Source organism: Cervus elaphus, chromosome 18 (assembly GCF_910594005.1).
Source record: "Cervus elaphus chromosome 18, mCerEla1.1, whole genome shotgun sequence".
In the NCBI taxonomy this organism is placed as follows: Eukaryota; Metazoa; Chordata; class Mammalia; order Artiodactyla; family Cervidae; genus Cervus; species Cervus elaphus.
In genome coordinates, this window is record NC_057832.1 from 69,846,684 (window position 1) to 69,968,579 (window position 121,896).

The 121,896-nt window shown below is 38.7% G+C and overlaps 1 protein-coding gene across 1 annotated transcript; it reads left to right on the forward strand.

Moving 5' to 3' along the window:
* The first annotated feature begins 20,416 nt into the window (after window positions 1-20,416).
* On the forward strand, window positions 20,417-121,298 carry DPY19L1 (dpy-19 like C-mannosyltransferase 1). The gene is made up of 23 exons (XM_043872079.1): window positions 20,417-20,954; window positions 37,877-37,901; window positions 38,529-38,616; window positions 41,099-41,236; window positions 43,967-44,087; window positions 44,784-44,877; window positions 58,918-58,975; window positions 69,560-69,651; window positions 71,861-71,960; window positions 74,212-74,289; window positions 79,448-79,534; window positions 81,661-81,720; window positions 82,262-82,342; window positions 88,333-88,434; window positions 92,530-92,601; window positions 93,950-93,999; window positions 98,260-98,284; window positions 99,654-99,773; window positions 100,457-100,631; window positions 101,376-101,475; window positions 102,852-102,977; window positions 118,500-118,681; window positions 120,026-121,298. Exons 1-22 carry the CDS (start codon window positions 20,657-20,659, stop codon window positions 118,654-118,656), a joined length of 2,247 nt encoding a protein of 748 aa, XP_043728014.1. The 5' UTR covers window positions 20,417-20,656; the 3' UTR covers window positions 118,657-118,681; window positions 120,026-121,298.
* Window positions 121,299-121,896: the final 598 nt, after the last annotated feature.

The window sequence follows — 121,896 nt, forward strand, 5'->3', positions numbered from 1 at the left end:
CCTTTGCCATGTTATTTGACCATTTAAGTTGTCTGATTATCCTTGGGAATCTCTCATGGAGCTGTGAGCTACTAAAATACAAGATTCATATCTTATTTATTTCTGTTTTCCACCCACTACAGTACCTGGCATTGTACTGGGCACACTAGTACACTAGGTAGGTACACTGTACTAGGTACACTAGATACTCCCTAGTAAAATTTCAGTAAATACTGTATGAAGGAATAATGTGGAGAATAACTAGAAGATTGAGTAGTGAGTGATCCCATTAGGTCTCTTCTCCTGTTTGCTGTCCCTCTTTTATAGTTATTAGTTTGCTTGTGTGCCAGTCATTTCCAACTCTTTGCAACCCCATGGACTGTAGCCCACCAGACTCCTCTGTCCATGGGATTCTCCAGGCAAGAATACTGGAATGGGTTGCCATTTCCTTCTCCAGGGGATCTCCCCAACATGGGGATCGAACCTGCATCTCCTGTGTCTCCTGCATTGCAGGCAGATTCTTCACCTGCTGAGCCAATTATCCCTCAGATGGATCAACATAGTCTTAATTATTTTCAAGTATCCAACACTGTATTAGGTGCTCTGAGGATGAAGTTCAAAATATCAATATCTAAATTAAGACTGAGTTTGGATCCCTGCTCTGTCACTCACTAGCTGGGCATTTTATTTAACATTTTTAAATTTTATCATCTACAAAATGGAGGTAATAAAGGTATATCCCTCAAAATGGCCTTTTGAAGAAAAAGAGGTAACACATGTAAAAAGTATAAAACAGAGTTAAGTGTCCAGTTAAGCTGCTTGTTGTTCTTTTCGTTGTTGTTCTTATGAAAGTCCAGGAACCGACTGAACATGAGCACAGAGGACTGCTGCCTAGGTGGGGGTTCTTTATTCCTTAGGGACTCTGCCCCCTCTAGAGTCTATGTCAGCATTTCTCTATGTCAATTTGCAGAAGCTTTACTACTGTGTTGTTTCTCTGATCAGGGCTAATTCCATATCTTTAATTTTAAAAAGCCATTCTGCTAAAAACAGTCGGACACGACTGAGCGACTCTCACTTACGGCTTATTCTACAAAAGGTGGTAACTATAGTGTAACGGATCACGTTGCCTTTAAAATAACTTAGAATTTACTCAGTTGGCTTTCCCTTTAGGTATAAAATAAGAAACCCAACCATCTCAGGTCTCCAAAGTTTAGCTTCTGATTAGCTTCTTGCCAGTAAAGGCAAGGCAAATTGAAACAGAAAAATAACTGCTTTTAGAGAGGACACGAATACCATCAAGGGAGTTGATGTCCTGTGTACGAATTTTACCTGATGTCACAGGCTCGTTGGGTAGAGGTGGGTGAAAGTGGCTGTTTCACTTTACTTCTAGATGGAGTTTGCAAATATTTTTCTAAATTCCTGTTCTTACAGATGAGTTAACCTTAAGAGAGTCAAATACAAAAAAGGGTAAACAGAGGCAAGGGTTTGTGGCTTGGTTCTTTAACAAGTGGTTCTCTCTCTTTTCACTACCTCTCACTCCTGCTACTGGAAACAAGGTTTGGGGAAGGGAAGGGATGGTGGAAGAGGGGAAGATGTGGAGGGAAAGGAAGGAGGTGGCTGGTGGTTGAGGTAGATGATAGTGGCTATCTGGTTTGTCTGGAGCAGCTTCTCAGAAGCTCTTTTTCACATAATTGGATAAAGCCATGATGGTGGACAGTCATAGTATAAAACTTGCCTTGTCAGACCAATCTCTCAGATTGTCTACTTAGACTGGGGACTCAATCTCAACCCAGCCGACTTTTCCACACTCCGCTCCCCTCCACAGGTGATTTATTTTTTTTCCCCTAGGCACTATTTTCCTACTATTACTAGCACTGAAGAGAAAATAAACTTTGATTTTACAGTGTTTTAGCTAATGCCACTTTCTCAGCTTAGGTGGTTTTTAATTATGGATTCTCACACACTTGTATGAACTGATAGTCTTTGTTAGATACTTTCATACTTACAAATCTTCTGACATGCACATAAACCATCCTCATATTGTGTGTATCCACAGAGCTCCTGAGTCAGAAGCAAGTTCATAGAAAAGTAGAAAGAGATCCTCGATGAAAAGACATTGCTTTCTCTAGAACCACCCCCTCCTGCAGGAAAATGTAGTCATTATTAAGGCAAGACATTTTTGGCAATTATAACAGTTTTCTTAACTGAGTCTATTTCAGAAGATAAATATGAGATAAATATAAAAGTATACAAAGACTTTTCACAAGGTCACCTATTCTGTTCTCCAGATCAGAAAAATAGGAATGAAATTTCTGCTTCCTCCTTTATGCCTCCACTGTAGGATAAAGACTTCCATTGCAGGATCAACATTTCAGTGGCTTTCACTCTATTAACCTTCATTTGGTTTCCAACCCTTTTGAGCTGGGGCCCAACAAGGATTCTCCTGCTCAGTGTTGCTTGCACAAATAGAATAAAACCAAGTCTGGTACAGAAGCAAAGGAAAGCTTCATCCTTTGATCAGAGAATGCAGAGGTACGAGCTTGTGTTCAAGACACACGCTCTCCCCAAAGGGCTGCTTTATAGACTTTGGAGGTGAAGGGTGAGGCGTTCTCTCGGGGCAGACACATGTTGCTCAGGGCTCCAGCTCGCAGTTTCAGGGGCAGTGTCTCTGCAGGCGGCCCGCCAAGTGGAGCTGTCAGCGCGGCGGCTCACACTGGGAACTCTAATCTGACGTGTTAGGTACAAGGCCTCTGCATACAGCCACCTATAGGTAAGTGGGAATGAGCACAAAAGAAGAGATTAGGCCTTATCACCTAGATTACATCTTACTAACATTTTTCCTGGGTATCCAGTGGGCTTTGCTGGTGACGATTTTCCCTAGGAGTACAAAACAGGCCTTCATAGAAGAGCCTTCCTTTGCATGCCCAAGACCTAACTCAATGCCTGATTTCATAAGTACTTGGTAAATGTTTTCAGGATGAATTTATATATACAAACAGATTCTGTGTGCATGGTTTCCATGGAGAAACAGACAGGGCAAATAAGGGAAATCAATGGGTCTTGAAATTTAAAAAAAATAACCAAGCATATTATAATATTGCTTAGCTGAAATCCACTCTTTTATGATGGATGTCTGTCTTTTCTGCTTGCAGCTACTCCTCGCTTACCTGACCAGCAGAAGTCTCTTTTGCATGCAATTCGCTCTAGTTTGGCTTCCCAAGTGGCACTAGTGGTTAAGAATCTGCCTGCCAATGCAGGAGATACAAGAGGCATGGGTTCAATCCCTATGTTGAGAAGGTCCCCTGGAGGAGGAAATGGCATCCCACTCCAGTATTCTTGCCTGGAGAATTCCGTGGGCCGAGAAGCCTGGCAGGTTACAGTCCATGGGGTTGCCAAGAGTCAGACACGACTGAACACGTGCTTCTTATCCCCGTTCCATCTAATTCAGATGCTCTGTGAGGCCTTTGGCTCTTAAAAGCCCACGATCTGAGAAGACTCATTGCCACTGACACCTTAATTTCAGGAGGAGGGGAAGAGCAAAGCAGTTTACACTAAAACGTGAAAATGGCAGAAACTTTTAGATTCAGGTGAGAGATATGTAAGCACTGGAGTTCTAGAGTTCTACCTTCATAAGAAATTTTAGAAGATAGATGAAATAATGTAAATATTTATTGTTGCAAAACAAAAGTGAAAATGGATAGCTAATAGACTGTCTCACAGCATATGCTATCAGTCATTTGAAAGGCAAGGAAGTTTCCATTCATATGTTTTCAAGAAAGAACTTCCAAAACTTTATGTTGATGGTTTTTTTAGTAACACACTTGGACCCTGAATTCAATCCAGTTTAATTCAGTTAAGTACTTTGTAAGCATTTTTTTCATGGCTGGTGACAGAAGAGGCAGTGGTAGTGTTGGTATAGCCTGGGGGTGCAGGGCAAGGCTGAACCTGGGGGTGGGGAGCCAGTCTTGGCTGGTGCAGCAGGGGGGAGGGAAAGGGAGGCAGGCACACAGGTCGTTCTGGAAACCCAGGAGCTCCAGCTCACAGCAGGGCTCCTGCTCTTTCTGTTCTCACAATAATAGGTCAGTTATATCTCAATAGAAAAGGAAGAAAATATTTTTACAAAGTGATTCCATGGGGAGCTGCAGAGACACTGAGCTGCACAGCTGACCCAGAGCCAGGCTCACTGGCAGACTTAGGACCCTGTTTGCTCTTCGGGAAGTTCAGGTCTCTGCTGCCCACACTACAGGCTTCTTTGCTGGGTCAAGCACAAGATTAGCCTTGAACAAAAGACAAGGGCACAGGCCTTCGCAGCATTTCCTGTTTGTTTTTGTTTTTGTTTTCAAATAGAGCCCATTTGCTGGAATTTAAAATGCTCTGGAGGAAATCAAATTCTCATCTGAGGCAACTTTGTGATGGTGTGAGGTGTGTGTGTGAAACCCCGAGTAGCTCCTGAGGGTGTGGAGCTATCCCCAGTGATATGAATGGCGCATTCAGCCAGACCGGGTGGGTGCTCAATTTAGAGCATGGAGGTGAATGGCTGATGTGACATCTTGCTGATCCCTCTCGAAGGCAAAGTTCCCCAAGTATGTAAAAGACTTGGAAAATAACACAAAATTGCCTTGCACTCAAACTAGCAGAATGTAAACTTAAAAAAAACCAAAAAACGAAGAAATGTTTTTAAGGCTTTTGCTCCACAAGAAGATGGAAATGATATGGCGGTGGGGGAGCACAACGATGTGGGTGAAGCATGGCATCTGCTGCATTTGGTTGTCCACGCAGCCAGAGATACAGAGGAAGTCAGAAAACCTATTAAGTGATGTCTTAATACAAGAGTAAAAATGAGCTTAAGTGTATATTGAGCTGTCAACTAGGCAGCTGAGGGCAATTGAGATCAGAACTACTACAATGAGTCTGGGTTGACGCAGATTCTCTATTTCAACTTCTTCATGGTGATCAGTAACTTTAGGGTGAGTCCAAAGACACTTGGCTTTGCCATGGTTTAGTTTACCTGTCCCTGAAGTAGAGAATATTCAGTGTGACCACGTCCGATAGCTGAAGAACACTGATGTTTGTGAAGTGTTGACCCACTCTCAGGGAGCAGAGCCTGTGATTACAGGATAGCTCTCAGAGATGTGTGACGGGTTATTATCCTCAGACATGGTTAACAGACAAGAAAAATGCTGGCACTCATGCCAAGAAAGTCACTTTCAAGGCAAAATCAGACAATTTTTAACAAAGATCACCGGCTTGCCATGCCTCTGAAAATGGAAGATGCTCAGAAGGCAGTGTTGAATTCTTTGCCCTCGAGGACCCTCAGGAGGAGACAGACTGTTATACCAAGCATTACAGGCCCCATATATTTCCAGAATGTGAAAATAAACACAGAAACACATATGAACACTGCATGGGACCCTGGATCATACTGACTCATGGGAGGTTGAAGTTATCAGTTTGCAAAAGAGCTGCATGTGGACTAACGGACAACCCCCCTCCCCCTACACACACCCATGAAGCGCTCAGCTCCTCTCAGTGAAAGCAGAAGTCAGATTCCCACAGCATCTCCAAAATCCCCACAAATTCAGCATTTTAAAAAGCCTTCCCAGAAAGGGAAGGACAGGGAGATGCAAATTGTATATAGAATTCAGTAATTGTTAGGTATTTAATATTACTCAACTACTGTTGTTGGCCAAGATGAAGTAAGCCCTTTGTACCCTCTTTCTCTAACTACGGCTAAAACCGACGCAATGAAACTCAGATACTTAAGGAATCTGAAAAGTAAGCAGAGGAAAGTAAAAAATTGAAAAACCAGTATTTGGGGTCATTTTTCTTCCTTTATTTCACCCTTCTCCCAGGAAAGTGGCCCCAGTTATGGAACTGGACAGCAGTCATAGACATCAGAACTCTGAACCTACCTTTGTCAACCAAAGCAAGAAAGGGGGCCCCCTGCAACCTGAGAAGTGTGGGGCATATCTCAATTTTTTCCTCATCTTTTTCTATTTGTAACACAAGAGCGGCCCCAGTCTGGAACTTCATGGCAGTGGTTGTGGTATGAACACCTAAAGCCCTGAGGAAAAAGAATTGAGTCTCTCTGGTCAGAGGATCAGGCAAAAAGGGTTCTCTGCATTCCAAAGATGATGTGGGAAGCTCCATTCTTGTTTCCTCTCCTTTATCTCACCACTCTGCCCTGAATGTAGTGCCAGTCACATAAAACTGCAGAACAGATCCAAATAAACTCTCTGAGGAGCCCATTTTTCTGGCCAGAGGAACCTGGTACCAGTGACCCTGGGAACTGGAGAGTGTGTGGGAAACCCTGGAGAGGCCAGAACTGGGGAAACAAATGATCTAAATTCTGTGTACAAACCAACATAGCTCTGGGCTTACCGCCCAGGCTGCACATGAATGAGTCAGACCTAAAACTATATCATAGCCACTTTGAGACCTGACCTGAGGTGAAACCAGTTCCACAGAATTTTTTATCTGTACCTAATCAGGTTAATCTAGTTGCTAAAGCAAACAAACAAAAATCAATATTATCCAGGAATTTCAGGGGAGAAAAACTCCAAAAATCTCCAGCAGATTTGAACAGATGCCAATCTACTCCAAAATAGCAAAAGTCACATTCTTTTAAAGTGCCTATATGGGCATGTTCTGGGTCATTAAATAAAATCTAAATTAAAAAAAATAATTGAAAGCACTCAGGTATGTAGATAGTAATAAATATGTATGACCATAAAAGAATTAAAGAAAAAAAATCAATAGCAGAAAGAGCTAGAAAACATCCAAACATTTGGAAACTAAACAATACTATACAAATAGTCCATTGGTCAAAGAAGTAAGGGAAGTTTGGAGGGAAATAAGAAAATATTTTAAAATGAATAACAATAAAAGTATAACAATTGGAAGTGCTTTCAGAAAACATTCATAACATTAAATGCTCATATTAAAAAAAGAAAGTCTCAAATCAATAGTCTAAGCTTCCACATTAAAAAATTGGAAAAGAGAAAACAAATTCAATCAAAAGTATCCAGAAGGAAAGAATACATAAAGAGCAAAAATCAATGAAAGTGAAATCAGAAAAACAATAAGCAAAGTCAATGGAAATATCAACAAAATGCATAAAGCTCCAGCTAAATTAACAGACAGGGGCGGTGGGGGAGCAAAAACTACCAGTATCAGTAAGGAAAGAGTAGACATCACTAGGAAGGCCAACCAGGGGCCCCATGTTCTCAGGGGACCCAGGTCCCTTGGAGACACTGGAGATTCACTGGAGGAAGATATCAATACCTCGGAGCTTAGGATGACTCTCAAGGAGGGGCTGTGGACAGTAACTGCAGACCCCAAAAAAGGTGCTAGTGTAACCAGTGATGGGGATTCGGTCCATGGATAGTTTAGGGGCCATGTGGGAGGGACATGGTGGTCAGAATTGTTACTCCGAGTCATATTCAGCCTAGCTCTTGAGGGGCTTTTAATAACTCTCAGGACACCATGAGGTGTGACCATTGACAGGCAAAGATTCCCTCAGGGGACACAGAGACAGCAAAGTTCTGGGAAGCATGAACTTTTGATTCAGCCAGAGTTGGTTTCGAAGTCAGGCTCCTGGCTATGGCAAAGTAAGCTCTTCTCACATGCTGCAAAAGGGGAATCCTAGACAGCCAGGAAAGATGTGGCCAGACACCCTCACATTTAGTGGGGTGCTCAATGCATACTGGTTTCTTTCCATCCACCTGGGAGGCCAGGCTTCTCACTTGCCAGAATTGTCACTTTGGGACAGGAATAGCCAAGTCCAATGGGAGCTGGGCAGAACCTGTGGCAGCCACAGTGGCCATTCCTTGAGGAGGATGAAGATGCAGGAGGCAGTGCTCCACAGAACAGGTGTGAAGCAGTGGTGGTGGGAGGCTAAGCGTGAATGACCAGCAGACGAGACGTGGACCTGCAGCAGCCTGTCTGCACAGGCAGAAGAGCATGCTGGAAGAGATGCCGGCTGGGCCCACCATGGGCAGATCCCGGGGCGGGGTGGGGGTAGATCGTCAAAGAGAAGAGGTCTGAGGGCAGTAAACCGGCCCTGTTAGCATAGCCTTCACTGCTGAAGACAGTGAAGAATCCAAGTCTAGTGTAAAGGTAGCTATTTGTCCCCACCCAGCCCAGCCCCTGAGATGCAGGTGCTTATCTGTTTCTTGGGGAGAGGAAAAAAAAATCAATGCCTATTTAAAAATGATCATTCTGTCTGTAAATTTCTAACATAGGAGGTCACAAGGAGCCCTGCTCAGCATCCCTCCCACAGCTGTTAACACAAAGATGTTTCTCTCCCCACACTTTGCTGTCAGCTTGGCTCAGGTCACCAGAGCAGGTGGGTGGCAGAGAAACCAGACCTCTCTTCTCCCAGCAGGGGAAGCTTCCAGGCTGTGGCAACTGAAAGCAGGGTGTGCTGGTGACAGGCAAGGCATAGGCAGATGTGCAGGGCAGTCAGCAGGCTAGTTCTTATACACCTGATAGACACGTCTGTAAAGTCCCAGAAATGCTGGTGTGAACCTTACAGTGCAGGATGCTCAAAGGTCCCGCCGATATGAGCCAGCCAAGCAGTAAAAGAAATTTAAATAGCCCTCTGAGTTTGACCTCATTTGTATCTTCCTGGTGAAGAGGCCTTGGAGAGACAAGGCAGAATAATAAAGATCTATAATTGCATTTATTGAGTATCTATCATAGGCCAGGCACTGTGCCTAATATTCTAAACATAATATTTACTCCTTATCACAATGTTGAATTCTCCCTCATTTTCTTCCCCTCCCCTTTCTTCTTCTTCTTTATGTTTAGGAATTCTTTGATTAAAGGAGACCTAGAAAGCAGCAGTATAAATTTGGCAAATACATTTTAATTGGACTTTGATTTTATGACAGGCAAAAATAAGCTAGTTCTCATTTTTTAAACAAAACTGATTTGGTGTTTAATCAAATCAATACTTGATCAATATTTGTTGATTTCATTCATGAATCGTGAAGATTAAATGAAAATACACTACATATACCTCAGAAATTAAAAGGAGTACTATTTTTGCCTAGCACAGAATACCATAGGACTGCTGTACCCTGGGGTTGGGGCACCATTCCCTTGGTTTTTGCTGTAAATGCCTCCCCCTTGACTTACAGGACAACCTCAGGAGGCTGAGTGAGTGCTGGCCACCCAAAAGCCCTGAGCGCATTACAAAGTAAAAATGATTGTTATGTATTTTATGCCTTTATACCAATCTATTTTGAAAAAGCAGTTGAAAGTTTACAATTTTAACAGAGAATGTTTATGTTAGAACAGAAGCTAGATTAAAAGATCAGCTGGGGCCCAGAACACACATATTTTTCCTGCAGATCCAGCCAAATGTGAGACCAGGGACTGGACATAATTCATCAGAGCCAAGCTACACTCCGCAGGCAGGCTGTGTGGTAACTTCCTACCTTTGCAACGCTGTCTGCTTTCAATTGTAAACACAGCCAACCAGCTCATCAGAGCAGGGCTGGAGGGAAAGCCAAGGCTGGTGGCAGGCTTGGCACCTCTTCATGCCAGAAGCCACCTGTACACAACATGCTGCAGAGAAATAGCCAGAATGCCCTGGAGCCAGTTCCTTCTAGAAACCAGCGACAGTGGGGCTCAGTTACCCCAGCCACCTCCAGCACGGAGGAGCTGCCTTCAGGAGGCCGCGGAAGGTGGAGGCCCTGATTGCAGAGGGTTTGGGCAGTATCTTCTTCTTGTCTGGTCCCCAGGGGCCACGCCTCTCTGGTTATTAAATACTGCATTGAATGGAATGAACTGATTCCAGCCCCAGCTCCACTGGGAAGTTCCTTAGTAATCTTGGAAAGCGACTTCTCTTAGAGCCTGTCGCACAGCTAAATCATTCCTAACTGGGCGGCATAAAACAAGTGAGCACGTATTATCTTTCACTGTGTGGGGGCTGATGGAGCCCAGTGAGGAACTTTTTGGTCCTACAAAGTTGCACAGTGGCTGGGCTCCAGTTTTCTTGAACTCTACTCCATTCATATGTCTGGTCGCTGGCCTGGGGAGTCCTAGACAGCTAGGGACTAGAAGATCTCATCTGGGGCTCCTCAGGATACTCTTCCCTAACAGTATGATCTCTCCACATGGACTCTTCAGCACGGTGGCTTCAGGGCAGCTAGACTTCTTATACCAAGGCCCAGGCTCCAAGTGGACTTGTCCCAGGAGAGTGGCAAGCAGAAGTCAAGGGCCTTTTGTGACCCAGGCTCACAGGTCACAGTTCATTGTTTTCAAGGAGGTGTGGAAAGTCATGCCTTTGTTCTAGGGGAGGGAATATAGATCTTTCGTCTTCATGGCAAGAACATCAAAGAATTTACAGTTTTGCATTGAAACCTCCACAGAGCTTTCATTTCTCCTCACACTGAATGGGAATAATAATACTTCCTGGCTAGATTCTTTTTGGGGGAATGGAGGTAGAATGGGGCTAATGCAGATGAACTCATGACCAAAGTCACCTAGCTGACCTGGTGTCAAGGGGCCAAAATGCCCAAATAGAAGCCTCCACATGCCTGGGAGAAGTGGTTATTCTTCCCCCAATGCATGTGTGCTCAGTCGTGTCTGACTCTTTGTGACCCTATGGACTATAAGCCCCCAGGCTCCTCTATTCAAGGGATTTTCCAGGCAAGAATACTGGGGTGGGTTGCCACTTCCTGCTCCAGGGGATCTTCCCGACCCAGGGATTGAACCCAGGTCTCCTGAATTGCAGGCAGATTCTTTACCAACTGAGTCACCAGGAAAGCCCCCCAGCGCCTATCATTTGTTGTGTCAAAGGGGAGAATTCTCAACCAGGAGTGATTTTATCTTAGATTATAAATACTGTGGCTTCTGGGGCTTCTGTCCTGTATTCTTGGCAGGTGGCAGGATGCCCCGAAGCCTATCTCTGCAGGCTCAGCTGCAACAATGTGATGTGCATGTTCCAAAGCCAGCTCCTTTTCTTGTCCACTTTTCCAGAAAGCACTGCGCTGGGAGGCCTGACACAAACTGCTGATGTCTAGTTTCACCCACCTTCCAGCTACCTTCTCCAACTCAGTCACATAAATATCTTCCTCTTTAGGCCTATTTTCCAGGCTGGCGGTTCCCACAGTGGTGGTGTCACAACCCGCTGGGGTGTTGCAGTGGGCTGTCAGCGATGGTGCAAGTCATCTGTTACTAACAATAGGGTTCCCAAGTCTGCCAATGACTTATATTGAAAACAATATACAAATTAAAGAGAACTCAAGTTAATCCCCGTGATCTGCCACACTCAGTTGCCCTGAACATCCTTTCTTGTGAAAGCCTGTAATTGTTGGATAGCCTTTATTTGGAAGGAAGCAATTTTTAGCTCTTAAAGGAAACCACAATTCATGGTGTCTGTCTTTTAAGAATGTTCCACAACACAAGATTGCATGGACTCAAGAGTGAGGCAGGGTGGCCCCATGGGGTTACTACCCCAGCTCCCTCTAACCAGCTCTGCCCCTGGGCAAGTTACTCAGCCTCTCCGTGATTGCTACCCTTCAAAATGAGGATAATAAAAGCATGCACCCTGTAGGTTGCTGAGGGGAGGATTAAATTATGTATATAAAAGACATAGAACAGTGTCTGAAATCTGGCCAAGGCTAGTTTTATAGCAGCTACTATTATTTGTTATTGTGAGCCTTTTCCTTTTTTGAGGGTTTTCCTCAATGTCTTGTAAGTCATGTTGTTTTGGGATGTAAAGAACAAATATATCATTACTGTGTTGCACTGTGCCTGAATATAAATACATTGGACATCTCAGCCTGGATTTCTTTTGTTTTCAAGATACTTAAAATTCCATGGGCCTCTTCTTTGGCTGGCTCCAGAAATACGTCTTGGGCTTGGGTAGCTCCAGGAAAAATGAGATTTGGCACAAGGAGCTTTTCTCCAAAATACTTCATGACTCTCTTCATTGGCTCTTCACACTTGTACCTTGATTCATTTCTCCTTCCCTACATCTATCATTTTCAGGCTCTTTTGTTTCTGCCCGGTCCGGGGATGGGGCAGGGAGAAGGGGAGATTCCTGCTCAAGGTTTCCAAGCTGAAGTAGAGCCAAGGCTGGGCTGAGCAGAGGAGCAGGAGTTTAGCAGATGAATCCCTGGCTTTCCAGGTTGAATTTCCGAAGAGTTTTCCAACTAGTGCTGTGTACTACTGTTCTCTGCAGATTAAACGAACGTTTGTGAGCTGATCTAAGTATTGAAGAGGGACTCACGTGGAGACCAGTGTCGTGGACAAGAGATGCCTCTGATGCGGGAAAGCCACTTTGTTTTGATCACAACAGCATCCTGCATTCTCTGAATGCCCGCATTTTCCCCTTTACTGCAGAGACCCTGCATAAAGATAAATTAATATATACTAAAAATCTGTCATGCAGCTAAGGAATAAAAACAGAGATCGGTTTCCTCTTTCCCTAAAGTTTTGGATCTCAGCCTCACTGTTTGGCAGAGTCATCAGGGAGCTGCTAAAAGATACAGATGCTCATCCTTTCTGATTTCAGTGATCTGAGTCAGGTCTGGGCTTTGGCATCGTTTTAAAGGCTCCCAGGTAACATTAATGTTGCCAGAGCTCCAGGGTGCGACCTGGCAGGCCTATGGGTCCACACCAAGTGCCTGTGGGTATTCCCGGTACCTCCTTCCTCCCATCTCATGTTCCAGAAAAGGGTCAGGTGACACCAAAGATGCTTCTGGCAGGACTCAGAATAATATATTGTGTAATCTTTCAGCAAAGTTTTATTAATAGTACATAGCCTATTGTTACCTACTCATTTTCTGGGCAGTATTTTCAAGACTTATTTCCAAGATCCATCTTAAACTACTAAAGAAGAATTATTATGGACATTAATAGCTATTCACCCAAAATATAACCCCAAAAAGAAGGATGAAGAAAAAACTTTATGAAGATGAATCTCTATGGCTGTGTCCATTTTTTTCTATAGGCACAATTTGTTTGCTTCTCCTTCTCAAATGTACAGATTATTAAATACTAATAGTAATACTATTAGATTAGTATTACTATTAATACTAAATACTAATACTAATAGATTCTTAAATACTAATAACATAAATATTAATAGAGGGATTTGAGAAAATCTTTGTCATCAAAAAATGCAAAGTAGAAGCAAAACAATCTTAATTTACTGGGAAGTGTGACCTCCAAACACTCAGAATGAACTCATATAAAGTAAATAAATCTTATACTATCACCTAGGCCAGGTTTTATAAGGTGTTGTCAGAAGCCTCCTGGCTAGACACACAGGCTACCCGTGGCTTCACTCCAACTTCTCACTTTCTAGGGGCATGAGCCAGTCATCTGCATTTTAAACAAACTTCCAGGTTTCCCTGGTGGCTCAGTGGTGAAGAATCTGCCTGCCAATGCATGAGTCCTGGGTTCGATCCCTGATCCGGGAGGATCCCACATGTCACAGAGCAGCTAAGCCTACGGGTCACAACTACTGAGCCTGTGCTCTGGAGCCCTGGAGCCACAACTACTGAGCCCATGGGCCTCAACTATTAAAGCCAGAGTCCTAGAGCCTGTGCTCTGCAACAAGAGAGGCCACCACAATGAGAAGCCCATGCATCACAACTAGAGTGTAACCCCCACTTGCTGCAACTGGAGAAAAGCCTGTGCAGCACTGAAGACCCATCATAGCCCCCCAAAAAACCAGAAAACAAATTTCCTAGGTATTTTGATTGACTATACTTTTTAAAGCAGCAATGCTATCTCTAAAACAAAATTGTGCACTTAATTCCAGTAAATAAATTGGTGAAGGTGAACTCCTCCAGTGAAAGTATTGATGAGGCAGGTTTGGAGTTCAACAGGTGGCCTGTCCTGGGGGTTCAGGGCAGCTGCCCAGAGTTGCTGCATCCAGCTGCTTGGAGGGCCCCTAACATCAGCGTCGTCTCTATCTCTGTGCTTCTACTGAGCTGTCTGTTCCCTGACTTGTCGCCTTCTGCCTCTGCCTCCTCTCCATTCCAAGGATCATACTCCTTGGAACAATTCTTGTCTCACCATACTCTTTCTTCCTCAACCAACTGATTCACTCAATGGCTTCTGAAATGCATACATTGGTCCAGATAGTCACAAAAGTAAAGAAATTTAGAACATGGTAAGCTATTAGTAAGATGAACTAATTTTTTTAAACATTTCGTTTAACTTGCTTAATTGTACAAGGTTTCTTTTTAATTGAAGTGTAGTTGATATACAATATTATATTAGTGACTCTCTGCTTGTAACTAATATATGAGATCAAGTATACCTAATACATGGGGAAACAATGGAAGCAGTGAGAGACTTTATTTTCTTGGGCTCCAAATTCACTGAAGATGGTGACTGCAGCCATGAAATTAAAAGATGCTTGCTTCTTGGAAGAAAAGCTATGACAAACCTAGACAGCATATTAAAAAGCAGAGACGTTACTTTACCGACAAAGGTCCGTATAGTCAAGCTATGGTTTTTCCGGTAGTCATGTATGGATGTGAGAACTGGATCATAAAGAAGGCTGAACACCGAAGAATTGATACTTTTGAACTGTGGTGTTGGAGAAGACTCTTGAGGGTCCCTTGGACCACAAAGAGATCAAACCAGTCAACCCTAAAGGAAATCAGTCCTGAATATTCTTTGGGAGGACTGATGCTGAAGCTGAAGCTCCAATATTTTGGTCACCTGATGCCAAGAGCCAACTCATCAGAAAAGACCCTGATGTTGGGAAAGATTGAAGGCAGGAGGAGAAGGGGACAACAGAGGACAAGATGGTTGGAATAACAAGGAGACTTAGAGGTGTTGGAGGTGGGTTGCTTGAATTTTAACAGTAAAGCAGTAAAGCTTTAACTGGCAGCAGTAAAGCCAGATTGGGGGATGACAAAGAGCAGGGTGCAGCCATAAGAGTGGGGGATCACATAGAGTAGGAACGCAGGTCACCAGAGATGAGGATGTCAAGGAGTCAGAGGTTCAGTTTTAGAAAGGTGCTCCAGTCAGTTGTAGCAATGGTAGGAATTAAGAGGACTGGGGACCAGGACTAGAATAAATGGTGCTGCCTGAAGAGAACAGCAATGATGAAAGGTAAAGATGACAAGGGCCCCAGAGGAGCTTTCCAGAGGCAGAAAGGAGATCCAAGGAAACAAGGGGGTGGAGCTAATGAGGGAATGAACCTGTTATGGGAGAAAGGGCCTTTAAAAGAGCCAAGATTTAGACACTACTGAGATGAGCTGAGTGTATGAGGGATGGATTGTTGGCCCCAGGGAGCACAAGATAAGGTTGGGTCAATGAAACAGTTTAGCAGGGAGCAGATAAGTTGTGTGATATATCCAGTTGCTTATCCTGGAGAATGGGCTCAAGCACTGACCATTCAGTAACCAGATGAATCCATCCCCCACCTTATCTGCGTCTGGAGGCAGGTGAGCATGAGGCTCAGGCTATGAGTCAGCAAAGTCCTGCTGGATACAAACAAGCCTCTGCCCAAATTAGAGGCTAATGGTGGAATTCATTGGCTTCCAGTGTTTCTAAGTTTATCTGGGTGTGTTTGTGGGGCACTGGGGCAGTGGAGGGGAGGGTAGACAAGGTCAGGTATGCTCAGCATCCTTTAGCAAGTAGTCTCCTCAGTTACAGAGAGATCTGGGGGCTCTGAGACCCAGGATCCATGTGTGAGCACTCTAAGCATTTCATGCTCCAGTCTTTTTCATCTATTTATTCCTCGAATTAGTTGTTTCTTCCCTTCCTCATACTGAAAAGGATTTAAGATGTTCCTATTAGCACTTACTATGGGCCAGGCACACAAGGGTTTCAGAAACATGCTGTTCCCTCTCTGTAATGTGTTTTCCAAGCTTCCTTCTGTTTAAACAAGATCTATTGTTCCCATAATGCCTAGACAAGTTTCATCTCCTCCCTGAAAACTCCTAAATCGTGTCAGATGTGGTCTCTCCTCTTTGGAACTCTTTCAGTACTTACGCTCTGAATCATACATTCTCCTGAACAATCAAATGTGCTCCTAGCTTACCCTGCCTCTCCGTCTAAACTGCAAGCCCTTTGGGGATAAAGACTTTACGTGAATTTTTACTGTCTCTAAAATCCACTAAAACACCAAGGACATAGTAAGCCCTCAGTAACAGGAACTGCATTTTAGAGAGACATGCCCCTCTGTAATGGAGTATCTCTTGAATGATGCACTAAAACTAGGACTAATAATGAACTTTTTGAGTTTCTCAGGAACACTCTTTGGAGCATGAACAGATTAAATTACAAGGTCAGCTACCAGAAAGACAGAAGTTAAAATCTGAAAAGCAATAAAGTAGCAATTTACATTTGTTCTCACCAGAGTCTAAAGGAGTACATTATAATACAGTGACAAGTTAATGTTGGAGCTTTGTAGAAAGTTGAATGTTATACAGATGTACTCTGTTTTCCCATTTTAGGTTTCTGTAAAGTGTGCTTTGGTTACACAGGTTCCTCTCCTTGATATGAGCAACCACGGAGGGACACAGCTGTCAGAATCTACAACTTGAGCCCCAGACATTTTTGCAATAAGGAGATCAAGTGACTTACTCTAAGGAAATGAGAAGTAGATACCACGTCAAGATTCCCCTTTTGCTGTCACTCTGCGGGTAGGAGAGGGAGTGAGAGGAAAAGGGGGAAATTTGGAAGTTTTAAATAGGGCTTTAAAAATGCCAATGGAAACAAATAAGAGAATTGGTTCCCAGCAGCCTTCCTCTGGCCAAATTTTAGGTTCTGTAGTTCATTTAACAGTATTTCCCTGGTCTCTATAATATTGCTAAACTTTATTTGGGGGCATTTACTTGTCTTTATTATTTTATGCTCATTTCCTTCTTTTAATCTCTTATTTCTCCATCCCCAACATTTTTTACAAAATAACTTTTTTGATTAAAAGTTTTATTTCAAATGTTCAAAATGTAGCTTTTAGTAAGGAAAGGACTGGGCTTGTACTTTGGTGACCAGATGAGGAATTCATGTGTGGTTGTTCTGTGGGGTTTCTTTTTCTTTAAAAAAAAAAAAAAAAACCAACAAAAACTTATTTATTTATTCATTTGGCTGCATCAGGTGTTAGTTGCAGACGTGGGATCTAGTTTCCTCACCAGGGATTGAACCCAGGCCCCTCTTGTCACTAGACCACCAGGAAGTCCTGCTGTGTGGGGTTTCTTTCCTCAGAATTTGTCTGCTTTGATCCAGTATTTCTATAATGTCACATAAGGAAGTACTTTCCTGGTATATCTGGAACTCCTTGGGAAAAAAGGCATTAAAGGTGGTCAGTAATTGTAATACTTAATCTATATTCATTATAATCTTGAATTAATTCATAGGATCATCTGCATGCAACACTTTTTTTTTTAAGTGCAGCTTTTAGTTCTCTGTCTCTCTCTAGCATTCACCACTATGTGGCAGTCCTTAGCCTAAAGATATGAATATGAATAAACTGCACTGCCTGCTCTTGTGCATCTCAACAAAATGAAATCTGGCACATAACCTTCATGACTATTCCATTTTCTGCTCTACCATCCTCCCTGTGTGAAGCATCCTTTTCTCTTGGGGGAGGGGAGAGAGAAGTAAGAGGAGTTGCTTACCATTTTATACAAGCTTAAGGATCCATCAGATGGTCCTTATTTGTAAAGCACGTGTGGGAAGCAGGGAACTTTAAGGGGAGGAGCAACTGCTCAGACAGCTGAGAAACTTGCAGCCCAGAGAGGGTGGAAGATCACACAGCTGTCCCTGTTCTACAGCACTCTACTCCCCTGCATCTTCACATCTATTCTGGACTGTCAGCCTCAGGCTTTGGAAGGACAGAGGACTTGCCATCCTCCATATACAGCATCCACCGCTTTGGACATTTACTGAGCAGTTACTCTGATGGAAGTAATTGTTAGATACCTTACATACACTGTCATATTTATTTCTTTTTTACAGATCTGTAAGGTAGACATATTTATTACTCTTATTTTAGGGATGAGATCGAGACTCTAAAATGTCTGGTAACTTGGCCAACGTCACAGGGCTGGTACATGTCAGAACAGAGACTGAAATACAGGCTTATCATCAGCATGTGTCTTGACTAATAGACTAGACTGCCCTTCTCTAGGATTCTCCACTTGGCAAAAGGACTCAGCACTGGTGGAACTGATCAAAACCCACTGGGTGTGTCTTAAACAACAGGTGTTCCTCTTTCAATTCAGTTTAACAAACTTTCACAGTCAGGCTCTGTGGGCCAAAGTGAAGCTGAGAAGAAAAGCTTCTTTGTCCTCTAGAAATTAAGAGACCAAGGGAGAGGAGGGCTAGAACTAAGTAACTGCCAGGTGCAGTGCAGAACACAGCATAATTAATCTTCATCTGGTTATGTTATCTCCTCATCCATTCCCTCACTCACTCATTTATTCATCCAAGAAGTGTTTTCTCTGGCAAAAACGGTACCAGTTGAATCCAGAGGGTAACACACTGGATCCACCTGACACATTATTTCAGAATCTAAGCATTCACTTCAAAAATTTTTAAAAACCAGTGTCTAAAAATAGTTGTTCCCTGCTTCGATGAAAGACAAGTGAAAATTTAAATTCACAAAATATAGAATATGAGGGATTACTAATTAGCATGGCAGTTTTTTTCCCTTTACAAAATAATTGCTTTTAAAAAGGAGTAACAGTGAATGAATGCTGATATTAACTTCCTTAAATAACGAAAAGATAGCGCTAAGTCGTGTCCGACTCTTGCAATCCCACGAACTGTAGCCCGCCAGGCTCCTCTGTCCGTGGGATTCTCCAGGCAAGAATACTGGGGTGGGTTGCCATTTCCTTCTCCAGGGGATCTTCCCGACCCAGGAATTGAACCCAGGTCTCCCGCATTGCAGGCAGATGCTTTACCGACTGAGCTAAATAGGACAATAAATAACAAAATCACTGGACAAAAAGAACTTAAGGGCAAGGATACATAGCCACGTGAAGCACCTGGAATTACAACGGAGATAACAATGTGGCTTGATTTACAAAATTGGGAATTAAGGATAACTTTTTGGAACAAGTCCACCGGACACTGCAAGGAAAGGAACTTATCCACACGGCTGTAGGGTTTTGTGCAAAGAATGCAAAGGCGGGGTGGCAGGAGAAGGATGACTGGGATCTGCTTAATTTTCCCAGTCTTCCTAGGCTCCCTTCCAGTCATGCCTGCCGCTTGCTAAGGGAAAGAAAAATGGGTTTTCAACTACAGTTTTGTGTTTTAACAGCAAGTAAACAGCAAGTAAAGTTTTGAACTGTGGTGTTGGAAAAGACTGTTGAGAGTCCCTTGGACTGCAAGGAGATCCAACCAGTCCATCCTAAAGGAGATCAGTCCTGGGTGTTCATTGGAAGGACTGATGCTGAAGCTGAAACTCCAGTACTTTGGCCACCTCATGTGAAGAGTTGACTCACTGGAAAAGACCCTGATGCTGGGAGGGATTGGGGGCAGGAGGAGAAGGGGATGACAGAGGATGAGATGGCTGGATGGCATCACCGACTGGATGGACATGTGTTTGAATAAACTCCGGGAGTTGGTGATGGACAGGGAGGCCTGGCGTGCTGCGATTCATGGGGTTGCAGAGTCGGACACGACTGAGCGACTGGACTGAACTGAACTGAAAGTTTTTCTGCTTTCTTTCAAGCCACAAGGTGACAGCATTTGAAACTAACAGAACACACTTGTTGATAATTTTTTCTTCTCCGTCCATTAAATTTTGTCACCTCCTACCTCGGTTCTTCAGTTTTAATGTCAGGCACACACTTGGGTCTCGATCCTTATCAGCTCCCCTGGAGATACTCTGATGCCATTTTAAATCAGGCTGCCCTGCTTCTCGCGTCAGTTAGCGCGGGAGCTGCTTTCGGTAGCATTTTAAACTGAGAGGCCATACGTCGTGGAGTAACGTGATCCAGCGGCTCTACTTTGTTCCGTTCTTCTTCCAGCGGCTGGGCCACCGAGGCGCCAGAGCGCTCGCACAGCGCCCCCGCGTGGTCATTCCCGAGCGCCTGCCCGCCCCCGTCTCCCCACTCCGGTCCAGCCGCTCCCGCTACGAGCTGCTAGTGCCACGCGGGCTTCCCCGGGCTCCACTTTCAGCCTTAATCGGGTCCGAAACTTCCACCAGCGGCCCCCTCCCCCAGAGGGCCCTTTCTTCTTCCCGACCGCTCCCAATGGGAGGGACAGCTGCTCCCTGAGGGCGGTTCGTGCCCTAGCCTGACCGAGCCCCACGCGGGTCCGAAGCAGGGCATGGGTCGCTGGGCGGCCTCTGGGCGGCCCCTGCCCCCGCCGGAAGTCCGCGCGTGCGCGTTGGCCGGCCGGGAACGCGCGTCCGGAGCGGAGGGGCGGCGGGAGCGGGGCCGCGGCCGCTCACAGTGTCCCCGCCCCCGCCCCCCGGCGTTCCGCGGTCGCCGTGACAACCGGAGCGGCGGCAACGGCGGCAGGCGCTCGAGTCCGGCGCCGCCTCCCGGCCGCACCGCCAGCAGGCAGCCGCCGCCCGGCCTTGCAGCTCTCCCCGCCTCCCCGCTCGCGGGGAGGGACCGGCCCGCCCTCCGCACGCCCGCCCGCCTGCCGGAGAGTGAGCGGCGCCGGGGCCGCCCCGCCAGCCCGGCGTTTCCCGGCCGCCGTCCGGGCGCGCGCAGCGAGCGGGCGCGACTATGCCAAGATGGTCTTGCAGGCGCGGAACAAGCACCGGGAGGCGGCCCCTAAGCCGCCCCAGCCGCCCCGCGCCTCGCAGTCACCGCTGAGGGGGTCGCCAGATGTCGGCGCCGGGGAGCCCGGGCCCGAGCGCGCGCCCCCGTCCCCTCGGCGCAAGGGCGCCGCGGGCAGGAAGGGGCCCAGAGCCGAGTCCGCCGCGCCACCCGCCGGGGGCGGCCTCGGGGGGCGCTTGGCGGCCGGGCTGCGCGGGGCGCTGGGCCTGCGGCGCTCGGGGCGCGGCCGAACCTGGACCACGCTCCTGCTAGGTGAGCAGCCCAGCGCGCGGGCGCCGCCGGGACGCGGAACTTTGAGGCGCGGGCCCCCTCTACCCTTTCTCTCCTCTCTCCTCCGGCTTCCGCGCCGCCGAGCTCCGCCGGTCGGTCTCCGCCAGTTTGCAACCCTCTTCGACTTTTCCTGGGACGTTCTTATCTCTTCTTTCACTCCCCCTCCCTCAGGCTCAGCCTTCCTCACTCCCTTCTTACTTGCTCTGCTTTAAAAAAAAAAATGGCCCCGAGATCAACAGCTGCCCGGCCTGGCTGCGAACTGGCAGGTCTGCGCTAACCAGACTCAGGCGCTGTTGATTGGCGCGGACCGGCCGCCTTCCCGTTATCTCGGCCCCTGTCCGGGAGGATGGTTTGCTTTGGGTTGGAAGCGATTCTGCTGAGCTCAAAGCAAAAGCTCGTCCGCTGTTCTATAAAGTTGCTAAACTTATCATTAAATTTTAGCGTGCCTTTTTCGTCTTGACTGCAAGCACAGCCGACGGCACTTTGTTTGTGATTCCCCTTCGCAAATACTTTTCAGGTCGCGTTGTGTTTGGGGCGCCCAAGCTGGGACCCTTCTGACCTAGCAATGATCGGTATGGAGGGCTCTCCTCCTCATCCACTACATTGACCGAACGGATAATGTGAAATGATGTGTTGAAAAAAATAAAGTTGAAACATTCGCGTGTTGTGGAACGACTTTAGGTTTCCTTTGTTTCCTGATTGACATTCTGATAAGGCAAGTTACAGCAGTTTGAATGATAGGCCTGATTTTTCTAAGTCAGCTAGTAAAAAGCTGTAACACTGCCTTTCTTATATAATGTCATTAATGGACTTTGGCTACTGAATTATTTAACTCTTTGTCCTTTCTAATTCCCTTAGTGACATCAAAGAATTTGGAGTTCAGTATAGATCAGGGAGTAAAATATAACATATCAGCCTCCCTTGAGATCAAAAGCATCACTAGAAGCTACTAAATTATAAAAAGCCTCAGACATCACACACACATATTTTAATGGGTGCAGATAGGTTGATATTACTATTGGGGTACTTTTTTTTCTATGATAGATTCAAGCTTAGAAAAATTCAGTATTTTCAGTATGTTTCTTTTTTCAGTAGTGAGCATGAAAAATCTTGTCAGCGTGCAGGTTAGATAAATTCACCTTGGGGAGGCAGCATGGTACAGTGGATGAGACAGAGGCTCCTGATCCAGCTCAAGGTGTTTAAGTTCGTTAAGTTTGAAGTTATTTCCTTTGTGAGTGTTGCCTTCTCTGTGACATGGGTTTATCACCTGCCCTCCTTACTCCAGGGCATGTCCTGAGGAGCAGAACTCAAAGGAGCTGGGGTACAGCATGTCTAGACACTTTGTATCAACGCATTTAACAAGTTTTAGTTGCTATTATAAAAGCGCTTGCATGATACTGATTTGATATCTGGTGACAGGATGAAGGGGGCTTCACTGGTAGCTCAGTGGTAAAGAATCTGCCTGCAATGCAGGAGCCACTGGAGACCTGGGATTCAATCTCTGGGTCTGGAAGATCTCCTGGAGGAGGAAATGGCAGCCCACTCCAGTATTCTTGCCTGAAGAATCCCATGGACAAAGAAGCCTGGTGGGCCACAGTCCATAGGGTCCCAAAGAGTTGGTCAGGACTGAAGCAACTTAGCACACATGCACAACAGGATGAAATTGCATCCCCTCCACTAGCTGCTGTAAACATTGACCACTTCGTAGCAAAATATGGAATGGTATCATTCCTTCAGGGAGGTTGTGGTAACAAACCATAGAAAATCTGTTGCCATTTTTGTGCATATTTTCTTTGCTCCTAATTGCATTTCCTTTGAATCTTATATTGGATGGCTTATATTTGGATCTAGTAATGCTCAGACCTAAGTACAGTTTTATATTACTATAGCAATGTGGCACTTCGGGTATTAGAAGGAGGTACAGTGAAGGTCCCATAGTTTTGGATGTACTTTGGGCACTGGCCATCAGATTGATGGAGGTTGGATGACCAGACCAAGGTCTAGAGACTTTCTGTCCTTGGTAGCTGTTTACGTGAGGCCATAGGGCAGCTTGAAAGATGGTTCTGGAGAATAGTCAGACCTGGGATGCTTAGTTCTTTCTCTGGATCTGTTCTTTCAGATCCTATAAAAAGGAGCAGGGTTTGGGCATTTTTGAAAGCTGTCTCATTTCACTCTTCTTTCCCCCCCACAAATCAGTGAGAGTTGAGCTGACATGATGTGGTTTTTTTAGTACAGTATTTTGCTATGACAAAAATTGCTTCATTTATGTTTTGAAAGAAATTTTAACCATTTGGGGCTCCCTGATAGAAGCACACCCTTTAAAGAGAGACTGACTTGGGGTTCCCAGAAGTGGGAAACTCACTTCTTGTCAAACTGGCCCTTTCCACTGTTCAGCAGTCTAAGCTCTGTTAAAATTCATTTTATTAAACATGTCTTTCTTTTAGGCACTGTTTACTATTTAATGTTACAGTCATAAAGAAGGTTTTTGAAGTGTTTATTTTTAGAAGTTTTAACCCAGTAGCTCCCTTTATCAGCCAGGGGAGGCAGTGGTGTAGTAGGAAAAACCATGACTGTCTCTCCAGCTTTTTTGACCACAACCTTCAGTAAGCAACACAATTTCCGCTAAACCTGCTCACACATGTGAAAATCCAACCCTGTACATTTATGCGTCTGCTGTCAAACTATTTGTGTATGTCAGTGTCCTGGCAGGAAGCAGATTTAATAAGTGGCCTGTTTTCAGAAGTATGAGCAGGTTTAAGGAACCCGCAAAGGACACTGAAGCATCCAGGGATTGTCACCAGTGGGAAGATGCCACCACTTCTGGACCTGAAGTGGAAAGGGAGCTCCCTCCGGAGCTGAACCCAGGGAAAGCTGTGCAGTGGGGGCAGGATCACCCACGAGGAGGGATCCTAGACACTCTGCCCACCCTCTGGTCTCCCACTGGTGCCTCTCACTGGCTGACCAACTTTGGCAAGGGGCCCAGCTGAATCATTGTATAGAGTCAGCCTCCTGGGGCTGGGAACAAGGCAGAGAAGGGAGGAGAATGAATTTGAAAAGGTAAGTGGAGACTAAGGATCAGTATGTACACAATATTTAAAGTTAAAAGGTCATGTACTCTACTCACCCTGTAATATACAGTACACCCTGATTTTCTGTTCTGTCCTTTTTCAAAAAATGCTGTTTGTAAACAGCCTTAGAAGAACTGTTTGCTGATTCTGTACCTGTTTCGAACTTGTTGGTGCCTGGGCTAAGCATGTAGCTTCTCTGAGTCTCAGTTTGTACAGATATTAAAATGGGAGGCCTGGACTGGACTAGACTAGTTCTCAATCTTGGCTGTATGCTGGTGTCACCTGGAAACTTAAAAAAAATCCTGATAGCTAAGCCACAGGTCAGACAAACCAGAATGGGGTGGGATGACATGGAAGGAAGCATCAGTAGCTTTAAAATCATGTTCTGCTTCCCTTTAGGAACAGTCTGTCCCTCATCACAGGCTTCCCTGGACCACAAGGAGTCGGGCATGACTGAGCATCTAAGTATCTATGTCCCTCATCACAGAGCTGACATTCCTACTTGGCAGCAGTCCCCTGGAACTAGTGTAACTGCCCTGCCCCTCTTTTAAATGTGGACACAGACAACAAAGTTTACTAAGGTTTCTTCTAATTTCTATTGTTTTCCCAACATGGACTGTGGGTTGCCATTTATCATCTGATATGTCTGTTGTATTAACTGGAGATTCATGGAGATGGTGAAGACTAGGGATGTGGTGAGAGGACAGATTTAAGGGAGAAGGTCAAGATTTCATTCTGTCTTGGGACATGTTACCTTTGAGACATTTGTGAGAAGTCCAAGTACAAATGTAAAGTAGATGAGGGACATAAAAGGGCTGAGTGGGAACCTAAATAGGGAGTCTTCAGCAAATGGGTGATACTAAAATTCTTGGGAATTCATGATAGCATTTCTGCATTTGTGAGGTTCACTGTGTACCAGGCATAGTTCCAGATACTTTAGATTAACTGACTTATCTCAAACTCATTTAACTAATAACTCAGTCTTTACTGTGACATTGATCGTCATACCCATTTTACCAAATGGGGGATGTGAGGCACACAGATGTTAAATAACTTGCCCAAGGTCACCCCTAGAATGTGGAAAGGTCAGAACTTGAACCCAAGCAATATGGCTCCGGAGTTCATGCTCTTAAACACTACTTATAAACATTATAGTTAATCCCATAAAAAGCAGTCCTGTTTCATAGGGAAGATCAGTTCTCCATGGATGATCTTTCATTATTCATAAATCATTGAGCAGGAACAAGTTTAAAAACTGGAAGAATTAATTTTTAGAGTACATAAATCTACAACTATTGTAACTTTTATTTTTGCTTTAATACTAATTTTCTTAGCATTATTACTATCTCCCGCCACACAGCCGCTGCGCCCCCCCCCCCCCCCCCCCCCCCCCCCCCGCCGCAAGTGCATTTAAGAGGTCATATATCTTCATGTTTGCCTGGCATATTTCATCATATTTGACTTCCTTTCCAAAGTAACAAATTATCAAGTGTGTTTTTCAGTACTTTCACTGCATGTAATTGATTCTTGGATGGCATTTTATAATTTTAATCATAGCAGCAAACGTTAACCTAGTAGCATAGTCACCAAAATCAGTCACAGAAATTCTGAGTGATTCATTGTAGTGACCAAGGATTTATCTTCTAGTTTACAGTTCAGTTCAGTTCAGTCGCTCAGTCGTGTCCGACTCTTTGCGACCCCATGAATTGCAGCACGCCAGGCCTCCCTGTCCGTCACCAACTCCCAGAGTTTACTTAAACTCATGTCCATATAGTTGGTAATGCCATCCAGCCATCTCATCCTCTGTCGTCCCCTTCTCCTCCTGCCCCCAACCCTTCCCAGCATCAGGACCTTTTCAAATGAGTCAACTCTTCTCATGAGGTGGCCAAAGTACTGGAGTTTCAGCTTCAGCATCAGTCCTTCCAATGAACAGTAGCACCAACTATATCTTAAAATGCAGTTTATAAATCACTTGGCCAATAACTTGAAAACTTGCCATCTTGACAGATTTTTAATTTGAGAATATTGTTTTAATTGAGAAGGATGAGGATTTATTCTTATTTTCACACCAGCTCAGATTTGCCTAAGAAGCCACTGCTCTGCGTCGCCGTCGTGTTTTCCTGTTACTTCCTAACAGTAACCACTGCTTTTTGCCCTGCAGGCTTTCAGTGCTGCAAATGTCACAGCTCAGACTCTTTTCCCCATGTTTTGATACTAATCATAAAGTACTTAACATAACTAGCAGAGTGCTACTGTTTTCTAGTATGTTTAAAAGTTTTTTTTTTAAATAAGACCGTTTTGCCAAAATTTTACTTTCATATTAGGTTCAAAGCTTTCGTTAACGAAAGAAACCACTTGTTACTCACAAACAGTTTCAATTTTTTTTTTCTAGATTATTTGACTTAATTTAAATGTATAATCATTAAAAGAAAAATAGAAACAATAGAAAGAAGTAACATCGTATACCTCACCAAATTTGGCCAACCTACACCCAGACTGGAACAGTGCTGGGCAGTCCCAAATGACAGCAATCTGGAGTCCCAATTGGGAAAAGGTCCCAGGCAGTGTCCTCTCCACAAGTGAGACTTCAGATTGCAGCTTTGGGAGCTCCTGCTTATAATCTCAGGCTGCAAACTGATTTCGTGCAAAATTGCAGCTCTGGTTTAACTTTTACTATGCTGTTTGTTTCACCTTGTGAGACATAGGATTTCATTAGACACTGAGGGGTTGGCCAGACCTCCAGGGGCTCAAGAGTTCCAAGACCTACTCCCTTTCTTATCTAAAGTGCTTCCTGACTCACTGTGCTTGCAGGCAGGCATGGAATCCGAGCAGTATCCAGGGAGCTCAGAAGCGGGTCAGAGGCCTGGCAAGGCCTGAGCAAGACTTCCTCCATTTTAATGTCCCTAACAAAAGACCTGATTTCTTATTTCTCTCATCTTTGATCTCCTTGGAAGTTTCATGAAAATCTAAAACTTAAAAGTTAACTCCTGGAATTTTATATGTGAGGAAACTAAAGTGAGACAGGTAAATGGCCTGACATCTCTTGTGAATTCACTGAGTGAAGCCTGAGATTAAAGTTAAGGTATCTTGGCTTCTTGGGGCTTCCCGGGTGTCTCAGTGGTAAAGAATCTGCCTGCCAGACAGGAGACTCAGGTTCCCTGGGTCAGGAAGATCTGAACATGGAAATGGCAATCCATACCTGTATTCTTGCCTGGGAAATCCCATGGACAGAGTCACCTTCTGGTGAGGTCGCAAAGAGTCAGACATGACTTAGCAACTAAACAACAATGATCTTGACTTGTTTGGTACATCTGTTGAATTGTAGGTTTCAGATCTACAATCTAAGGCGGCTGTCAAAGATACTGTAATGGGAAGATGATCTCATATATTCCAAGACCTAATAACTTTTTTAGCAAGAGTTCTACTTTGGTGGCTTATGTTCATTTAGGGAATTGCTCTGTTTGCTAAATCCTTATGGTCAACCTGTCAGCCTCCATTTTGTGTTTGCATAACTATTTTTTTTGGAAACTACTAAATTTTGAATTGTTTTTGATTGGTTGGTTGGGATTGTCATTAAAAAAAGCAGAGCAAAATATTAAAAATCAGTGTCATAGTTTTCTTAATCATTTAACAGATAAGCAAAATGTGCTACCCAAGGGCAGTTTGAAATTTGGAGAGAATACAAAGCGGTGAGAATCCATAGCTGTAACCTTAAAACTTAAATGGCTTATTGATTAATGAACTTGTTAAAATCTCTTGCTTCATATGATGGGCCTGGGGGTGTACTGTGTATATATGGATCTTTTTTTTTTTTTTTCTCTCTAGGGAAGAGATGCAGCTTCTACATTTTTTCCCGTTAGATTTACTAAAGCTTTACAGTTTCACTATGATTGCTCAGAAGCATTTAGTGAGCTTACCATATTATTTCAGGTGTATATTTTATCGCTACTTGTTCTTTAAAAACTGAAATGCATTTTTTTCAGTCAAGAGAAAGTTACTTTATTAAAATTGCTAATGTAAGTTACTGTTTGATTTTTAAAATATTTTTGTCCATGTTATGTGAGGATATGATTTTAAAAGGAAGTTAGAATTTATTGCTTTAAAAACACATGTATTGGGTAGTTGTTGTATTAAGTATTACCTACTTTAATATATGTATATACATAAATATTTTTAATATTTGGCATCTTCCCTGGTGGCTCAGACAGTAAAGATTCTGCCTGCAATGCAGGAGACCCAGGTTCAGTCACTGGGTTGGGAAGATCCCCCAGAGAAGGGAATGGTTATCCACTCCAGTATTCTTGCCTGGAGAATTCCATGGACAGAGGAGCCTGGTGGGCTATAGTCCATGGGGTCACAAAGAGTCAAACATGATCAAGCGACCAACACACTTTAATATATGTGTATACATAAATATTTTTAAAGTGTGAAAATTTACATTGTATAATTCTCTGTTTAGAAGTCTAATTTTTATACTGTTTGGGGGTGGTGGTATTTACTTTCCATGTTCTGTTTTCATTCACTTCTAAGTAAACCTTTGTCCTTGATTTTTAAATTATTCCTCAGGAGTTTTCTCCTTTATGCCAGTACATCCTTTTGGTTAAATGTGCTTATTAGCATTTTTTCTGTTTGAGCTTCCATGAAACCCAGGCTCTCCTGGAAGCCTTGATTTATCCCAGTCATGTGACCTTGGGCCTCATGGGAAAATAAGAGCCATTTTTTGCCTCAAAAGGAGTTCTGGATCTTTTTGCTTAATCTTTGAAAGTGCTCAGTGAACTACAACTGATAAATAGTTGTTAGGTTTATTTATGATAATTGAGATTTCTTAATTTTTCCCTGTTGTAAGATACTATTTTGCTCAGTGTCAAATATATGGAGCAGATTCAAGTTAACTATGGTCAACCTTACAAGTATAATTACATAGACCACTGTGAATTCTTGATCTTATCTAGGAGCTATATAGTTTTCTTGCAATCATGACTGAATTTTAAAATAATCCTGCCTCTCACTTTGAGAGGCAATGTCTTATTAATCAATTGAGTGCATTTTTTGCCTACTGAACCAAGAAAACAAATTAAAAGGGTCAGACCTGCCAAGGCTTTTAGTTTGGGGAGCAGAAAGATCCAAAAGAAAAACAAAATAATCATGGAGGTCCTTTGGAGAATATGAAGTCCTTATTAGTGCTAGTAGCTGTAGCTGTTTAGTCACTAAGTTGTGTCTGACTCTTCGCGACCCCATGGACTCTAGCCCATCAGGCTCCTCTGTCCATGGGACTTCCCAGGCAAGAATATTGGAGTGGGTTGGCATTTCCTTGTTCAGTGGATTTTCCCAACCTAGGATTGAACCTGTGTCTCCTGCATTGGAAGGCCGGCTCTTTACCATTGTGCCACCAGGGATGCCCCCAGTTGTAGCTATGCAGAGTTATTAAATGCTAGGAGTAGAGATAACCAAGTAAAAACCTCATTTCACATTTGATGAAAGTGAGACTGAGGCTAAATAAGTCATATGAAATCCAAGGAATATTTCTTCTTAAGAATGTAAAAAATAATTTGATTCTTAATTTTAATTCTTTCCCTTTCTTAATTATAATTCTCAGCTGTCAGGATTTTGACAATTTTTCCTTCAGAATACCTTTTGAATTCATGTTTCCCTTTTCATAATAAAAACTGTTAAAAATGTAGCTTTCCAAGCCCCAAGTGAGATCTATTGCATCAGGATCCCTGAGAGTGGGGGCTCAGGAATGCAGGCTTAACATGCCCCACCGCCACCAGTGTTTTCATCCGTGGTTGCATGTGAGAATCATCCCCAGTCCCGGACCTAGCAGTGTCCAGAGCTCCGAGATGATTCCAGCGTGCTGTGTGTTGAGGCATTGCCCTTAGAAGTGTTTATAAATCAGCTCAGGGGCCTGGGGATCTGGAATGGGACCTGAGAGTCTGAATTCCTGATAAGCTCCCAGGTGACCTAATTATTGCTAGAAAACATGTGGAGTACAAAGCAGCCAATTCTTACATTTTGTGAACAAGTATGAATATTTTGCTCCAGCCATTTCTGTACAAGTGATAATTAACCTTGATTGTATATTAGAATCATTCAAGTATTGAAATAAAAAATCTGGAGTTTCAGATTTAGGAGCCCTGGATTAATACCCAGACATCTCTAGTTTTATTTAGCAACACTGATGATTCCAATGCAATCCCAGGGTTTAGATCACTTTTGCTCTATGTTGCTGCTTTATGATGTTCTTTCTGAATCTTGCTCTGTTTCTTTACTGACTGAAAGTGCTTCTGAACCTTTTTTTGTATGTCGTGGTGCACATAAAAAATGATAATGTTTGTGTGGCGTGAGTGTGAGAGTAAATGACCTCTTAAAAATGTAGAGATTTCTGGCCCAGGGGGCACTCTGCTGGCTCCCGTTCTTGGTACCGTTGGTTGAGCAGCTATGACAATGCCTGCCCCCCACCCCCCTCACCCCGTCACCCCTGGTGTTCATAGAGCTCTGAGAGCCAGGCACCCTGTATATATAGCGAGTGAGCCTTCAGCTGATACCTCATTATTGTCAATATCATGAGTATTCTGTATCATCAATATTAGTGATGGGATTCTTCTGCTGTGTTGGATCAGAGTCCACATCCAGCTTTATTGTAGCGGTCTTTTGGCTACTCAACATAAATCCTCACCTCAGTTGTAATCATGTTCTGAAATCCAGCCTCTCCCCCCACTTCTGCCCACCCAATCCCACTTTAATAAACCTTGCCCTGAGTGGCCATTATTGATCTGCCTTCTCAGATTTCTTACAGTTCATAGACTTTGTGCTATTTGCTTGGGTGCGGGTGTTCGCTCATTATTTTATGTACCTAAATCTTATCTCTCGAAGATTTTATCTTTAAAGCCGCAGATGTTAGCTTATATTTCTTTAATGTTCTCAGTTTCTAGGAAAATGTGTTGTGCACCTAAGTGGTATTTAGATACTTGTTGACTTTAAAGCATTTTATGACATACAAAATAGGTGCTAGAAAGAAGGAAGGAGCTGAGCCTGAGGTATACATGACTGTTTTCTCTTTCCCAGACTGGGTTCTAAAGAATGTCTTTTTCACTTATTAGTTTACTACATGGAAACTGGGCTTTGATTTATTCTAGGTACTATAGATTAGAAGCATAATTTCTTTCAGTATATTAATTTTGTTATGTGTATTTTACCTTCACATAATGAGAACCCTTTGAGCAGTTAGGAATGCTTAGATTCTGTCCTTAGGTGTTTAGGTGTTTTACTTGAGTGTATTCTCTAATTTCTCTTATATGGTGGTAGTCTTTTAACAGCTCAAGCCATTGAGGTGCCAGGCGTGATGCTAGAAGATGTAGATATTAAGATGGATTAACCATTTTACCTTCACATAATGGGAAACTTTTGAGCAGTTAGGAATGCTTAGATATTATCCTTAGCTGTTCAGATTCTTTACTTGAGTACATTCTCTAATTTCTCTTGCCTGGTGATAGTCTTTTAACAGTTCAACCCATTGAGGTGCCAGGCATGATGCTAGAAGTTGTGGATATTAAGATGAATTAACCATAAGCTCAGTCTCAAGTACTCTAGCATACAGAACTGTGATAAAGTAACTTTGGAGGAAAGTTTTTACTTTCGCTTTAGGTTTGAAGGATTCATTAACAAAAGAAAGTGTGCCTTACAAACACATAAACAATTTCAACTTTTTATAGATTATTTGACTTAATTTAAACATACAGTCATTAAAAGAAAAAAAATAGAAACAATAGAAGTAACAGCATTGTTGTTCAGTCGCTGTTGTGCCTGACTCTTTGAGACCCCATGAAATGCAGCACACCGGACTTCCCTGTCCTTCACTATCATATATGTGAAACATACATGTGTAACAGCATATACATCACCAACATCCAGACTTGAACAGTGCTGGCGAGTCCTGAATGACAGCAATCTGGAGTCCCAATTGGGAAAAGGTCCCAGGCAGTGGCCAGACCATTGGTGAGACTTCAAATTGCAGCTTTGAGGGATCCCACTTATAATTCCAATACACAAACTGGTGCCATCATCAGTTAGCATGCAAAAACGCAGCTCTGGTTTTACCGTCTTTTACAGTGCTGCTTGTTTCATCTTGTGAGTCACAAGACATCTTAGACCCTGGAAGCAGGGAAGAGGGGGTTGGCCAGACCCTCAGGGGCTCAAGAAAATTCTAAGACCTACTCCCTTTCTTCCCTAAAGTGCTTCCAGACTTGCTGTGCTTGCAGGCAGGCATGGATTCTGGGCAGTGTCCAGGGAGGTCAGAAGCAGATCAGAGTCCTGCTCTCCTACTTCTGAAGCCTGAACAAGACTTCTCCATTTTAACTTCCCTAACAAGGTATAATGAACTTTCCTGGTGCCTCAGCGGTAAGGAATCTGCCTGCCAATGCAGGTGACACAGGTTCAATCCCTGAGTCGGGAAGATCCTCTGGAGGAGAAAATGGCAACCCACTCCAGTATTCTTGCCTGGGAAATCCCATGGACAGAGGAGCCTGGTGGGCAATCTGTGGGGTCGCAAAGAGTCAAACACAACTTAGCGACTAAACAACAACAGCAATACAACAAGCAAGGTTTAATAGGTATGTTGGCAGGACAGGCTTCTCAAAATACCACTTTTGAATTCCTTTAACTTTGAAGGAGGAATTAAGAGTTTTCAGGCATATAGCATAATTAAAGTGAAAGTCACTCAGTCATGTCTGACTCTTTGCGACCCCATGGACAGTAGTCCATAGAATTCTCCAGGCCAGAATACTGGAGTGGGTAGCCTTTCCCTTCTCCAGGGGATCTTACCAACCCAGGGATCGAACTGGGGTCTCTTGCATTGCAGGCGGATTCTTCACCAACTGATCTATCAGGGAAGCTATCAGGAAGCATCATTAAAATGCTAGGTATTTCGGAGGATCGTTGCCCTATGCAGCCTGTGTGAAGGGTGTGTGGTGGGATTAACCAGAAAAAGGCCAGAATGTGGGCTCCATGGTGTGAGCCATGGGAAAGTCAATGGGACTTCAGACATGGGGAGGAGATGCTTAAATCTGTACGTTTAGAAATTGACTTCTTTCTCCAGGAAAGTCTCGGTGTGAAACTGGTAGACTACTTCCTAGTGACTTCAGCTTCTGAAAAGAAACTTGTAAACTCTGATGGTCCCTTGAAAACAACTGTTAGTAATATTAGGAAGAGGTTGAATATGGAACTTGTCAAGATTGATTTGAAAATCTCATCCAGTGGATTTAAGAAGAGTCCTTAACTTCTTTTTATGTCATTTTGTCACTTGGGCATTAGGGAGGCCAAAACTGCAGAATGCTTTAAGTACAGATTAACCTCAATTTAGGAATAAGTTGTATTTTTAAATTTTGCAAGTCATTTTGGACTTAGAGTGTATTTCTCCGTATAAATATTGTTACAAGATGAAGTCATCAAATGCATGCAGATCGAAAGGGAGGCAGCTCTGTCACTGTGGAGAGAAACTGAGGCTTGAGAGGGAGGCTGGGTCCAAGTTCTTGCTTTGGGGGAAATACCCTCTCAGAGGCCCAGTTTTTCATCTGTAAAATGAGAATAAATACAAGATTGTTGTGAGACTCAAATTGAGAGAGCTTGTGAAGGAATTCTGAGAATTAAGGCAAGTCCTAGTTATGAGGTCCACGTGTGAGGGATTCGGTGCAGGGTAGGTGGGCATCCGTAGTCGTGGCTGGAGCTCTGTGGCTGGCAGGTTATCACAGAGGGGTGAAGGGGGCCACGGCACCTGGCTTCATGGCTTCACAGTTCCCGCTTTCTGCCTTAGAAGGAGGAAGAGAAAGGACGGTGGGTGTCCAACTTTAGTGTGCAGAAGACTTGGCTGAGGAACCTTAGGAAAGCAGGTCGCGGAGCTCCACTTCCCTGGAATCCTAACTGGGTGGGTGGGCGGGAGGGTCTGTGGAAGAGACCAGGACTTCTGAGTCACCTGCTAGGGCAAGGCGACCTGGAGGAAGGGAGAGACTGCGAGAGTTGGGGAGAGAGATCCGGGGGATCTGCTGGTTGGAGAGGGGATGGGATTTAGGAGCCCTTGAGGACTGAGCAGAACAGCGTGGAATAACCTCCTGTTCTGTTTCTTTCGCCGTTCCTTCTGCCCTCCTTAGGGCAGTGAAATGATGCAGGCTATGCATGCAGTGGGGAGCAACACGAGGCACCTCCTCTGCACTTTCCGAGCTGTGGCTGGACACAGGCGTGTCAGTGGGAGCAGAGCCGGGCGGGCCTCTGGAACTCTGCTGTGCTGGGGTTCAGAGCACCCCTAACCACCTGGAGGCTTAGGCAGCAGGCTGCACCTAGGCAAAGGGTCCGATTTACACTGATCACAAGGACTCTATTTTTGAAAACAAAGCAATTACATGCACACTGTGTGTGTGTGTGTCTGTGTGTGTAGCTAGCTATCAAGGTATATTCAACTTTGGTTTATTATGTGGACATGATTTAGGATTATTTAATTTCCCCCCTTATATGCATTAATTCAGCATTTGAGTCGGCCTTTGTTTTCAGCTTCTTGCTAAGTACTACTATGGTAGAATTCAGTAAAACATTGTTTCTCCCCTCAGGGAATTACATTCTATTTTGTTTAAACAGGATTCTAATAACTGAAGAAGAATAATTTTCAATGAAGAAGCAGCTCAAATCTTGTAAGGCTGAAAATTGATGTAACGTGACATATAATCTGGTACGAAATTTCTTTAATCAGAAAATGGAAGGAGTGGCCAGTTTAGTTTCAGAGTGTTGGTAATTTGTGTGCTTCCAGCAAAACTTAAGAGCCTTACAGAATTCTCAGCCAAAGGATTGCAGTCCTTTGAGTTAGATTACAAAGCAAACCTTCACTCTTTGAACACCATTTTTCTTATAGAATAGTTTTGGATTTTTGAAAATTTTTTTTTATGTTCTGATTTTTAGAATGACAAAAATAATATATGTGTTAAACTGGAAAAATTGGTTATCAATTTTGTGACACCGCCAAAAGACTATACACAGGATTAATAATCACCAGAATATATTTAGAGAAAATCATAATCTTTTCTGTAGGCAAGAAGGCATGAAAAGCTCTTTGGGGATGCTTTAAGAAGTTTTTGTCATTTTATGTCTTTATGCTTAAATTATGTGCTCACAAGGCAGTATCTGCTTTACTTACTGGGGTTTTCATTTTCAGATGACATATACATAGAAGTTATCTCAATTGAATAAATTAAAGCATAATTCTATACTTTTATATAAAAATAGCTTCTATAAAATACGCTGCGCTTATCAACAGATGAATTGTAGCTTTTTTTTTTCTTTTTTGAATAATAAAAGAATGATGAAAGGGGAATAAGATACTTTAGGGTAAGGAGGCCTTTGTTGCAGCCCCTCTTGTCCTCCACAAGAGGCCACACAGTACAGGGGTCTTAGGTCAGAATTCCTGCTTCCACCTTCCCTTTCTCTGTTTATCTGCTTTGTTTCTTGGGCTAGTTTCTAAAGTTCCCTGAGAATCAACTTATTATCTATATCTGTGCTGTATGCTGAGTCGCTCAGTCCTGCTGACTCTCTGCAACCCCTTGGACTGTGACCCCATGGACTGTAGCCCTCCTCTATCCGTGGGGTTTCCCAGCAAGCATACTGGAGTGGGTTGCCATTTCCTCCTCCAGGGGATCTTCCCCATCAAACCTGCACCTCATGAGTCTCCTGCATTGGCAGGTGGATTCTTTACCACTGAGTCACCTGAAGCCCTTATTATTTGTATACCCGGGAAGCATTGGTACTTAACACATAAGATGCTTGTGAGGACTTATGCTAGTTCAAGTAAAGCGCTTAAAAATGCCTGGCAGGTAATAAGAATTCAGATGTTAGCTGCTTTATTACTACTACTGCTACTAATTAGCTATTGTTATTGTTAAATTGAAATGAAAAGAGGAATTTAAAACATTGGGCAGATTATGAATCAACCTTGGAAACTGAAAGAGGGTCATTCAGATGCTGAGAAATCCACGAATTGCCTAGTGCTGCAAGGATTGAATTAAAGGAAGGCACCAAAAGGACTTTGTGTCTTCTTCCTTCTGAGGAATTATAGTATTCTGAGGGAGCTGAGAGCTGATGATCTTGAAAAATCATATGTATTACTGCAGAATTGTGAAGGTCAGAGGCTAATTTAAAGGCATAATGTAAAATGTGTTTCTGTTAAAGTCACCAGAATACTGTTTGCCCTCTTTTACCAGAATTACTTAGTATTATTCTAGAAGTTCATCATTATTGTCAGATGGGAAGAATAAACTAATAGTAAAATTATTAAACAGGAACAAAATTATCTCTTTAAAATATTACTTAAAATGGAGAATTAGAGATGATAAGCAAAAAAAAAAAAACACTAAAAGAATCAATTGTATAGCAAAGGAAATACATTACAAATAAATACACTTCAAAAATAAATACATTAACAATATCCAGTGAAGTATAATGAAAACAAAATTTCAGGTTTATTAGCAGGGGAAAAAGTGTTAAAACTCCCAGGAAAGACTTAATAAGAAATATGAGTTAAATTTATATTATTAGTTCTACTGATAGGAGTTTTGTCAGGGGCAATTGAAAAGAGAGTTGGAATAATTGAATCATATGTTTATGGATAATAACATATATGTGCTGTAAACATGTAGATTCTTCCCATATTTATTTATGAATGAAATAAAAGTTACAATCTCTAAGGGATTACCAAAGTGTAAGTGTAACAGTTCTTCAGTGTGATAAAGGTGGTATTTACATTCTATGACAGAAGAATAATCTATTCAGGACATAATAGTTAGGTCATTAGGAAAATAAAGCTCAAATTTTATTATGGTGGTATGACGTCTTTAAAGGAAGTGGATAGTAGATTGCTCAACAAGAAATCAAAGTTTCAAAAGATCAAAGAACGCTTGACAAACAAATGTCAAATGACAAACCTAGTTAAATATTTGTAGTTTCAATGATCTAGAAAGAGTAACTCTTTGTCTTTTGTAACCATTAGTATCTTCTAGGTAAAATGAACTTTAAAATTTTTAGATAGAAATACCTCTATAAAAGTAAGACAATAAGATCTGAGCTGCTTGTCTTTCATTTCTTTTTTTTTTTTTTTTTTCTTTCATTTCTAAGAGTATTTCATAGTTGGTTTCCTTGTAGTTACTTAATCAGAAACCTACAGTAAGATGAATCTTGTGATATAAGAATACTTCCGGATTCTTTTTAATGTGTTCTTTGTACTTGAACAGAAGGCAAACTATTGATTCTTGTATGAGACTGGTTTTATTACCAGTTTTTCTATTTTCCTATTTTCTTTCTTCACCTCTTTTTCTTCCTGTTTTATTTTAAATTTGTTTAAAAACATTAAAACTTATTATAAAAATTCAGATATTGCAGCATGTATCGAAGTGATAGTTGCTTTTTTCTATCCTTCTCCAGTCCTGTTCCCTGAAGTTGCTATATCTTTATTCTTTTGCCTCTCACCATTGGTTCTATTCTTCTCTTGCAGTTGAGTTTGTGGAACTTTCCATCTGAAGATTTCTTGTATGGTTGTTGGCAAATAATATTAATAGCTCCTCATTTATTTTGTTGAGTGAATGAAAATTATAGCTATATGCTTAATTCTTTTATAATTTACTCCATTGGTATTTTAAGCAGAGCTCTGGGACTTTTTTTGAAGAGTCCGTGTTCTTTATCCACTCCCTAAGAGTTCAGGGTTTACAGTTCCCAGACTTTATCATGTTTATCTTTGTAATGCTTTTCTGTAAGGTGAAAACACTTTTAATGCTAAAATAATGGTTTACGTTTCTTTTTTTTTTGCAGCTGCCTTTGCAGCAGTGTTGCACTGGTAAGAACGTTTTTCTCCTTGGTATATTTTAGGCAGATGTTTACAGCCTATTGTCCTATTTCTCAGATATATATATATGAATAATTCCAGTATAAGGATGAATATATATTATATGCAGCAAACTAGTATGAAAATGTAGTTTAATTGATAAATCAGAGTCAGAATAATGCAATTTCTAATAAAAAAGAGATCTATTATTAATGAGGTTATATTTGAAACTCTGCTTAACATTAATATAGTGTTCATATTGAGAAGATTAAGTTTTTTAATCTGGATAGAAAGAAATATGAATTTCATAAATCAGACATTTCTGAAATAGTAACCCAATGACATTTATAGTTTAATCTACAATTTTATTGTATTTGGCTTATAATATCATTATTCTGGTTCATTCTAATTTTAAAATCTAATTTGAATGTGTTTTCCTATAGAGAGAAATTTTAGTGGAAGTATAAGATATATTGAATGGAAGAGCAAATATGGATACTGTTGTGTTTGAGTTTTATCACAAAATTAAGTGCAAATATGTAGAGTATTAATATTTTATTTTTGCTTTTAGAGTTTCTTTTAAAATTATACTTAGTACCAGTTTCAACACTGTTGCTTTGTTACGGTTTTGTTTTACAGGAGTCATATAACACACCTCTTTGAAAATGATCGTCATTTTTCTCACCTCTCAACATTGGAAAGAGAGATGGCTTTTCGCACTGAAATGGTTAGTTTTCATGTAGTATTTTGTTGTAGTAGTTTAACAATCTAAATATTTTAAGCTTCTTATGGAAATTTTCAAAGATATTTTAAAGTAGAAAGAGTAGACCCAACTCCCCCTACCCATTCCTCTAGCTTCAACAACTGAGGACACACAGCCATTTTTCTGTCATCTACATTTTCATATACCCATCTCTTTTTAAAGGAAACCTCAGATACCATATCATTTCATCTGTAAATATTTTTCATGTATGTCTCAAAAGAAAGGACTTTTTTCTTAACTGCAGTATCATTGTCACACTTGAAAATACTGAAGAATAGTTACTTAATATCATCAAATATCAATCAGTGTTTAAATGACCTGGAGGAATGGGCATTTACTAACCATATAACTCCATAAAGAAGAACTTTTGGTGTTCTTTCTGAGCTACACTTTATACAGGAAAGACGGGAAAATGCTTGATGCTTTCCTTCTGTTACAACTTTTCAGAAAAGTAAGTTGCTTCTCTAGCATCTTTTAATGGTGAAAAGCAGAGTTCTGTCTTTGGGTGTACCTTTACTACCTGATAGATTTTAACAGATTTCTTAAACTTACCTGTCTTTCACTGGTGAGAGCCCTTACAGTTGGCTCTGTGATTCCTTGATATGGGTGGGATTCCCAGATGGCTCAGTGGTAAAGAATCTGCCTGCCAGTGCAGGAGATGTAAGAAACTTGGGTTTGATCCCTGTCCCTTTACTCTAGGGAAGATCCCCTAGAGTATGAAATGGCAACCTGCTCCAGTATTCTTGCCTGGAAAATTTGATGGACAGAGGCGCCTGGTGGGCTATATAGTCCACGGGGTTGCAAAGAGTTGGAAATGATTGCGCGTGTGTGCATACACACACACACACACACACACACACACATGTACACACATTCACTCTCCTTTATATGACCTCACTAGTATTCTGTAGCTTCCTTACTTTCTGGTACTGCAAGACATTTCCTTTCCAGACCTGTAATCATCCAGTATTCTAAGGAGCCCTAATTCCTTCCAGTAGCAAATGGTATTTAGAGGCCACAATTTTGGTGATAGAGGTGCTCATTGCTAGTATTTTATACTGGATTGGCCATTGTGTCTAGGCCTTTTTAGTAGATAGAATTAGGAAACAATTTTTTAAAAAGAAAAAATAAATAATTTATATTTCTAAATTCAAATTTAGGATTAATTACTTTTTTGATACTAAATTTGTATCTCTTCTGTCAGCCTGAGAATCTTGGTTTCATATTACCTATATTTGAGGAATAAAAGTATCAAGTATATTGTTAAAAATGATTACTAGAAATAATTTAAAACTTGTTTGTGGTTTTAGTTTTGACTTTAATGTATATTCAACTAGGAGTGTACAGTAAAATTACTGTATCTTAAATTTGTTTGAAGTCCTTTCCCAATTTAATAAATAATTCTTATATATATTTTTGGATATTTAGGAATATAAAATTTTTTGTTTTTAAATTTTAGTTATATAAGATATTTACATGCTTCCAAAATCAAACCTATAAACAAGGTAGGTTGTAGTTTCCTGGCGGGTTGTCATAATAAAGTACTTGTACCTTAAAGAAGCAAAGTTTATTTTCTCACAGTTCTGGAGGCCAGAAGTCTAAAACCTAGGTGATGGCAGGAACATGTTCTCTCTGAGACTTCATCCTGGTTCTCATGGTTCTGGCAATCCTTGACTTGCATTGTAGGTACCATGACTCCAATCTCTGCCTCTGTCTTCATGAAGCATTTTCCCCTATATCTCTGTTTAAATTTCCCTCTTATTATAAAGATACCAGTTATATTTCATTTGGAGTCAGCCCTTCACATCATGTGGCCAAAGTATTGGAGCTTCAGTTTCAGCATTAGTCTTTCCAATGAGTATTCAGGATTGATTTCCTTTAGGATTGACTGGTTTGATCTCCCTGCTGTCCAAGAGACTCTCAAGAGCACAATTCAGAAACATCAGTTCTTTGGTGCTCTGCCTTCTTTGTGGTCCAACTCTCACATCCATCTGTAACTACTGGTAAAACATTTTTTTCCTCAAAATGGGAGTACTACCACTGTCCCTCTCTCCTGTCTTCACAGCCCTGGTTCTGTAGGGCTGTTACCTTACGCTGAGCTGAGAAGAGCCCTTTCTAACACTGAAAGAAGCCTTTTCTAACTCCTCAATTAGTAAGGGTTATAGGGGTTTCCTAAATGAGCATGTGACTGTTATATGACTTTTTAAAGGTTAAAGCTATTTTTGAAGCTGTTTTAAGATCAGTTGTTCAATTAAGACAAGGTTATGCTAAAATATGTAAGTTTTTTGCAACCTGAGCATTTATTAGTGATCAGAAACCTGAGAAATTGTAGCTGTTATGTGTGTGATTGCTTTGTTTTGCAAAAACAGTACATTTAAGGTTTATTTTAAGCTAATTCGAGGCATAGTAATTATGTACTTTTTATTATAACATGTGCTTGTTTCAGGGACTGTATTATTCCTACTTTAAGACTATTGTGGAAGCACCCTCATTTTTGAATGGAGTATGGATGATTATGAATGATAAACTGACTGAATATCCCCTTGTTATTAATACATTAAAAAGGTTCAATCTTTACCCTGAGGTAAGATACTTTTTCAATTATAATTTTTTTACTTTATAAAGTATTACTTATATTAAATGGTGATTCTAAATCTAAGATCTAATTCAATATATTAAATTTTATCTTTTTTAAAAAAGTAAATGGGTATCTTTTCTTACAAAGGAATATGAAAAAAATCATTATTAATTTTTGGAGTCTTTAATGATTTTATGGAAATGAGTATTATGATTGCATGGTTTAGAAAATGTGAAAACTAGATTTGATATGTTTATAGGTATTACATTACCTTTACATGTCATTTGCCGAATACTGTTTCTTCCTTATCTGAGATTCTTCATTTAATTGGATGCGTTTTTCCCCTGGAGGGAGTGGAAGAAGGGAGCTGAGATAGGAAGGCAGTGCTATCAGTAACCATTTAATGCATCCCTAGGCATTCTCCAGGACCTACCTGGGATGTGACTTCCTCAGTGTCGTCCTTCTTGAGGTTCTGTTAAGCACGCTTCCCCTTGGCGCCCCCTTCATAGCATGCTGATGCTGCTATGTTGCCTGATGCAGCAGGGCCATGGCTGCCTTGGTGCTGTGAGATCTCAAGCTTGGGCTCAGTATCAGCACTAATCAGGGCTCTTGGTCATTTCCCATTGAGTAAAAGGAGTCTAATTTCCAGATGAACTGAGTTAGCTTGCTTAATTATGGAGGAGATAGAGACCAATAAATAGCCACCAAAGTGCTTCTTGAGTACTTTCTATGCATGTCTGCATTTACTTTTCCAGCAATGGGATCACACAACACTTTTTTTTTATAAGTGCTTTTTGTCTTTTAAGAATATTTAAAACCATCTTCCTAAATCATCTTTTTTCAACAGCATCATTTTTTATGGCTGTAATGCAATCTGCCATTGTTTATTTAGTTCATCCTTTATGAAAATTTTGGTTGTTTTCAACTTTTAAAATATCCTAAGCTGCAATAAACATTCTTGAAGCAAAATCTTTACACATATCCATATGTTTTTTTAAACTCTAAATTTGTGGATGGGGATACACATATATGTGTTTTTTTTAAACTATACATTTGTGGATGTGGAACTATTTAGTTCAACAGAATATAGGCTTTAATGATTTTGGTACATGTTGCCAAAATGCTTTCTAGATAGGATTTATTAATGAAAATTACCACGGGCAGTGTTTTTGAAAATGCTTGTTTCTCTGCATCCTTGCTAATTTAATGGCTAAAAAAATTAAGATCACATGATGTGTTTCGTTCATTGCTATATATTTGTGTATGTACATGTATATTTTCAGTGCTTTGTATTAAATGCATTTTCACTTTTGAAAATAATTGCTTATTCATGCCCTTTGTCTATATTTTTATTGACGTTTTTAAGAGCTCATTATATGTAGGAGGTTAATACTATACTACATGGATATGACATTTTCTCCAGCTTTTTGTGCTTTAGCTTGGTACAGTATGATGTGAATGTATTTTTTCTCTTCAGAGCTATCATGTCTATGAATCTTTTAGATTTATGTTTTTTATTCATTCATATATGTTAAAAAACTTCATTCTTAATTGTTATGTTTTTGAGATTTACATTTTTAATTTTTCTTGAATACTCAGTTTTGGGACAAGAATCTAACCTTTTATTTTTGCAAAATGATTTTCTGTGTAACCTAACACTTGAGTGAGTGGTCCATTTTCTGTCTGCTTCTTCTGTTATTTCCAAAATTATTGTACACATACGCTTTCAACTACTTTTGGACTTTCTGTTCAGTGTTACCTTAGGTTGAGGTCCTGGGAAATAGGCTTTAAGAAGGAGATCTGTACCTGAAGTATATAGGGGAACTCCCTTGGGGGCAATACCTGAAGGGGGATGAAGGAATTAGGAGGAGGCAGGCAGAGGACTTGAGCTGTGATACAGTCACAGCAGAGGCCTCAGCCAATCTCTGGGGAAGCTCTGGAACTGGGATGACCCTACAGAGTTGTCCTACCTGAAGCAAGGACCTCTGGCCTTTATATTCCCCCACTGTTGACTAGTTATGGCTGCAGTTACCCTTGGGGAGGGTGACCTTTAGTGAATTTACCCTCTACTGCAGAGGGTAGCTCCCAGAGAGAGACCAGCTGAGGGCTGTCAGCCACCAGCCCTCCCAGCTGCTCAGGGAATGAGTGCCTCAGCCCTGAAGAGAGACCTGTGGCACTCCACTGCCTCTGCCTTGGTTACTTTGATCTGTCTGACTATTCTTGTGCCAGCGTCACACTATTTTAATTATATAAGTAGCAATTTTATTATCTGTTAGGACGTTTTCTTCAGTTATCTCCGTGTTGTCATTTTTCCATATAGCACATCTCAGTAGACACTTGAGGTTTTGCTTAGCTTTGTTTTATGTTTATGAATTAATTTGAGGAAGAATTCACATCTTGAAAAATTAAATCTGTTCAGGAAGATAGAATATCTTTCTGTTTGTTCAACTCTTTTTTTATGTCCCTTAGTTGAATTTTATAGCTTTTGAAGATTACAGATTTGTATATCTTTTGTTATATTTTATTCTTAGCCATGGGTGAACAGGTGAAGACTGACCAGTGAAGAATCTACATAGGGGACTGTGAAGCTCCTTTTACTAGATTTAAAGAGACCCAGATGGGGATGGTACAGGAAGGGAAAATTTGTCAATTATCAAAATATCTCAAAAATATTCTAGTAAGGAAACTGTTGAGGATACTTTTTTCTTATAATGTCTCCTTCTCTTTTTCAATTAGGTAATCTTAGCCAGCTGGTACAGGATTTATACCAAAATAATGGATTTGATTGGTATTCAAACCAAGATATGTTGGACGGTTACCAGAGGAGAAGGACTCAGCTCGATTGAAAGCTGTGAAGGCGAGTTTCTGTGATACTGTCCTGTTGTCTGTTGCAGTATAATAAATTTACGGCAAACTTAGTGGTGTAAACAACGATTTTATGATGTTTATGGTTTCTGCTAGTAGGGAATTTGGGCAGGGTATAGCATGGTTGGTTTGTTTCTGCGATGTCAGAGAACTCTGCTAGACTCAAGTGGCTGGGAACACTGGAATTAACTTGGAGCTACTTCACTTACATTCTGGCTGCTTGACTGGGGTACCTGCAAGGCTGAGCCCAGCTGAGCCTCACTGGAACACCTACAAGTGCCCTTTTCATGCATCTTCTGCTTTTGTATAGCATAGTATCTCAGGGTAGTTAGGCTTCTCATGTGGTAGCTCAGGGCTCCAAGTTGGATACTGCATGTCCTTTTCCATATGGCTTCTGCCATGGTCTGCTGAAGCAGTCACAAGCCCAGCCAGACTTAAAAGCAGGGGCACAGACCCCAGACCTCTACAGGAGGAGTATCCATGCATTTGCAGCCCTGTTTTATAACCACTACAGCTATTTCTCTGGTCTTACCTATGTTCTACACTAGTGTCATGTGTTCATATGGGAACCAAGGCAACCATTTAATGTATCTGGCAACCATTTTCAAAATAGTCACATATTAATGTGAATTGTCAGACACATAAAGTAATCTATAGTTAAAGTTTTTTTTTTTTTAAATTTTTAAAGGATTGGGAGATCCTGCTTGCTTTTATGTTGCTGTAATTTTTATTTTAAATGGACTAATGATGGCATTGTTCTTCATATATGGCACATATTTAAGGTAAGACTATTCATTTTTACTATGTATGGTTTATACTGTATACTAGAATAGTAAGAACAGTGAGATAATGATTGACTTATAGTTCAGTTTTATGACAGTGTCATTTCTAATATATCTATTAGTAGATACAAAATTATTTCCCATTTGAATGATTTCACCATTGGCATAGCCAGCTACATTTAAAATAATTTTAAAGGCTTAAGTAGAGCAGGGTGGGGATATTTGATAAATATTAAATATTCGTGGGCTTTTGTACATAAGCAGTGTATATTGGTTACATAAAATATTGGGAACATAAGGGAAAGGACCATTTATTGTCAAATGGTGTTAGTGACTATTCTGCTAATGTTAAATAGAAATATAGTCTATACAGATATTTAATAACTGACTTTATTTACTTCATAGTTGAGCAACATTTCTAAAACTAAAAGATTAGCATATTTTCTGAGTTTTGTGTTTCTATTTCTCCTTTTTTTGACCATTCCTACTACTACTTGTTTGAATTATTTTAGCTTCAGAGTATCTTTAGAATTTCCTTTTTTCACTTCTTCCTGATTCTTTGAGGTCCAGGAGTATAGCGTATGTATGTAATTTTCAATTTGGGTTAACGCATGTGAATCTGCTATTATCCTGTTGTCTTCTTTGCTTTGGAAGTGTGGCATTTTCAGTTTAGTACCTCAAAGATCTCTTGCATCCTGCCTCAGTGTCTGAGTATATACCAGTTGCTTGATAAATATTTGTCAAATGAGGAAGCTATTAGATATATTTGCATAAAGATATAAGATACTTTGATGCTAATATTTCTGACTTTGCTCTAAGTAAGTTCTTTGAATTATGTAATTAGGGGAGACCAAAATGAAAATTCGTGATTAAAAGATGATGTGAAGAATTTTGTTTTTGAAACAAGATACACAGAACTAATTTAACAGAATTATCTGGTAAGCAGGAGAGGAAGCTGACGTTTGAAGGAAAGCAAAGCCAGGGTGCTTTGTCTCATGAGAAGCCAAAGTTAGATGAGTTTGGGGGGATCTATTCATTTTGCTGAGTAGTACCCAGCTGTCTTTATTGCATTTGGGAAATCAGAGTTTAAGAGAAGTTAATACATGGAACATGACATTCTTACAAAATTGCTAACCTATAGTTCTGCTGTTTTTTTAATTGAAAGAAGAATTTCTAAACATTAAAAGTAAGCATGCAGTATCATTTTCTTATAATGCTTACTATAACAATTATTTCAGAGGTTGAAGACACAATATCTGCTGCAGTGAATATGAGACTCTGGTTTTGGTTGAGGGATTTTTGGTGCTTTGGGCCCTGGCCAGAAATTTTTTAGTCTGCAGAGAGCAGTATTCTCCCTCCATGTTCATTTGTTCAGTCTGCACCTGAAGTGCATACTAAGTGGTCTCTTTCTGAGACTGCACGTTTGGGTTCTGAGAGCATGGTGGTGGGGTGAGGTTGGAGATGGCAGCAGGGTGGGCATGTGTCAGTCAGAGATAGACAACAAGGATAAAGTGCTTTCAGTTCTGGAGGCAGGAGAAATTTGTTCTGTGTGGAGCAGTCGATCTAGCTCTGTCTTGGAGGATCAGAGCATTTTGGATAGGTGGAGGAGAAAAGAACCCTGGGGAGAAGCAAAGGTGGACATTTTGGGATAGGGAGTGGGTAGAAAGCAGATCAGGTTTCGTGGGATACAAATGACTGAGGAGGCATTGTGGAAGATCAGATTGGAGCAAAGAGTTGGGCTGGTTGATGAATGACCTTAATGCCAGACTGGTTGGAAACCTCTTCCAAAGCAAGTGCAGGAAATCAGCAATGTGACCAATAGAGGGACAAGATTCAAAGCTGAGCTATGAACTCATGTGATCTTTGACACCCACCTCACCCCAAAGTCAACCAGTGACCAATTCAATAGTCTGTCAAACTGGAGGGCGTTACCTCGTAGGGGATTTTAAGATCAGTTTAGTGAGTTAGGACCAGCAATTCCTACTTGGGTCAAAAAAGAATACAAATATAAATAATAATGCATACCATACTTTATAAAATAAGTGTCATTTAGAGAAACTTCTGTTTGTTACTTATTGTATATATGTATATACATGTATGTGTGCTGAGTTGTGGTGTAAAGTCTTATTTCTTACTGTAGTTTTAGGCTAAAAAAAAAAAAAAAAAATCTGTAGACCACTCACGGCTTGGGGGGTAGCAGGAGGGAGTGACTTTACCTTAAGAGGATTTGGGTCTTTCCAAATAGCTGTCTCTGGTTCTTCTCCCAGCTCTGAGTTCTGGGTCCTGCTTCAGCCGCACCCATTTTACTGCTCTGAGCCCAGCTGGCCCGTTTGGTGTGGTCTGACTCTTGTACTTGGTGGCCTACCCTCTGGAGCTGTGCTTGGGTAGAGACCACACTAGTGTCACGTATTTTCATTTCCCTGCATAATCTCTTTAGTCCTGTCCAAACACATCCTAAAATCTAGAAGCCTCAGCCATCCCCAACTGAGCATTGTGGAGTCACTTTTATTCTCTTGACAGTTATACTGCACCCTGGGGGCCCAGGTGTGTAAATTATATTCTAGTAGGGAGCCTTGGTTTATATTATGGTGAATCAAGTCTCCTATCACTTTTTCTGTGATTGTTTTTTCATTGCATTTTTAAATGTTCTTGACATGAATATTTTTTAGAAGTCTCAAATTACTAGGTAGTTCTTAATGTTTCCTTCCTTGATTGTTAGGTTTGTCACCCTTCTAATTTTATAAAGTGGGATAAAGCTGCAGACTTGTTAACAAGTGGGTTAAGAATAAAGAGGAGGATATCTTCAATTGAATTTAGAATCTTTTTATAAAAACTATGTTTCTATTGAGAAATGAAAGTTGAAATTTCTTGAGCAGATTAGAAATTTATAGGCAAATTGAGTATGATGTTTTTAAATCCAGAAGTATATTTGTTTTAAAGTAATACATATATAAGTTTTCTGAAGTCAAGTAAGCCAGTTCATTTCACCAGAAATGGAAGTGGAAGGGGAAACAGAAAACATATACAAGCGGTGAAATGGGGCTGGGCTGCCAAGCTCTGACTTGAGATGAAGTAAGATGTTTTTGCAAACATGACCTATTCATAACATACCTTTTTGTCTGGAATTCTCAGTATTTTAGTATTTCTTCAAAATACCTATTGTTAATTATTTTCTACAAGCTGTGTTGTTAAGTCATAGTTACAGTTATGTATTTCATAAGATAATCTGATATTTCTCAGCTGCAGACTAACAGTTTCTGGGTGCCAGTTTCTCAAGATCCCACATGTCTCTGTTCCGCAGGGAGGTTGAAACATGTGAGAGTAGTTAGCAGGCAATTAGGAAAGTCCTCATTGCTTCTTGGGGAAGCTCATTCATTCCTGAGAGATGGAATTCTCTTATTGATAAATGCCAAAAGCTTTTCTTGTTGGACCTGAAGGGTGGATGTCATGCAAGTATATTATTATAATATTAATCCTTTTCTTCTTTGTTGTTTGATTTTAGTATTATTCTGGAAATTGAGATTGTTAAGTAAGAATAGTTTGGATGGTATATATAACTATTTATTCACCCTGAAGTTATGGTGTGCTGGTAAATGTTTAATAGGCAGCTCTCTGGAAAAAAATACATATTAAATAAAATTTATTATAAATTTTATTGATATAAAAGATGTATACAAATAATAGAGTTTCTAAACAGGATTTCTTTTTTCTTTTTTCTAAATAGCTCACCAGAGATACTCTCACTAGTTAAATGAAAGAGGGATGTGCTCCTGGGATACAGAGATCTTGTGGAATTAGGGAACAGGAAACCAACTATTTGGGCTTAATAAAAACTGAAGCTGGGAATTCGAAAGGCCTTTTACCCAAGGAGGCCTAGCCTGTCCATATCATCTCACTCTCCTTTTCACTCCTACTGGGTTGTCTTCTGTCTCTGTTACTTCTCTGATAGAGGTGTCTGTCTGGCTGTGTGTGTGTGCTCCAGAAGTACATCTATTTCACAAGCTTGTTGGCTTTAATCATTTTGCTTTCCTTTGAAGTTTAGAGGAATTCAAAACAAACCTTGAATTATTTCTATCAGTGGAAAACTAATATAGGACAGAATTAGCCCTGAAAGAGGGATGTCCCTTAGAAGATGTGTTTTTGTTTTAGGGCTCATCCCCCTATTGGTTTTATTGAGTTCATCCCTACTTGTATAAAGTAGTTATTCTTTATTTGTCACTATCCTTAGGTCTGTCTTTTTCTTGATTCCTTCCCTTCTGCCAAGGAATGTCTCTTCATTTTCCTCTCAGAGGACAAAATGGAAACAAGATTTTTTGATTGAACTACTGCTTGGGTGTCCTTGTCACCCCCAGTCTAATCTTTAAAGCTCCTATTCCTTCCTCTACTGCAATCTGGCCTCACCATGGTGAGAATGTGGTCCCATCCACCTGTATCACCAGCCCCTTCTATGGAGATTATCTGGCAGCCAGGCCAAGCTATTCTTTTGTCTGGTTTTAGTCTAAGGATGGTACAATAATGATATGAAGCCATTCAGGGTTTTCACAGAGAAGTGCTGTGCCCAGCACTTTTGTGCTTAATTTTTTCTTTACTCTCTACTGATTATGATTATGGCTGCCACCATCTTTAGAGTTTCTGTAGAGAGGTATAGAAACTGTAGCTGAAGGATGGATAAAAATCCTTTCCCCATAATTCATAAGACAAGAAATGGAATCATTACAGCACCTAATTTTGAGTATGATTTTTAGATCATGTTATAGAATCTTTGAGCCCTTTTCCATTCAGTGTTCTGCAGGGTGCCCAGAAAATACCTCTTTTTGGTTTTGAGGCTCTTTCAGCATTTGGCTTTCTATTCTAGATTAAGCATCATCTGAGCAGATCTGTAGAAAACAGTGCTGCTGCTGCTCCTAAGTCGCTTCAGTCGTGTCCGACTCTGTGCGACCCCATAGATAGCAGCACACAGGGCTCCCCCGTCCCTGGGATTCTCCAGGCAAGAACACTGGAGTGGGTTGCCATTTCCTTCTCCAATGCATGAAAGTGAAAAGTGAAAGTGAAGTCTTTAGTCGTGTCCGACTCTTTGCGACCCCATGGACTGCAACCCACCAGGCTCCTCCGTCCATGGGATTTTCCAGGCGAGAGTCCTGGAGTGGGGGGCCATTGCCTCCTCTGAGAAAACAGTGAGCAGTGAGTAAAGCTGATTCTGAGGCCACCTGTGCTGCCAGTTACCTCTCCAGACCCTGCTGTCTCCCTGGGCTTTTGTTTGTTGTTCTCCATGGAAAATACTTTTACTGAACTTTACTTTTAGGGCTTTATAAGAAACAGCTATATGAAACCCCTTATTTTATGTTTCATGCATCTCTGTGATTATCTACTATAGTACCCACTATCCTCTCTTAAAAAAGTAATAAGATGTAGTATTTTATTTCCTTTGGTGATGAGTAAGAATGTCTGTTTTCATGTTACCTGGGAAATTTTTATGATTGTTTTACTTTTAGTTCTTTGTCCAGTGAAAATCAGCAAGTTCCCAAATAAGTTTATTGAGCTATTTTTTTTATTCTATTCTATAGCTGGGTATGAGACTTATTAGTGTGATTTTTAAAGTTAATTGTCGTTATTTTCTGTGTTGGCTTTTGTGATGAAAGGAAGCACCAGTCCCTTGCCCTGTCTGTCCCCATCGCCCATCCATTTCTTTGTCCAGAGGAATCACTTTCAGGCAGTAGTCCATATTTATGTTGTTATGACCATATAAATATCGCACGCTGCTTAGTTACGTGCTCTGCTCTGTGCTTGGCCCACTGAGTGGTGTCTGACTCTCTGTGACCCTGTGGAGCGCAGCCCGCCAGGCTCTTCTGTCCATGGAATTTTCCAGGCAAGAATACTGGAGTGGGATGCCATTTCCTCCTCCAGGGGATCTTCCCAACCCAGGGATCAAACCTGCCTCTCTTATGTCTCTTACATTGGCAGGCAGATTCTTTACTGCTGTCCCTCCTGGGAAGCCCTGAGTCTGGTAGGTTAAATAATTGTTTACGTGGAAATATTTTTTTTCTTGTAATTAAGAGTCATCTGTTACTTTGTTTTCCTTCACTTTTTGTATACCGATTAATTATAAACCACAAGTAAACTGTAAAACAATTTATATGTTGCCAAATATATAAAATTTACCATTTCAGTTCTCCCACTCCTAAACCTTGGGGCCTCTCTCCTGGACCCCTGGGTCTTTTGGTTCCACACTATACTGGTCATTAGTTTCACTGGTTTTAGAAAAGTTCATTTGGGTTTTTCCTAAAAAACCCGAATAAACTTTTTGGCCAACTCAGTACTTTAGTTTTCTTCAGACTTTATTCCACCATCTTCTAAGATTCACTATGGCTTTTCAAAAGTTAGGTGCTGTTCTGACATCAGTTCCTTTTGTACCTGGTTCATTTTTTCTCTCTGGCAGCTTTTGGATTCTTTTTTCCATGTCTTAAATAAAGGTCATGATGTAGTAGATTTTGTTTCATTCTTTATATCAGATACTCTAAATTCTAAAGGCTTTTTTCCTCTGCACATGTGCATTCTTCTGGGGGAAACTTTCTATATTATTTCTTTGATGACTTTCTCTTCTCCATTGTCTCTTTTCCTCAAAATCCTATTGTTTGGATAGGGGACTCTTGGATTGAAATAAAATTTTCTGTTTTTTTCTCCCCTCCCTTATTTTACCTTTTATGTTTTACTGTACTTTCTATGAAATTTCCAGCTCTTCTAAAGAGTTCTGAGCTTGAAGTTTTATTTTGTTTTTTTTTCCATTGCCTCTCACCTGCAGATCCTCCTTCAATTTGTATTGTGAGAAAAGCCTGGCCATTCTTTTGTAGATCATAGCTAATCATCAGAAAATGCCTTTTCTTTCACATGAGGAACCAACCAGTCACAGAGTGCAAAGAAAATCCTCTTCTGGTTTTCTGTTCTTCTGTTATCTTCTTTGGCCATTGGAGATTCATAGTGGCTTCCTTGATACTAGAATTTTTTTTTGAACTACTTTATTTATTTCTAAATAGGTTCCAGACACCTTGAGGACCTGGAATATTAGTCTGTAGTCAGACCTCCCTTTTAATTTTGCTTAATGCCCTCCTTTCTTCCCTGGTAGCTTGACTGGTAAAGAATTCGCCTGCAATGTGGGAGACCTGGACTCAATCCCTGGGTTGGGAAGATCCCCCAGAGAAGGGAACGGCTACCCACTCCAGTATCCTGGCCTGGAGAATTACATGAACTGTATAGTCCATGGGATCACAAAGAGTTGGACACAACTGAGCGACTTTCACTTTTACTTTCTGTCCTGAAGTGAATAGTCATAGTTAATATAACCAATTTTCGTACATGTCCTTCTGATGACCCAACCCAAGTCACAGTAGTTTTTTTTCTTTTTAGGCTCTGTGGCAGAACTAAGTTTTTATATCAAGATTTTACTCCTCCCTAGCCCTTCACCTGTTTTAAGGAAAAGTTGAATTTCTTATCTTTTATGCCAATTTTGCTTTGTTTTACTTGACAGTTTTTGTTCTTCATTAATAAATCAGCATTTACTGTTTACACAGGCTGAATTTTTGGTTAAAAATGTGTCTTAAATAGACTGTGAATTGTATCAGCTCAAACTTTTCCAGTTCCATATTTTTTTGTGTTTGTTTTTTTGAATGTTCTGTTAGCTTGGTGGGCTAGCACATCTTTAATCATTTGGTATAACAGTTGTATATGAATATTTAAAAGATAAGTATTTCTCTTCAGCATGCATAAATTGATGAAAGTTATTAGTTGAAAATATTGGTGTCTTTTCTACAAAATCTGCCTCCTCTTGTGTCATTATCTCAGCAAATGACACTAACCACACTGTTTGTTGCCCAAGTCTGAGCCTGAGAAGATATCCATAACTATCCCCTTTTGTTACCTCTGACATCCAAGTAGTCACAAAATCCCATTGGTTTCTTTCCTCAGAATCTCTCTGGCATCCCTGTACTTCTTTCTTTTCCCCCCAGCATTCTGTCTCCCTGGGACAGTCTGACATTCTCTTTCTCTCTCTCTCTGGGATCCCCAGCATCACTCTTACTAGGATACCATGGTATTTTCTCTTAGGCATCTCGCTTCCTAGAATCTCTTCTTCTACCATCAGTCCTGTTCCCCACCAGGCTATTTTACTCACTGAGTCACTGTGATTTCATTTGAGGGACTATAACAAGTACAGTGCAACTGGAGCACAGGTTTTGGGGTAGAAGGAAGAATAGTGAAAGGGATCTGGAGGTATATGCACAACCAGATCCCACACAGCATCCTAGACATGTTTAGGTGTTTGAATTTCCTCCGGAGAATAATGGAATGCCAGTGAAGGATTGAGTGGATAGTTAGTGTCATTGTATTCATTTATTTGTAACGATGGCATAATGTGGAGAATGTACTGTAGGAGGAGTGAGCATGGATGCACAGCCTGATGAAGCTGTGCATGAAGGTGTTGCAGCTGCCCATGGGGAAGGGGGTGGTGGCCCGAGCTAGTTTAGTGGGGGTGGGATGGAGAGAAGCGGACGGTCTCCGAGATATTTGGGAGGCATAGTCCATGAGGATTTGTGATTGACAGGTTTTAAAAGTTTTGTTTTATAATTTTAGGACAGCACAGGTTTGCACATTGGTATAATATTCTCCAGTGGTGCTCGGCCGAGGGTTAAGAAACTCGGTGTGCCTTTGAGGTAGGAGAAAGCTGTGAATAACGGGAATGAGCTAGACTGTTGGGAGGTGACAGCTCTGAGGAGAGCATGTGAGAGAAATGAGCTCTGATGAGCAGCGTTTAATGAAGATAACAATAGAGGAGGCTGCTGGCCTCACCTCTGGGCCTGGAGCCATGTAGGAGCCTGACAGAGTGCCTTTCCCAGCAGAGTGAGGTTTCAAGGCAGGAGGGGAAGGAAGCCTCTGGGTAGAGGCTGAGCTGATGGGGAGGAAGTTGTGCATCATGGAGTGGAGGTCCCAGTACCAGTGACAGGAAATGTATGTTTAACCACAAGGTTCCCCAAAATGAATGCCAGCAGTGTTCTGATTGAAGACTTTTCATGTTTTCACTTACTCTAAAGATACCTTTTGAATCTCTGCTTAGGAGAGGCTCGGTATTTGGCACTGCAACAGTTGCAGTGATGTATCAAGAAGTTCACAATCTTGTAAATAAAACTCTTTTTCTTGGTCCTAGCAGACAAAGAGTTAAATTAAAGGCATTGATTATTTGTTTATAACAGACTGGCAGGACCAAGCTGAGAACTTTTCTCAGCCCTCCTGATTCTCATTCTTTTTCTCACCTTTTATTTTCTCTTTTCTTAATGTTCAAAATATCCCTGCCCCTGAGAGAGGGCTTCCCTGGTGGCTCAGTGGTAGAGAACCCGCCTGCCAAACAGTAGTCGCGGGTTCCATCCCTGGATCAGGAAGATCCCCTGGAGGAGGAAATGGCAACCCACTCCTGTATTCTTGCCTGGAGAATTCCATGGACAGAATTCCATGGCGGGCTACAGTCCGTGGGGCTGCAGAGAGGCATGCACGACTTAGTGACTAAACAATAAAAAAGTTCAAGGGAGGATGCTCAGCTCTCAGTCAGGTTGGCGGGTTAGCAGGTGCTGAGGCTTGCCTCTCAAACTCCAGACTTGAAATCCTCTTGATTGATTTGTTTCTAGATTACTCTTTCATATTCTCTTTCTTAAGCATTTATACAAGTGTAATTTAATATCAGGCTTCCCTGGTGGCGTAGCGGTAAAGAATATGCCTGCAATGCAAGAGATGGGGGTTTGATCTCTGGGTCGGGAAGATCCCCTGGAGAAGGAAATGGGAACCCACTCCAGTAGTCTGGCTTGGGAAGCCGCATGGACAGAGGAACCTGGCAGGCTGCAGTCTGTAGGGTCGGAAAAGAGTTAGACACCACTTAATGACTAAACAACAATGATTACTTTTGTTTCTTTATTTTGAACTTTGCATGTTTCATAATTCTTTGGTATATAGAGGTAAAAACCACAGTGATTAACTGAGCCTACCAAAATGTGATGACTGGTTTAAATCCACTTTACAGAAAGATTTGGGAAAGAAGAAAATTATAAGATTATTAAACATTAGAATTGATAAATATTTTTAAGATTTTTTATGTTCTTATCCTTTTATTTTATATCTAAGGAAATTAAGGTCCAGAGGATTAATTGGGATGTATGAATAACTGTGGTAAATGTTTACCAAGCTTAGAATGCTTTAAAATTTGCACAATAGGAGCTTTCATATTTTCTGACAGTTGGTGGTAATATTGTAGAAGAAACTTTTTTTTTCTTAACCACTAGGGAATGCTGAAATAGCAACTAATCAACTGTAATGGAAAAAAAAATTAATTTTAAATATAGTGATTGCTACATTTTTTCTGTTTAGCAAAATAAAAATGACCTATGTGATAGTCTTTAAGCATCAGAGGGTAGGAAGTTAAACACTGGGAACACTGTTTTGGATTTATTGCAAGTCATATCATTTCCTAATGATTGGAACTTAGAACATTCCTTGTAGATAAGCAAAGTTTATTCTCTGGTCTTGTCTATGCAGAGCCACAATATACCAGAAAATCTGCCTTTCTGCCTGGTTAAGCAAAGCTGTCTGTAATCATAAAAGATGCTGCACTATAATCTTATTATAGGAGAACGTTGTAAAATTTTGAGGTGGGGAAGACCTTCACAGACAAGCCAGGAAATGCAGAAGGAAAAAAGAAAAAAATATTGACCTTTTACTATAAAATTAGCTACATAAAGTTAAATTTTTTATTGTAGAGTAAACCATAAGTTATACCAGAAGGTTTTGTCACATATATGACAGTAAAAAATGTATATCCCTGTATTAAAAAGCAGAGACATTACTTTGCCAACAAAGGTCCGTCTAGTCAAGGCTATGGTTTTTCCAGTGGTCATGTATGGATGTGAGAGTTGGACTGTGAAGAAAGCTGAGTGCTGAAATTTTTTCAGAAAGCTGAAAAATTGATGCTTTTGAACTGTGGTGTTGGAGCTCTTGAGAGTCCCTTGGACTGCAAGGAGATCCAACCAGTCCATCCCAAAGGAGATCAGTCCTGGGTGTTCATTGGAAGGACTGATGCTGAAGCTGAAACTCCAATACTTTGGCCACCTCATGTGAAGGAAAAGTTGACTTGTTGGAAAAGACCCTGATGCTGGGAGGGATTGAGGGCAGGAGGAGAAGGAGACGACAGAGGATGAAATGGCTGGATGGCATCACCGACTCGATGGACATGGGTTTGAGTAAACTCCGGGAGTTTGTGATGGACAGGGAGGCCTGGCATGCTACGATTCACAGGGTCGCAAAGAGTCGGACACGAGCGACTGAACTGAACTGAACTGAATCTTTAAATAAATAATCTAAAACAGAAAATCCAATAGAAAAACAGATAAGAATGCGAACAGAACAATTCACAGAAGAGTAAATGAAAGCAAAATGAAACAACCCACTGACATAATGCTTTCTACAAATAGGCAGGAAGAACAAATCAAAATAACAGTGAGAAAAAATCTCCACCCTTCCTATGGGCAAAATGTAAAAGGGTCGGGGCACATTGGGTTCTGTGTTATATCGAAATCAACCCCTCATACACTGGTGAGGGTGTGGACTGGAGTGGCTTTTTTGGAACGTCTGCATTCTTTGACTTGACAGTCTCACAGGTCTATCTGATAGAAGTAAAAACACTATTTTTTACATGTGCAGAGATGTTATTTTATCATTTAAAAATTATAACAAGGAACTGAAAAACATCTGTATGACCAATAACAGGGAAAGGGTGGAACAAATTGCAAAGTGTTTGTACTGTGCAATATATGACATCTGTTGAAAAGAATGCTTTGGGTTAAATGTATGGATTAGGAATAACAGATGAGGAAAGGGACATTTTGGAGGGATGTTAATAGTATAATAACACTAAAACATGTTTTTGTATGGTTATAGAGAAGGATTTGGAAGGATGGACACAGAACAAATGTTGTTACTGATTGTCTTTGGTGAATAGGATTGGAGGAGGGTTGCTGGCAGGAAACCATTTTTTAAAAATATATAGATCTATGGCTTTTTGTCTTGTTAGAATATGTTCAAATTGTTCAAACATATTTGTTTCTTTAATACCCAGTATTTAAACATCTAATTATTTAAATCCACAACTCGTTCTTTTTCTTCAAAAGTTTATTTTCAGTGGTGCGTCATTGCCACACGCAGGCTTTCTCTAGTTGCAGTGAGCAGGGATCTAGGGTGGGCAGGCTTCAGTAGTTGCGGGGCGTGGGCTCAGTTGCCCTGTGGCATGTGGAATCTTCCTAGGTTAGGGATCAAACCCGTGTCCCCTGCATTGGCAGGCAGATTCTTAACCACTGGACCACCAGCGAAGTCCCCATAATGCATTCTTAAGCTTCCTAAAGTCTCATCACTTGCAGTGAGCCTGGAGTTTGCCTGTTTACTGGTCTTTTGAAGTAGCCATGTTATGCCTTTTGAGGAGAGAACCCAAACTTCCAACCCCTGTCCTGTACCTTTTCTAGCTCCTTTATCTGCCTTTCTTATTTCTTTAATCCATCACTCCACTACTGTCTGGCCAGCATGCTGTTTCTTTGCCCCTTTATATTTCATTTGTGCTGGTCCACGTTAATAACCAGTGGAGAAAGATCACATAGCATTACTGTTAGTGTCTCTGTGACAATTTGTGATCTTGAACTTCTATTGATCCCTTAAAGAGGGCTCTACAGCCCTTCTGTTTTCCCTCTTTACCTCTCTCCTGAGTGCAAGTGGTATTCAGACACCTCCTGCTCACGTTCCTCAGACCATTAGCACTGCTCCCTGTTCTCTTGAACAGCAAGTGGCTCTGTGCCCTAACTCTGGGGAAAATAGCAACTCTGTAAACTCCTTGCCACTAAACATGCAGACTCCACTTCCCTCTTGAGCCAAGGCTGACTGTCCCTATGTGCTGGGGATCCCAGCCCTACCTGTTTCCTTCTGGGGATGTTGGGGAGGGTATATGTTCTTGGTACATGAATTATCCTTGCCATCTCACACATCGCCTCTGTGTTTCCTCATTTGTACACCCTGAAGAATAAACATAATGGCCTAGAATACCTGTGTCTGATTCTTTGTTGCTTTTCTGTGATATACACGTATTTCTGGATGGATAGAAAGAAGGAAGGATATCTGGGTAAAATTACAAGAAAGCAACATGAGCTAAAGAGAACTCAAAGACCTCAAGAGTAGAGATGAAAGAAATGATGAAACAAAGTTGAAAACAGCCTTCCTTTCCCTTGCGCAGATGCTTTTGGTCAAGGTCAGAGGAGAATGGGGACGTATTTCATCTTTACCTGAGCAAATGAAGCTTTAACTGTTAGGACTGTCAAGCTATACCATTGTGGTTTCTTAGCTAGCGGTATAAGCCAGATTCTCATATTTTGATGTTTGTGTTATGTTTTCCAATTTTTTGAAAACGAATGATAAAACTTAATCTGTAAACTAGTGTTTCCTAAGCATGTATAAAGGTAGCTTGGAGATGGGGTTTGGGAAGTACTGAATTAGTTAAATCTTTAACATGCTAACACACTTTGTGAATTTCCAAGGATAGGAGGCAGTGTGGTGATTTCCAGCTTTCTGACCATAAAGCACTTTTCTGTACTAGCTTCCATCCTTTCTCCTGAATGTATATTATATGCAAAGAAAAATAGTTGGTACTAAAAAAGTTTAAAAAATGAAAAAAGATCAGGTTGCATGGTGCACAGTAACATGATGAATAAGAATTTTTTTATTCCTTGTCATTTTCTGTTTTTCTGTATATTTTGAGGATGGAAAATGATTTTTTAAAAAACAAAACTTTTTTTTTTAAACTAATGATACATTAGAGGAAATAAGCTGTTTTGTAAACAATAGAGTTCTAGTGTGGCTAAACTAAAACTTTCTATAGTACTAGCAGATTATCATGCTATGTTATTTCAGGGTTTTATTAGGATTGACCTGGTTTCTGTTACTGGAGTTACATTTTCTTATATTCTTTTCCAGCGGCAGCCGTTTAGGAGGCTTGGTTACAGTGTTGTGCTTCTTTTTCAATCATGGAGAGGTAGGTAGTAAACAAATATTTTCAAACTGTTTAGTGGTTTTTACTTCTAGAAATACGATTTTCATTTAAGTATTTTTTAAAATTTTGAGACATTTTGCTAATACAAAATTTTACCAATATATAATATAGAAACATATAGGCATTTAAGTTTCTTTAATTTCTTTAAATTTAATCTATAGTAGCAGTCTTTAAATGTTTAATCTTATTTTGATTCAAATTTTAAACACTAGCATTTATCTTAAATTTTATAACCATTGTATCTTTTGCTACATCTCTTAGTGGCTTAAAGAAATAGTGGGTCTGTGTTAATTCTGTATATAATTTAAAATTTTGAAAACTGTTGTTTTAACTGTAGTAAAAATAAGCTAGCCATGTATCCATTAACTTCTTGTGGGGGGTAGCTTTTTGATGTAGGAGCTATAGCATATGTTTCTGTTTGAATGCATTTATATTAAATCTTGATATACTTTTAAGTGTCCTTTGCAGAATGTTTTATTGTGTCTATAAACTTGTGCGTGTATCCAAGTTCTTTTCTAAAGAGAATAGCGTTGTAAAAAGAAGAGGCTCTGCATCCAGGCTGCCTGTGTTCGAAGCCTGACTCTGCCGTTGAGTGGCTGAGTGACCTGGGCAAGCCCTTTGATCTCACCCGCCCTCATTTTCTCTTTGTAAGGTCATAATGATGTGATCCGTCTCACTGGATTATTGGGAGATAAAATACGCTCATATTTCTAATGTGTCTTGAACAATGTTTGACACATAGTTGCTACTAAGTAATTATTAACTTGTGTAATTGTTTATATTATCATTGGTAACTTATTTTAGGTTAAATTTTAATATAAATTCAAGATGCCAATGAAATCCTTCCACTAACTTAATTATAATTATAAATGAATTTATAGTAATATATATATATGTGTGTGTGTCTAGTTTTCTTTCATGAAAGTTTTCTATGAGGGGAATTCTCATATAAAAAGGTCAGGTTGCTTTGTGTGAAGTAACTGAATCCTTTTAAGTGTTTCCACGCTGCCTACAATATTTGAATATATACATGTTACAAAGCTCTGAGGGTAGTCATACAAAAACTAAATTGTAGACTAAGGGTTGGACTTATTTTTCCTATTATTTAGTGCATTACTAATGAAACTTAAATTAGCACATGCGTAGTATTTAAAATCATAGAAATTTAAAGCTAGAGTGACTTTATAGATTAGAGTTATTTCACAATTGATTGCAATGTGACATCAATTAATTGATTTGCTCTGAAGTTTGAACAAAGAAAAAAAGAATTATTTGACTTTTTGACTGTCGATGCTGCTTAGTGACTTGGTGTGGACCATAAAACATTTGGAAGCACAAATCTGTGAGAATGCCCTAAGAAATAGGAAATAATTGTTTAACAGTGGAAGAAGGAGCATTGGGTGTTCACAGTGAGATGTTGAGAAGAAAGAGATTGTTGAAAATTTTGAACCCAAGGCACAGTTTTAAATATTACCATCTCTTAAGCAAAAAGGTCTACTGTGTTATTCTCAGTGTAAATTAGGGGTTATTAATTTTTGACTGTATGTTTTTCTAATAATTTTGATACTCATGTAGCATGACCATCTTTCTTAGCAAAGTCTTTTCAGTTTTTAACGATGAAATAGATAGCTCAGTTCCTTTTTCAGGTTGGTGGATTTTTTTTTTTTAACACTTTTTAGCTACTTGATATATTGAAACATACCTAGGGTTTACTTTCTACTTAGGAAAAGATTAACTAAATGAGATTAGAATTAAAACTGTAGTTTTCCTGAATTAGTTAAGTAAATAATTGTACTTATATCAATGACTATAGCTTTAAAGTGTGTAAGTGACCATTTTGAGTAATGATGTTAATTGAGAACATAAACTATAGTTTTGGGTAAAATAACTGTGAGATCACAAGTAACTGAAAACTATTTTATTATTATTTTTTGTTTGGTTTTCAGATTGTAAGATTTCCAGACCCTTGTTTTCTTCTGGTTTTTAAAAGTGTTGTTTAAAGTACACAGTTTTTGTGTTGTGGGGGGGGCCCAGCATCTACTCTGGTTGCAACTACTCGTGTATTTAGTGAACTTTTCCAGAGAATCACGGTGTGTGTCCCACTGGAACATCTGGCTGTTTTCTAAGTGGTACCCTTCTTTCTTAGAAGAGTTATTTAAATCATGTGAGTGAGTGGTTTATGAGTGAAAAAACAGTTGTGAATTGTTTTCCTGCTTTTAAGTTCTATTTCCATTATTTAATTTGCTCTGTAATTGAGTCTAAGGTAGTATTTTTGTTTTCATTGTTGCTGTTGTTTAGTTGCTAAGTCACGCCCAACTCTTTCCCAGCTCTGTGGACTGTCGCCCACGGGGCTCGTCTGTCCACAGCATTTCCCAGGCGAGAATGCTGGAGTGGGTTGCCATTTCTTTATATGATGTACTTTCTGAAGTATTCCTTTCTCAGATGGTTTTACAAGGGGAAATTTTTGCTTTAATAGAAGAACTATAAATTGTGTCACATAAATGATTAATCAAATTATTTAAAAGGAAAATTTAAAACCCTCAAATCTGAAAAAATGTGAAAACACAATAAAGAAGCTGTTAGTGGCTCATAGTAATGATCAGTAATATTGAGGCTATATACAAAATTTTTATTTTATAATAAAAATTATGCAGATGTTTTACTTATCCAACTTTTTAATTAAATGTTAATTTTGTTCCTATTGAGAATTTTTGCTAAGATGGAAACTAACAATTTTGCTTTGCTTTTTAAATGTTTTCTTATTATAAGATGTGTATAGCATTGGTTGATTTTTAGCATGTTAATTGAAAAGCACTTAGATGGGTACATTAAAAAACCTAAATGCAGTACTTTTCTCCAGTTTTTGACTGTTAAAAATTCATTTTATGTAAAATACGTTTGTTTAGCTTTTTATGATGAGATTTTTTTCTTGCCAATTTAAGGAACTTTTTCTTTCCTCTTTTCCTCTTCCTTCCTCCCTTTGATTTCTAATGATGGTAAGGACATTTGTTCTGGGTCTTCTGTTTATTCAACTGATTTAAAACAACATATATAGCCAAATCACTTTGCTGTATAATAGGAATTAACAACACTGTAAATCAACTATACTTCAAAAAAAATAAATAGGGAAAAATCAACAGCATATACTGAGGGCCTACCCTGTCAGGACCTGTAGAGGCTGCAAATGTTTCAGTTAGTAAAGCAAAGGTCCTTTGTGGATGTGAAGGTGGAACAGTCTTCTGCTAAAGGTGGGGAGGGTTGAGGGGGGGTCTTCTGATTTATTTGGGGAAAAGCAAGGAGGCCATTTTGGAGGAGCAGAGAGTGGAAGGTATAAGGCCAGACAGTGAAAGGTAGAAGGTGGGATGTGGAAAGAGCCGATTCTGTAGTCCTATCAGTCATTGTAAGGTTCATTTGGAGCAGATGGAAAGGCCGTGGAGGGTTACCTACAGATGAGTGACATGATTTAAATATTTTTTACGTTAGTTTGGTAGATAGTGTAAATGCAAGATGTATTATTTATTCAGGCTATTGAGTGCTGTGTGTATTTGTGAAACTTAACTCCAAAAATCCAAAAACAGAGTGTGTGCTAGTCTTAGTTGGAGATGAATCTGTTGATGTATTTTGAAGACTAGTAATAGCTTCTAATGTGGTAGAAAACTAGCCCACAACATCTTTCGTGACCTGGCCCCTTCTGGGTCTCTCCACTCTAGAGCATTTTCTTTTTGCCTCAGTCCTGCTGTCCTTCCTTCCTCTAGTTCCCAGAAAGGACTGCTCCTTTTCCTGTCTCAGGGCCTTTGCACATGCTCTTTCCTGTGTCCTGCATATTTCCCTCTCCCTGTGTCTCCTAATCTATGCCTGGTTAACTCCTAGTCATCTTTCATAGCTGGATGTTTCAATTTGGGTTTCGGTGGCGTTCTTCATTTCTTCCTGCAGATCTGGGTTTCCATCTGGTGTAATTTCTCTTCAGTGTTAAGAACTTTATTTAGCATTGTGGTGCAGATCTGCTGCCAATAAGTTCTCTTAGCTTTTGCCTTTCTAAAAACATCCTTATTTTCCTTCTTTTTTTTAAGTGCTTTTTTTTTTTTTTTTTTTGCTGGATAAGAATTCTGGGTTGAAAGCTTTATGTTTAAGCTCTTTAAATGTCATTCTTTGTCTTCTGGCTTACATTGTTTGAAAAGTCATCTATCACACTATTGTTTCCCTGAATGTAATATGTTTTCTATAGTGGTTTGAAGCTTTCTTTTTGTATTTGATTTCTCTTGGTTTGATGGTGATGAACTTAAATGTGGTCTTCTTTGTATGTATCCTGCTTAGGTTTCACTGAATATCTTTGTTCCATGGGTTGATTTTTTAAATCAGTTTTTAGAAAACTTTAGCAAATATCTTTTGTTCAGATATTTTGTCTTCCCCATTCTCTTTCTTACTGTCTTTGAGGATTCCAATTCCATGTATGTTCAGCTTTTGATGTTGTCCCACAGGTTTTTGGTACTTTCTTCATCTTTGTTTGTTTGTTTGTCTTTGTCTCTATTTGGATATATTGTTTTGCTGTGTCCCTGAGTTCATTGATACTTTATTCTGATACATTGTCTGCTTTAATGCCCATCCAGTGATTTTTTAATTTTAGATATTATAAATTTCAGTTTTTCCCCGAGCTTCTATTTCTCTATTGAAAATTCCTATCTGTTCACCCATTTTATCCATCTTTTTCTGTGAATTTTTAAACCCAATGACTACAGTTAAATTCCCTGTCTTCTAATTTCAACATTAATGTTCTCTGTGGATTTAAGTTTTCTGACTAGAATTTACTTTTGATTGTGGGTTATATATTTGATTTTACATGTCTCATACATTTCTATTTAATGCAAGATATTTTGTATAACAGAATGATAAAGCCTGAACTAAATAATTGTTTTTGCTTGTTTCGTTTTTTTTTTTCCGTCCGAGAGGGAGTATCTTTTCCTGTGTTGGGCATATAGGGTAAGGGCCAAGAGCTTGGATCCCACCATGAGTCTTGCTAAGCCGGGCAGTGCTGTAGTTTTAATTTAAGATTTCCTCCAGTTTCAAATGAATGAAGGAGATTTCTGCCCTGTGGCTCAATCTCCAGTTTCCCAGATGCTAACTCCAAGGTATGATCTCTTTGGTCTTACAAGCAATTGAATTTGGAAGAGGTTAATTTTTAGCTTTTTAGTATCAGTCACTGGATTCAACTTCAGCAGTTTTCTGGAAGCTAAGCACAACATGAGATTGTGACTTGTCTCTGCCTCTTGACTGTTCTTCAGTGCTTCTTCTTTTTTCAAGGTGGTTTTTTTTTTTTTTTTTGATGTTGACTGTATTTTAAAGTCTTTATTGAATTTGTTACGATATTGCTTCTGTTTTCTGTTTTGGTTTTTTGGCCATGAGGCAGGTGGGGTCTTAGTTCCCCAACCAAGGATAGAATCTGCACCCTTGCATTGGAAAGTGAAGTCTTAACCACTGAACTGCCAGGGAAAGTTCCTGCTTATCTCTGCTTCGTCACCCTAAATCTGAATATTAAATTAATTTAGTACTGTTTGTTGCAAAGACAATTCTTTTTCCATTGAATTGTATTGATGCTTTTGTCATTAATCAAGTGACTGAATATCGGTAGATTGGTTTTTAGACTCTCAAATCTGCTCCAGTTTGGCTGTTTATCTTTAAGTCAGTATCATACTATCTTAAATATTATAGCTTTAAAAGTTTGATATCTGGTGGTAAAAGTCTCTAACTTTTTTTTTCCAGTGTTGTTTTAGTTAGTCAAGGTTCTTTGTATTTCCATATGAATTTTAGAATCAGTTTTCCATGATTCCTCCTTCCCTCAGCAGATATACAACCTGCTGGGACTTTTGTTATTGCCTTGATCTCTAGATCAATTTAGGGAGAAGCGGCATTCTAAATATATCAAATCTTCCCATCTGTAAACATAACTATTCTTCATTTATATCAATCTTCAGTTGTTTCAGCAGTGTTTTATATATTGTAGTTTTTTGTTAGATTAATTCCTAAGTTGTGTGTGTGTGTGTGTAGGCACGCATGTGTATTTTGGTACTATTCTCTGCCCTTTGGATATGTTCAGTGTTCTTTATTTCCCTCAGTGTTCTTTGAACACTTACTCTCTTGCACAAAAAGCTGTTTCAAAATCACTTAGTACTTTCCTGTCCCTAGATTTGGAATCAGCTGTTTTCCAAGGAATCTTAGATCCTGCTGGTGGAAAATGGTATTTAGAGACCAAAAGCAGGGTGCTTGGTGTGCTTATTACTGCTTGGATGTAATCACTTTTAGCTTCTTTCAGCAGAAGTCATTAATTCACACTGATTCCTCCATTAATTCTAATCTAGTCATCTAGTATTATAAACTCTGCCTTCCCCTACTTCATATTTGTATCTTCTCCCTCCCCATAATCTAAATATATTTATGTATTTGCTTTATTCTGTAGTATATACAAAATAATTTCAAAATTAGTACACTAACATGATTACTAACCATAAACCTACTAAGTAAAGTTTAAGATTTCTTTGCTGTTCTTTGTTTCCTAAGATCATAATCTGCCAAGGAGTACAGAGTTCAAAAGTAAAATAGCTCAATATATACCTAAATTATTTTTGCTTCTCTGTTAGGTTACCATTTAATGCAGTTGGAATCATTTGTTTCATTTTAAGATTTATATTGTTCTTGTGTCATGACGAATACTTTCATACTGTATACAGAATATTGAGCATGTTGATAACCTTGAGTAGTTTGGTTTACAACCACATAGTAAAGGTGGCGGAGTTGATAACACCTTGTCAGACATTTTTTCTGTGTTTAAATACGTAAGGAAAGGTCAGGTTTGAGTTACTGCTGCAAAGGATGGAGTCCTGAAGATGTAAGGTATTTCTTATCCAACAAGGCTGACTCATTTCACAGAAGTTTTTTGCAAACTTTATGGTAGGATATGCTGATATCCTGGAAGATCAGAGACAAAAATAAACATTTCTTTCCATAGAACCAATAGAAATACTTTATTAAGAGAGTAAGGGCTTCCCTGATGGCTCAGTGGGTAAAGAATCTGCCTGCAGTACAGGAGACACGGAAGACCTGGGTTTGATCCCTGGGTTGGGAAGATCCCCTGGAGGAGGAAATGGCAACCTTCACCTGAAAAATCTCACAGAGGAGCCTGGCAGGCTGAAGCGCACAGGTCCTTAGAAAGCCGAACGTGACTGAGCGACTGAGCACACAGGCACACAACGCTTGTTCGGAGCACTTCTGTGTCACTGAGGCATTGATTTTTGTGTGAGCCGGAATTGTATTACGGATTCAAATTGACGTATGTACCAATAACTGACGGTTTAATTGGGCAGCGTATCAGTACATGGTACAGAAAGAGACAGAAGCTCCAAGAAACCTCCCTGACTTATAAAGGTGCGGTCCCACCAGCCTCATAAAGCCAGTGCCAAGCTAAGGGCCTGCCTAAGCAGTGGGGCTGCCCAGGTAACAGCTAGATGATGTGGTGTGGCTGTTGCGTTTTTTGTTGCATCCAGCATTTTTATGGTTGACATCTGAATAGTTGAATCCTTAAACCGGTACCATTCTTAGAAAAGGAGTAGCCAAACCCATGGAGGTCAGGAATCATTTTGGAATCACTTGTATAGTGTTTAAAGTAATATTGTAGCTAATACAGCAGTGCCTCAGTCAAGAGGTAGGATCATTTGTTTTAAGCCCAAACCTTATATGTTAACTCTAATTAAAACTCTTGGAACAAGCTTTAAACATAATCTATTTGATACTAACTATAAGTTGTAATTGAGTAGTCAGTTCTATTTCTATTTTTAAATTATGAAAAGAAATCATTTAGATTATGCTCAGATCTCTAGTAATGTAAGTCAACTATTTGAAAAGAGAGTTTGAAAAATGAAGCTGTTTGTTGCTGAAATTCCTTTGTTTTTGATTCTTGAGTACATGACTAAAAGATTTAGCCCTTACCAAGCCAAAATAGGTTAAAAATTATGTAGTGGATGAGGACAGTTTAAACAGTGCAAGATTTTTTTATTGAATTTATTTTCACAATTAAAGAATTTCTTATTCTTTGTCAGAGTGCAGAATACATTTCTGTGATCCTTTTTGAAGCAGTTCACATGTATATTTCCTCCTTTAATTCTTACATTTCAACCTATAAAGAGAATTATAGATTTTTACTTTCCACTTAGAATTATAGTTAAATAAAAATACTTATTTATTGTAACTTAAGGTATGATTAAGACAAATCTTTTTTTTTTAAATTTTCATGTTATATGGTATCATTTGGATCAGCAGTTATGTTTGTATCAGATCTAGAAAAGCACCTTGTGTTATTGGAGAAACAATAAGAAGCACTTTCACATACATTTGAATTCATTCACTCTTAACATTTTAGAAGGAGAAAACCTTGCTCTTTGTTATAATTTATAATTGAGCTTTCTTATCCATACTTTACAGAGGATGTAATTGAGTTTTAGCAAACTGAGTGACTTTTGCTATTAAGAGAAATGAATTTCTAAGAGATGACAACATTGTTGAATTTAGTAATGAAATAAATGTAGGTGAACAGTCTAAGGAAAATTTTCAAATTGTGTTTTATATAGTTTAAGTATTTTCTTACTGGTTTTTGCATAGAGATTGGTAGCTTTATAAATTTTGGTTATACATTTCCTCTGTCAATCATACTGAAATCTCTAATAAACTAATTAATTTAATAAACTGATTTTTAAAAATTGCATCTCAGCAACAAACATGCATTTTTAAAGACTTTTTCAATCTTTTCATATTCTCTTGCATGTAAGTTCATTTACAAATATATGTTTATGTTAATTTCATAGGGAATGGTGAGTTTTGGTAGGAAAAAAAATAAATTGACTCAAACTTTCTATAGGGGTAGTAGAGATGTCTAATAGTCTAAAGCAGAGCTAAGATAAAGGCTTGTTTCCATCATGATCTTTGTCATTCTATATATTCCTTAAATTTACCCTGCTTGACTTGAAAGATGCAATGATTTCCTCTGGTGTGACTAGCTTAGTAGTAGTGATATCTAATTGTTTTACATTTAATCCAGTGCTGTTTTCTTCAAACTGAAACATGGACTTATTAATATATTAAATATATATGCAGAAACATGATAGAGTGCTAAAACTGGACTATTATATTATTTAATCAAATCCAAAGTTAGCTTTCAGAAAGACTGATAACTATTTTAGAATTTCTGTTATTTTATTTGATCTCCTGTACCACTTTTTATAAATGCTTGGCAGCTCAGGTCAAAGAAGTAAAAACAAAAATGGAGTGCTCCTTTTAAGCAGTATTACCAATAAAAATACAGTGATGTCCCCAGAGAGTTTTGAAATATTAGTTATGAATCAGTTCAGTTCAGTCCCTCAGTCATGTCTGACTCTTTGTGACCTCATGGACTGTAGCACGCCAGGCTTCCCTGTCCATCACCAACTCCCGGAGCTTGTTCAAACTCATGTCCATTGAGTCAGTGATGCCATTCAACCATCTCATCATTTCCCCTTCTCCTCCTGCCTTCAATCTTTCCCAGCATCAGAGTCTTTTCCAATGAGTCAGTTCTTCGCATCAGGTGGCCAAAGTATTGGAGTTTCAGCTTTAGCATCAGTCATTCCAATGAATACTCAGGACTGATTTCCTTTAGGATGGACTGGTTTGATCTCCTTGCAGTCCAAGGGACTCTCAAGAGTCCTCTCCAGCACCACAGTTCAAAAGCATCAATTCTTCGGCGTCAGCTTTCTTTGTGGTACGACTCTCACATTTATACATGACTACTGGAAAAACAATAGCTTTGAATATACAGACCTTTGTCGGTAAAGTAATGTCTCTGCTTTTTAATGTGCTGTCTAGGTTGGTCATAGCTTATCTTCCCAGGAGCAAGTGTCTTTTAATGTCATGGCTGCAGTCACCATCTGCAGTGATTTTGGAGCCCAAGAAAATAAAGTCTGTCACTGTTTGCATTGTTTCCCCATCTATTTGCCTTGAGGTGATGGGACCGGATGCCATGATCTTAGTTTATTGCATGTTGAGTTTTAAGCCAGCTGTTTCACTCTCCTCTTACTTGCATAAAGAGGCACTTTAGTTCCTCTTCGCTTTCTGCCATAAGGGTGGTGTCATCTGCATATCTGAGGATAAATCGGAGGTTATTGAACTAGTTATGAATAGTTTGCTGAAATTCATGTGAAAGAAGACAAACTATATAGTTAATTTTCATAGCCAACTCAAATGTAGTGTTTTTAGTTTTGGCAGAACATTTTCTTGCTGGTGCTTTCCCTCTTTTCTTTTTAAGCTGCAGGTGAAGCTTTTTAGGACTTCGCTGTTGACAATTCATGATGTTAGTGTTTCACTAGGTCTTATGCTTTGTGTGCCTTCCTCCTAATTTGGCTATTGGTAAAAATGTTAGTATCAATAGTTTGTTTTCTGGCACGCCATTACATTGTGAGAAAGGCTTAATAGCAGCTTTCAATTGGTATGTCTTATTCAACACATTTAGCAAAGGTACCATACACTATGAATTTTTTTTTTTTTTTTCAGTGTACCCGTGTGATGTGGACACCTCCTCTTCGTGAAAGCTTCTCATATCCATTCCTTGTACTTCAGATGTTGCTTGTGACTCATATTCTCAGGTAATTTTGACTTATCTTTAGAGGTTGTTGTTTGTTTTGCATTGAATAACTTAAGCTGGAATTTTTTAAACCTCTGCTATAAAAACAATGTAATAAAATAATTAAGATGATGCTGTTGCTAGGTTGATTTCATAAAGGTATTTTAAGAATATAACTTCAAAACATATTACTACCCAAAACATTTTCTTTATCTGCCCTTTAGTCTTCTTTCCTTTAATTAGTGGTCCACAGATACTGCTGGAGGAGCAACAAATCTGCTTCCGCTTCTTCTGCCATCTCCATTTTCTGCCACCACAGCAGCCTTCCAAAAATAGAAAGAAGTGGGAAAGCTGGTGGCAGCATCCTACACAAGAACAGTTCATAGAATAGATGTGGTCAGGAACTCGCATATGTGTAGTTCTTTTCTGTACATTTGTTTAGCATCCCTGAGAACTGGATAGCAGGAGTAGAAAGAAACCTGAGTAGATAAAGATACGCTAGGAGAATTCCTCCTAGACATTTAGGATTGGATTGGGCTCTTCCCTGTTTCTCTGGCCTTCAATTAGAGACCTCATAGAGATGCAGGCACCACACTGGTGGAAAGAGAGTTTAAAGGAGAACAGTTCCCTCCCCTTCTATTGACAGATACAGAATTTAGATGGATGCTGCCTTGTTTCAGAGGGTGAAGATAAAATGGAGTGTAGGAAACAGTAGAACAGAGCGTGATGAAAATCTGAAGATGACTCAGACTAGTCTAACTCTGTTCAATGCAGAATTCAGGAGAACTGGTTGAAATCTGTTACATCAAACCATTGGGTGATCCATTTCCCCATGATGATCTTAGCAGGAATAGAGCCAATGGGCTCTGTCTCTTAGGTAGTGTTTTTAGACAGGCCTTTCACAGAATATGGGATGGGTGGTAACTTTTGTATTAGCTTTTAAAGTCTTTGCAACTCCAGCCTGATTGCTCTCCCTTAAATCCCTCTTTTATTATGGAAATTAGAGCTTCTTTAGCATCTTCAAGAAAGCTGAACTCTGAATTCGTAGCCTTTAGTTCTGGCGCACCGTGATAGACTGATAGACGTTTCCCTCTCACACTTTGGGAAGAAGTGAGGTGCTGTATGAACACCTGATTGTCCACCGCACGTGCTGTGTCTCCACAACCACGGTCTTGATCTTGGCTTTTTTCTCTGATACAGTGCACACAGTAGACTGCCCATCTGTCTCCACTTTCTGCTTTTCACCTCCCTCTCTCTGCCTCTGTCTTAAATCCAGTGCTGGCAAACTTTTTCTTCCTCTCATTCCCTTGCTAATATGCTCTGATTGTCCACAGCTGCTCAGATCAGAGCCCCAAACGCCCCCTGCCTTTTCCTCCTCTTCTCTTTTCTGTGCCCTATTCATGCAGGACCCAGCTTTTATCTCATCTCCTCCAGGAAACCTCTGTCAGCTGCTCAGCCCATACCCTAAACACTTGCTTGCTTGTCTGCAGAATACTTATTGCTTAGAATCTGCTACTTCTGTGATTTTTTTCATAGCCATCATCTATCTCTCCAAATTAATCTATTGAATGCAGCTTTACATATATATGTTGGGCTGTGAATTCACCAAAATATAGTTTGAAAAAACTCAGTGGATACACTGACTCTGATTTCCCCCTCTCTCCTTCGGCAACTTTGTTTTTTACAGTTATTGCTGTTGTTTAGTTGCTGAGTCTTTCTGACTCTTTTGCAAATCCATGGACTGTAGTCACCAGGCTTTTCTGTCCATGGAATTTCCCAGGCAAGAATACTGGAGTGGGTTGCTGTTTCCTTCTTCAGGGGATCTTCCCAACCCAAAGACTGAACCCGTGTCTCCTTCATTGGCAGGTGGATTCTTTACCACTGAGCCACCTGGGAAGCCCTTGTTATAGTTATACTGGGTATTTACTTTTCATAGGAAATTGTTGTAATTGGGTGTCAGTAGGCATAATTTATTAATTCATTGACTCATTTTATATGTTATAACTGATTGTATTTAGAGATTCTAATTTGTAGTGGTTTGGAGCCATGCTAGAATGTTTTCTGGTTGTGTGTTAATCACTCAGTCGTATCTGACTCTATGCGACCCCGTGGACTACAGAGCCTGCCAGGCTCCTCTGTCCACGGAATTCTCCAAGCAGTAATACTGGACTGGGCTGCCATTTCCTTCTCCAGGGGATCTTTTCTGGTTAAACTTATTTTATCTTTTTAAGGGCTACGAAACTTTACAGAGGAAGCTTGATTGCACTCTGCATTTCCAATGTATTTTTTATGCTTCCCTGGCAGTTTGCTCAGTTTGTACTTCTTACTCAGGTAAGGTGCTTATATTTTTAAACTGAATTAAGTTTAGTGTATTTGATTACAAGAACTTAATTATCTAAAATTATAGAACTGATATGTTACATGATTCTAAGTCCTAAAATGTTTTTTTCAGTTGATATTTTGAAAGAAGTTTCAAGATAGGGCAATAAATAAGATTTATTTATTAATGGGTGTTGAGAAAGGGGAGTAGAATGTGTGCTTATTTTTCCCTGCCCCCACTGCTTGGATTCTTTCTTATACTGGCCTTATTCCTATTCATATAAAGCAACTTGAGTTGTTTTTTAATGTCCTTTGAAATGTCTTGCTTGAGAAATGAAGTCAAGCCTGGATTTGAGACCTAACTCTGTTCACTCTGTTGGACAGACAGCCTAACTTTTCTTAGTTTGTTTTCTCATATATGAAGTAGAGAAAATGAAATAGCCTACTGTATTGGGTTGTGATTAGGATCAGATGGGGTCATGAATGTATTATAAGACTCCTAACACATTACCACTGCTTAACAGGATGTCAGGTTAGCTGTTTCTATCATATATATTTTTTTTTAAGAGACGCTTTGAAAAAGTGAGCGTGTTAGTTGCTCAGTCGTGTCTAACTCTGTGACACATGACTGTAGCCTGCCGGGCTCCTCTGTCCATGGAATTCTCCAGGCAAACATACTGGAGTGCATAGCTGTTTCCTTCTCCAGGGAATCTTCCCAACCCAAGGATCAGACCTGGGTCTCCTGCATTGCAGGCGGCTCTATTTGTACTTAATTCTTTATTTGAGCTTACCTTTTAGATTCTCTTGTCTTCTTTAGTTTGATGACATATTAAATGTTTCTGGTTTAAAATGTCCGTGAGGGTCACTCCTTAAAACCCAGTGGCCTGTTGTGTATTGCTTAGCCCCTGGAATGGAAAGGGAGAGTTCCTACCCTCCAGTTAGTGGAGATGGTCAGCTTTATGTTTTTTATCTGGGGAGTGGGGAGTGGGGAGTGGGGGGAGTTGCATGGAGTGAGTGGAGGTAGTAATATGCTTCTCTGTGGGGCTAACACTGAGTAACAACACACTTGCCCACAGTTGTTGTGTCATATCAGTCACCCTTCAGCAATGACGTGTTCCCCATGGAGAAATCTGGGTAAAGGGAAACATTGTTTTCTTGCTTTTAGGAACATTTATTGTAGATTACTTAGAGATTAAAAACTTGATGAATAGAACTTAAGACATATGTTTATAAGTATTCAGCTATTTTGCTGTTTGTTTAAAACATATTTGTGTAGTAAGAGAAGCATGGAATTTAATTTGAATTGCTTTTTCCATGAAGAAAGATAGAAAGACACTGTTTGAATACCTCTCTATTTTACTAAAAAAGTGAAAGTGAAAGTTGCTTGGTCGTGTCCGACTGTTTGCAACCCCATGGACTATACAGTCCATGGAATTCTCCAGGCCAGAGTACTGGACTTGGTAGCCTTTCCCTTCTCCAGGGGATCTTCCCAACCCAGGGATTGAACCCAGGTTTCCCGCATTGCGGGCGGATTCTTTACCAGCTGAGCCATTTTACTAAGAGGTACATTGTTTAATCAGTTTATTCATATAATCAATTAATTCATATGAATAACTCCAGTACTCTTAGAATTCTTGGAAAACACATTCACAGTTTTCTTTAAAACTGTTAAAAAATGTAATACCTTTGTAATACAAGTATTTCTAGCTTGAAATTTGATAAATTTGATTATAGCCAACACTGGAATATTTGTACAAGTATGAAGGAGAACACTAATGGAGATACTTTTTAAGTGTGACTAACAAGCAGAACTTAATATATTTTCACACACACATGCATTAAATAATTATTTTTTAGCTTTTAATATATCTTTCCCAATTATGTATTAATTGTCACATTATAATTGCATTTTCATATTGTTCAAGCAAGGCACTTTGTAATTGTACATGTCGGCAGTAGAGTCACTCTGACATTAAAAGGAATATTGTTTTGAATAATCTGCAAAGCAGATAATTTACATGGTTACTTGAGAGAGAAGTGAATGGAAGAGAATAGTCAACCGATATTGCTATATTAATGTATTCACCATGTTTAATAATAAATTAGCAGGTAAGAGGGAAACTAAAGAACCTTCTATATAAATATTAATTTGAGGCAAAATAAAGATAATTCCTTTCTTAATTTTTTAATCTATTCATTGTATATGTATAATTTTAAATTTTCACATAACTTTTTTTTTTCCACATAACTTTTTAAATTTCAGATTGCATCATTATTTGCACTCTATGTTGTGGGATACATTGACATAAGCAAGTTACGGAAGATCATTTATATGCACATGGTAATGATTTTTGAATTTGTTTTTTCCCATATATCTTGACCTTAAAACAAAGCTCCTGATTAATATTTGATTTATTCATGGCTGAAACTAGTTTTAACAAAGTTCCATAACTAAAACAAGTGTTACTCAAAAACTGTAATATAATTAACAGATCTTGTTTTAAATAGGCCACCCTGAAAATTTTATTTTGGGTCATATTACCTGATTTGAGTTTGTGCCCAACTTATACGTTATCAGTAAAAAAGATAATTCGTGAAAGAGACCGTGGAATGGTATGTTATCCAGGAACCTTCTGTTAAAATAAAGTGGAATATCCGTTTATTGAGCACCAACTATTGAGGCACATGGGACATATCAGTGAGTAGAATTGCAAAGATCCCAGCATGTATGTGGATTACATCCTAGTAGACAGAAGATAAATAATAAACATAGTAATTTGGTAACTTATATAGTGTTTTGGAAGGTGGTATGGACTATAGAAAAGGACAAGCCATGATACCCCGAGGAGGTCAGAGAGGGCCAGCTGTCAGTGGATGGGAGACTGAGATGTCATGGGGACAAGGGGAGGTATGGGAGAGGTAGGGAGCCAGTGTGCATCTGGGATTCTGCCTTTGTTGGCTTCTAGGATGAGGGCATAGGGTTTTCAGGGCTCCTCCTTTTTGGTGGATTTAAAACGTAAGAGTGGGAATTTAAATCACAGGAAGGGAAAGACTGGCCCAGAGGTCAGGTATTGAAATTAACCAAGATCTCTAAAACAAAGGAGCCTCTGTAAGGGTAGGTGACCTGACTTTAGTTCTGTGGCTGGCAGTATGTTTATTCAAGAGATAGCCATATTTGAAGTGGATTGCAATAAAAGCTTAAGTCAGGCACTTGTATTACTAAAAAGAAAAAAAATCCCAACTGTCAGGGTTTATACTACAGCCATATATTTTTTGTTGTCTAATAATTGGTACATATAAAAGGACAGTTATAAAATAAATTATGAACAGAGTTATAAAATGAACAATCATGAGCCTACCCTCCAGCTGAAAACTGGAACCATCATTACTTTGAAGCCCTTGTGTCCTGAATATAGCTGCCTCACTTCTCTTGGAGATAACCATGAGCTTGACCTTTCAAATTATAATTGTTTTCCTTTATGACTTTACCATATACATATACTTATGCATAGATAATAGATTTTTATAATTAAATTTTTGTATTGTTTTTGAGGTTTATAAAATGGTTTCCTTTTTGTGTAAAATATGTTTTCACTCAGATTTCTGAAATTTGTATGTTACTGGAGTTCAGACATTTTCTTTGCTTTATGTTTCTTATTGTATAAATTAAGCACAATTTATTTATCCATGTTCTTGTTGAAAGATGTTTAGATTTTTTTTCCCTCTCTCTCTCCTTTTATGAATAATGCTGTGCATTTTTCCACATACCTCCTGGAACATAAATATAGAGTTTCTCTAAGCTATTTACCTTGTAGTAGAATTTTTAGGTGGTAAATTAAATACATGTTCAATTTCACAATTTAATATTACATTGCTTTTCAAAAGTGATTAGACTACTTTGACCAGTAACATGTAACAGTCCTTGTTGTTCTGTATCTTTTTTTCTTTTTTAATTTTGTCAGTCTGGAGAATATAAAATGGTATCTTATGACCTTAATTTACATTTTTCTCTGGTTTTCAGTAAAGTTGAATGTGTTTTGGTATGTTTATAGGCCCTTTGTCTTTTCTCTTCTGTGTTATTCCTATTCAAAATTTTCATCAATTTCTCTTATGACCAAGAAAAAATGTCGTTTGTTTTATTCACTGCAGTGTAATCCAGTACATTCATTATTTATTTTGATGCTTGAATTGTTCCTGATTTGACCAGCTACTTTCTGCTGGCTTCTTTGTCCTTTGTTCTCATTATGCTTTGAGTACTTTTTCGAAGAAATCAGTAAAGGCTCAGTTTCATCAAATGCTTTTCTACATCTGTCTAGAGATCCTGGGTATATTTCCCTCTTTAATATGTTACTATAAAGAATTACATTAAAAAAAAAAAAAAAAAAAAGAATTACATTGATTGATTTTCTACGTTAAGCGGCCTTGCTTTTCTGAGCTAAGCAAAACTATATATTCCTGGATTCACTTACTATTATTTTGTTAGAGTTTCAAATCTGTGCATGATTGGAATTGGACAGTACTTATCCTTTTTCGCACTTGATTTTTTTCCTGCAAAGTGTTTAATATGTTTTTTCTTTTTTATATTGCAGTAAAAATTAGAATAATTGTTAAGCCCTTAGTCTGTCATCACATAAGCAGCTATGGATGAGGACTTTGACATAAAGTTATAGTTTTAAAAGTACTAACATGACACAGGTTTAGTTTATAGTAGAACCTATCTTGGGTAAATGATATATGCTTGATCATGTCACTGACTAACTATGGAATCAGTTACATACTATGGACTATCTTTGCTTTACAAACGCCTGAATCTCCATAGTTACAAAAGGAAAAAAATATGAAATTGCCTCCAAAATGAATTTTTTTTCCATTTTTTATTATGATAAAATAATATCATACACATAAACTTTACCATCTTAATTGTTTTAGGTATACACATCAGTGATATTAAGTACATTCTTATTGTTGGGCAAACATCACCACTATCTATTTCCACAACTCTCTTAATCTTGCAAAAATGAAGCTCTATACCCTGCAAAGTTATAACCCCCTATACTCCTTCCTCCCCTGGCCCCCCCCCCCCCCCCGCCCAGTGCCCTGGAAACCCTCATTCTGCTTCCTACGTCTATACTTTTAACTACTCTAGGTACCTCATATAAGTGGAATCCTGTGGTATTTGTCTTTTCCTGAACGGGTCATTCACCTGGCATAAATGTTCTCAGGGTCCATCCATGCTGATGCAAATGGCAGGGACTTCCTTCTTTTTTGTGGCTGAGTTTTGGTCTATTGTGTGTATGCCACATTTTCCACATCCATTCATCCATCATTGGAAACTTAGACTGTTTCTGTGTCTTGGCTATTGTGAACAATGCTGCAGTGAACATGGGAGCGCACATATCTCTTGGAGATCCTGTTTTTGTTTCCTTTGAGTATCTGCCAGGGGTGGATTTTCTGGGTCATATGATAGTTCTATTTTTAATTTCTTAGGGAACTTCCATACTGTCTTCCATAGTGTACCAACTTACTGATACTTTCCCACCAGTAGTGGGAAAAAGGGCTTTTTATTCTCCACATCCTCACCAATACTTATCTCTTGGCTTTTTGATAATGGTCTTTCCAACAGGTGTAAGATTATGAGGTGATGTCTCATTGTGGTTTTGATTTGCGTTTACTAGTGATTAGTGATATTGAACACCTTTTCCTTTGATACTATAACAGCATTTGATAAAGTCAACATCTGTTTCTGATTTTTAAGATCTTAATTAAATGAAAATAGATGGATGCTTCATTGAACTTTTGATACATACATGTACTTTAAGCCAAAAGCTAGTATCATGCAACATGATGGATGAATCAATAAAACTATTGCCATTAATGCCAGAAATTTAAGAAATATGTCTTCTGCCACTCTTAACATTGTTGCATAAATATTAACTAATACAACTGACTTAAAAATGAGTCTCAAATAGAAAAGGAAGATATAGAAGTATCATTGTTTGTAATTGATATGCTTCTGAATACTTAAAAAACCAAAATTAATAAAGTAATTACTACTAGAAACAATAGAAGTTTATATTCATTTTTTCATACTTAACATAATTTTTCTAAATATAAAAAAATCAGAAAATATGAAAAGATTTCTGATATAATAGCAACACAGATAATATACTTTGAAATAAACTTAATAGGCAGGATCTATATGAAGAAAACTTTACACCATTGATATATGTAAAAGAAGACTTAAAGAAATGGAAACAATGTGTACTATTTTCAAATTTAAAGATTTGATAGTGGGCAGATGTAGCTAAAATATAGTGTAATGTACATTATAGAATAAAGCAATTTTAATACAAATATCATTTTTTCAAATTTAGGCTGATTATAAAATTCTTATGTAAATTTTATATATGTGGATCAATAAAACTACTGAAAGAAAGCATAGATTATTTTATTTTTAAAGACTTTTCTTATAATGGAGGTAAATTCTAAATTCTTACAGGAAATGAATGATAAATTGACTAATGTAAAAATTTAGGAAACAGTTATAATAAATACCACAAACAGAGATAAAAATGAACTGGGAAAATATTTATAATATGTTTGCTTGGTAAGGAGCTATGCTGTATAATATATGAAGGAGTGCTTAGGAAAATATGAAAACCCAATAGAAAAATGGACACTAGGAGTAGGCAATTCATACACACACAAAACAATGTAAGTAGTGAATAGAAGAAAAGATGCTATATGTCTCATCCCTAAGAATGGAAAGATGAATAGAAAAAAATGAAACAATGAAGCAACCGTTTTTTTTGTTGTTAGATTGGCAGATATTTAAAAAGAATAATGCACAATATTGGCAGGAACTTGCATACCCTACTGGTGGAGAGTATGGTATTTTGTATGGAAATTTGTCAATATTTTCTCAAATTTTAAAATGTTTGTATCCTTGACCCATGATAATAATTTATCCCATAAATGTGTTGACATGTACTAATATATAAGATAGATACATAAGGATGTTTTCTCAGCAGTGTTTATAATAGGAAAAACAAAACTAACAGCAAGACAAAACTGGAAAGCACTTAAGTGTTCAGAGTACTGGTTGCATAAATTATAGCATATCTCTAGAGTGGAGTACTTTTTTCAGTTATTCAACAGAATGAATTAAATTGTTTTAAGTTGATACGTAAAGCACTTTGAAACAACCTAAGAGTAAAAGCAAGCGATAGCATAGCTTCTGGGCCAGCTTTTCATTTGTGGTTTTAAAAAAGTTATAAACTAGAATTTGTAAATGTGAATATAAGGATGCACAGGGAGTTGGTGGTGGTGGTGATTTCTGGGGTTTTGAAGTGGGGCATAGAATGCGGGCTCTTTTCCTTGTATATTCCCTATTGAATGGTCCAAATTTTGTTTATCATGGGCATGTGCAGTTTTCAGAATAAAAATCTTTCTTTTTTGGTTTTCTGTATGTTAATTATATTTTTCTTGGATTTTTTCAGATTTCTCTTGCACTTTGTTTTGTTTTGATGTTTGGAAACTCAATGTTATTAACTTCTTATTATGCTTCCTCTTTGGTAATTATTTGGGTAAGTGTTCCTTAAGTAAATGTCTGTTTTTGAAACTAATGGTTTACCAGTTTATCACTGGCTTGAGATTCATGAGGGATTATCTTTCCAGAACTGTTTCAAGTGTCTTACTAAATGCGTATAATGTGATAATGTATTTAAGTTCTCGCTTCCAAAGAAGCACAACAAAAATTAATGCCTGAAGACACAGTGCTTTGCTTTGTACTCTCAATCTGTCCTTTCTCTCTCATCTTTTATGTCACCCGACTTTTGGCCCAGGGTTTATTTTAGAATGGTTTCTATGCTCTCCTCTTTTTCTTGTTTCCTCCCCTCCTTTCAGTGTTTATCCTTTTCTTTCCTCACTTTGTAACCCCCTTTCCTCCTTTTGGCATCTCACAGCAGTCTCTCCTTATTCCACTGTGATCAGAGAGAGGCTTGAGGACTTGGTTTTTTTTAGTTTTTCCCTTCATGTCTATTTGTATGACTTATTCAGATAATTTAAATCAGGTAATGATTCAGTTATATTTTTCTAGATCACTAAGAGCAGATGTAGATTATGGAGAGACAGTCTTACAGAATTAGGGTAACAGGTCATCTAACACCTTCTGCCACTTTCGATAGAATGACTTTCTAAATAAAATATGTCTCTCTAAATTTAAAGATTTGCAGAGGTAGTTACTCCTGTTTTTTTTTCCCAATGGGTTTCTGTATTACAATGTTTTGCATACCTAAGAGGAAAGAAATTATTCCTTATATTTAACATATACATGCTTTAGTTTTAGACTGGTTTCTTGGAGATGAAAGCATATTGCACTGTCTTAACTGAAATACATTCTACTTCTTGAATAGTCATTTAAGTAAGTCAGATCATTTTGTCTTTCTTGATTTCTAGAACCCATTAACAGATTTGGAATCTGCTATTTCTTTGTCCGATTTTACAAGTAAATTTTTTTAAAAATTCTGTTTCCCAAATACCTCTTCCCAGTCTGGACCACCATCCTTTACAGGTTGTGTGACTTGAGTATACTCCAGCACAGAAATTAGCAATTAGCATGTGGTTGATGCTCTGTTTTCAATAATGTCTAAAAAACACCCCTCATTAACTGAATTGCTGTGCTTTGATATTAGTGATAGTTCTTACAATCATAAATTCTGTTTGTAATTGGGAAATGTGACAATAGACTCAGTTCTGTATTTACATGTGTGTACGGGGAAGTCCTGGTATTACTAAGGGTAAAGGACATGACTGTTGGTACTTGTGTACAGGAAAGCCATTGAATGGAAGATTGCCTATCAATAAAATCTAATCTTAAGTACATTTTGCAGGAAATTCTCTTCAGTTCTATTGAGCACCTACAGTGTGTTAGGCTTCCTACTAGGTGCTTGATGCTGAGGTATGTCTCAGGTATAGATTAAGCATTATGCATATTTCATGTATCAGTATTTTGATGTATGAAAATAAATGATGGCAACAGGTACAGAATGTAGCATATTTTTATATATTTAACTATATAAATGCACATTTGTCTATTTTTGTTTCTAGTTATCACTTTGAAACCTTAATTGTAACACATTTTGTATTTTCAGATATTCAGAAACTTCTGAAAAGATTTAATTTGGGTTCATGTATTTATGTTTTGATCTCTAACCATATTTTTGCCAAGTTGGAAGTAGATTTAGATCTTTATAGATACTGTGCTTTGGAAGTTTGTTATATATCTGGAAAGAAATCAGATTTGGTTGAGAACTATTTAGTTGGTTCATTAAAAACTCATTTATACTTTATTCAAGGAGTTAGTAATATTTTAACTTAAGGAAAATCTTATAAGACACCTATCTAAAATTCTGAAATTGTTATATATTTCTTGATTCTTAGGTAAATCAGAACCAGTCATAGAAGTCAGTTATAGAAATTTATGTATGGAGATTTTTCTTTCAACTTTACAAAGTGACTAATTGACCTAAAATATTCTGGACAAAACAGGGCTCCTTGAAATCAAATGAGCTTGTATTGATTCTATGTGAAACAATGAAAATTGTGCTGAATTTTAGATTCTTGAGGATCGTGTTATTTATAAGTATTTTTTTGGTACCTGAATTTGTGTCTGTAATTATTAACTTCATGCTATGTTATTTTCTCCATGCAGGGTTTACTGGCAATGAAACCATATTTCCTGAAAATAAATGTATCTGAACTTACTTTATGGGTAGGAATCAATCTATTTGAATGCATACATTCTTCCTTCTCTAAAATATATCATTGGTTTTATGTTTTACTTTCAAGGAATTGATCTATATAATGCAGGCGGTCTAACAGTTTTATAACATATTAGGGCTCAATTTTAATGTACCAAATTACTCTTTTCGTGAAGCAAGATTAATATTGGATAGGTAGTTAAAGAATTTCAGTTTTTGTGTTTTATTACCTATGCTTTTTCTGAGGAGCAGTACATGTGTAAGAAACTTTTAGTGGAAGGGAAATTTAACTGCAATTGCTGTATAAATCTCCTATAAAATATTAACTTTGATAAGAAGATTGTATATATTTTTCTTTCTGGTGACAGCCCTTGATTTTGAAGTAACATTCTTTATTTTAAGGTGCATGTGTTTCAGCATTTTCTCTTGGCTATAGAGATGATTACTTCACATGTGATTAAAGCATTTATTTTTTTCTTCCTAGGCTATGTCTATGCAATGGCTGTATGATGCACTGGTTTAGTTTTGTTTTGCTATATTTTTCTTTTGTAGGTTATCCAAGGATGTTTTTGGTTATTTGGAACTGTCATACTAAAGTATTTGACATCTAAAATCTTTGGTATTGCAGATGATGTAAGTTTATTTTTGCTTTAACTTGAAAGACTTGAAATAAACAGGCTTAGAATAAATTACTAGAGTTGCCAAGTACCACTGTTTAAGCTAAATTCAAGGTGGGGTCTATTCACCTGTTATTTTGTCTATCTACTCTAATAGAAAGTAAATGTGACTAAGTATATAGTCTATTCTTCAAAATTAATTTTTGACACAGTCTCTTATTGGTCTTTCTATATCACAAAGGTTTTAAAATTTTATTTTATTTTTTTCTTCTTTTTTTTTTTTTTTTTTATTAGTTGGAGGCTAATTACTTCACAACATTTCAGTGGGTTTTGTCATACATTGATATGAATCAGCCATAGATTTACATGTATTCCCCATCCCGGTCCCCCCTCCCACCTCCCTCTCCACCCGATTCCTCTGGGTCTTCCCAGTGCACCAGGCCCGAGCACTTGTCTCATGCATCCCACCTGGGCTGGTGATCTGTTTCACCATAGATAGTATACATGCTGTTCTTTTGAAACATCCCACCCTCACCTTCTCCCACAGAGTTCAAAAGTCTGTTCTGTATTTCTGTGTCTCTTTTTCTGTTTTGCATATAGGGTTATCGTTACCATCTTTCTAAATTCCATATATATGTGTTAGTATGCTGTAATGTTCTTTATCTTTCTGGCTTACTTCACTCTGTATAATGGGCTCCAGTTTCATCCATCTCATTAGGACTGATTCAAATGAATTCTTTTTAACGGCTGAGTAATATTCCATGGTGTATATGTACCACAGCTTCCTTATCCATTCATCTGCTGATGGGCATCTAGGTTGCTTCCATGTCCTGGCTATTATAAACAGTGCTGCGATGAACATTGGGGTGCATGTGTCTCTTTCAGATCTGGTTTCCTCAGTGTGTATGCCCAGAAGTGGGATTGCTGGGTCAAAGCTCCAGAGACTTAAGCTCAAATTTTAAGACCTGTGCAGTTATTTTCCTCTGGTTTCTTTATAATCCCCTTTTGCAACAGACAAAGACACCACCTTCAGAGCCTCTTAAATAATAAATTATATTATAGATTCATTCCTTTTTTATTCCAGTTTTCTGGTCAGTGCTTATGAAAGTTTTATTTATAAGCTTTTATAGATGATTTAATCCAAGTTAGTCTTGTGAGAGACATTTTTATTATTATTGGTTTTACTTTCTTTGGTATTTGGGTAGGAGAGATAATAAAATGAGAAGAATTTTGTTTTATAATTGCAAAAGATTCACCCTATCTGTAATTTTGCTTTGTCTATTTTATTTTGATATTTTGGTGAACACATTAATTAAATTAAAATAGGACACTAACCAATGTGGAAAGAGTAAACCACATTTTTTTTTTCTGTAATTTATTTTAATTGACTGTCTTTCTTCCTCCTGTAATAGATTTAAGTAGTGGTTTTGAAACTGAGTTCTGTGACGTTCTGGGACTTCACAGGCTCTTTGGTGAGGTCCATCTACTTTCCAGTCTCCTTTTTGATTCTTTTCATCCAGGATAGTCTAGCTTTAATCTCTTACATAGAGGACATCTATACAGGTTTTCATATGAACAACAGAATTGTTTGCTTAAAAAAGATTGAGAACCTCTGGACTATTATAGGGGTAGTCTACAACCTGTGGGAAGATATTTTTAAAGTTTAAAAGCATAACCTAAAATGCATTTATTGGGTTATTCAGTGTACCTGCTCTGGGCCTGACAGTAGAATGCATCCTAGAGATACAAAACTGAGTAAGACACAGGCTAGTGGGATATAGGGACAATTTCTAGCAACTATAAAACAGTGTAATAGAAGCTGTGATAAAAAGAGTGGAACTTCCATGGCAGTCCAGACTCCGAGCTTTCATTGCAGGGGGCATGGGTTCAGTCCCTGGTTGGAGAACTAAAGATCCTGCATGCTGTGTGGCATGGCCAAAAATAAATACGTAAAAATTTAACAACTGCAAAATGTATTTTTAAAACTTCATTAAAAAAAACAAACAAACAGGTACAGAGTGCTGCACAAATACACAGGAGGAGTTAAGGAAGGCTCCTAAAAGTCAGCTGTGAAGATGAGTGCTAAAAGGTGATTGAGTCAGCCGGAATACAGAGAATGAGCAGGAAGAAATGGGAAATAGCTCAAGTCCTAGGTTTATGGAATCTGACTACTCACTGGGGGAAGACAGTCCAGTTAAATTGTTAATTCAGGTTAAAGTGACTGTTGTCATTTCTGCCACAGCCTGGTATTGAACCAGGGTAAAAAAAAAAATATTATAAAAAGTTATGTCTAAATCAGAAATAATTTAGTTGCAGTGTTGGTATTTCTGGAAATATGTAACATTGATCAGGAACATCAGCTTATAAATTCTTAATTTTGACATTGGTCAGAGGAAGGAGAATGGCAAGGCCATATAGCTATTGAGAAGCATTGGTTTTTTTCTGTTAAGATAATAAGGCACATACTTCCCTGTCCTTTAGGAATCCAAGGAGGCATTTATTGGCCTATCCTGGATTTCTCATCCTTGGTAAAAACTGATGTCCAACAGGGAAGTTTAGCACTTGGTGTCCCCAAGATTTTTATTGGGGACTGGTAACACAGGCACCCTCTGCCTCACACATATCAAAATTCCAAACTCCCAGAAGCCATGTAGGTGTTCAGTATAAGCCACTAGTATTGTTTAGGGTGGTGGGGTCCTTGCAGAATCTAATTCCCTGATGTCAGCCAGGGGTCAACCTTGCAAGCTGGTTTTTCAAAGGATACCCTTCAGACCTGTTCTGTTGACTCTCATCTGAATGTTAGGTTTGTCTCTTCTTTTCCTCTCTGCCGTGCCCGCCCACCTTCTTGGATCTTCCATGAATGTTCATACCACCTCCCAGACGGTCATAGATTTGTAGAGAGCTTGGGCTCTCTTAGATCCCTCAGCATCTGTGGACAGTTTTCCAGTCACCAGGGATGGGAGAACTTATCTACCCCTCATGGGTTGTCTCTTTTGCAGAGTCTCTAATTTAATTTCTAGCTAGTCTGTAAATCTGCTGTTCACCAAACTGATCCTGTAACCCTTTGCTGCTTTTACTGACAGTGCACAAATTTTTTTGCTTTCTGCCCCCAAACAAGTCAGCTCCTTCCAGTAGCAGAGGTTTTGCTTCCATGGTCAGCCCCATCCAGTTATGACCATTGGGCTGACCGAGCTCAGGGAAGCAGTGGTGCTATAATGCTGGGTGTTAGTGGCCAAAGTGGGAATCCCTGGTGGCTTAGTGGTAAAGAATCTGCTTGCATGGCAGGAGACTTGGGTTTGATTCCTGGGTCAGGAAGATCCTCTGGAGAAGGAAATGACAACCCACTCCAGTATTCTTGCCTGGAAAATCCCATGGACAGAGGAGCCTGGTGGGTTACAGTCCATGGGCTCACAAGAATTGGACACAGCTTAGCCACTAAACCAATGGCCAAGGCAACAGTGCCACAAACTCCCACTATTTCCACACAGAGGTCATCATTTTTTTTTCTTTTTTTAAAATAAATGAATTTTCTACATTTGTTTTCCTTTTGATCATTTTCTTGAACCTAATATGATTTTTGACAGTTTTGTCCAATTTCATAGTTGTTATTGGAGGGAGGGTATTGACTAACATTGTTCTTTGCTATATCTGTAAGTCCCCACATTCATTGATTTTTGAGTGTTGATCCATCATTGTGTTTCTCAGATAACCTCACTTGTTTACAATGTATTAGTTTTTCTAAATATTGCTGGATTTGGTTGGCTAATATTTTTAAGGACTTTTGTTGATTTTTAAGAATATTAATCTGTAGTTTTATTTTCTTGTAATGCTTTTGCCTGGTTTTAATTTCAAGGTAATGCTGTGCTTGCTAAAGTTATTGGAAATTGTTCAATCTCTTGTTTTCAGTGAGAATTTATATAGAATTGATATTATGTCTTCCTTAAATGTTTGTTAGAATTTGACCGTGAAGCCCTCAGGATCTGAAGTTTTGTTCATGGGAAGATTTTCTACTACAAATCCACTTTCTTTAGGAAGTTACTGGTAGTTTATAGCTTTAGTAGAAACTCACCCATTTCATATATGTCATCAAATGGGTCATGTTTTTAAAAAATTATTGTAGGATTCACTTAGTGAAAAAATTCTTATTGAAATTTTTTACATATATGTGAAATTGTCTTTTATGTTCTTTACTTTTCCTTCTTTGGGTTTAGAATCAATATTATAATAAAGAGGTGCTTTTATTTCTTGCTATGTTTTCTATTTTCTATTTATTACATTAATATTTCCGAAGTACCACTTTTTTAAAACTCCTGTTTGATTTTATTGTATTTTTCTTTGTAACTGAAATCTGTCATCCTCATTTCCTTTATTCTTATTTCTTTGGGATTGCTCTGAACCTTTTTCTGATGCTTGAGGGAAAGTGCTTGGCTTTTTTGTATTCACTTCTCTTATATTATGATAAACACATTTTAAATCTATAAATTTCCTTATAAGAAGTACCTTTTTGGCATCTTCCAAGTGAACTATTTTGTGATTTTCTTTTTTAACCCGAAGATAAGTTTTATGTTATTCAGTTTCTGGCTGAGAGGACTTTTAACGTCTTTCTTAGTTATTGTTTTCCAGTTTTGCTGCATTGGTGATTAGAAAAAAATAATTTGCATTGTAGAAATTCACATATCCAACAAATATTGTCAACTTATTTTTTCTTTCTAGAGACTTCTTCAATTGTGCTTTTATACACTTTGAATTTATACCATTCACTGAAAAGATGTTTATGATATGTATAATCTTGCTTTGTTGTTTGTTTTATCAGTATATAATGTCATTTGTTGTCTTTTTCATATGTTTTTGTTTGAATTTAGTTTTGTGAGACATTACATTTGCTAATGCAGGTTTCTGTGGTTCACTGTATCTGATTTATCTTGTTCTTTTTTTCTGCTTTTAGCCTTTCTGCAAACTTTTAAGCATATCTTTTGTAGACAACATGATACTGAATTTTTTCCCTTAACTCTAATTGAGCATCTGTCTTTAATTAGTGAACTTAAGGTCTTTACATTTATGGCAGTTATCATTATTTTGGGACTTCTTTCTTTCATTTTATTGAGATTTTCCAACCATTTTGCTTTCCTTTTAGATTCTTTTCCTTTTCCTTGGATTGGTGGTTTGCATATGCATTTTTAGGCCAAGGTGTTCTCCTTATTGGTTTCTTAAACTTATCAGCATACATTTCTTCCCCACAAGACACAGCATTTGAGAGTCTTCAGGATATCCCATCGCCATTGAGTTCCTCTTCACTCCCTGAGTGCCCCCCGCCCCACTGCGTTTATGTATCGTTTAGCGTTTTAGTCATGATTTGCTCTGGATATAATTTATCCCCTTTCCTACGATTCTTGCTCTTTTAGACAATAATGAATTGAAACTTTGGCAAATGTTTTCTCCTTTGTTAAATGAAAATAATTCCAGCTTCCTCATCTGGCTCGTGGGAAGTAAGTGAGGTGATATAAGTGTGAACTTGGTGATATGTGAAGAATACACAGATGCTGACTGTCTGTCAAAAGGTGTGTTTTATTCCAAGGTCTGCCTGGCGTCTACTTCTTTCAAAAAAGTCTCTTCAGTCTGCCTTTCAGAAATTCTGAATTATGTTTGTTTTTCTTTACTCTAAAACATGATGTCCCCTTGTGATTGATGGATGCCTGTGTGTGTTACCAAGCCCACTGGATACCTTGTAGTGTATTTCACAAGGTTTAACACCTTGAGCAGGGAAAACCCAAGGGTAAAAGCCTGTGGAATGTTGTTGATGGTGCATGGAAGGCAGGGTGTTGTTGGAGCTATCACTTGTCAGCCAAAAAACAGAGACTGTGAAGTCGGAGTGTCCAAAAACAGCCGGGTGTTAGAACAGCAAGTTCTGCAAAGCAATGGAAGCTGTTTTTAGGTACTGTTAAGATTGAAATGAGTTATAGCAATGTACGGCATAATCTAATGGTGTCTCCCTTTATTCCTTACTAGGCTCATATTGGCAACTTATTAACATCAAAATTCTTCAGTTACAAGGATTTTGACACTTTACTGTATACATGTGCAGCAGAGTTTGACTTTATGGAGAAGGAGGTAAGATGGGATTTATCCTTTTCTTTCCTTAGGTTTTGGTTCATTCAATTTTCATAAAGGGTGCTCCTGTTATTCAGATTCTTTCTTCTGTACTCTTATCTCAGTTTGAAGGAAAAGGAAAACCTTGCAGCTTACACCAAGATGTTCCTGTTTACATTAGTACAGCCTCATGAAATACGTGATCTCTTCTCATTTTGATAATTTAGAAACATGCGTTCAGCCTAGCAATAGTTTTTAGGATGAGTAAACACAGAAGCATTTCATGTTGCTTCCTTTCAAGGATAGCATTGATTCAGTGAAACTCTCAAGCTTTTCAGTTTCCACTTGCTTTGTGATTGTTTGAATCATCTCATTGATTTGAAATATCATTGAATACAAGTTTTTCATTCCAACAACATTTGTCTTTCTAAAACTGTACTCGTGTGTTTAGAAGGAAATCTGAGAGTAGTTTAGTGGATTGTGAGACAGAAGTCTGCAATATTCTTTATGTTGTTGAGCAAATGACTCTCATTCTTTGAACTGTAGCTTACTAGTTTCTGGTAGTATGCTACAAACAGATCTTGTGAGGATGAAAGGAGATACTTAGGAAATACCTTTGATATTTTAAGATGTTTCACATTAAATACTATTTTGTAATACTTTATGAGCTAGTTTGGTTCAAAGACATTTGTATATTTGTGCCTTTTGTGTGTGTGTGTGTATATATATATATGGGCCCTGTGACTGTGATTGTGGGCCATACCCATGTGGCCCTGATTTATGAGGATATTTAATTATCTCTGAGACATTTTTCTTGAAAACTGTGTGTGTGTGTGTGTGTGTGTGTGTGTGTGTGTGTGTGTGTGTGTAGCTGGCCAGCAGCCCTCTGCTGACACAGTCATTTTCCCTGACCCCCACGGGGCAAGCCACTGAATTGCAGACCAGTTGGACGAGAGTGTGCCACATGGCAGATGACTCTCTACTCCAGTGACTTATCAGTCTTCATTTCCTGTCTTCTGGCAAGTGGTTTTGACACATAATGGCTGATAAAAAGTGTACAAGTGATAATGTTAAGCCTGCTGAAAGAAAATAGGGAAACGTATCTTACAGAACATTAAAATGCATGCCTATAGCAGATCAAGACTCCTACAAGGAGATGGTAAAGAAAGTATAGGCATCAACAGAGAAATTAGGGCTCTGTGTGAACATTATTGAAAATAAACATGCCACTACATAGCCTTGAGAGTGTGAATCATCAGTTATGTAACAGAAGAAATAGTTCACTAAGGCCTAGCATGGCTTCAGCCAATTTGAAGAAAGTGGCACAGCTGTGTCCAGCCTGCCATTCCTCATCTCCATAGGTGTCTTCACAGGGACTGTGCTGTAAGGCAGAGCACAGTGCAGGTTCAGAGAGAGGGTGTCTGTCGCATGGTGGGAAGAGGGAACAATTTAACACAGCATCATACTGGTGTGGAAAGACACTTAAGATGTATAATAGGGTAAGCAACATGCTGTGATCTTATTGAGCTATAATTAGCACACATAAAGTGTCAGCAAAATTTAACACTGGTTTTCTTTTTTTTGGTGAAGAGGTAATTAGTGATTAACTTTATTTTGTAATTTGCGTCTTCTAAATTTTCTATAGTAGTCATATTTTAATTGAACTGTACTGTTGAAAGATAATAAAAACCAGTGAGGAAGATCTTTGCATTTTAGATATGAAAATGGAAAGCAACAGTATTTAAAGTACACAGATATCAAAACAGGAACATTATGGCCAAAAACAGACAATGCTGGGTAGACCCCATGTGTATGTGCTTAACTATGTTTTTGTGTATGTACTTGGTATGAAATGAAGAGAGCAGAGAGCACCACAGCTAAACGATGAAAGATGCATTGTTTCATGAATATTATTTGAAAAATTGAATTGGGGTGGGAAATCAGGTTAAAGCTTTGTATCATATGCCAAACTTCATTTCAGTTGATGTGTTAAATATAAATGAAGCTTGAAAAATTTGAGAAATATTTCTTAACTTCATATTTTAATGAGCATCATATTAGTACAAAATGCATATGAGAATGATTAATAGATTTGCCTGCATATAACTTAAAACTGTTACATGTACAGTTTTATACACTAAATGTTATAAAAATTAAAATCAAATAACTAACTGGGATGATTCTTGCAATAAATCAATGAAGCTAGAGATTAATTAGTTGAGGAGATTGTTCAAATCAATAAAAAATTATCAAGGACCCTCACTCTTTCTCAGCACCAAAAGTACAGCCGCATGCTGTTCCCCTACCCACCTATGCAGAAATGGGCGAAGGACGTGAACATATACAGTCCATCAGGGAGGAAATACTGATAACTGATGAAAATGTGAAATTCATCATCTCCTTTATTTTTTCTCCATTTTCTAATGTTCACAATGAGCGTATGTAACTTTTATTCTTAGAATAAAATCAATAATTATGAGCAATATTAAAATAAAATAATTTACAATTCCAGTAGAACAAGCATGTGCACACGTCTGTCACTGTGGTTTTTCCCTTTGCATTTGTTCTTTTTTTTAATTGAGGTGTTATTGCTTTACAACGTTGTGTTGGCTTCTGCTCTGCGGCAAAGGAGTCAGCTCTATGTATATGTACATCCCCTCCCTCCAGGACCTCCCCCGACAACCCCACCCCTCGAGATCACCACAGAGCGCTGAGCTGAGCTCTCCACTGTTAGAGCAGGTGCCCCACTAGCCTGTTTTATGCATAGTAGTGTATATTTGTCAGTCCTAATCTCCCAACTCACCCCACGCCCCCTTCCTCACACCCACTGTGTCCACAGGTCTGTTCTGTACATCTCCATCTCTATTTCAGCCCTACAGATGGGTTCATGGGTACCATTTTTCTAGATTGCACATGTATGAATTAATACATGATATTTGTTTTTCTCTTTCTGACTAACTTCATGCTAATAAACTTTTGGAATATAATGTTAAAATTGTTTGAGCTCTATTAAACTTTGTTAAGTATTTTTAACACAGTCTTTAAAAATACTTCCTTTTTAAAGAAAACGTCAATCTTACTATTTTTCTTATATTTATTGTTAGTTATTATTAGCAAATGTCTAATTTTTGAAATAATAAAATAGTTTGTTATATATTTTTGCATGTTAAAACAATTTAAAAATTACAAAATAGAAATATATATACTTTAAAATAGTAATATACAAATGTTTATAAAGGTAAATAGTAAAATAAAAATGTAAAAATCCTGTTTTTATTGGGATTTGTAGCTCATAAAGACTGCACTTTGTATAAATTATCAAAATTGCTTGTCTAATACAGAATAGAAAGTGAAAAAATTGGACTAAGGAGAGGGAAATCAGAAAATGCTACTTACCTTATGCTTTGTAGGATTAAAATGTACCAGTATTTTTAATATGGTTAAATCTAGCTTTCTGTTTATAAACAGATTGAGGAAAGCATGCATAATTTCATGTAATGATAAAAGATTACTTTTGTGAGGGAATGTGTTCATAATGAGCAAATTGATTGCAATTTAGAAATTTCAGGCCGAGAATTGTTTGAGACTGTGATCTCAAATTATTGAGAGGTGTATAGGATTGCAATGTGTAGGGCTTTTTTAGTTTAAAAAAAAATTTTTTTTTGTAGTTTTTTACCTGTTACTGAAGAAAATGTAAAAATGTTTTTACTCCTTTTATAAACATTGATCATTATTGTGTGTGTGTGTTTGTATCTGGACATCATACTTGTGATTTTTATTCCAGATAAAATGCACAGTAAAGCTCATGCCATTCTGCTGACCCTTGTTGAATATTGGGCTCTCTAGTTAGAATAGTACTGTACAAAAGTGAATAGTAATCTTTCTAGTTGCATTTTACACTTAGAAGTGTTTGGGAACTGTATCTGTTAGTGTTTTCAACTCAGCATTTTGGGGAAATTCATTTATATGGAAATGTATCTTCATTTTTATGGGAATCAGTGGGTAGATTGGTGAATGCACAGTTTCTTAACATGTTTTAAAATTCACTTGGTTCATGATTTGCAGTTTCATTTGAAATAACATTTTTCTCTAATGAAACACTTCTTTGAATTTCAGACTCCCTTGAGGTATACAAAGACATTATTGCTTCCAGTTGTTCTTGTTGTGTTTGTTGTAATCATTAGAAAGGTAAGTCTGTCCTTTACCTTATGAGTATTTTCTCATAATAAAACCTTTTCTTTTTTCTTCATAGTAGTTACATATACTAGGCGACATGTTAACCTAACACAATACTTATATAGACTTATTGAAACACATTCTGTGTTTTCTTACTAATAGCCTTTGATGAATATTTATAAATCTTAAAAAATGTTGTGCTAGTTACCAACATAAAGTAAACCCAAGAAAAGGACACTTATATTTTGATAGTCATGTATTTTGAAAGATAAGATCAGAGAGATCATATTGACCCACATACAATTGTTTCTGTTTATGTAAATTATTACTCACTTTTAACTTTTATGTAATATTTTATTAAAATATTTAACATATGCCTTTCTAAGTCATTTGTGCAGTATTCATTAACTTCTGGATAGAGTTTATTATTAATCAAAAGGAAAAATAAAATATTAACAATGTATTACTAAATTCAATGAAATAGTTAGACTCCCAACTTGGCTTTGATAATGAAATCTTAAGTCCAGATATAAATCAGGCCAAGGAAGTTCCAATTTTTATCAAAGAGCGGAGTAATATTCTTTTTTCTTCTTAAGAGTTAGTGAACTTTATAACTACAGATGTTTTAAGTAATTGACTTTGGATTAGTCTGTAATTGAAAAATAAATGACACACCCTAAAGGTTTTCCAATTCAGAGCTATTATTTCTGTGTTAGTACAACGTCATGTATTTGTGGAATATTCTGTATTGTAATTATTATTCACATCATATATTTATAATCTTTCTAACTATTTCACATACCTTATTTCAATTGGTTCTTCAATAACATTCTAGGGTATAGATATTATTATTTCCATTTTGGCAAATGCAAAATTGGAAGGTCGGAGAGGTTGTTACTGGCCTCACATCATCTCCATTAAAAAGCAAGGGAAGAGTGAGAATCAGATGGCCCCTTTACCCTCCTCTTTGGGCATCATAGTTATTATTCCTATATAGTGTATAGTTAAGTAGAGGCACTACCAAGACCCTGAACATGGTGGAATTCACTAAAGGTGAATTAGAAGCTGAAAGGTCAGGTTTCAAGACCCTTCTTAGTCAGGAAGATTATTTAATCCTTCTGAGCCTGTTGTTCATTCATAACATGATAATAAAACCTATCTGAACAGGGTTGGTTAGAGATATGATTAAGTACTATGCAAATGTAAGATTTTGTTGTCATAATTACTATTTCTGAGTTACTTCTTATCTCCATACTTCTGTATTTTAAAGTAAGTAAAAGTTTGAAAGTCTAGAAAATATGTTACTTGAAAATTTTTTTCCAATACAGCTGTTATAAAGTGTTTAAAAATTTATTTGCAGGTCATTAGTGACATGTGGGTTGTCTTAACTAAACAACAGACACATATAAGGTAAATATGGCATTAATGACTTTGTTACTTCCTCCAGTTTATTAACTAGGTATTTATAATGTATTAATTTTATAGTTATGTGTTGTGCATACAACATTTGATAACTGATGTTTCAGTTGTTGGCATCCCCCTTCTCTGCTTTTATTCTTATTCCCTCTGTGAGCAGAGCCAAGCACATCACTTGCTTGTCTCTTAAGTCCCATCCGTATGCTCTGACAGTAGCCCTACACTTACTTCTACTTGAAGGACACAGCTTTGTGCTTCAGTTTGTCAGGTAAAGCAAATTACTCTGCTGATGGTTTTAGGACCAATGGACAGCCTTTTGACAGAAAAAGAGGGGAATGTAAAAGTGGACTCATACCTCACTTTTTACATAAAATAAATTCCAGATGGATCAAATATTTAAATATAGAGAAAAATTAAATTCCCAAATAAACCAAGAGTTTATTACAATGTTAGGGTTAGAGGCCTTGTTAAGAACGGCATAAAACCGATAAGCTAGAAGGAAAGGTTGATATGGTTGACCAGATAAATTCTTTGGTAAAATACTGTAAGCATTGTTCAAAGCAAGTACAACTTGGAAATATTTGCAGATCATAACAAGGTAATAATGACCATGACACATAAAGAACTTCTATAAATTAACAAGAAAAATACTAAAAACCCATTTGAAAAATGAGTGAAAGGTACACACAGGCAGTTGAGAAAACACGTTCCCATTTTCCCTTTCCCACTACCCTCATATCACACTCATCTCTTTTGTGCTCTTTGATCATGAAAATCGGTTTCCTGCCCTTGCAGTGGTTGTGCCCTAAGCCTGTAATTGTGCCCCTGCTTCCCACAGCCTGTCTTGGCATGACTCAGTTCTCTAATCCTTGCTTAAATGTCACCTCCTATCAGAAGCCTTTTCTGCCTATCATCTCTGAGTAGATCCCGTGTCTCCTGGCTTGTTATTCTCCACCATCACACCCTTTTTCTTTCTCTCAGCATTTATCACCCTGTGTTTACAAACTGCTGTGTTGTTGCCTATATCTCCTGAAAGGGGGATGGCCATTTCTGTTCAATTCAGCAGTTTATATGCAGTGCCTGGCATATGAGGAAAGAATAGTAGTTGAGTGATAAAGACTTGTGCATGAGTAAATAGATACATGAAAAAGTGCTCAGTCCCATGATAATGTGGAAACCTTTTTACTTGTCAGGTTTGTAAAAATTAATCCAGTGCTTCCAAGGGTGGGAGGGCAGTTTGGCAATAAAGCAAAACATTTGGTGGGCCTGTCCTTTAACCCAGTAGTTTCACCAGTGCAAATGTGTCCCCTAAAAACTTTCATAAAAATGCAGAGGTGATGGTATAGAGATGCCCACTGTGGTGGTGTGTATAATGTGAAAATGAAAACAACCAAAGTATTCAGTAGTACAGGATTGGTTTAATTATGACCCAGTCAGAAAGTAGAATTCTTTACAGAGATATTTCATCATATGTCCTTGAATTAAAAATTACAAAACATATAAAGGATGATTATACTTTTATTTTAAATTTGAAGATTTTATATGTTTATTTGTATATAGGAGGGATGTGGAAAGATAAAACTTGTAATTATTAGTAGGGGATGGGATTAGAGGATGGAGTAAAGGAAGTTTTAATTCTAGTTTCATTCTTTTGTGGGATTTTTTCAGGGGCAGTAGAGATTGTTGAATTTGTGTGTCTATATATTTTCTTTTATAACACACAGAGCCTTATATATTGTTCTTTAACCTACACCCAGTGATAAATTACTGCATGCACTCTTGAGACAATCCTTGTTCTCATTTAGAAGCAATTTATTGTAACTGTACCCTTGCTTCTACCTGACACCTTTGAGGGCTGGGGAAAAGGAAAAAGCTTCTAGTACATAAAGCCAAAATTTATCTTCGATTGAGATGAAAAATTTTTAAGAGCTCAGGAAAGGGCTAAAGGTTATAACTATAATATGCATCTGGAAGAGAAAGGTAGAACATTTCACAGAAACAAGAGAGTCTTTTCAATAATAACTCAACTATAGAAATAATTATAGAAAAACACTGAGCTTCATGGGGCTTTCAGTCTAGGTAGGATCAGAGCTTTTTGGAAAGGAGAAAGGCACATTGACATTTCGTTTTGCATTAAGTACCAAAGTCATATGCCAATATAAGAAGGAAAGGGGTAGGATACACATTTTAATTCTCAAGATGTGAGTACCACTGTCTCCTTTATTCAGGGACCTTGGGGTTCAAGGAGGATAAAGACAGCATGATGAAGTAGAAAATGTATTGATTCTGAAACCAGTCAATATACAGACCTGGCTTTGCTGCTTACTAGCTCTGTGACTTGCTTTCCTTAGCTGTCAGTTGGGATAATAAATAGTTGTAAGATCAGAGTTAATGTAATGTTAATTGTCATATTAACATTCTAGGTACTTAATAAATGGTAATGGATAATTTGTACTTGGAACGAAAGAAGAATAAAGGAGGACCTATTCACTTCCTTCGTTTGCCTAATATATTTACTCTTTGCTAGTACATCAGTAATTTTGAAACCAAATCGTCCAATCAGATTTTATGCTACCCAGATTACCTAGATTGGGGGTTAATTGAATCATTTGTTCATTCATTCAAAAAAAAAAAGATTGAACTGTATTTGCTAGGCATTGTTCTAGGTCTTGAAATATTTCAGTGTTTAGGATAGAGAACGCATGTGTTATCAAGTTGTATATTTGTATCTCTGATCCAGACTTCTCCCTTGAACTTAAGATTTATACATAGACTCACTGTTTGTCATCTCTATTTGGGTGTCTGGTAAGAATCTCAAATTCTGTGAATGCAGTACTGAGCCTCTGAATGTGCTTCCCTGTCAGCACACTTCTGCTGGATCTTCTTCATCTCATTTTCCTCCTGGCTCCCTCTTCTCTAATCATGCCGTCTTTACTGTCAGCCTGGAGGGAGCCTGCTACCATGAGGCTTTGTCTTGTCTGTTCTCTCTGCCTGAAGTGCTCTTCCATTGGGGATCCTCAGGCTCAAATTCTCGGGTCCTCAAGGCTTTGCTCAGAGTTCACTCAGTTGGTGACCACACGGATTAATATATACCACCCTGGACACCCAGTACTCCCTGCATCTTTTCCCTGGTTTCCTTTTTTCTGCACAGTATTTATTGCCATGGAATGTTTGCTTATTTGCTTTCTATTTGTCTCCTTCAGCTTATATGTAAACTCTGGGGCACAGTTTTTTTTTTCCCCCATCTTATTTGCTGCTGTGTCTTCAGTGTTCAGTGAAATTGAGTGGATGGATGGATTTGTACCCTGTCCTCCTGAAGGATTCTTTTCAGTAGGGAGAGTCAGAGGATAATCAAGTAAACCTATAAGTGAACATTTTATTTTCTATGAGAAGATAAAACAGGGAAATAGAGTGTGAGTGATCAAGGTGGGAGGCACTGAATATGGAAGTCAAAGGAGCTGTCTGATGTTTTAAGGCATAAAATGAGTCTAGGGTAACGGAGCACAGTTGGTCAAGAGGGAACACGGTAGAAGGTGAATTTCAGGGGTGAAAGATGGAGACCATCTAAAGAAGAATATGTGTAATTACCAAAAACAAAAAAAAACCCACAGCCAACTAGAAAGTCTTAAGAATGGCATATCTGGATTCCCATTTTTGAAATTTGCTCTCAGTGCTTTGATGAGACTCAACACAGGGTTGGGGTGCTGGGAAGGGGACTGGAGTGAGATGTGGGGAGGATGGGCCTATAAAGATGTATCCTTTCTTAGGAAACTAAAACCACCAAACAAAACTAAAGGTGGCATTTTGTGGCTATTTTTTGTTTCAGAACTGCTGCTGTACAAAAGTCTTATGTGTGGCTTCCTATATTGTGTCTGTGGCAGTTATAGTTTACGTGGGAGCCAAGGGGCTGCTGGGGACAGGAAGCAGGGCTATGGGACTGTGAGGGCTTCAGAGTTTCTTTCCACTCCCTGCTTTGTCAGGATATTACCTGTGAGGTATGTGATACATGGCAGCCAGCGAGTCCTGTTGGCCTAAAAATACCCATGTAGTCAGATATGTGGGATGTGCAAAATAAACTGTTTTAAAAGACTGTAGCACTAGTTTGGTTTATAACTTTTAGTTGTTTTGGTTTACACGTATGTGTCCTGAGGGAATATTATAGAAGTTGTAAAACTCATATTTGTCAGGTAAAAATGCACATGATTGAAGTGCTTCAATGGTGATTCAATGGTAGTATTTCTTTTTCTATTTCAGAAAACACCAGTTTGATCATGGAGAGGTAAAGACTTAATATTACCAAAATGTGCCTTGTTTTAATGTTTATATATGCTTGGACTTTTCTTTCTAGTTCATTTTCTGACTTTATTGGTAAGTCACTAATCATCTTCAAAATAGGCCTGTATGTGTTTTTATGAGAATACTTCAAACATGACCATTCATTTGTTAAAATAGCTAGCTAGGAAACTCACTTGGTCTGTTCTGATCATCGTCAGGGTAATAGCAGTTCACTGCTCGGGTCCATTTAGGCACTTTTGCAGAGTATCTTTCATGTGATTGGAGATCATTTTCCTCTCTGTTCACCTTGCCCAGAGGCCTCAGAGATGTGACTGGTTGCTGTTCCCATTTCTTGGTGATTCAGCCTGTTTCTTTTTAAGTGAGGTATAATTGACATATAATGCTAGTTTCAGGTGTACAACATAATGATTTGAATTTGCATACCTTGTGGATTGATCACCACAGTAAGTCTAGTTAAAATTGTTACCATACATAGTTACTCAAAATTTTTTTCTTGTGATGAAGACTTTTAGGAACCTCTTTTGTTGAGGTCCTTTAATGGACCGAAACCTGGTGGTCCAGAGTCCACGATGAGAAAGTGAAAGAAGGAAAGAGGCTACTATTCCCTGAGTTATGCAGCCGGCCTTTGCGTTCCAGGGAATCAGCCAGAAATAGAGAGAGAGAGAGAGAGAAAGAAAGACATGGGGACCCAAGCTCTGGTGGAACAAGGGTGCTTTATTGAATTCTGTAAGAGTATATATACTGTAATACAAGGTAACTTCAGATAAAGATCAAGAGACCAGACTTTACAAGTTACCAAGGAAGCAAGGAGCAATAGAGGCCATAAGGCCAAAAGGCGATCCATATCAAAAGAGGGTCGTAAATAATCCCTTTCACCAAATGGAAAAGCTAATGAAGGAAATCCTATGCCAGCATCCCATCTCTTTGATCTCTGTCCTGGGAGAGGCTTGCCTGTTCCTCTCACTGGACATGGACAGATAAGGAACTGAGGGCTCAAGAGAGATAGGAAACAGCACACAGGAATCCTACTGTTAGACATTCCCTGACACTCTTTCTTAGCAATGGCATGGTGACTATAGGTGCTAACACTGTATTTCATATTTCCACCTGGTTCAGAAGTGTGGGTTTTGTTAACCCCAGGCTTGATTCTGAGTGGAATTATAGGTCCACTTGCCTTAAGGATTTTATTATTTTAGCCCTCTAATAAAATGGAGAAGTTTGAAAGTGAATTTTAAGACTTGTTTATTTCAGAAATCAAAATATTGTTTCTAAGAAAAAGTACATTTGTCTAGTATATTCACCAATTTAACAATATATTCTTAAATATTAGGAGTATGTTCTCTGTCTTTCAGCTGGTTTATCATGCATTGCAACTGTTAGCATATACAGTCCTTGGTGTTTTAATTATGAGACTAAAACTCTTCTTGACACCCCACATGTGCATTATGGCTTCCTTGATCTGCTCAAGACAGGTGAGGTGATTGTTATGTCGGTATTATAGCTGCTGTGATAATTTTACCCCAGCCTTTGTTATTAAGTGGCTCTAAAATAGTATTGAATTGCCCATAGTTCTTTAAATTGTTATAATTGAAGTTCTTCATGGTTTTGTTATAATCTTTCCAAAGGTTAAGGGTCAAAGCAGATCCTTTATCCATTTAACTTCTAAAATGGTCCTAGGCATACAATAAACACTGATTCAGTGCAGGCTAAATTCATGAATGGTAACTATGTAGATATTGACAGAAAGCAGTGATTATACAGGGGCCCACACTCAGAAGGACTCTGCACCTAGATTGATGGATTGCTATTCGCTGCTTTGAACTTCTTAAAAATTGTCAGACAAGGAAACCATGTTTTTATTTTGCACTGAGTTTGGCGCATTATTTAGGTAGGCCTGACCTTACTGGAACCTGGAAGTAGAGAGAGCAAATTGAGAGAAGAATTTCTTAAATCATGTCCCACCTATATAAAGCTAATGGTAGAATTCTTTTGACCCCTCAGGTTATTGTTTCTGGAACTTTCCCTTCGAATTATTAGTCCTGTATCTGGGATGCTAGCAGAGACTGTATTCTTCTCTGGAAAGAACTTTTGCTTATTTCAGGCTGCAGCCTGCTTTGTACTAACCATTGTCAGTGTGTCCTTAATTTGATTTCAGCTATTTGGATGGCTCTTTTGCAAAGTGCATCCTGGTGCTGTTGTTTTTGCTGTGTTAGCAGCAATGTCAATACAAGGTTCTGCAAATTTACAAACCCAGTGGAATATTGTAGGGGAATTCAGCAATTTGCCACAAGAAGAACTTATAGAATGGATTAAATACAGTACTAAACCAGGTAAAAAAGTCTTATTATTTAGTTGTGGTTTTCCCTATGGTTTTATATACAACTACACAATCCTCAACTCATGTTACTTCCAATGGTTTTAATCTTTCTAGGAAACCCTGTTTCTTGATTATCCAGAAAGAGAGAGATGTTAATCTTGCTTATGAAATTTGCAAAAGAAATGTTGTAAATATTTTCTTAATAATTTATTTCTCTGTTTTCCATAAATTCTAATTTTTTCAAAATATATCCAAAGTTTTGCATGGCACAGTTTAAAATGATTTATGATATGCTTATTTTCCTGATTAATTTTTAATCTCAGTCCTTCACATTCCTTCTTGAAATGAACTCAAGGAATGTGATACTTGATTCATGTATCCAAAGGGAACTTTTTGTTGTGATCTGAATATCAAGTGACTGAATATTAAATCATCTTCTAGAATTCCTTGGTGCTGTAAAACTTCTCTAGTCAATGTGTTACTTCTTCTTATAATCAGGAAAAGACACTAAAAACAACCAACCAAGAGAAACAGAAACCTTCAGTGATGAGGCTTTGTCTTGAAAATATTTCATCCAGACTTGGTTGCTGACCACCCTTTTATCAGCTACCCAATTCATTCTGGTTCTGTTACTGAATCTTTACGTCACGATTCAGACCTCAGCTTTTTAACCTGGGAAGTAACTGAGCTGACCAGAGGGAGACTCCTTGTCACGTTCCCCAGGTGTCTTCCTAAGACCTTGGTTCCTGCTTTGCAGATGCAGTGTTTGCGGGTGCCATGCCCACAATGGCAAGTGTTAAACTCTCCGCACTTCGGCCCATTGTGAATCATCCACATTATGAAGATGCAGGTTTAAGGTTGGTACACAGTTATCACATTGTTGAAAACAAGTTTTTCATACAAATGCAAAATGAGTGAGGGAACCAGCAGTATAACAAAAAGTGTTTCAAAAAGGATATGGTGAACTGGAGTATATAGAGGTTGGGGACATAGGATACTGAGATAACATGGTTAAGTTCAGTACAAACTGTTAAGGCCCCATAGGACAATAAAGCTACAGTCTTTGGGGTTCTCTTCTCTCCTTGGAAGCAAAAAGAAGTCACACAGTGTCTGTGTTATACAGGGCTCCAAAAAACCCAGGTCCTTATTAGTTATCATTACTTTTAAGTTCCTCCAGAAAATTCATTAGCTTATAGTTTTTATTAAGGTTTTCTCATAGGATATTTTTCTTGAATTCTGAGGAGTCAGTTAAAATGGAATCTAATTCAAGGATAGGTTTTATTTTTTATTCTCTAATTTTCACCAATATAGCCCTACTGGAATGATCATGTTTTTTGTTTCTACTATTTTTTCATAAGTTAGAATGTTGTGTTTTCTTTGAAAATGTTTGGTGCTCAGTCATGTCCAACTCTTTGCGACCCCATGGACTGTAGCCCATGAGGCTCCTCTATCCATGGAATTCTCTAGGCAAGAATATTGAAGTGGGTTGCCATTTCCTTCTCCAGGGAATCTTCCCAACCCAGGGATCAAACCTGCATCTCCCAACATTGCAGGCAGATTCTTTACTGTCTGAGCCACCAGGGAAGCCCGTGTTCTTTCTGAAAAGGAAAAAGATTAAATTTTCATATAATTTCTAGGTTGGTCCGCTAGTCATTTCCTAAGTGATTGGTGAATCTTATTAATATGTGTTATTTTATGTAACAGTGGGGCATACCTTTTATAAATAAAAAGCTTTTTCATTAAAAAATAAATTTTAGCAAACTAGTTTCTAGGGCAATTGTGTTGAATAAATTTAGTTTTTTGTTTTAATTTTGAATAAAATGGAGAGCCATTTAATATTAATTGTTGGTTATCAAAGTTCAGACTGTCATACCTTTAAAGTTAACAACAAACCTTTAAAGTAGTCCTGTAGTTGTCTTTGTGTAGCTCATACTCTTATCTGTGATAGAGTGATGGAAGATTTAAAACAAGCAATCAAACAAACCAAAAGACTGTTTGGAGATGAAAGGATTCATTAAATTGACCTTTTTCTCTCAGGACTCTTGTGCTACTTGTGCCTGTTTTGGTTGGCCTCCCCAAAGCCCCTGAGCCAGGACCTCTTGTGAGGAATGTTCTCTTGACCTGATTTTTCTATAGAGTCTTTCTTCTAGTTCCATTCCGTACTTCTGTCCAAATAGGTTGATTGCATTCTTTTGATCTTGAAAATCTTCTGCCCAATTATTTTTCTTTAAAGAGCCAGAACGAAAATAGTATATTCAATGTATAGCCGAAAAGCAGCTGAAGAAGTGAAGCGAGAATTGATAAAGTTACAAGTGAATTACTACATTCTGGAAGAATCGTGGTGTATAAGAAGATCCAAGTGAGTACTCAGCAACAGTACTTTATATTCATAAGACATTAAAGTTAATTCAGTCTCATGGCAAGTGCTTTACTTGTTATATGTGTGAAACATATATAATATTTAGCGAAGTATAAGCCGAAAAACCTTTCTGATAATTATTTGGAGTTTTTTTTCTTTTCATATCATTATCTATTTAATTTATAATGATTTGCATGTGCACATTACCTTTGCATGTGTACTTATTGATAATTTCCCAAATTGTTCGTACTTGCCTTTGATGTTTTTTTGAAAAACTCTAATTTAAAGTTGGATGTATTTTCTTTCAAAAGACTTGTAGAGTTAAAATCAAGTAGTGGAGAGTCTCACTGTAATGATGTCCAGCAGCTTTGTCCATGCCGCATCTCTGCAACTTATATCCTGGGACAGAGGGGCCCCTCTCCCAGCTTCACCTGAGAGCAGGGATCCCCCAGCGTCTGGGTCTAATGCCTGATGATCTGAGTTGGAGCTTTGTAATAATGGAAGTAAAGTGCACAATAAGTGTAATGCACTTGAATCATCCTGAAACCCTCCTCTGCCCTGCTTCTGTGGAATAATTATCTTCCATGAAACTGGTCCCTGGTGCCAAAAAGGTTGGGCAACTTCTGACTTAGAGTGAAACTTCTGTCTTACTGTTTGTATCTTATTTGAGTGGCAAAATGATTAACATTACAGCAACCCCTATTCTCCTGGGTTTATATTTTAAATTTTTTCTATTTTCACAGAGAAGTTCACTAAGCAGATTAGAACAATAAGAGTTGGTAAGATTTTAAAAGCAAATGTGAATTCTAAAGTAGACTATTTAGAAATGTTGCACTTGGGTGACTTGATAGCAAATGATAGCTTGCTATTAAAATACTGAAGCATCATCCCATAAGGAATATAGAAAGTAGTTTTTATCAGAAATCAAGGATATTTTATGGAACACTATTATTTTTTTTTTTTAATTTTCATTACTCTTTAAGTAAACAAATCTTCAGGAGATTGCTGTATCTGTGGCTTAATCAATCTCATTCACCGTGTATTTCAGTGATACACGAAGGTGTTAAGATAAAATGATTAAATATTGACTCAGGAGTAAAAATAGTTCTGAGGCAGTATCTATCAAGTGTTGCCCACAAGGAAACTCAAATAATTGTTTATTGTTGAATGATTTTCCAGTGAATATATCCCAAGTGACTGGAATTTAATCAAGATCTACAGAAAATGTTACTGAGTCATAACTGAGAAAATGCTCCATCTCTTTATGAACATAAGGATATGTATTAAACTTATATACATAACCTTTAACTTTGTTGTATAAGTTTAGGACAAAAAGTTGTAAGCGTCTCTCATAACAATTGGATGAAGACATTGTAATAAATGACATTTACCATCAGAAGGACTCAGTTTCTTGGCAGAGATTTCTGCCAGCATTGGGATCTTTACTGTCTCAGGGTTTACTTTCTGACTCTCAAGTTCAGTGATGCCAACCTGAAACACCTGCAAGTTACTGGAACATAAAAATTGTTTTGTGAGCTCTCTTCCCCAAGCAAGTGATGAACCTTGATTCAAGAGTCTTCATTTTTCCCTAGATCCATGCATATTTGAATATGTGAAAATTGCAGAGGCTGGCGTTCTTTATTCTAAGATGTTGAGGGACCTCCTTGGATTTGCATAATTGTAGTAGTCTCATGTTCTGATGGGCAGAGCACTGGTTTTTGTACACAAGAAAGGATCAAAAGACAAATTTAGGAAGTATGGCAATAAATCTCGCACACTGCTTAAAGTCAGCAGTGAGTTAACTGACTTCTGATCATCTGCATTTGGAGCTCACCTCCAGGCACAAGGCTGAGAGTTGGGTGGGGTGGAGGATTGTGCTGGGCTTCCCCAGTTGCACTGATTGCCCTTGTTTTGTTTGGGGCAGCAGGAGTGGAGGGAGAGGAAAAAGAAGAAGTGGCTTCCTCTCATCTGGTTTCCCCCTCAGTAACGAGACTCTCCATCTTCTACAGGATTATAAGTATCAGGAAATCTTAGGCAGGCGCACTCTGCTCAAAGCTTGAAACAAAACCCAGCTGTGCTCTCTGTTCTGACAGAGAAGCAAATGGAGGGTTCAGGAGAGGAAAGGGGAGAAGGACTAATACTCAGTACTCTTACTGTCACAGTAGAAGACAGTAGGCCAGAGCTGTCAACCAGAATTGGAACCTTCCTTCCTGCCTTGGCCCTCACTCTCCAATTCTGTCACGCCAGCCTAAGGCAGTTGTATGTGATTGGAAGAGAAAAATATGCCCAAACAGGGGGAGCAAATAGGGAAATAGTATAGGAGAAGAAAAGGAAGAGGGACTAATATCCACCTGGAGCTTAAACTAATATCTGCCATGGTGGGCACTATATATATGTACTCTCATTTACAAAGTGGCTTAATTGTGTGCTTGATTATTCTTGAAATACTTGATACCCAGTGTTCAAATACAAGTAAGAAAATATACTCAAATACAAGTTATAGATTCAGTTTTTAATTAGCTCCTTTTTTTTTTTTTTATCCTTTTACTCATATCAGTATTCTTTTTTTTTTTTTTTTTTAATTTTTTTATTAGTTGGAGGCTAATTGCTTCACAACATTTCAGTAGGTTTTGTCATACATTGATATGAATCAGCCATAGATTTACACTTATTCCCCATCCCGATCCCCCCTCCCATCTCCCTCTCCACCCGATTCCTCTGGGTCTTCCCAGTGCACCAGGCCGGAGCACTTGTCTCATGCATCCCACCTGGGCTGGTGATCTGTTTCACCATAGATAGTATACATGCTGTTCTTTTGAAACATCCCACCCTCACCTTCTCCCACAGAGTTCAAAAGTCTGTTCTGTATTTCTGTGTCTCTTTTTCTGTTTTGCATATAGGGTTATCGTTACCATCTTTCTAAATTCCATATATATGTGTTAGTATGCTGTAATGTTCTTTATCTTTCTGGCTTACTTCACTCTGTATAAGGGGCTCCAGTTTCATCCATCTCATTAGGACTGGTTCAAATGAATTCTTTTTGACGGCTGAGTAAAATTCCATGGTGTATATGTACCACAGCTTCCTTATCCATTCATCTGCTGATGGGCATCTAGGTTGCTTCCATGTCCTGGCTATTATAAACAGTGCTGCGATGAACATTGGGGTGCACGTGTCTCTTTCAGATCTGGTTTCCTCAGTGTGTATGCCCAGAAGTGGGATTGCTGGGTCATATGGCAGTTCTATTTCCAGTTTTTTAAGGAATCTCCACACTGTTTTCCATAGTGGCTGTACTAGTTTGCATTCCCACCAACAGTGTAAGAGGTTTCCCTTTTCTCCACAGCCTCTCCAGCATTTATTGCTTGTAGACTTTTGGATAGCAGCCATCCTGACTGGTGTGTAATGGTACCTCATTGTGGTTTTGATTTGCATTTCTCTAATAATGAGTGATGTTGAGCACCTTTTCATGTGTTTGTTAGCCATCTGTATGTCTTCTTTGGAGAAATGTCTGTTTAGTTCTCTGGCCCATTTTTTGATTGGGTCATTTATTTTTCTGGAATTGAGCTGCAGGAGTTGCTTGTATATTTTCGAGATTAATCCTTTGTCTGTTTCTTCATTTGCTATTATTTTCTCCCAATTTGACGGCTGTCTTTTCACCTTACTTACAGTTTCTTTTGTAGTGCAAAAGCTTTTAAGTTTCATTAGATCCCATTTGTTTAGTTTTGCTTTTATTTCCAATATTCTGGGAGGTGGATCATAGAGGATCTTGCTGTGATTTATGTCGGAGAGTGTTTTGCCTATGTTCTCCTCTAGGAGTTTTATAGTTTCTGGTCTTACATTTAGATCTTTAATCCATTTTGAGTTTATTTTTGTGTATGGTGTTAGAAAGTGTTCTAGTTTCATTCTTTTGCAAGTGGTTGACCAGTTTTCCCAGCACCACTTGTTAAAGAGGTTGTCTTTTTTCCATTGTATATCCTTGCCTCCTTTGTCAAAGATAAGGTGTCCATAGGTCCGTGGATTTATCTCTGGGCTTTCTATTCTGTTCCATTGGTCTATATTTCTGTCTTTGTGCCAGTACCACACTGTCTTGATGACTGTGGCTTTGTAGTAGAGTCTGAAGTCAGGCAGGTTGATTCCTCCAGTTCCATTCTTCTTTCTCAAGATTACTTTGGCTATTCGAGGTTTTTTGTATTTCCATACAAATTGTGAAATTCTTTGGTCTAGTTCTGTGAAATATACCGTTGGTAGCTTGATAGGGATTGCATTGAATCTATAGATTGCTTTGGGTAGAATAGCCATTTTGACAATATTGATTCTTCCAATCCATGAACACGGTATGTTTCTCCATCTGTTTGTGTCCTCTTTGATTTCTTTCATCAGTGTTTTATAGTTTTCTATGTATAGGTCTTTTGTTTCTTTAGGTAGATATACTCCTAAGTATTTTATTCTTTTTGTTGCAATGGTGAATGGTATTGTTTCCTTAATTTCTCTTTCTGTTTTTTCATTGTTAGTATATAGGAATGCAAGGGATTTCTGTGTGTTAATTTTATATCCTGCAACTTTACTATATTCATTGATTAGTTCTAGTAATTTTCTGGTAGAGTCTTTAGGGTTTTCTATATAGAGGATCATGTCATCTGCAAACAGTGAGAGTTTCACTTCTTCTTTTCCTATCTGGATTCCTTTTACTTCTTTTTCTGCTCTGATTGCTGTGGCCAAAACTTCCAACACTATGTTGAACAGTAGTGGTGAGAGTGGGCACCCTTGTCTTGTTCCTGATTTCAGGGGAAATGCTTTCAATTTTTCACCATTGAGGGTGATGCTTGCTGTGGGTTTGTCATATATAGCTTTTATTATGTTGAGGTATGTTCCTTCTATTCCTGCTTTTTGGAGAGTTTTAATCATAAATGAGTGTTGAATTTTGTCAAAGGCTTTCTCTGCATCTATTGAGATAATCATATGGTTTTTATCTTTCAATTTGTTAATGTGGTGTATTACATTGATTGATTTGCGGATATTGAAGAATCCTTGCATTCCTGGGATAAAGCCCACTTGGTCGTGGTGTATGATTTTTTTAATATGTTGTTGGATTCTGTTTGCTAGAATTTTGTTAAGGATTTTTGCATCTATGTTCATCAGTGATATTGGCCTGTAGTTTTCTTTTTTTGTGGCATCTTTGTCGGGTTTTGGAATTAGGGTGATGGTGGCCTCATAGAATGAGTTTGGAAGTTTACCTTCTTCTGCAATTTTCTGGAAGAGTTTGAGTAAGGTAGGTGTTAGCTCTTCTCTAAATTTTTGGTAGAATTCAGCTGTGAAGCCATCTGGTCCTGGGCTTTTGTTTGCTGGAAGATTTTTGATGACAGTTTCGATTTCCTTGCCTGTGATGGGTCTGTTAAGATCTTCTATTTCTTCCTGGTTCAGTTTTGGAAAGTTATACTTTTCTAAGAATTTGTCCATTTCATCCAAGTTGTCCATTTTATTGGCATAGAGCTGCTGGTAGTAGTCTCTTATGATCCTTTGTATTTCAGTGTTGTCTGTTGTGATCTCTCCATTTTCATTTCTAATTTTGTTAATTTGGTTCTTCTCTCTTTGTTTCTTAATGAGTCTTGCTAATGGTTTGTCAATTTTGTTTATTTTTTCAAAAAACCAGCTTTTAGCTTTGTTGATTTTTGCTATGGTCTCTTTAGTTTCTATTGCATTTATTTCTGCCTTAATTTTTAAGATTTCTTTCCTTCTGCTAACCCTGGGGTTCTTCATTTCTTCCTTCTCTAATTGCTTTAGGTGTAGAGTTAGGTTATTTATTTGGCTTTTTTCTTGTTTCTTGATGTAAGCCTGTAATGCTATGAACCTTCCCCTTAGCACTGCTTTTACAGTGTCCCATAGGTTTTGGGTTGTTGTGTTTTCATTTTCATTCATTTCTATACATATTTTGATTTCTTTTTTGATTTCTTCTATGATTTGTTGGTTATTCAGAAGCGTGTTATTTAGCCTCCATGTGTTTGAATTTTTAACAATTTTTTTCCTGTAATTGAGATCTAATCTTACTGCACTGTGGTCAGAAAAGATGACTGGAATGATTTCAATTTTTTTGAATTTTCCAAGACTAGATTTATGGCCCAGGATGTGATCTATTCTGGAGAAGGTTCCGTGTGCACTTGAGAAAAAGGTGAAGTTGCTTGTTTTGGGGTGAAATGTCCTATAGATATCAGTTAGGTCTAGCTGGTCCATTGTGTCATTTAAAGTTTGTGTTTCCTTGTTAATTTTCTGTTTAGTTGATCTATCCATAGTTGTGAGTGGGGTATTAAAGTCTCCCACTATTATTGTGTTACTATTAATTTCCTCTTTCATACTCGTTAGTGTTTGCCGTACATATTGCGGTGCTCCTATGTTGGGTGCATATATATTTATAATTGTTATATCTTCTTCTTGGATTGATCCTTTGATCATTATGTAGTGTCCTTCTTTGTCTCTTTTCACAGCTTTTATTTGAAAGTCTATTTTATCTGATATGAGTATTGTGACTCCTGCTTTCTTTTGGTCTCCATTTGCATGAAATATTTTTTTCCAGCCCTTCACTTTTAGTCTGTATGTGTCTCTTGTTTTGAGGTGGGTCTCTTGTAGACAGCATATATGGGGGTCTTGTTTTTGTACCCATTCAGCCAATCTTTGTCTTTTGGTTGGGGCATTCAACCCATTTACATTTAAGGTAATTATTGATAGGTGTGGTCCCGTTGCCATTTACTTTGTTGTTTTGGGTTCACGTTTATACAACCTTTCTGCATTTCCTGTCTAGAGAAGATCCTTTAGCATTTGTTGAAGAACTGGTTTGGTGGTGCTGAATTCTCTCAGCTTTTGCTTATCTGTAAAGCTTTTGAGTTCTCCTTCATATCTGAATGAGATCCTTGCTGGATACAGTAATCTAGGCTGTAGGTTATTCTCTTTCATTACTTTCAGGACGTCCTGCCATTCCCTTCTGGCCTGGAGGGTTTCTATTGATAGGTCAGCTGTTATCCTTATGGGAATCCCTTTGTGTGTTATTTGTTGTTTTTCCCTTGCTGCTTTTAACATTTGTTCTTTGTGTTTGATCTTTGTTAGTTTGATTAATATGTGTCTTGGGGTGTTTCGCCTTGGGTTTATCCTGTTTGGGACTCTCTGGGTTTCTTGGACTTGAGTGGCTATTTCCTTCCCCATTTTAGGGAAGTTTTCAGCTATTATCTCCTCGAGTATTTTCTCATGGCCTTTCTTTTTGTCTTCTTCTTCTGGGACTCCTATGATTCGAATGTTGGGGCGTTTCACAGTGTCCCAGAGGTCCCTGAGGTTGTCCTCATTTCTTTTGATCCTTTTTTCTTTTTTCCTCTCTGCTTCATTTATTTCCACCATTTTATCTTCTACCTCACTTATCCTATCTTCTGCCTCCGTTATTCTACTCTTGGTTCCCTCCAAAGTGTTTTTGATCTCATTCATTGCATTGTTCATTTTTAATTGACTCTTTTTTATTTCTTCTAGGTCTTTATTAAACAATTCTTGTATCTTTTCAATCTTTGTCTCCAGGCTATTTATCTGTAACTCCATTTTGTTTTCAAGATTTTGGATCATTTTTATTATCATTATTCTAAATTCTTTTTCAGGTAGATTCCCTATCTCCTCCTCTTTTGTTTGACTTGGTGGGCATTTTTCATGTTCCTTTACCTGTTGGGTATTTCTTTGCCTTTTCATCTTGTTTAGATTGCTGTGTCTGGAGTGGGCTTTCTGTATTCTGGAGGTCTGTGGTTCCTTTTTATTGTGGAGGATTTACCCAGTGGGTGGGGTTAGACGATTGGCTTGTCAAGGTTTCCCGGTTAGGGAAGCTTGCGTCAGTGTACTGGTGCGTGGAACTTGATTTCTTCTTTTTGGAGAGCAATGGAGTGCCCAGTAATGAGTTTTGAGATGGGTCTATGTGTTAGGTGTCACCTTGGGCAGCCTGTATGTTGACATTCGGGGCTATGTTCCTGTGTTGCTGGAGAATTTGCGTGGTATGTCTTGCTCTAAAACTTACTGGCTCTTGGGTGGTGGTTGGTTTCAGTGTAGGTATGGAGGCTTTTGGACGGTCACTTATTGCTTAAAGTTCCATGTAGTCAGGAGTTTTCTGGTGTTCTCAGGTTTTGGGCTTAAGTTTCCTGCCTCTGGATTTCAGTTTTATTCTTCCTGTAGTCTCAGGACTTCTCCAACTATACAGCACTGATAATAAAACTTCTAGGTTTATGGCGAAAAGATTCTCCCCTGTTAGGGACACCCAGAGAGGTTCACAGAGTTACATGAACAGGAGAAAAGGGAGGAGGGAGATAGAGATGAGCAGGAGGAGAAAAAGGGGGACTCAAGAGGAGAGAGACAGATCTACGCAGCTGTCTGTTCCCAGAGTGTTCTCCGTATCTCAGACACCTACAAGGATTCACAGAATTGGATTGGGAAGAGAAGGGGAAAGGAGGAAATAGAGGTGTTCTGAGGTAGAAAACAGAGAGTCAAGATTGGGAGAGAATAATCTTTGGTTTAAAGATAGGGCTTCTTTTTTTTTTTTTTTGGTAAGGTTATAGTGTAGTGAAAATGAAAATGAAGAGTAGTAGAGGAGTTCTAGAGGACTTTAAAAGAAATAAGAGAAAAAGAAAAATAGAAAATAAAAGAGAAAACGGAAAGGAAAAAAAAGAAGAAAAAAGAAAAAAAAAGAAAAAGAAAAAAAAAAAACAAACCAAAAAAAAAACAAAAAAAAAAAAAGAAAGAAAGAAAAAAAAAATTTTTTTTTCCCCTAATTAAAAAAATCGTAAAAATCTATGTAAATGAAAGTTAAGGAGTAATGGGGGAGTAATAGGGAATTTTAAAGGAAAATAAAAGAGAAAAAATAAAAAAGAAAAAATATAAAAAGAAAAAAAAATTTTTTTTTTTTTTTCCTTACTTAGAAAAAAAAAAAGTAAAAATATATCTAGGAGTTTCTCTGGAGCTGCTGCGGTCAGTGTGGGTTCGGCTCAGTTTCAGATAGCGCCTCGTTCCAGCTTACACTTCTCGATATCTACAGGGCCCTTCCGGTGAAGTCGGTGTTTTCTACAGGGATTTTAATCTGTTGCACCAGTCCCTTCTGAAGCGGTTCCCTTTGTTTATTTGGCTTCTGTTTGCCGGTCTCTTCAGAGCCTCATTTCCGCCCTGACACAGGCGAGCGGAGGTGGGCTCTTATTCAGTTAGCTAGTTCCTTGCGCTGCGGGGCGGGGCTGACGCTGCGGGGCGGGGCTGACGCTGCGAGGAGGGGCTGGCCCTGCGGGGGCGGGCTGGCGCTGCCGGGAGAGGCTGACGCTGCTTTCTCCGTCTGCGCTGCTCAGGCTCCCGGCTGTTCTATATGGAGCGCGCCCCGCGCTGCGCCAGGTTCCAGCCCTCGGGTGTTACACAAAAGCGCGGAAGGAAAAGCTGCGCCTGCTTTCTGTGTCTTCCCCGTCAGAGCGGTCCAGGCAGCGAGGGGCTTGATGGGCGCACTATCCCCAGGTGTGGCACACTCACTCCCTTCCGCGGACCCAGTCTCAGTTTCCGCTGGCGCCAGTCGGGTGCGCGCGCCTTCCGCCCTCCGCGTCCCCAGCCCCAGTCCCCGCCCGCGCCGGTCGGGTGCCTGCGCCCTGTGTCTCGCCGCGACCTTCCCCTCCCCCCTGCCTCCTGCCTCCGGCGGGGCTGGGCGGGTCCGCAGCCTGCGACCTCTTCTTGGGACTTTCTCCGTCCCTTTGTTCTGCGAACGGCCGGCAGTGTGTTCCGGCCGGTTAATTTTCTCTCTCTTGGTCTCCCACAGTTCAAGTTGGCACCTCACAGAAGCTCCCTCCGATTGTCCTCAGGGCCCTTAGGCCCGGACCCTAGCCCAAGCAAGGCCGCCTAAGACTCCCTTCCCGGGACGGGTCTCCGTCCTTAGCTCTTTCGTCTCACTTTTTATCTTTTATATTTTGTCCTACCTCCTTTCGAAGACAATGGTCTGCTTTTCTGGGCGCCTGATGACCTCAGCTAGCGATCAGAAGTTGTTTTGTGAGGTTTGCTCTGCATTCAGTTATTCTTTTGATGAGTTTGTAGGAGAGAAAGTGGTCTCCCCGTCCTACTCCTCCGCCATCTTGCTTAGCTCCTTTTTTATTGTCCGTTCTCTGCTCTTTCTCATTAATTCCCATAATAGAGTTGACATAAAATTAAAATACATTAATTCAGAAGAAAATTATTGAGATTTCACTAATACTGTTTTACAGACATAGCTGACTGGCCTCAGGAAACTTTAGAAAACCCAGACAAGGACTGAAGGATATTATACTTAGAGCTCACAAAGGCAGCTCTTTGCCCTCTTCTTTTCCTGAAAGCAGTTGAACTCAATAGCTGGTGCTTCATGTGTGTTTCACTCTCTACTATCATTGGCCTGCAGTATAATAACAGTTTGGCCTTGGTATGTGTGAGAAAATTAAAAGATAGAAAACCCAAGCCCAGTCATATTTTCATAGGTTAATAGAATCTTATATCAGCGAGGGTGTGAAGAAAAGTGTGCACTGAACACTCTTTTGTGGGAATACTCACTGGTAATACCTTTTTGGAAGATAATTTGATAGACGCATAGTGAAAGTTGAATAGCATTTTGACATGGTGATAGCACTGCTTCTAGAAATAGAAACTTAGCTTATAGAAAGATAAAGGCACAAAATTATTTATATCAGCATTGTTTTATAATGACAAAAATGAGAAACAATTAAGATATCTCTCCATGAAAGAGTGATTAAATAATACATAAAAGTACTACACCTATGAAAAAGAATAAAGTAGGTCTTTATGAAATGAGACTGTGACCACTTTTTATTGCTAAGTGAGGAGGCCCAGATTAATCTCAGTTTTGTAAAAGCAACCCAGGAGCACCTGTGAATATAAATGTCTGTGCTATGTTTTTGTGTGCTTGTATGTCTGAACATGAATAAAAAAGGTCGAGCAGAAAGCATGCTGGATTGTTTACAGAAGCACCTCTGAGGAAGGGCTTTGGAGGTAACAGTGGCTTCTACTTATTTATTTTGACATGTTCATATTTTGACACCTTTTGAGTGAAGGTTCCTTTTAAGTTAAAGATGTTATTGAAAAAGAGAAAGCATGTGCATTCCTGTCTAGTACTTGCCTCATGGTAAAGAGCAGGGTCATGGGGCTGCCAGTGGGAATTAAAGGGACTTGTTGGAAATGGTGTTTTCTCATATAAAGAAAAGTGAAGCAACTATGATAAAACACAAGCTGTTATCAAATCTCTATAATTTTTCCTTGGTTTTTCTGTTTTTTAACATTTTAAAAATGTAAAATTTGTGAAATCCCTTTCACTTTTTTTGTTTTTGATTGATATTTGGAAGAGTCCAGGCCAGTTGTCTTGCAAGAATGTCCCACATTTGAATTTGTCTAACTTATTCCACATTATTAGATTCAGTCTGGCAAAATTTGGCAAGAACACTGCATAGATGGTGTTGTGTACTTTCCATTATGTCACTTTGGGAGATACCTGTCACTTTGTTCTGTTATTGGTAAGTTTGGTAACTTGATTAAAGAATGTCCCCAACTCTCTCCATTTTAAGGAGACAAATGTCCTTTATAATCAAAGCCTTTCACCAGATAGTTCTTACATCCACTCATCCACTTCTTATGCTTTCCTGAATCAGTTATTATTAATACATTGGTGATTATAAAACAGGAAACATAATAGATTTGAAAATAATATATCAGTTACTGTTTAGTGGAGGTAAGAATGGATTTGGTAAATAATAAAGGGTCACTTTGTGTCTCCATGTCAGATTAGTTCAGTTTAGTCGCTCAGTCGTGTCCGACTCTTTGCAACGCCATGGACTGCAGCACGCCAGGCCTCCCTATCCATCACCAACTCCTGGAGTCTACTCAAACTCATGTCCATTGAGTCAGTGATGCCATCCAACCATCTCATCCCCTTCTCTACCTGCCCTCAATCTTTCCCAGCATCAGGGTCTTTTCAAATGAGTCAGCTCTTTGCATCAGGTGGCCAAAGTATTGGAGTTTCAGCTTCAACATCAGTCTTTCCAGTGAACACCCAGGACTGATCTTTAGGATGGACTGGTTGGATCTCCTTGTAGTCCAAGGGACTCTCAAGAGTCTTCTCCAACACCACAGTTCAAAAGCATCAATTCTTCGGTGCTTAGGTTTCTTTATGGTCCAACTCTCACATCCATACATGACCACTGGAAAAACCATAGCCTTGACTAGATGGACCTTTGTTGGCAAAGTAATGTCTCTGCTTTTTAGTATCCTGTCTAAGTTGGTCATAACTTTCCTTCCAAGGAGTAAGCGTCTTTTAATTTCATGGCTGCAATCACCATCTGCAGTGATTTTGGAGCCCAGAAAAATAAAGTCAGCCACTGTTTCCCCGTCTATTTGCCATGAAGTGATGGGACCGGATGCCATGATCTTAGTTTTCTGAATGTTGAGCTTTAAGCCAACTTTTTCACTCTTCTCTTTCACTTTCATCAAGAGGCTCTTTAGTTCCTCTTCACTTTCTGCCATAAGGGTGGTGTCATCTGCATATCTGAGGTTATTGATATTTCTCCCGGCAATCTTGATTCCAGCTTGTGCTTCCTCCAGCCCAGCATTTCTCATGATGTACTCTGCATATAGGCTAAATAAGCAGGGTGACAATATATAGCCTTGACATACTTCTTTTCCTATTTGGAACCAGTCTGTTGTTCCATGTCCAGTTCTAACTGTATACAGATTTCTCAAGAGGCAGATCAGGTGGTCTGGTATTCCCATCTCTTTCATGTCACATTTTGGTAATTCTCAAAATATTTCAACTTTTTTCATTCTTATATTTATCATGGTGACCTGTGACCAGTGATCTTTGCTGTTACTATTGTAATTGTTTTGGGGGCACCTTGTACTGTACCCATGTAAGATGGCAAACTTGATGGGTGAATGTTGTGTGTGTCCTGACTGTTCCACCAACCAGCTGTTCCCCTATCTCTCTCCTTCTCCTTGGGCCTTCCTATTCTGTGAAACACAGGCCAACTAATAATTTTTCAGTGGCTTCTAAGTGTTCAAGTGAAAGGAAGAGTTGCATGTCTCTCACTTTGAAACAAAAATTATAAATGACTAAATTTAGTAAGGAAGGCATATCAAAGGCCAAGATGGGTCAAAAGCTAGGCCTCTTGTGCCAAACAGTTAGCCACATAGTGAATACAAAGGAAAAGTTTTTGAAACAAAGTGCTACGCCAGTTAGTACATGAATTATAAGAAAGTGAAACAGCCTTATTGCTAATATGGAGAAAGTTTTAGTGGTCTGGATGAAAGATCAAACCAGCCACAACATCCCCTTAAGCCAATGACTAATTCAGAGTGAGGCCATAACTCTCTTTAGTTCTGTAAAGGTCGAAAAGGTGAGGAAGCCACAGTGGTAAAGTTTGAAACCAGCAGAGGTTGGTTCATGAGGTTTAAGGGAAAAATCCATCTCCGTAATATCAGAGGACAAGGTGAAGCAGCAAGTGCTGATGTAGAAGCTGGAGCAAATTATTCAGGTCTAGCTAAGATCATTATTGAAGGTGGCTACACTAAGCAACAGATTCTCAGTGATGAAACAGCCTTCTATTGGAAGAAGATGCCATCTAGGCTTCCATAACTAGAGAGGACAAGTCAGTACCTGGCTTCAGATCTTCCAAGAACGGGCTGTCTCTCTGTAGTTAGTTCAGTTCTCAGTTGTGTCCAACTCTTTGCAACCCCATGGACTGTAGCACGCCATGCTTCCCTGTCGGTACCCAACTCCTGGAGCTTGATCTCTCTTATTAGAGGCTAAAGCCGCTGGTGACTTGAAGCTGAAGCCAGTGCTCCATTTATCATTCTGAAAACCCTAGGGCCCTACTGAACTATGATAAACCTACTTTGCCTGTGCTTCAAGCCTGGATGACAGCACAACTGTTTACAATATGGTTTCTGACTATGATAAGCTGTTACTAAGGGAAAAAAAGATGCATTTCAAAACATGACTGCTTGTTGACAACGCACCTGATCACCCAAAAGCTCGAACGCATGTACAATGAGATTAATGTTGTTTTCATGCCTTCTAAAGCAGCATCCATTCTGCAGCCCCATAGTTCAACTAATTTCCATTTTGATGTCTTGTAATTTAAGAAATACACTTTGTAAGGCTATAGCTGCCATAGCCAGTATTCTTCTGTTGGATCTGGGCAAAGTCAATTGAAAACCATTTTGGGAAGGATTCCTGGGAAGAGGTCAAAGTCTCAGAGTTAGCAGGAGCTTGGGAGAAGCTGACTCCACCCCTCCTGGATGACTTTGAGGGGTTCAAGACTGTGGTGGAGTAAGGGACTGCAGATGTGGTGGAAGTAGCAAGACAGTTAGCTTTAGAAGTAGAGCCTGAAGATGTAACTGAATTTCTACCATCTCATGATGAAACTAGCAGATGAGAAGTTACTTCTTATGGATGAGCACAGAAAGTGGTTTTTTGAGATAGACTCTACTCCTGGTGAAGATGCTGTGAAGATTGTTAAAATAACAACAAAGGATTTAGAATATTACATAAACTTAGTTGATAAAGCAGCGGCAGGGTTTGAGAATATTGATTCCAATTTTGAAAAAAATTCTAATGTGGGTAAAATGCTAAAAACAGCATTGTGTGCTACAGAGAAATCGTTCATGAAAGAGAGTCCATCAAGGTGGCAAGCATCATTATATTGTCTTATTTTAAGAAATTTCCATAGCCACCCCAGCTATCTGCAACCATCACCCTGATTGATCAGTAGCCATCGACATTGAGGCAAGAGCCTCCATCAGCAAAAAGATTATGAAGCCTTTCACTGAAGACTCAGATGATGGTTAACATACTTTTTAGCATTAAAGAATTTTTAAATTAAGATATGTAATTCTATTGCACGCTTAATAGAATTCAGCATAAACAAAACATTTACATGCACTTGGCAATACAACTAAAAAATTTGGGTACTCACTTTATTGTAATATTTGCTTTATTGTGGTGGTATGGAACCAAAGCTGGGATCTCTTGGAGGTATCCTGTATAATTTCCTGCATCAGTATATGCAGTATATAATCTGCATCAGTATTCCTCTTACTTTGTGCTGGGCATCATGCTGGTACAATCTCCCCCTTAGTCCCTTACGTCATGGGTATGTCCCATTTTACCAATGCGGAGAGTGACATTGAGTGAACTACGCAACACCACATTTTTGGTAAGTAGCTGAGGCAGAATTCAACTGAGATCTCTTACCCCACCGCCTTAATTCACGTATATTATATGCCTTTTTCTTTATCATCACCTTTGCTGTGTTCACCTTGTTCTAGAAAGGATTTATGGTAGCTTAAATAAAAATAACTGTGATAGGGTTTTTTTTTTTTTTTTAAAGAAAGCTAATTTATTTTAAGTGGAAAAAGAAATGAGGGTAGGAACATAAAAAGTATGTTCCTTTATCTTCCATTATGTAACGTACAGTGATTTTCTTTAAATCTACACTTTAATTTTTCTAGGCCTGGATGCAGTATGCCTGAAATCTGGGATGTGGAAGATCCTGCTAATGCTGGGAAACCTCCCTTATGTAACCTCTTAGTAAAGGAGTCCAAGCCTCACTTCACCACTGTATTCCAGAACAGTGTTTACAAAGTCTTAGAAGTTATAGAGGAGTGACTGCTGCCTACAGAGAATTCCACCAGTAATGGTTTCCATGTTTTGCTAATAACTCATGCCTTGTTTTTAATTCAGATTCCCAAAACTTTTATAGGTAACTGTTTTCAAATAGAAAACGTCTTATTTGGTCAGTCTGAATGTAAAAATACTTATACTTTTATCAGTTGGTTACTATTTCAATGCACCCCTTAAAATTTGCTATGCAAATGAGTATATGCTTGTATTTGACTTAAATATTTGTCCTAAAGTGAGCAAAGCTACCTATATAAAAAAAATATGATGGGTCATAACAAGGGTGATGTGAAAATATAGTCACTTCTCAACTGTATAGGGGCTGATTTTACAGTTTGTGGACTATTAATGCCCCTTGCTTTGTTCTCTGCCTTTTGCTCTTGTCTTTCAAACATTTCAGTGATTATTGTAATCTCCTCAGTCATGTCAGCCCCTGTCATCAATTTCAGTAAGAATAGCTGGGGCAGACATGGATATTTGCTATGTAGACCTATAATTTATTTCCCTTCTTCACATTCTTTGTTCTCTGTTGCTCTGTTAATAAAGCATTTCCTGCCCGTTATAAATCCAAGTTCTTGGACCTAGTCATTAGGACCAGATTCCTATAACTGCCAACCATGTGGCATTAGTGTACGTTGGCCTGTCTGTTTCTTTTCAATATTCTGTGTCAAATAAGTGCTATTTACTCATTTAATTGCTTATCAGTTACTTATTCTTGGTTTAAAAAGTTTAATGACAATTGTGTATTTTTCTCATTTTTAGTAGTATTCGAATGTTTATATTTTAATAACTTTAAACCACTTAAAAATTTTCATGTATAATTGTTTTAAGAAAAGCTATTTTGAACAACCACAGATGCATCTAGCAACTAATGTATATGTGAGTAGATATAATTTATAGTGGAAGACTGTAGTATATGGTAATTTTTCTTTTATTATTAAGATACCATAAAATATGACTAGTTTTTTGGTCACACAGTAAATAAATAATGATAAATGAATGGAGTTTTTATATTTTACTTTTAAAATTGCCTGTCTTTAATAAGACGAAGCCTTAAACCTTATGTTATAATTTTTGTTTCAAAAACCATCATTTCAGTAAGAGGGACTAATATATTCAGTCTTCCTCTTTACTTTTTTCTTATCTGTTTATTTGTATCTTGAAACTTTTCCAACCTGCTTTAAATTCCTAGTATGAATTTTTGTTTCTTAGAAGTTAATTTGTGTGAAATGAGATTCTACAAAACAGTGAACCCTCATAGTTCTGAGAAATGGTTTTAAGATTTAACGTTCTTAGCAAACCATGACTCTGGCAGACGACACGTTTAATTACACAGTGTTCTCTTTATTAACCGCAGGCAGATTAACCTCATTGTGGATTGTCCTTGAGACCTGAGTCCTCGGGGCTGGTTTCCGGTGCCCGCTCCGGGGAGCCACTGAAGAGCTCTTCTCTTTCTGCCTTCTCTCCAGAGCCCAAGGACAAGCCTGGTCTGGGGGAAGCACTAGCTTGCTTAGAACAGACAGCTGCCAAGACAGCCCAGGCGGAGGCACGTGCAGCCCCCAGCCTGCCCCAGAGCCCGCCTTTCCCAGGGAGCCTCCTGCTGGCCGAGATGGTCAGTGACTTCAGGTGCCTCTCCCTCTTTCTTGCTCACTGGGTGACTAATTTCTTGGTCTTGGTCTTCAGCCAGTTTTAGAAAACAAGGAAGCATCTGGGGAGTTTGGATTAGGAGTAGAATTTAAGCAGTGATGCAGCAATGCAGAAAAAAGGGAAGCGGGCACTTGAGGCCTGAGAGGATGAAAGCCAGCATGGGTGGGAGAGGAGAAGTGTGTGATCTGCTCTATTTCCCACTGTTTCTCATAGAAGTGTGTTTTGTACATCCAGCAGTTCCTATTTTTTTAACTTTACTTTTAAAGTCATTCTCTATTTTTCCCCACCTTTAAATAATCCCCTTCCCAGTAAGTTTACATGTAATTATTTGAAATTCCACATAGGAAAAACATTAAAATAGTGTTATAACTGTCTTATATGCTGGGAAAAGATAAAAGTAGTCAAATTAGGGTTTTTTTTTTAATTATTATTTTCAGAAGACTCCTTTCATAGCAGTATTTATTCATGTAGCTCCACCAGCAAGCTATGATTATGTTTTAGGCCAGTCAGTTTAGAACAGACGCCCTGGGCTACGCTGCACACTCGGCCTTGGTCACATCTGTAGCAGGCGGTGCTGAAGGTTATAAATATCTTTTATGGCAACACAGAGTAGTAGTAGGTTCGATATACATGATAAACAGTATTAGAGCTCAGTATTTTATGCATTTTTAGCATTTAAAAATATTTTTGCTTTAGTGTGAGGAAGGTTAGGATGGGCAGGGCAGTGACAAAAATAGCTATTGCTATGACATTAGGAAAGGGGAAAAAAAGTTGGGACAGTATTCCTAAAAAAAGATAAGCCTCTTAAAAGTGCTTAGTAGAAACAGTGTAGTGTTAAAATAGGACAATGATACTAAGGAGAAAATGAAAGAATGTTATCAGGAGTAAATTGATAATGCATACGGGAATTGTATTTTTATGAATTTTATGCCAGTTGTTTACATGTACTATGTATGTTAAATAAAAAAGATCATGAAAATATGGAGAGTGTTTTTTTTTTATTCTTATTTTCATTTCCTTCTTAGCTGTACATATGTTTAGCCTTATTCTGTAGTCAGATAACCATGAACTGGTCTGTGGCAGATTGCAGTCCTGATAGAGAGGAAGGATTAAAGGTCCATGGAGCTACTCAAACCTCTTTCTCAGTGGTGGAATAGCTGTTAAGGTTCCCCACACTCTTCTCGTATTTATGGCATTATATACACTTACATTACTTTATTGTTTATGTCAAGGGACACAATCATTTTTTAAAGTCATATTTTCAGGGTAATTCCAGAGTTGCTGAAAGCTTCTTTTCGTACTTTAAACCACAGATTGGCCTCATGACATTTTCTAAATTATAACTCCTTGTATTAGTTTGATACAAGCATCAACTTAGTTTTTTTTTTTTTTTTAATCTGCTAGGAGGCAAGACAGGTTAGCTTAATTCATGCCTCTGTAAGTTTTTACACAGTAATACCTTCATTCTCTGACATGTTTGAGAAGAGTGATTCTCAAAGGTAGTGTGAGAATCAGAATCAGCTGGAGGGCTTGTTAAAACAGACTACTGCACCTCACCACAAAGGTTTCTGATTCATAACA

Coding starts and splice junctions, on each gene's coding strand:
- DPY19L1 (XM_043872079.1), top strand. CDS start 20,657: ATGGTCTTGCAGGCGCGGAACAAGCACCGGGAGGCGGCCCCTAAGCCG. Junction 79,535..81,660: donor CCTCTTTGGTAATTATTTGG/GTAAGTGTTCCT, acceptor TTCTCCATGCAG/GGTTTACTGGCAATGAAACC. Junction 92,602..93,949: donor TTGTTGTAATCATTAGAAAG/GTAAGTCTGTCC, acceptor ATTTATTTGCAG/GTCATTAGTGACATGTGGGT.